Here is a 144179-nt window from a genome sequence, read left to right as displayed (position 1 = left end):
CTTGCTTTTCATTCCAAAAAAAGGGTGCACTTTTCTAAGTCAGAGTGGTTAAAGGTGTGGCAATTCTAGAGAAATTCTTGATAAACCTGCGATAATAACCAACGAGACCCAAGAATTGACGGATTTCTATGGGCATATTTGGTGCTGACCAATTCTCTATCGCTTTGATTTTGGAAGGGTCCAGGTGTATGTCTTCCTTCCTTACCACGTGACCTAGGAATGTTAGTTTTCGAATCTAGAATTCGCACTTGGGGAATTTAGCATATAGCTTCTCCGTCCTTAGAATTTCCAGCACCAATCTCAAATGATGTATGTGATCTTCTTTGCTTTTGGAATAGACAAGTATATCGTCGATGAACACGATTACGAACTTGTCTAGGAAAGGATGAAACACCCGATTCATCAGGTCCATCAATACCACCGGTGCGTTGGTTAGACCAAAGCGCATTACTACAAACTCGTAGTGATCATATTGAGTTCAGAATGCAGTTTTAGGAACATCACTCTCGTGAACTCGCACCTGATGGTATACTGATCTTAGGTCTATTTTGAAGAAGTAGCTGGCTCCTTGAAGTTAGTCGAAAAGGTCATCAATCCGAGGAAGCGGATAACGTTTTTTAACGGTGGGCTTGTTCAGTTCGCGATACTCGATGCACATCCGAAAAGATCCATCCTTCTTTTTCACAAGTAAAACCAGGGCTCCCCAGGTTGAGGAACTCGATCTGATGAATCCTTTGCTGAGCAGCTCTGTCACACCCCGAAAATTAAAGGCGGAAACATTTCCGAGGTGGACTCCACGTTGTGTATCAAATCCAATGTACATAGTAATCACAGTAAACAACCATTACATTACATATATATGAAAGTTTACATTTGTTTCAAAAGTAAATTGTACAAAAGTTATACATATATCATATGAAAAAAACGAGATGAGTCTTCCACGCACTCCGTCTTCACCAAAAGAGATCACCGGGTACCTGTCTAATGTGAACCTGAGAATACAAGCAGTCTGAAAATCAACATAAAGCTGGTGAGTTCATAAGATGTTTGTATTTCTGAAAATGTACCAATTTCCTTTAGTTTTCCGAGAAGGTTTGTTATCCAAGAAAATCCCATATTTTCTTATGTAAAGTTAGTTTAGTTATCATTTGTTACCAATTCGATTACGTGTTGTATTTTACCCCAGGAAAATCCCATATTTTCCTAAATGCAAGATTGATTGAATAACACAGAGTATAGTTTAATACACAAAACTATATATTGAAAATCATGGGATCACTATCCCGAACGAGATATAAGATAGTCTGATACATATGAAAATACCATAATATACACGAACTGTAGATAAAAAGTAGTTTGATAACCTTGGGACTAACATCCCGAACTAGTTACAAGATAGTTTGATATACTAGGAAATATAGATTAGGAACCATGGGATTACTATTCCGGAGAAGATATAGATTTAAACCATGGGATTATCATCTCGCACTTGATATAGATCGAAATCATGGGATTACTATCCCAAAATAGATATAGATTAAAAACCATGGGATCACTAACCCGGACAAGATATAAGTGTAAACCATGGGATTACTATCCCGTATAAGATATAGTTAAAAACTATGGGACAAACATCCCGTACAAGTTATAGATACTTTATAAAAAGTAGATACGGAATCGAAACAAAGTCAAAACCAAAATCCAAAACGATATTGTGAATAAACTTATATTAAGACATATTGTGAGTTGGGTAACCATGCTGATACGACAATGAGACCTCCTTGATGCTTGTCAGACGTCGAATGATATCCATAAATTTGTCACCCCAGGCGTGCCCGCCTAACTGTAGCTAGCAGTTAAGGTGTGGGATTGTGAGTCCCGAATAGATCTATTCACAAATTCCTCGCTCTCCCTCCAGGAGACACTGATTACACTTTCGGGGAGGATTTACTAATCATCCATAAAGGGTAGTGACTAACTCACAGACTAGTACTAAACTATTCACAAGGTTCTCATACAATATCAAACATACAAAAGATTATGAAACGTAATACAGCGAATATAGATACATACAATGAAACTATCTGGCAATACATTCAAATGATACATAGAGAAACTGAATTAGACATAGTTTATCTAATATCTTTATATACATATTAGTACATGATAAAATGAACACTAAAGAACCCCAAATTATTCCCATAATAATTTGATTGGTTTGGTTATTTTCTTAACTAAGATCCATTTAGTTGTAGTTGATAAATCATCCCTTATGCTCAGCATAATACATAACGGGTAAAAGTATTTATAAATTTGCTAGATATTATTTGAAACACATCAATGTTATGTTTTGAAAACAGTTATAGTTTGCTTGTATTCCCCCTGAAAACATTGAAAAACATGTAAAAAGCGTAGGGGTATGAACTCATCGGACGAGAAATGTGACGATTTCGGATGCTAAACATTGGTTCGGGGCTTGCAAACATACGAGATTCCTATGTAAAATGAAAAGATACACATTTGTATCTAATTAGGACTTAGATTACTTAATTGTTAGGGACAAACACTTCTAGTCGCGAAAACACCCCGATACAAGTGTATGGAGGGACTCGGGTGACATTTGGGGACACATATAGCTAGGATATTGAAATGGGACTCCAAAAGTAAACTCCTTAGGGATTTTACGGCCCTAATGACCCCCTCCCCATGAGTTTATAGCTGTAAACTCATGGTGGGGTGATTTATGGCACAAAATGGCTTGAAACACTTAGGGGATAATTTCTAGGCTTGGTTTACGGGCTTGGAATAATTTTTAAATACCAAATGACATACTTAAGGGAGTTTATGGCCTAGCATATGACTCATGGCCGTAAACTCCTATAAACACATGAAAAAATGTGTTATTGATTCCAAACAAATCACATGTGATTGCTAAAATTGTTCCAAGGCCTTACATGAGTTTTTATGGGAATTTTGAGGAGTTTTTGGAGTTTACGGCCCATGAGACCCCCCTCATGGGCATAAACTCTCCTAGAGAGGGATTCCTTGTGTTTTAAGGCCAAAAACTTGTTTATATGCACTTTTAAAAATTATTCCAAGGCTTTAGGGTGTTCAAGTGGCTTTCTAACATCTTAAATTGAGTTTACACCATGTTTCAAGGAGTTTACGGCCCAAGCACATGCCTTGGCCATAAAATCATATAAATCCCTCAAAAAATTATGTTTCAAGTGTTCCAAGGCTAAAGCAATTATTCTAGAAGTCATATCCATGTCTTGTTGAGGTTTTGGAAGGGTTTAAGGGCATAAAAACCCTCTTATTATGAGTTTACGGCCTAATCTCCTTCCAGGGCCGTATAATCGTATACAAGGTCTTAATTCATGATTAAATCTCGAATTTGAGGGTCAAAGATGCTATACAATGAGTTTAGGAAGGTACCTTAAAGATTTGAGGCCTTAAAATTGAGTTTTGGACCCTTAAACTTGGATTTAGGAGAGAGGTTAGAGAGAGAGTAGAGAGAGGAAGAAAAAGCTTCAAATGAATGTTTAAACATGTTTATATAGTTCCCAAAACTTGGACACGGTGGAATTCTACCTGATATTGGCATTAAACGGGGCTTTAGGTTGCACCCGATTAAGTTTCCGTCACCCGGCGGGGACGTTTCTAAACTTTTTGAAATAAACATTTTGGGCTAAATTCATGAGTTCCTAAGAGGTTTGGACACTCATTAGAATTAATTAAACATATAATTTTGATTAAGTAAACCCAAAAACGACATCGGAACATTTTGATATACGGCGAGTTATACGGGTAGAATGGGTTTTCGGCGATGAACAACTTCGGGTTGTTACATTATCCCCCGTTAGAGGGAATTTCGTCCCGAAATTCAAAGAATAAGATATAGATCATGAAATTGGAATGAGACACGAATGAATTTGTTGCCTCGGATCTTCATTTTCTCAAGTGGGATCAGGTCTCTGCTGGGCGTTCCAGCGAATTCTCACTATCGGAACGTGTCTTTGTTTCGTACTTTGACTCTCTCTCAATCTATGATCTTAATTGATTCTCCCATGGACGTTTCAACCCTGAACGCCTTCGGCTTCCTCAAAGGAATCACTAGGGTTTGGTTGGGTAGATGTTTCTAAGGATTCGAGACGTGATGTACTGGATAGATGTTACCAAGCTCTGAAGGCCTCCGAAATCTGAAGATTGCAGAATCGATTTCTACGAAGATCTCGAAGGGTCTGATGTGGGACTAAACTAGACGTTCGAAAGAAATTCCCGGGAATCCTTCGGGATAGACATTTAGAAGAAAGAGTTGCTAACTTCGCATTTCTCAATGATCACAGAAACGAGGGATGTGTGGTAATTCATATCGGGAAAAACTTTTGAGTTTTAAAGCATGGAATGATACGAAGGTTTGATGCCGAAGGTCACGAGAACTGGGTCGGGAAAAGATCTAGACGAGCGACCCTTTCGAAACTAAAGATAACAACATGAACGAGACTCGGTCATTTCATGTCAATCATAGCATCAAAGTATTTTCGTGAAAAGTTTCCCTCTTTTAAATCGAATAGAACAGAATAGTCCTCTGGACTGAGGATTTAATCTATAGGTATGAAGTTAGTGTTCTCTATCTCGCTGGTTAGTCGTCTCGATGATACACATTTCGATTACATACGAAGGATTGAGCTTAGAAAATGTTCGAATAGATAGATAACAGGTTTCCCTTTTAGTACTAGAATCGAAAAGAGTTGCAGGTATAAGAATTATCAAAGAGAAGTATACCTGCGGCGACAGAGGGATCAGTGGTTGCAACTAATTTGGGGCAATTCCTTTTGAAGTGCCATGCTTCGCCACAATTGTAGCAGGCTGGACTGATTCCCGCTCCGGATAATTGGTTCGTTGATTTGGCTGGTTTTCTGCAAGTTCGAGCAAGGTGGCCCTTATTGCCACAGTTGTCGTAGATCCTTTCGCGACATGGACCAGGAATGCGGTGATGGTAGTTGCACTTACCATACCAAGGAAGGGTACCAGTGTATCCACTAGCGGGAGTTTGGGCCGTGGAACTGACAGCTGAAACAGCAACAGGGGCAGTAGCAGCATGGACTGCTACTGTTTGCTGTTTCTTAGAAGACCCTTGCGTACTCGGGGCCTTCCGCTTGTTCCAAGATTTCTTTTTGCTTCCGCCTCCACTGGTGACTGGCTCGGGGGTAGTAGCTTCCTCATCAGAGTTGGCTTCGTGATCGATCAAGATTTTCGCAAGGCATTTAGCGCTGTCATATGTGTTTGGCTTCACAGCCAAGACATTCCCTTTTGTTGACTGAGTCAACCCCCAGATGAACCTCTCAATATTTTTACTCTCCGGGGTAAGCATTCCCGGACAGATTAATGCCAGATCATCAAATGTTGAAGTATAAGCAGCTACGTCGGAACCCTTCATCTTAAGGTTCCAGAGTTCGTGTTCTAGCTTCTGAATTTCGCCCCGAGGGCAATACTCTGCGAGAAGAAGCTCCTTCATAGCTTCCCAACCCATAGCATTTGCTACAGATAGAGTTAAGGATTTGACTCGACCGTTCCACCAACTCAGGTCTTTGTCAAGGAAAGTACAGGTGGCAGACTTTACTTTGTCAGATTCTGAACAGCCACATATTTCAAAGATTGATTCGATTTTCTCGAACCATCGAGTGAGGGAAATGACACCTCCAGTGCCATCAAAGTATGTGGGCTTCGCGTTCATGAAGTATTTATAGGAACCCCCTTTTTGGTGTCCCTGGCTATCTTCTGGGTTTTGGGGTTGGGGACCACCTCCTGAGCTACGAGGGTTCATTTGCGACATGGTTGCTACCATTGTAGCAGTCAGAACTGTCTAAAGTGATGCAAGATCGAATTGAGGAGGAGGTGGTGGCGGAGGAGGATTGTTGTTGTTCTTTGAGCTGGGTCTCTTTCTTGGAGGCATCTTGATCTAAAAAGATCAGGAAAGAGAGGATCATAAGTCCTCTGAATTGAATCAAGAGATAAGAAACAGAGGATATCTCTTCAAGACAGATATAGCATCATACAAAGCGATAAAGCAGGAAGGAGTTATCTAGACAAAACATTTTATCGCTAGAGGAATGATCAAGGAACAACGCGTATACGAGGAGTTTCTACCAAGGATCGGCTCGAGAATACTCCCATAGTATTTCATGGTTCGCTGCAGCGACGATTCGTTGTTTTGGGATATTAGGTATGTTTTAGGCATGTTGTGTACCACAATCACTCCCAAGCACATGTTGGCCGTGTCTCGATTGAATATAGTTGGCCAGGATATATTGATCCTAGACACAACTACATAACTGCCCAGGTTTAACCGCAGTGTACAACACCCATTTACTTATGTTTTTGTTCTACTTGTAGTTACGAATTTCGATGGTTCGGTATACTTTTATACATTTGAAAATACTTATAGTTTTGAAGATACTTTTAATTCAGAGCACTGAGGCCCTTTAGTGTTTATAGTTTTATACCATGTAAGGTTTGGTATACTCCGTTCACTATAAACAAGGGCTCTGATACCAATCTATCACACCCCGAAAATCAAAGGCGGAAACATTTCCGGGGTGGACTCCACGTTCTGTATCAAATCCAATGTACATAGTAATCACAGTAAACAACCATTACATTACATATATATGAAAGTTTACATTTGTTTCAAAAGTAAATTGTACAAAAGTTATACATATATCATACGAACAAAACGAGACGAGTCTTCCACGCACTCCGTCTTCACCAAAAGAGATCACTGGACCTGAGAATACAAGCAGTTTGAAAATGAGCATAAAGCTGGTGAGTTCATAAGATGTTTGTTTTTATGAAAATGTACCAATTTCCTTTAGTTTTCCGAAAAGGTTTGTTATCCAAGAAAATCCCATATTTTCTTATGTAAAGTTAGTTTAGTTATAATTTGTTACCAATTCGATTACATGCTGTATTTTACCCTAGGAAAATCCCATATTTTCCTCAATGCAAGATTGATTGAATAACACAGAGTATAGTTTAATACACAAAACTATATATTGAAAATCATGGGATCACTATCCCGAACGAGATATAAGATAGTTTGATACATATGAAAACACCATAATATACACGAACTGTAGATAGAAAGTAGTTTGATAACCTTGGGACTAACATCCCAAACTAGTTACAAGATAGTTTGATATACTAGGAAATATAGATTGGGAACCATGGGATTACTATCCCGGACAAGATATAGATTTAAACCATGGGATTATGATCCCGTACTTGATATAGATCGAAATAATGGGATTACTATCCCGAAATAGATATACATTGAAGACCATGTGATCACTATCCCGGACAAGATATAAGTGTAAATTATGGGATTACTATCCCGTATAAGATATAGTTAAAAACAATGGGACAAATATCCCGTATAAGTTATAGATACTTTATAAAAAGTAGATACGGAATCGAAACAAAGTCAAAACCAATACCCAAAACGATATTCTGAATAAACTTATATTAATACATATTGTGAGTCGGGTAACCATGCTGATACGACAACGAGTCCTCCTTGATGCTTGTCAGACGTCGAATGATATCCAAAAATTTGTCACCCCAGGCGTGCCCGCCTAACTGTAGCGACCAGTTAAGGTGTGGGATTGTCAGTCCCGAATAGACCTATTCAAAAATTCCTCGCTCTCCCTCCAGGAGACTCTGGTTACACTTCCTGGGAGGATTTACTGATCATCCATAAAGGGTAGTGACTAACTCACAGACTAGTAGTAAACTATTCACAAGGTTCTCATACGATATCAAACATACAAAAGATTATGAAACGTAATACAGCGAATATAGACACATACAATGAAATTATCTGGCAATACATTCAAATGAGACGGAGATAAACTGAATCAGACATAGTTTATCTAATAACTTTATATACATATTAGTACATGATAAAATGAACACTAAAGAACCCCAAATTATTCCCATAATAATTTCATTGGTTTGGTTATTTTCTTAACTAAAATCCATTTAGTTGTAGTTGATAAATCATCCCTTATGCTCAGCATAATACATAAAGGGTAAAAGTATTTATAAATTTGCCAGATATTATTTGAAACGCATCAATGTTATGTTTTGAAAACAATTATAGTTTGCTTGTATCCCCCCCCCCTGAAAACATTGAAAAACACAGAAAAAGTGTAGGGGTATGAACTCACCCGACGAGAAATGTGACGATTTCGGATGCTAAACATTGGTTCGGGTCTTGCAAACATACGAGATTCCTATGTAAAATGAAAAGATACACATTTGTATCTAATTAGGACTTAGATTACTTAATTGTTAGGGACAAACACTTCTAGTCGCGAAAACACCCCGATACAAGTGTTTGGAGGGTCCCCGGTGACATTTGGGGACACATATAGCTAGGATATTGAAATGGGACTCCAAAAGTAAACTCCTTAGGGAGTTTACGACCCTAATGACCCCCTCCCCATGAGTTTACGGCTGTAAACTCATGGTAGGGTGATTTATGGCACAAAATGGCTTGAAACACTTAGGGATAATTTCTAGGCTTGGATTAAGGGCTTGGAATAATTTTTTAAATACCAAATGACATACTTAAGGGAGTTTATGGCCTAGCATAGGACTCATGGCCATAAAATCCTATAAACCCATGAAAAATTGTGTTATTGGTTCCAAACAAATCACATGTGATTGCTAAAATTGTTCCAAGGCCTTACATGAGTTTTTATGGGACTTTTGAGGAGTTTTTGGAGTTTATGGCCCATGAGACCCCCCTCAAGGCCGTAAACTCTCCTAGAGAGGGATTCCTTGTGTTTTAAGGCCAAAAAATTGTTTATATGCACTTCTAAAAATTATTCCAAGGCTTTAGGGGTGTTAAAGTGGCTTTCTAACACCTTAAATTGAGTTTACACCATGTTTCAAGGAGTTTACGGCCCAAGCACATGCCTTGGTTGTAAACTCAAAGAAATCCCTAAAAAATTATGTTTAAAGTGTTCCAAGGCTAAAGCAATTATTCTAGAAGTCATATCCATGTCTTGTTGAGGTTTTGGAAGGGTTTAAGGGCATAAAAACTCTCTTATTATGAGTTTACGGCCTAAGATCCTTCCAGGTCCGTAAACTCATATACAATGTCTTAATTCATGATTAAATCTCGAATTTGAGGGGCAAAGATGCTATACAATGAGTTTAGGAAGGTACCTTAAAGATTTGAGGCCTTAAAATTGAGTTTTGGACCCTTAAACTTGGATTTAGGAGAGAGGTTAGAGAGAGAGAGTAGAGAGAGGAATAAAAAGCTTCAAATGAATGTTTAAACACGTTTATATAGTTGCCAAAACTTGGACACGGTAGAATTCTACCCGATACTGGCATTAAACGGGGCTTTATGTCGCACCCGATTAAGTTTCCGTCACCCGGCGGGGACGTTTCTAAACTTTTTGAAATAAACATTTTGGGCTAAATTCATGAGTTCCTAAGAGGTTTGGACACTCATTAGCATTAATTAAACATATAAGTTTGATTAACTAAACCCAAAAACGACATCGGAACGTTTCAATATACGGCGAGTTATACGGGTAGAATGGATTTTCGGCGATGAACAACTTCGGGTTGTTATAAGCTCATTGAGCTAGCTAGATAACTCATGCATTTCTACTTGCACTGGGCGGTAAAGGGATTCAGCTACAGGGGTAGCTCTAAGGATTAAGTCGATGCAAAAATCGACTTGGTGCTCAGGAGGGATTCCCGGAAGCTCTTCAGGAAAGACATCGGGATAGTTGCAGACTTCAGGGATGCTTTCGAGATCTTTAATTGCATGTATCTCATTAACAACATGAGTTAGGAATGCATGACACTCCTTTTGCATAAATTTTTGGGCTTTGATGCACGAAATAATACGAACGTCTGAGCTGAGTTTATCACCATCGTCCATGAGGGTTTCTCTAAAGGGAAGATTGAGGCGGATAGCTTTTTTGTAACAAAGGATATCATCACGATTGGGGCTCAACCAATCCATGTCAATGATGACATCGAAGTTTTTTATGGAAACTGGCATAAGGTCGATGGGAAAGGAATGATCGTTTAGGGTAAGGGTACAACCTACGAATATGTTGTTAGTGCTCTCTTTCTCACCGTTAACCATCTTGACGGTAAATGTTTTGATTAGGGGTTAAGGTTTACGTTTGACAAGATGTTTGAATGCATGGATAACAAAACTTCTCTCCGCACCAAAATCAAAAAGAATGCATGCATAAGATTTGTCGAGGAGGAACATACCTCTAACAACTGTGGAATCTACAACTGCCTCCTCTTGCCCCATAGTCAATACTCTCCCCGTGTTGCCACTTATTGTTGCCTTGGGGCAGTTTCTCATGTAATGCCCGGTTTCTCCACAGCCATAATAGGCTTGACCAAGACCTGCTCCAGAGGTCTGTTTGGTTGGTTGGACTAGAGTTTTGCAGAAACGAACTATGTGCCCCTTTTTGCATTGTCGGCATGGGTTGGGGTTATGATGATAGTTGCACTTGCTGCACCAAGGAAGGGTAAAAATATATCCACTGGTATATGCTTGAGTTGCGGGAACATCGTCAGGAGTAGTAGCAGCGTGAACGGCCACTGCATGTTGTTTCTTGTAGGGCTCCTGCAAAGACTGGCCCTTTCACTATTTCCATAACTTTCTCTTCTCGCCACCTCCCTTAGCTGGTTCGGGAGCAGATGTCACTCTATCAATATCAACTCCGTGATCTATGAGAGTTTGCGCCATACACTTGGCATTGTCAAAAGTGTTTGGCCTAGCAACTAAGACATTTCCTTGAGTTGGGGGCGTCAAACCCCAAATGCATCTCTCTATCTTATTGCTTTCTGGGGTGACCATTCCCTGGAAAAGAAGTGCTAGTTCTTAAACCTAGAAGTGTAAGAAGCAATGTAGGAACCCTTCATCTTCAAGTTCCAGAGCTCGTGCTCTAGTTTCTACATCTCGCCCCTTAGGCAGTGTTCAACAAGCGTGAGCTCCTTCAAGCTCTCCCAAACCAGAGCATTCGCTACTTGCATGATTAGGGATTTGACCCAACTATTCCACCAGGTCAATGCTTTGTCTGTGAAGGTGCAAGAATCAAACTTCACCTTCTTGGCTTCATCACATGCACAAATCTCGAAGATCGATTCAATTTTCTAGATCTATCAAGCTAAGGCAATGACACCTCCATTTCCATCAAAGGATTTGTTTCACATTCATAAAATCCTTGTAGGAACATTCCTTCTGATGTCCTTGGTTTCCGTCGAGGATAATGGTATGGGCACAACTCCCTGATCCTCTAGAGCTGCCAGAATTTATTTATGACATTGCAGCAGCCACAATAGCAGTGACAACTTCTTGGAACATAGCAGGATCGAACTGAGGAGGTGGTGGAGCTGGATCTATCGGAGGATTTTTGTTCTTCTTGTTGGGTCTTTTATTTGGAGGCATCTTTTTATATATCAAGAAGAAGATGGTAAGTCCCTTAGACTTTTGAATTAAGAGCTATGAAACAAGGTATATCTCTATCTGATAGGTAAAGTATGCTACTAAGCGATAAATAAGGAAAAGTTACTAATACAAGTAAGCTGTCGCTGTCACACCCCGAAAACCGAAGGCGGAAAACATTTCCGGGGTTGACTACCACGTTGAGTATCAAATCCAATGCACATAGTAAGTAAAGTAAAACAACCATTACATTACATAATAAAGTTTTTTTTTACAGTTGTTTCAAAAGTAAAGTTTGTACAGTTGTGATACATAGTATATATAGACAAAAGAAACGGATCTTCATGTACACCGTCTTCAAGCAAAAAAGATATTCGAGTACCTGTTCTAACACTGACCTGAGAACACAAGCGGTTTGAAAATCAGCATAAAGCTGGTGAGTTCATAAGCGGTTTTGTTTTATGAAAATTTATCGGTGTCCTTTATGTTTCTGAAATGTTATGTACACCAAGAAAATCCCGTATTTTCTTAAGTTTTTATTGTTTCACAAATGTAAAGTATAGTAAGTTTGTACACTGAAAACATGTCTACTCATGTGAAAATGTATAGTTGGTTATCTGACTGATTAAACTGTTCTGTTTACTTATCATGTGTTACCAGGAAAGTCCCATACTTTCCTTATTGTATGTTACAAATTGTAAAAGATGTAATGTTATCCAGTTTGTTACTCTTTCTAGTTATGTAAGTGTTACCCAGGAAAGCCCCATGCTTTCCTGCATGTTGGTTTCTAATATAAACGATGTTAAAGATGTAAAAGATGTACTCGTGATTGGTTTCCATGTTTTCCCCAGGAAAGTCCCGTACTTTCCTGAATGTTAGTTACAGTAAGTGAAAGATGTAAAAGATGTAAAAGATGTAAAAGATGTATAAAGTAATTCATTATTACTATAAGTAAATCTCTGTTATCCTAATTGCGAGTTCCATAACCATACAATAGACTGAAACCTGTGGCAATAAGTCGTCCACATACTTATGACTTTCGTCACCCTTGAACCATTTCGGTTCGGCTGTAGCTAGCAGCCAGGTGTGGGGTAGTCAGCCCCGTATAGAGCTATACACTCAAGTCACGCTCTCTAAATACAAGAGATTCTGGTTATGGGTGTAGTCCTCCACTCGCGTATCTCGGTGGAGTGTTCTCCGAGGACGTGTCTCCAATCATACAGGATTAAAAAATTTACTAGTAATAATATGATAGTCCTCCACTCGAGTATGTGTGTGGAGTGTTACCGAGGACAAAACAGTGTACAAGTATTATGTTCAAATGTTTAATGTCATGCTTTAACTGATAAATGTGGAAAACCATTTGTGAAATACATGTAAAACATAACAGTTTAAAGACCTATTTCACAAATATATGTTACGTGATCTGCATGTTCAATTTGTTATCAGTTATGGTAATCAGTAATAAAAGCATAAGAATATGAAACACACATTTGAAAACATGTTTTGAGTACAAGAATTCCCTTGTACTTTGCTTGTGTTCCCCCCCCCCCCTGAAAATAGTGAAAACAGTGAAAAATGGTAGGGGTATGAACTCACCGGACTCGGAAACGTGTCGGTTTTGAATGCTAGACGTTGGTTCGGGGTTTGATTACTCACGATGTCCCTATGTAAAATGAAATAATGTCCACATATACACAATTAGGGATACATTCACTAATCATATGGAACATTACACTCCAATGAGGTTAAACACCTCAAAACGAGCGTTTGGAGTGATCCGGGTGACATCTTCGGACGTGTAATGGTACTAGGGACTTGGGACTTGAGTTTACTCCCCAAGAGTAAACATTTTAAGGAGTTTACAACTATTTCACACATACATACATGAGTTTACATCCATAAACTCATGTGGGTGTGGTTTTGATGGTTTAAGGGCTCAAATGAACATGGGGATTGCTAGAATGGATTATCTAAAATGCCTTGGAACACTTGGAATGAATTTACATCATTTAAAACATGAGTTTACGGCCACACTCTTAGAGTTTACGGCCGTAAACTCACCCATGGCTAAGAATGGCTAATTTGAACTATATAGGACAATCACATGTGATTCTAACTAATTTTCTAAGCATTCTTATGAATTTCGATTACCATTTTACAAACTTTTAGGAGTTTACGGCCTAGAGGCATGTTCTATGGCCATAAACTCTCCTTATGCTCTTGAAAAATTAGTTTTTGATGTTTAAAACACTCACATGCAATTCTAGAAATCTTTCCAAGCTTTTAGGGTGGTTTAAGACATCATTAGCCACACTTATAGGAGTTTACGGCCTAGGATGAGTTCTTTGGCCGTAAACTCACTTATGTAGGGTATATGTTGTGTTTAAAGTGTCCAAATCATTTTTAGATGAATCTAGGATTTACCACAAGGCCATTGGTTGAGTTTGAAAGCATTTAGACATGTTTTAAGGCACTAAATCACCATTTAAGAGGAGTTTACGGCCCAAGAGTATGTCTTGGCTGTAAACTCACTTTTATTACCCAAAAATCATGTTTAAAGTGTTCCAAGTCTAGATTAGCAAGCCGTAATGTCATATCTAAGTCCCAACTATGATTTGGAAGGGTTAATTGGCTCAAAAACCCTTTGAATATGAGTTTACGGCCCAAGAATGTGTCTTGGCCGTAAACTCACTTTTTTCCCTTAAAATGAATGTTTTAATTGTTGTAAGTCCCTTCCATTAAGTCATTAAGCCATTACTAATGTCTAACATTGCTTAGGAGGGGTTTTAGGGCTTAAAAACCCTTGATATATGAATTTACGGCCCATGAAGGTTCCACGGCCGTAAACTCATGAATGTAGTCCTAAATCATGCTTTGAACTCGAATTTGAAGGCTAAGAAGGTTACAATACAAGCTAGGGGAAGTACCTTAGAGATTTGAAGCCTTAAATTTGAGTTTTGATCCCTTAAACTTGGATGAGGAGAGAGGTTGGTAGTGTTTAATGGTAAATTGACCAAAGGCTTCAAATGGAGTCTTAAACACGTTTATATAGTGTTTAAGTTTTGGACACGGTGGAATTCTACCCGATCCCGGTGTTAGACGAGGTTTTTGGTCGTACCCGATTGAGTTACCGTAACCCGATACGGTAATTTCTAGAAATATTCCGATCACTAAAGTTGGGTGTTAAAATGATTTCTAAATGTATTAAGACACCTATTAAGTCATTTTAAATGTGTACCAGATAATGACTTAATTAAACGGAAGATCGGAAATCGAAATCGAAAACGACGATCGGTTGCGCGAATTCTACTACAAAAGAGTTACAATAAATGATACGGAAATTTCGGGTTGTTACATTTTCCCCCCGTTAAAGGGAATTTTGTCCCGAAATTCAAAGTTTAGAACATAAGACAAGATACAAATCGTGGATCAGAAAAGAGTTGTGGATACTTCTGTTTCATTGAATCTTCCCGTTCCCAAGTGAATTCCGGTCCCCGCTTGGCATTCCAGCGAACCTTCACTAACGGGATGCGACTTTGTTTTGTACATTTGACTTCTTGATCCATGATTTCGATTGGCTCCTCCACAAAGTTGAGGTTTTCATTGATCTCGACCTCGTCTAAGGGAATTGTTAGGGTTTCATCGGATAGGCAGTTTTTGAGATTTTAAACATGGAAGACAGATTGATTAATGTTACTGAGTTCGTGAGGTAAATGAAGTTTATAGGCAACTGGACTGATCATGGAGAGGATCTCAAAGGGTCCAATGTACGTTGGATTAAGTTTCCCACGCTTACCAAAGCGTACAGTGCCTTTCCAGGGCGAGACTTTTAACAGGACACGGTCTCCAACCTGCAATTCTAGTGGTTTCCGACGGTTATCTGCATAACTCTTTTGACGATCACGTGAGGCTTTCAGTCGGTTACAGATCTGAATGATCTTTTCGGTGGTTTCGCGGATGATTTCAGGACCAGTGAGAGCACTGTCGGGGACTCGACTCCTGGCTAACTGTGTATCCCCCACCTCGGCCCAACACAGAGGGGATCTGCACTTACGACCGTATAGGGCTTCGAACGGAGCTGCCTAATGCTGGTGTGGTAATTGTTGTTGTATGAGAATTCGATCAAAGATAGATTTAAGCATGTCCTCCAGGGTTTGGATTGTTCTCTCACTTTGTCCATCGGTCTGAGGATGATATGCCGTGCTCATATCTAGTTTGGTTCCAAGGGCTTTCTGAAGGGATTGCTAGAATCTGGAGGTAAACCTACTATCTCGATCAGAGATAATGGATATAGGTACACCGTGTAGACGTACTACCTCCTGGATGTAGATTCGCGCGAGTCTCTCCATCTTGTATGATTCTTTGATCGGGATGAAGTGAACGGATTTTGTCAAACGATCGACAATTACCCAAATGGTATCGTACCCACTAGAACACTTGGGTAGTTTGGTGATGAAGTCCATGGTAATCATCTCCCATTTCCACTCGGGAATCTCGGGTTGTTGGAGTAGACCTGAAGGCTTCTAATGTTCGACTTTGACTTTGGCGCAAGTCAGACACTTTCCCACAAATGTAGCTATCTCAGCTTTCATGTTTGGCCACCAGTATTGTTTCTTGAGATCCAGGTACATCTTGTCCGAACCCGGGTGAACAGAGTATTTGGTTCTGTGTGCTTCCTCCATGACTATTTCCCTGAATCCACCGGATTTGGGAATCCAGATTCGATTCATAAAACAGTGAACTCCATCACCTCTGATCTCAAGTTTCTTTTCCATTCCTCTCAAGACTTCATTTGACATGTTCTTGGGTTTGAGGGCTGTTATCTGAACTTCTCGGATTTGCATGGGTAAGTTGGAATGGATGGTCATCGTCTGGTTCTTCACTTTGTGGCCTGCACTATCCTTTCGGCTAAGGGCATCTGCTACCACATTGGCCTTGTCGGGGTGGTAATGGATCTCACACTCATAATCACTGAGTAATTCTACCCATCACCGTTGCCTCATGTTTAAGTCTTTCTGATTAAAGATGTGTTGCAGACTCTTGTGATCAGTGAAGATTGTGCACTTGGTTCCGTAGAGATAATGTCTCCAAATCTTCAATGCGAAGACTACTGCTCCTAGTTCCAAGTCATGTGTGGTATAGTTGAACTCGTGTGCTTTCAACTGTCTTGAGGCATAGGCAATCACCTTTCCTCTTTGCATAAGCACACAGCCTAATCCTTGATTAGACGCATCGCAGAAGACAACGAAGTCCTCTGTCCCTTCAGGCAGAGATAGAACAGGCGCGCTGCATAAGGCTCTCTTCAATGTTTGGAATGCAGTTTCTTGTTTATCACTCCAACAAAAGGGTACACCTTTCTGTGTTAGAGTGGTTAAAGGTTTGGCGATTTTGGAAAAGTTCTGAATGAATCGTCGATAGTAGCCGGCGAGACCCAGGAATTGACGAATTTCTGTTGGTGTTTTAGGTGCTGACTAATTCTCTATCGCTTTAATCTTGGAAGGATCTACATGAATACCCTCTTCGCTTACCACGTGACCGAGGAAAGTTACTTTCCGTATCCAGAATTCACACTTGGAAAATTTCGTGTTGGGCTTTGTAGATTGCGTCTTTTGGGCTCGACTGATTATGCAATTCTGTATTCTTGTTTGGGCCTGTCCAACCGTGAACCTTTTATGTTTTGTATATAAGTTTTCACATGCATGCATATTAGGTTAAGGTTTTAGAGATCTGAGAATAGCGATACATCTAGACGACAACAGGTTTCTTTGATCGTTCTTGTAACTTTCCAATCCTTTACAGTTGATGTTCTTAATCGAGCTCTTCTGAGGATTTTGTTTAATCATTCGACACGTTTGATTCAATCTTGTCTCGTTCTTATTATTGTGTTTTTATCGTCTTTGTTTACTTACCTGTTCAAGATCTAATCGATCTTTATAGATTAAAAGATTGTTAAATCTCATCAATTGGTATCAGAGCAGGAGGCTGTGTAATTGATACACATCTTTTCTGTGAAAAAGATTTCCATTAGGGTTTTTCCGCAATCATCAATATTTATTGAGCCGTCATCTCTTTATTGACGTATCTTGATATTTATTACTTTGCCCTAATCTGCTTTATTACAAGTCTGATCTTTGAACAAGTTTTTACGATCATAATGGACGCGACACAATCAAACCTTATTAATATTTCCAACAGCATTGGTTCGACGACAAAGATTCCGATCTTATACACCCATGACTATGAAGTATGGGCACATCACTTCGAAGACTACGTTATTGGATTGGAGGATAATGGGTATCTCATTTGGGAAGCCATCACCAATGGACCATTTTCTCATTCTGCAACGTCCAGAATCATCAAGACACAAAAAGAGTACAATGATCTGCTAAAGGACGTGAAAGATATTGCACAAGATGAAAAGGATAAGTTCCAGTGCAATATCAAGGCATTAAGGTTGATCAGGTTCGCCCTTCAGTCCGATACATTCAGATTGGTTAGCTCATGCACGACGGCAAAGGATGTTTGGGATAGACTTCGCGAACTATATTCTACAGACGAGGATCTTGAACATTCTATTCAAACTTTGCTCCTATCTGAGTTTGGAGAATTCAGGCAAGGGGTTGAAGAAACTGTAACCCAGACGTTCGATCGCTTCAATCATCTTCTCAGCAAGATGATCAAACACGATATTGAAAGGAAGCTTATCGAACAGAAGGTTAGATTCCTGAATGGTCTGAGGTCTGAATGGAGAGCAGTGGTTTCCACAGTTAAAGCCCATGAGCAGTTTAAATCATACTCTTTGGCGAAACTGGTGGGTATTCTCAAGTCCCAAGAGAAGATTGTGCTGCAAGAAAAGAACGTCGTTTCCAGTCTCGGTTCGTTGGCCCTCCTATCTAAAAGTAAAGCTGCGATGGAGGATGAAGATCTCAACCTGGAGGAATATGATCTCACGTCTGAGGATTATGCCATGATGGTGTCCAATCCCAAGAGGTTCATAAAGAAGAGATTCCCCAGCAACAAAAACCGAAGCTGGCAGGGGAGTTACCGCTCTGAAAAAGTGATTAATGAACCGAAAGCTGAGGAGCACAAAAAGGAACCGAAGGTGGATGGCGATTCTGGAGTAAGCTGTTTCTACTGTGGTGGGAAGAATCACTATGCTAAGGACTGTGTCCTTAAGAAGATGGCTGAAAAAGATAATGGGAATGACGAGGAAGCCGTGTTGCAGAAAAGACTGGATGAGTTGAGAAAGAAGAAGTCTGCCGTTAACCCTTCTATTAATGCTCTTATTGTGCAGGGTTCGGTTAAAGGTGATGAATTCGGCAGCACGGAAGTTTGGTCTACTGACTCAGAAGACGAGGAAGTGAGGCAGCCTACCCATGGAAAGGCCTACGTGACTAAGGAAGAAAGTAGTGGTGGAAAGTGCTTCATGGTAACTGACGTATCTCAAATGAGGGGATATAACACCGATGGAGGAAGTGATGGACCGAAGGCAAAGGAGGACATGTGCTTTACGGCCAAACCGCTCAGCCAGCAGTTCAATGAGCTCGATGAACTGATAAAGAAGGTACAATCTGTTTTTATTTCATGCAAAGTACCATCATCCTCTTATGAGAAAGAACTAAAAAACGTCAATACAAGAATTTCACATCTAGATAGTAGCTTAACTCAAACTCGAGTCACAAATTCTAACCTAACTGATCAATTGAGCAGGGTGGCGTCGAAGAGTGAGGAGCGGAGAATGTGGATAGAGTTAAAGGAGTCAGACTTAGTCAAAGTTAAAGATGAAAACATTTATTTGCAAAGAGACAATTTAAAATTGTTAAAACAATGAAATGTTTTTTGTTTAATCGCTAAACGTCTGTATTCTAATATTACTCAGCTTCATTTGGATTGTGAAATAGGCCAAAAGATCCACCGCATGATCTTGCCCTTCCTAGAGTTTAAGGAAGATGAAATCGATGCCAAAGCCTATAATTGTGAGAGTGTGATATCGTCAGATGATGTCAATCCAACCTACATGTATGGACTGGACAAAATTGAATCCTTCATTAAATCCAAAGACCACAAGAACATGCTTAAAAATCTTTTGGATGAAAATGACAGACTTAAACTGAGAACCGAAACCATGCAAAAATTTGACTCTTTAAACGCCAACGTAAGCTCAGAAAACAAAATTGATGTTGAAAATGCATCTGAGCTTAACGAGGACGATAACATGAGCGAAATTTCTGTAGAGGACACGGTTGACTGCTCAGAATTTATTAAAACCGAGCCTGAAAATCACAAGAATCTAATTTTTGAAAATTCAGTGGAGTTCGCTCGGTTGTCCCATCAAAAGTCCCCAAAATTAGTTGAGAAAGCTATTGTGTATCAAAAGGTCAGGACCACTCCAAATCAAGTATACAAGGTAACAGGAGTAACCGAACATCAAACAGCTGAACTTGTAGCCATTGTAAACGAAGACAATGCTGATGGCTGTGATGAGTACTTCTGGGAAGCTCCAATTGATAATGCAGACGAAACCATTCGTTTATCTGAAAGAACTTCCTGGAAGAGCAAAGGAAGATACATACCTGAACCCTTGAATAAGCCGAACAACTTCGATGAGCCGAGCACCAGTGGTACAAAAGATATTCCTCAGAAGAATAATCACTCGGCAAAAGAATACATTCCCTCGACTCCTTCGGCTCAAAGTAAAACTCCTGCAGTTCAAAAGGAACCAACCAAGGAGTCACCAAAAATGAAAGCAAATGTTCATCATCAACCTTCTCAGATGAGGAATAGGAAGATAGAAAGGAACAATAGATACAGGAAGAACCTTTCTGAAAGGAAACAATTCTGGCATTCCCAGAATGCATATTTCTCTCATCAAGACAAGAATCTAAAGTATGAAAACAATCCTGTAGGAAAGCTTGAAAGTCACAAAAACCAAAAGCCAAGGTTCGGTTCACAAGAAGATATGAACCGAATGCCAAGGTTCGGTTCACAAGAAGATATCAACCGAAGGAAAAAGTTTGGTTCTGAAAAGGACTTCAACCGAAACCAAAGGTTCGGTTCCAAAGACAGTTCCAACCGAACGCAAAGGTTCGGTTCTGAAGTCAAAAGAGAACAAAACTCTAAGGTCATTCCCTCCAATGATCAAAAGCAAAAGGGTCACCTAGAGTCTCAAGCCCGGAAGTTCTCTCAATCCAAACCCTCTTGTTCAAATTCTTCTCGTTCTTCTAACTCCTCTTCTCGGTCTCATAATTCTTCTACTCCCACCGATTCGTCTCCATCTTACTCTAAAGCTGATTTCTCTTGTTTTCAAAAATCTCATTCGTCAACTCAGCAAAAGTGGAAGAAAAAGGTCAATGAATCCCAACCAGAATCCAAACCTAATTCACCCAATCCTAACAAAATAAAAGTTTTTACCATTAAAAGGAAAGATGCAACAACTCTTATAAAACGAACTTATCTTGTTGATGTCTCTCTTATTGTTCACGTTCCCATGCAAAGCTCACGTGGACCCAAGAAATTTTGGGTTCCTAAATCTGTCTAATTTTTGCAGGTTATAAGTGACGAGCAGTTCAACGAAGAATGGTACATCGATAGTGGTTGCTCACGTCACATGACAGGGAGGAAAGAGGAGCTTAGGGAATACAGATCTCTTGCAAATGGTGGCAACGTCAAGTTTGGAAACAATTCTTTTGGCACCATAAAGGGATACGGGATGATAACAAATGGAGACTTTACTATAAGGAAGGTGGCTTATGTGGAAGGACTCCAACACAACCTCATTAGTGTATCTCAGCATGTTGGAGGTACAGGTCTCAAAGTCTCGTTCGATGATGAAGGTTCTGAAATCATAGAGAAAAAGTCAAAGAAAGTGATTCTCAAGTCAGAGCGAAAGGGTGAAATGTTTCCCTTAAACCTTAAACCCATCAAAGGAAACCCAGCTATATGCTTGTTGTCAAAAGCTCAATCCGACGAAAGTTGGTTGTGGCACCGAAGATTATCTCATCTTAATTTTGAAGATATCAACCGTCTTGTTACTGGAGGTCATGTTAGGGGCCTTCCATTGCACAAGTTCGACAGGGATCATCTGTGCGCTGCATGCGAAATGGGGAAGCAGAGTCGTCAAAGTCATCCATCTATAATCAACACAAAAATTGTTGAACCACTCGAATTACTTCATATCGATTTGTGTGGTCCTTCATCTATCGAAAGCATCGGTGGTAGCAAGTATATTCTTGTTATTGTTGATGACTTTTCACGATTTACATGGGTGTTCTTTCTAAAGCTCAAATCTGAAGCGACTCAAAAGCTGAAAGTGTTTATCAAGCAAATTGAAGTACAGCTTAAGAAGGTTGTTCGTAACATCAGAAGCGACAATGGTCTCGAATTCAAGAACAGGGAGTTTGAAGAATTTCTTGCAGAAAAGGGAATTAGTCATAATTTCTCAGCTCCCTACACACCGCAACAGAACGGAATAGTCGAAAGACGAAACCGATCTTTGTGTGAAGCTGCCCGAACTATGCTAAGCTTCGCTTCCTTACCTCTTTATTTTTGGGCTGATGCTATTTCGGCTGCTTGTTTTACACAAAACAGGTCATATCTCAACAAGAGGTTCACGCTCACTACATATGAGATACTGAACAACAGAAAGCCAAATGTGAAATTTTTCCATGTGTTCAGCTCAAGGTGTTTCATCTTTAATTCTAAAGAACAACGAAACAAGTTTGATGTCAAAGCCGACGAGGGAATATTTCTGGGCTACTCGCTCACATCCAAGGCATACAGGGTCCTAAACAAGCGTTCGGGAAAGATTGAAGAGACATACTATGTGACCTTTGACGACAACTATGTCAAGAAGCTACAGGCTAAAGAAGACATCACTGGGGAAATCTTTCCTCTAAATGGCCAGGTTACAGTCTCGGTCGCCAACTTATTCGAGACATTAATGGACATCTTTGACGAACCGGAGAACGCTTCACTTTCCGAAGCAGGTGCAGCAGACAACAAAGTTGATCACATGGAGCAGATTGTCGAAGACGATGCAAGGAGAATGCATGAAGAAGCATCAATCTCTAACGACTCTCCTTCCAACGACGCTCAAGTCGAGGGGGAGCCAAGTGCTCAAGTCGAGGGGGAGCCAAGCGCTCAAGTCCAGGGGGAGCCAAGTTCTACATCTTCAACCAAAGAGGTCTCAACACCAGAAAGCTCAGAATCACATGAAACACCTGAACCTCATGTCTTTCAAAGCTCATCAACTGAGGGGGAACATAATGATATGACACTCGGTTACGATAGCCAATCTGAGCCAGACGAAATAATTAATGCTGAACTAGACCCAACCTTTGATCCAAATTACCCTACTCTTATCAAATGGACCAGAGATCATCCTGTCTCTCAAGTAGTTGGAGATGTCTCTGAAAAGGTCTTGACCCGATCACAACTGAAAGCAAAACAGACTTCCTTATTTTCAAAGGTTGAGTTTTGCATGTTCAACTCATTCGTATCAAAAGTTGAACCAAAGACAGTTAATACTGCCCTCGATCACTCTGATTGGGTTCAAGCAATGTAAGACGAGCTGAACGAATTTGAAAGGAACAAAGTCTGGCGCCTCATTCCAACTCCTCCAGATGCTTCGGTTGTTGGTCTCAAATGGGTATTTAGGAACAAAATGGACAAGGAAGGTAATGTTATACGGAACAAGGCTTGTCTGGTGGTAAAGGGATACTGTCAGGAGGAAGGGATAGACTATGAAGAGACTTTCGCTCCAGTAGCTCGGCTAGAATCTGTTAGAATATTTCTGGCTTATGCTGCTCACAAGAACTTTGAGGTTTTCCAAATGGACGTCAAGTGTGCATTTCTCAATGGAGAACTCGAAGAAACGGTGTACGTGGAGCAACCTCCTGGGTTCCTGAACGAAAGGCATCCAAATCATTGCTATATTTTGGATAAAGCTGTGTATGGCCTTAAGCAAGCTCCGAGAGCCTGGTATGAAACGCTTAAATTTTTTTTAAAGATGTCTAAATTCAAACAAGGTTCGGTTGACCCAACCTTCATTCGCAAAAAGGAAGGTAACCACCTTATGATAGTTCAAATTTATGTCGATGACATCATCTTTGGTTCCATGAATCATAGCTTAACAGCTGAATTCAGAAAGCTGATGGAGACTAAGTTTGAAATGAGCTCAATGGGTCCTATTAATTTTTTCCTCGGTTTAAACATAAGACAGGGACCTGAAGGCATCTTTATTAATCAGGAAGCCTACACGAAGACTCTCCTAGAAAAGTTTGGAATGATGGGAGACTCAAAAGTCAAAGTCCCAATGGCATTCGGCACTAAGCTTACCCCATCCCTAGACAAACCGGCTATTGATATCACGCTCTATCGTCAAATGATTGACTCATTAATGTATCTAACCGCTAGCAGACCTGATATCATGTTTTCTGTTTGTTACTGTGCTCGATTTCAGGCAAACCCACGCGAACCTCACATGCTAGCAGTGAAGAACATCCTACGCTACCTCAAGCGAACCACCTCCTTAGGTCTATGGTATCCATCCAACTCAGGCTTCTTTGTTCAAGCCTATTCTGATGCTGACCTTGGAGGATGTGGACTCGACCGTAAAAGCACAACTGGTGGCTGTCAATTTCTTGATGGGAAGTTAGTCAGCTGGCAATCCAAGAAACAAACGTGCGTGTCGCTATCTACTGCCGAAGCGGAATACATTGCAGCTGCATCATGCACGTCACAAGTGATTTGGATCCAAAGTCAACTTCGAGACTACGGACTCAATATGAAGAAGATCCCACTATATTGTGACTCTGAAAGTGCAATTAGGATCTGTCATAACCCAGTGCAACACTCCCAAACCAAACACATAGCACTGAGGTATCACTTCATCAAAGATCACGTGGAAGATGGAAACGTCGAAGTTCACATCGTAAGAACCACTGATCAACTGGCTGACGTCTTTACAAAAGCTCTTCCTGAAGCATCATTCAATAAAATATTGCAAGGACTAGGTATGATGGAATCAGAGTCAGTACCTCACGCTACCTCTCAAACTCAAACATAAGAACCGAAACCAACCGAACGTTCGGGTTCGGTTCAACTATCTGACCCACTCATTTCTTCAAAGGTAGTTTTTCAATGTTGTATATTACTTGTACAATTCTGTTTTTCCTCGTTTGATTCAAAAAAAAAAAAAAAAAAAAATCTTGTTTTCTTACAGTTCCAGGTTCTTCAAAATTTTCTAGAACCGAAACCAACCAAAGGTTCGGGTTCGGTTTTTCAGAATTTTCTAGAACCGAAATCAACCGAAGGTTCGGGTTCGGTTTTTCAAAACTTTTCTCAACCGAAACCAACCGAAGGTTCGGGTTCGGTTTATCTCAAAAATTCCAAAATTTTTTTTTTCTTTTGTGTTAGTGTTCGTTTATGGGGATACATTTGATGAAATACCTAAATGTCCCTAGAAGCATGCTGCTGTATGTGTCTCAAGCCTCATAAGATTTTGAATAATGGCCTTCATGACCTGGTATACACAAACCTTGTCTTCCCAATAAGGCCAATTCATTTATTCTAATCGTGAGCTACCTCACTCTTTTCTCACACGAGTTAAGAGTTTCCTGCTTGGTCCTTCTTTTCGCAGTAGAGGTACTTTGTTCTCTTACACCATCTCTACATTACTTCTCCACTACACTCATTCCATCATGGTAACCCTTGAGACTCTCAGAAATTACCACTGAGGTTTATGGTTACACAACATCTGTGTTTATGATCTTAGTATTGTGTCACTACGAACTAAGTGAAACCCAAAATTCCACACCTAACGAATTGACGGTGAAAAATTAAATTGCTCAAGTTCTCACTAAAGAATTGATGAAAGTACCCTATTAAAATCTCCAATTTTATGTGATTCCTATGAAATTGTTACAAACCCATAACATTTCTTCCCTTGGGATCTAGTTCTTATTTTTCTTTCTGAGATTTTATTTTCAAGCTAGTCGTTTTTAGCCTAATTAAAAGAAGCCTTTCAACATTTCTTTATAACTGGTTGATCGTAATTTTAATGGACATTCTTTTAAACCTTAAGTTCTTTCTTGTCCTGTGGCATTCAATGCGTGTGGTTAAACAGTAACGGCTTGTCCCTATGAAACAACGCTTATTGGGCGGCGTGGTCCTAGGAACCTGACACTCTCTCTCCTACGTGATCATCGCACGTCCCAACTATCATCCATAAGAGATTTGAAACGATTTTTCTCTCTATTATCACCCACTATAAATAGCCCGTTACACCTCCTTTTACCTCTTTACCACTTTCAAAATTTCCGAAACGCAAATACTCCCATACAGTTTCCTGTTCATCATCTTCTTCTCACCTGCATCAATGGCTGACTCCTCTTCAGTTCATGCTACCTCACAGATTCTTCCCATTCGCCCACAGCAATGTTTGGTCATTGATCTTAACCCAATGGCATACGACTCCTACATGTCGCCGGTCATAGAGTGCTTAAAGTATTCCCAACTCGTTCCAGCACTTTCCAGAATCGAATCGGTGCCGATGGCGGCCCTATCGCATGTCTACGCGACTGCATATTACGACAAGGCTGTCGACTGGGTATTTTTCGAGATTGGAGACCACAAAACCTCCGTCTCTCGCCCGCGTTTCTGCACTTTGCTCGGATTTGCTACTGACCATTCCAGAGTTCATCCGGAGTCGATACAGATTGGTCATCTGTATAACATGTTTTACAACATGGGATACACAGAAGTTCTTACCTCCGTTGCAAAATTCAAAAAGTCATGCTTGCCGCCACAATGGAACGGTTTATTTACAGTCCTTTTCAAGAGATTATCGGAGAGATGTTCAGGTTCAGATGGTGCAAGTCGTCTGTTCCTCACCATCATGTATGGAGTTTACAATGGGATCAACCTGGATTATGGGTTTGTTCTATGGCAACAACTTATTCAAAGCCTCTCCTCTTCATCCCGACACTCTGAAGTCTCGTTGGCCCGATTCTGGATACTGATAACTAAATGGGCCATGGATAGATTTGATGTTCCCACTGCTGAAGATGCATCGATGTCTTCTGTTGGTACTTTCCATACCAAGAAGATCATCGTCTCAGATGCATCAAAATTCTCCTTTATTGGCTCTATCCCGGAGTCAATGTATGGTGATGTGCCTTCGGATAGCAGGTTGATTCGGAAGCTCAAGGAGCTAAGGCCATTTGGTCCAAGGGATCTGACCCCGGATATGCTCAGGTCTATTCATGATGCAGATAAACCGGTGAGCAGAGGTAAAAAGGCAGAAAAAGGAAAGCAAGCCTCCAAAGCTTCAAAGGGACCTTCTTCTAAAAAGAGGAAACAGCCAAAAGCCGCACCATCCCCACCACCAAAGAAGAGGAAGACCCAACCGAAGCGAAAGCTTGTTATACCCTCTTCTTCGAGTGACTCTGAGGGTGAGAGTTCGGGTTCTGACGACTCTCAAGGGGATGCATCTCCTCAACGAGGCAATACACCACCTCGGTCCCCTACCCCAGAGATTGAACTACCCATTTCCCCAATTCCTTCCCCTCCACCAATCTTTACAACTACAACCGAATCACCACATGTAACCGAACCTCCTCAACCCAAAACCCACACAACCGAAACTACTCATACTCAACCACCAACCGAAACTATACCATCACCCACTCAACCTGCTCCTACCAAACCCTCAACACCCCCAACCTCTCCACCCTCTTCATCTCATGAAAATGCATCTGAGGGTGAAAACCCTTATCTTGGGGGCAAAAACATGATCTTTGATTCAGTCTACTATAGTCCGTTCCAAGTTCAAAGTGACGAGGAGGATGATGCTCCAGTAACCAAGAAACATCTCAAAGAGCTCAACGAGAAGATTGACCTACTTCTCGCCTCCTCGTCTAACCAACAGTCCACTTTGTCTGAAGCTGCCCTTCAGAAGATTGTTGATGCCTTCTCAAGGGCTCAACATGATTCAGCGGCCTCAGTAACTGCTGCAACTCAGGCATCTACCAGGGCATGTGAGGCAGCGACCGAAAAAGTCGATAAACTATTTTCTGATGCCTCTACCCTGCTGCAGTCCCTGCAGGAAAGTGCAGATGCCACAAAGGCATCTTTGGAACCAATTGTCCAACAATTGGCCAATTTTGTCTCATCGGAGTTGCCTTCGTTCGCAACTCTACATCAAACCATAAGCGACGACAACTCGGCCTTTACTGCCTCCATTGATGCTCGCCTCGCCAAGCTACAAGAAGATCTGGCAACCGAGCGTTCCTTAATGGACGATCTGGTAATCAAAACAACTGCACTTGAGGTCAAGACCACACAACTCTCTCAATCCCAACAACAACTGGAAGATCTTCGATCTGAACGGGAGGTGGTCAAGACGTGTGTTTCGGATGTCCACGCTGTTATATCCAACATTCTGGAAGCACACGATCCAATCTTAAACTTTTCGGTGAGGCGTTCCCTTGCTGAAAAGTTCTCTCCAGCCATCGATCTTCTTATCAAAGTAGAAGGCCTCCCAAGTTTTGTGTCCATTCTGAAACAAGGGGGAGATGAGAAGACAGGATCAAAACCACCTCCTTCCTCCAAAGCTACTCACAGGACCGAACCATCTCCAACTGATCAAACTTTAGGTTCGGGTGTGAAGAACAAAGGCAAAAACATAGATGAGGACGAAGATGAAGAAGGCGACAAGGAGACCATTGCTGACATTTTAAAACGAAAGAACAGTCACAAGGTTGGTGAAGATGCCAGTCGTGTGGCGCGTGAGGCTGCCGAAGCCGAACGCAAACAAAAAGAAGCCCACGATCTCCTTGAGAGCCGCAAGACTCTCTTCCCTGCCTGGACCAGGGAACGCTTAATCAAAGAGGCCATTGAAACTCCCAGCATCTTATGGCTCGAGCCGGTTATATTGTTCGACTGCAACAACACTGTCGATTCGCAGTTCGATATGCCGCTGACTCGAAAGGCGTTCATCTTCCACGTCTTCTCTAACATCTTTGAAGTCCCTCACCCGAACGCTGAGCTTGACAGGGAGCTCATTGACTTCTATCTGGTGGCTGCTCGTCCACAATTCCTTACATGGAGCGCCCAGAAGATTGTAAACATTCAGGTGCTAAAACCTTATACTGAGGGACGTTTTATAAACGTTCGGTTCAAATTGATTCGGGGATCTGCAAAAACTTCTCATCTTATCTCTCTGGCAGATCTACCGAATCTAAATCCTCATGATTGGATCGTCCTGTATAATATCCTTTTGACTAATGAAGCTGAATATGGTCCCATTCTAGACCATGTCAAAAGGATGTTAATCTGCTACATCATGGAGGTTGCCCTAATGGATCAGGAGGTCGCCACAGTCTTCAAGAAGAAACCCAAAATTGCTCCTGTGGGATCGGCCAGTGATCTCAATCAAATGCTACTGGGCAGGATCGACCCAAGACGTAACACGGTTATGTTCACTCGAGCGGAAGGACAGAAATGTCTCTTCGCTTTAGCTGACAAGCATCTTTACACCACAACCTGTTTGGAGCATGTGCTGTTCATTGTCAAACGGTGTAAAGAGAACTCGGCCGATGATGTCAAGTATTTTGAAGATATGATTAACTGGTACATCCGGTTTAGACAGACCATTCCTTCAATCACCAAATGTCTGTTTAGTACCGTGAAGAAGGTACCGGTTTCAGCTGCTGGCCCAAGTAATTAGTGAAGGTCTCGCTCCAAATTGATGCAAAGGGGGAGATTGTTGGGCTTTGTAGATTGCGTCTTTTGGGCTCGACTGATTATGCTATTCTGTATTCTGGTTTGGGCCTGTCCAACGGTGAACCTTTTATGTTTTGTATATATGTTTTCACTTGCATGCATATTAGGTTAAGGTTTTAGAGATCTGAGAATAGCGATACATCTAGACGACAACAAGTTTCTTTGATCGTTCTTGTAACCTTCCAATCCTCTACAGTTGATGTTCTTAATCGAGCTCTTCTGAGGATTTTGTTTAATCATTCGACACGTTTGATTCAATCTTGTCTCGTTCTTATTATTGTGTTTTTATCGTCTTTGTTTACTTACCTGTTCAAGATCTAATCGATCTTTATAGATTAAAAGATTGTTAAATCTCATCATTTCGCGTATAGCTTTTTGGATCTAAGGGTTACCAACACTAGCCTCAAGTGTTGCTTGTGGTCTTCTTCGCTTCGGGAGTATACGAGGATGTCGTCAATGAACACGATGACGAACTTGTCTAAGAAAGGACGGAACACCCGGTTCATCAGGTCCATGAACACAGCCGGTGCATTGGTTAGACCGAAGGGAATCACTACGAACTCGTAGTGTCCATACCGAGTCCTAAAAGCTGTTTTGAAAACATCATTTTCTTGGACTCGTAATTGATGGTACCCTGACCGAAGGTCTATTTTTGAAAGTAGCTGGCTCCCTGGAGTTGATCGAAGAGGTCGTCTATTCTTGGAAGAGGATATCGGTTCTTAACGGTTAACTTGTTCAGTTCACGATAGTCGATACACATCCGAAAGGATCCATCTTTTTTCTTGACAAACAAAACCGGAGCTCCCCAGGGTGAGGAACTCGGTCTAATGAATCCTTTACTGAGCAACTCATTGAGTTGACTGGATAACTCCTGCATTTCTGCCGGAGCTAAGCGATACGGAGATTTTGCTATGGGAGTAGCTCCAGGAATTAGGTCAATACGGAACTCGACCTGACGTTCGGGAGGAATTCCTGGAAGTTCTTCGGGAAACACATCGGGAAAGTTACAGACTTCGGGGATGCTCGTGAGGTCTCTAACTTCTTGTTTCTCGTTGATCACATGAGCTAAAAATGCAACACACTCCTTTCGAAGAAGCTTTCGAGCTTTGATGCAAGAAATGATATGAAGATTGGAACTGGGTTTATCGCCATAGATTACGAGAGTTTGATCCGAAGGAAGATGGAGACGAATAGCTTTTTCGTAACAAAGAATGTCAGCATGATTGGGACTCAACCAATCCATGCCAATGATAACATCAAAGCTCTTAATGGAAACGGGCATGAGATCTATAGGAAATGAGTGATCGTTTAAGGTAAGCGCACAACCTATGAATACATCGTTAGCGCTTTCTTTCTCACCGTTAGCCATCTCGACGGTAAATGTTTCAGTTAGTGGTTGAGGATTTGGTTTTAGATTATGTTTGAATGCATGACTAACAAAACTCCTTTCAGCACCCGAATCGAAAAGAATACTAGCATATGAGTTGTCGAGAAGGAACGTACCCGAAACAACAGTGGGATCAGCAACTGCTTCCTCCCGTCCCATGGTTAGAACCCTTCTAGTGTTATCGGCAGTTGACTTCTTGGGACAGTTCCTTTTAAAGTGTCCAACTTCTCCACAGTTGTAGCAGGCTTGACTAACACCAGCTCCCGATGATTGGTTGGCTGATCGGGTAGGAGTTCCGCAGTATCGAACTGTGTGCCCCTTCTTACCACAGTTGGTGCAAGACAATTCTCGGCAGGGACCAGGATGATGATGGTATTTACACTTGTCACACAGAGGAAGGTTACCAGCATATTTACTGGTAGGAGTTGAGGCTGTGGATCCCATGACAGAAACAGCAGCAACAGGGGTAGTAGTAGCAGCATGAACTGCTACCGTCTGTTGTTTCTTGGAAGATCCTTGAGAAGATTGACCCTTCTTTTTCTTCCAGAATTTCCTCTTTTCACCACTCCTTTGAGTCGGCTCAGAAGTGGTAGTGATTTCCTTAACATCGTCGCTGTGATCAATCAGAATCTGAGCTAAAGTCTTGGCACTATCATAGGTATCCTGACGAGCAGCCAAAACGTGACTCTTTGTTGGTTGAGATAACCCCCAAACGAACCTTTCGATCTTTTTGTTTTCATGAGTGACTAGTCCCGGGCAAAGAAGTGCGAGATCATCAAATCGGGAAGTATATGCAGCAATGTCGGAACCTTTCATCTTCAGGTTCCAGAGCTCGTGCTCTAATTTCTGCATTTCACCACGGGGGCAGTACTCAGCAATGAGAAGTTCTTTCATGGCCTCCCAGCCCATGGCATTGGCTACGGGTAAGGTCAGAGATTTGACTCGGCCATTCCACCAAGTCAAGGCTTTATCAACGAAAGTACAAGCTGCGAACTTGACTTTATCGAACTCCGCACAAGCACATATTTCAAAGATGGACTCTATTTTCTCGAACCATCGAGATAAGGAAATGACACCTCCAGCGCTGTTAAAGGATGTCGGTTTTGCGTTCATGAAATCTTTGTAGGAACCCCTTCTCTGGTGTCCCTGGTTAACCTCAGGGTTTTGAGATTGAAGACCACCACCTGAACCACTAGGGTTCGTTTGTGACATAGCTGTTACCATTGCAGCTGTCATCATTGTCTGGAGCGATGCTAGATCGAACTGGGGAGGAGGTGGCGGCGAGAAAGGATTGTTGTCATTCTTTGAGCTAGGTCTCTTTCGGGGAGGCATCTTGATCTAATAAGATCAAGAAAGAGAGGATGGTAAGTCCTCTATATTGAATAGATATGGCAGTTATATGATTCGAGTAAGCGATAAAGCAGGAAAAAGTTATCGAACAGATAATTTATTGCTAAGAATAATCACAGAAAGTTACTCGAATAAGGATTACTACAGAGGATTGGGATCGAGAAATACTCCCATGGTATTTCATGAATTGTTTATGACTATGATTCGGTGTTCGGGATATTAGGGTAAGTTTTAGGCAGGCCACATACCACAGTCACTCCCAAGCACATGTTGGCTGTGTCTCGAATGAATATAGTTGGCCAGGCCATATTGACCCTAGACACGACTACATAACTGCCCAAGTTTAACCATAGTACACAACACCCAATTACTTATGTTCGGTTCTACTTGTGGTTACGGATGACGACGGTTCGGTATACTTGTATACTTTTGAAAATACTTGTAGTTTGAGGATAATTTTAATTCAGAGCACTTAGGCCCTTTAGTGTTTATAGTTTTATACTATGTAAGGTTTGGTATACTTCATTCACTATAAACAAGGTCTCTGATACCAATCTGTCACACCCCGAAAACCGAAGGCGGAAAACATTTCCGGGGTTGACTACCACGTTGAGTATCAAATCCAATGCACATAGTAAGTAAAGTAAAACAACCATTACATTACATAATAAAGTTTTTTTTTTTTTTTTTTACAGTTGTTTCAAAAGTAAAGTTTCTACAGTTGTGATACATAGTATATATAGACAAAAGAAACGGATCTTCATGTACACCGTCTTCAAGCAAAAAGGATCTTCGAGTACCTGTTCTAACGCTGACCTGAGAACACAAGCGGTTTGAAAATCAGCATAAAGCTGGTGAGTTCATAAGCGGTTTTGTTTTATGAAAATGTATCGGTTTCCTTTCTGTTTCTGAAATGTTATGTACACCAAGAAAATCCCGTATTTTCTTAAGTTGCTATTGTTTCACAAATGTAAAGTATAGTAAGTTTGTACATTGAAAACATGTCTACTCATGTGAAAATGTATAGTTGGTTATCTGACTGATTAAACTGTTCTATTTACTTATCATGTGTTACCAGGAAAGTCACATACTTTCCTTATTGTATGTTACAAATTGTAAAAGATGTAATGTTATCAAGTTTGTTACTCTTTCTAGTTATGTAAGTGTTACCCAGGAAAGCCCCATGCTTTCCTGCATGTTGGTTTCTAATATAAACAATGTTAAAGATGTAAAAGATGTACTCATGATTGGTTTCCATGTTTTCCCCAGGAAAGTCCCGTACTTTCCTGAATGTTAGTTACAGTAAGTGAAAGATGTAAAAGATGTAAAAGATGTATAAAGTAATTCATTATTAATATAAGTAAATCTCTGTTATCCTAATTGCGAGTTCCATAACCATACAATAGACTGAAACCTGTGGCAATAAGTAGTCCACATGTGGCAATAAGTCATCCACATACTTATGACTTTCGTCACCCTTGAACCATTTCGGTTCGGCTGTAGCTAGCAGCCAGGTGTGGGGTAGTCAGCCCCGTATAGATCTATAAACTCAAGTCACACTCTCTAAATACCAGATATTTTGGTTATCGGTGTAGTCCTCCACTCGCTTATCTCGGTGGAGTGTTCTCCGAGGACGTGTCTCCAATCATACAAGATTAACAAATTTACTAGTAATAATATGATAGTCCTCCACTCGAGTATGTGTGTGGAGTGTTACCGAGGACAAAACAGTGTACAAGTATTATGTTCAAATGTTTAATGTCATGCTTTTAACTGATAAATGTGGAAAACCATTTGTGAAATACATGTAAAACATAACAGTTTAAAGACCTATTTCACAAATATATGTTACGTGATCTGCATGTTCAATTTGTTATCAGTTATGGTAATCAGTAATAAAAGCATAAGAATATGAAACACACATTTGAAAACATGTTTTGAGTACAAGAATTCCCTTGTACTTTGCTTGTGTCCCCCCCCCCTGAAAACAGTGAAAACAGTGAAAAAGGGTAGGGGTATGAACTCACCGGACTCAGAAATGTGTCGGTTTTGAATGCTAGACGTTGGTTCGGGGTTTGATTACTCGCGATGTCCCTATGTAAAATGAAATAATGTCCACATATATACAATTAGGGATACATTCACTAATCATATGGAACATTACACTCCAATGAGGTTAAACACCTCAAAACGAGCGTTTGGAGTGACCCGGGTGACATCTTCGGACGTGTAATGGTACTAGGGACTTGGGACTTGAGTTTACTCCCCAAGAGTAAACATTTTAAGGAGTTTACAACTATTGAACACACACATACATGAGTTTATGGCCGTAAACTCATGTGGGTGTGGTTTTGATGGTTTAAGGGCTCAAATGGACATGGGGATTGCTAGAATGGATTATCTAAAATGCCTTGGAACACTTGGAATGAATTTACATCATTTAAAACATGAGTTTACGGGCACACTCTTAGAGTTTACGGCCGTAAACCCACCCATGGCTAAGAATGGCTAATTTGAACTATATAGGACAATCACATGTGATTCTAACTAATTTTCTAAGCATTGTTATGAATTTAGGTTACCATTTTACAAACTCTTAGGAGTTTACGGCCTAGAGGCATGTTCTATGGCCATAAACTCTCCCTATGCTCTTGAAAAATTAGTTTTTGATGTTTAAAACACTCACATGCAATTGTAGAAATCTTTCCAAGGTTTTAGGGTGGTTTAAGACATCATTAGCCACACTTATAGGAGTTTACAGCCTAGGAGGAGTTCTTTGGTCGTAAACTCACTTATGTAGGGTATATGTTGTGTTTAAGGTCTCCAAATCATTTTTAGATGAATCTAGGATTTACCACAAGGCCATTGGTTGAGTTTGAAAGCATTTAGACATGTTTTAAGGCACTAAATCACCATTTAAGAGGAGTTTACGGCCCAAGAGTATGTCTTGTCCATAAACTCACTTTTATTACCCAAAAATCATGTTTAATGTGTTCCAAGTCTAGAGTAGCAAGCCCTAATGTCATATCTAAGTCCCAACTATGATTTGGAAGGGTTAATTTGCTCAAAAACCCTTTAAATATGAGTTTACGGCCCAAGAATGTGTCTTGGCCGTAAACTCACTTTTGTCCCTTAAAATGATTGTTTTAATTGTTGTAAGTCCCTTCCATTAAGTCATTAAGCCATTATTAATGTCTAACATTGCTTAGGAGGGGTTTTAGGGCTTAAAAACCCTTGATATATGAGTTTACGGCCCATGAAGGTTCCATGGCCGTAAACTCATGAATGTAGTCCTAAATCATGCTTTGAACTCGAATTTGAAGGCTAAGAAGGTTACAATACAAGCTAGGGGAAGTACCTTAGAGATTTGAAGCCTTAAATTTGAGTTTTGATCCCTTAAACTTGGATGAGGAGAGAGGTTGGTAGTGTTTAATGGTAAATTGACAAAGGCTTCAAATGGAGTCTTAAACACGTTTATATAGTGTTTAAGTTTTGGACACGGTGGAATTCTACCCGATACCGGTGTTAGACGAGGTTTTTGGTCGTACCCGACTGAGTTACCGTAACCCGATACGGTAATTTCTAGAAATATTCCGATCACTAAATTTGGGTGTTAAAATGATTTCTAAATGTAGTAAGACACCCATTAAGTCATTTTAAATGTGTACCAGATAATGACTTAATTAAACGGAAGATCGGAAATCGAAATCGGAAACGACGATCGGTTGCGCGAATTGTACTACGAAAGAGTTACAATAAATGATACGGAAATTTCGGGTTGTTACAGTCGCTAAGAATGAATGAGTAACAACACTTGGAACATATCTCTAGAGTGTAATTGACTCTGGCTAAAATACTCCTATAGTATTTTAAGTTGTCTATTTTGTTCTTTCGATATTTTGTGGTAGGAATACTTGGTAAGTTTTAGGTATGCTGTAAAACCACAATCACTGCCAAGCACATGTTGGTCATGTCTCGAATAAATATAGTTGATCAGGCTATATTGACCCTATACATGATTACATAACTACCCAGGTTTAACCACAGTATCCAACATCCAAACACTTCATTTTGTTCTACTTACGATACTGTTTCTGGTGTGTAGGTGTACTTCTATACTTTTCGTAAAAATACTTATATTTTAAGAGTATACTTTTAGTTCAGAGTGCTTCGGCCCCTTAGTGTTTATAGTTGTATACCATGTAAGGTTCAGTATACTTAGTTCACTATAAACAATAGCTCTGATACCAATCTGTCACACCCTCGAACCGTCAGAACGGACGCCGGAAACGTCAGGAGGCGGGTGACGTCATGCGTAGTATCACAATAATCATATCATAGCAATCAAAGTAAACACAACCATTAGATTGCAATATGAATATTTTCATTTGTTAGAAAACATAGTTTGTATACATCAAAAGTAACAAAATATAAAGACAAGACTCCAAAATGCTCCGTCTTCTCCAAAAGCTGACAAAGGTACCTTTCTATCGTTGCCCTGAGAATACAAGCTGTTTTGAAAACGTATCACTGAATTTGCACAAAAGATTTCATTTCATTATAAGTGAATATCGTTTGTATCGAAACCCTGTTTGCAACCAGTAAGTGAGGTACGTTTCATTTGAAAAACCCTGGCTACTGCCAGTATGTAAGGTATGTCCTATTTGAAAACCCTGGTTACCGCCGGTAAGTGAGGTATGTTTCGTATGAAAACCCTGGCTACCACCAATAAGTAAGGTATGTTCCATATGAAAACCCTGTCTACCGTCAGTAAGTGAGGTATGTTCCGTATGAAACCCTTGGATACCACAAGTAAGTAAGGTATGTTCCGTACGAAAACCCTGGCTACTGGCAGTAAGTGAGGTAGTTTTATTACTTAAAATAAATCTATTGAAGAAGGAAAATCCCATAAACAAAACTTAGTTAATACTATTGCTAGTTCGTATAACCATGCTAATGTGACTGATGACCTCCATGACATTTCTTCAGGCGTCAGATGTTACAAAATTTGTCACCCGAAACATGCCTGCCTAACTGTAGATAACAGTTCAGGTGCGGTATTGTCGATTACGATTAGGTCTATTCAAAAATGTCATGCTCTCCCTCCAGGAAACTCTTGTTATCCTAAAAGCAAAGGATTTACCACTACCTCGTAGGGTACTATGAAGAATGTCTCACAATCCTGTATTAACTAGTTTACGTATTGTTCTATTGTTCTCGTGTTCGAAATCATTGTATATGTTGTAGAGTATAAATAATTATACGCAAAAATAATTATTTGGCAATATACTCTTGTTTTCTGTATGTAGTAATGGATAAACTAAATCTAGCATAGTTTATGTGTTTAACTTTGTACGAAGTTTAAATCAGTAAAATTAGTAATGAATTCCCCAAACTATACCTATTATAGTTTGACTAGTAAGTTGTGTTCATGTACTGTTCTGAAAACTATGCAATTTTGTTTAGAAAAACGCCCCTTATGTTCCGCATATTACAAAACGGATAAAGTATCTAAATGTTTGGTGTAAAACCGTTGTAATTGCATTAGTTTTTAAGTTGTGAAAACCTTTATGTTTGGCTTGTATTCCCTCCTTGAAAGCGTTTTAAAAACTATAAAAGAGTAGGGGTATGAACTCACAGTTGGTTGGTCACAAAGGATTGAACTGGAATATCCATGAGTCGACGTACGCCGCACTTAGTGGAATCCTAATATCAATAAATACAAGCATGTATTTAAATTAGCGCTTTTGTTAGATAAAGTTTCAGGTAAACACTTGTTTTCGGTTAATGAATGTTATTGGGACTTGGTTGGATCAAGGAAAACGACTTTTCCCCATGAAAGGGCTGTTTACGGCTGTAAAAGGGGGTTAGTTTGTGCATATTTTCTGAAAATGAAATCTTACATTGACAGATTGGGTATGTTTGGTGTTGTTTTCCCAAGGGATCTGGCCTTTGACTTGGTTCTACTTTCGCTTCCCGAGTCATATAGTCAGTTCACTAAAAACTACTATATGAGTGACCACGATATAACCCTAATTGATCTGACCCTTATGTTGATTGCTGCTGAAGAAGAAATACTTAAGAGCATAAATGAAGCAAAAGTATTTGAAGGATCTAATTCTAGAGTTTCCATGGACAATAGCGACAATGGTGGACCATAACAGATTTCTTTTCCTAATGGAAAGGGATCAGCCAAGGTCAAATTGTTTGATTGTATGGTAAAGATAAAGGCTAGTTATGAGATAGTTACATGTGCTAAACCTAAATATTCCCTATGTTTCTATTGCCAATTGAAGGGATAGTGGTTGCGAAGCTGCCCATACTACCTGAAAGATCTTAGAGATGGTAAAGCTGAGTCGTGTGACTCTACGTCATATACATCCATTATCTAACTCCATTACTTTATAAAGTTCCTATCCATAGATTCTTGTACATGATGTGATGATCACATTTTGATGTTTTGCAAGATCTAACAGAAAGAAGCAAGTTTTAGAAGAGTGAGTTGAACCTGATCGTGGGAAATGGATTTCAATCGCATGGTTCACTGATCAGATTTTAGAAACTACTGCTTAGGAGTTAAAATAAATTTAATAAATTGCTTAGGATATTTCTATAAACATAGATACCTTTTCGCATTGTAAGAACAAGTTCTAATTTTTCAAATATCATTAATAAAAAGTAAAATTTTCATTTATCTACTTCGTTTACATTACAATGGAAATTATGAAAGTGTTGGTTACAATTCTATTGTTAGCAATATTAATTATGGATTTGATTCTTATTATTTCACTTGTGGTAAATCACATAACTGACTAATAGATAAACAACTCTCATCACCTAAATTTCAATTGGATAGAAACCTAGAGTCATACAATTTGAATTGTGTGATGTTTGAGAATCTTGATCTTTGGAAGATTGTTACGAATTCATAGATCACATGTTTATGTGAATTAGAGTAAGGAATAATGAATCTAGTCCATTGATATGGACAATTCATATCTACTACAATGAATGAAAAACTCTATTTCTCATGATTTACGGATGTTTCAGTAAATATGGTTGTGTTTATAAGATTAAGCATAATTCTAATACCTTGAAAGGGTTTCAATGAATAGCAGGACAAGTAAGAAGAATTTGTTAGGCAGAAAAGTTAAAAGTTTCTCCAATCTTAAAGGAAATGAGAGTACTTTAGTATCCTGTTTTGCGATCATCTAAAGTGATTGTGGAACTATATCACAATTGACCCTCGAAGAACATTTTAGTGCAATTGTTTGACTAAGAAGAGGAATTAGATATTGTTAAATGGTTCAATCTAGAGGAAACTCATACTTCGTACCCAATAAAGTTTTTTGAGTCATACTCTAATTACTAAAAATCGTATCTTGAAGCTTTGTAAGTAGGTTTATAACACCTCCTGAAATGTAGAGTAATAATATTTTCTTACTCTACCACATTTAAAATTGGAAAGTTGTGATGTTTTGGTTAAAACAAAAGATAAATTTTGATCAATTTAATGAGGTGTTTTCTTGTCGAGAATCCACACTAACTTTTGAATATTTGTTTTCTACTTGTCAATGAATGTTCATTGAGAAAGAAACTTATATGTCAAGAACTTAATGGAAGTATTTATTATCTTGAAGAGTTTTAAGAGAAAACCTTTTAGTTTTCAGTAGCACATGACTTCAGGTTGATAACTTATCATGTTAACTTGACTCATTCTTGTTTTTGTGCACCTTCCGGTTGGTTTGACAATGATTATGAGATCTACCGTTCTCATTTGACTGCAAAAGGCAGAGCACATTGGTCAGTGAAAGTACATTGATCAATATGGGCGAACTGCTTAACAACATGGAAGCACTGGTAGGCCCTTGTGCTACCAAATGTCAAGAAATTAAGAATAAGCAAAGTTTAGTACGTGAAAGATAAATTTGAATTTGGTTTTGTCCTAAAGCTTATCTTATGATTGAAGGTTGAAAGCAATAGATTCACATGGATGGGAATGTATACACCATAAAATTTAGGTGGCAAAGGGTTTTCTCTAATTCATAAGAATGATTATGAGGAAACAATTTTGCTAATAGAGTTTAAAGATTTGATAAGTACCGTTATAGTTAGTAGTTGGGTCAATTGTATTCTTAAATTCGCAATATGATTACGGCATCCCTTTTCATAGTCCGAATTTCAGGAAATGGCAAGGAAATATTTGAACGTTTAGGGCTTATTGTCACACCCTGAAACCAAAGGCGGAAACATTCCAGGGCAGAGGTGACTTCATGTGAATATCATAACCAATGTACACAGTAAGCGAAGTAAACACAAAAAATTACATTAGATAGATTTCATTACATAAGTTTGAAAGTAAAGTAATACAAGTTTCATAAATACATAAGTTTAAACATTAAGAAAGACGTGACTTCCATTCGCTCCGTCTTCAAAAGAACGCGGGGTACCTGTCTAAGGAGAACCTAAGAATACAAGCACTTTAAAAATCAACATAAAGCTGGTAAGCTCATAAGCGGTTTGTTTTTATAAAAATGTACAAGATTCCTTTTGTTTTCTGAAAAAGTGAATATCTAAGAAAATCCCATATTTTCTTAAAAGTAAAGTTTAGTTGTTTTGTTATGTTACACGGTTCTGGTTATGAATTGTGATTACCCTAGGAAAATCCTATATTTTCCTAATGTGAAAGATGTGTACTGAAAACCTGATTAACCTTGTGAAGTGTGTGTTTGTTTACCAACCCAAAAATGTAATGTAAAAGATGTATACTGAAAACCTGATTATCATAGTAAACTAATTCTTATGGTTATTAATTTACTATATCCATTATTACTAAAAAGTAAATCTCTGTTATCCAAATTGCGAGTTATATAACCATACAACAGACTAGATATGACTCGAGACGAGGCCAATATCTTTTAAGACTTTTGTCACCCTTGAACCTTTCGGTTCGGCAGTAGCTAACAGCCAGGTGCAGGATAGTCAGTCCCATATAGATCTATACACTCAAGTCACGCTCCCTATCTAAGTGATTCTGGTTACAGTGGCGGTCCTCCACTCGCGTATCTCTGTGGAGTGTTCTCCGAGGACATGTCTCCAATTTATAGGAATAAAAAATCTACAAGTAATTATTTAGAAATTCCTGTTTAAGTTCTACCTACAAAGACGATCCTCCACTCGTGTATCTCTGTGGAGTGTTACCGAGGACTCTGACATCGATGGACCTACGAATAAATTTGATTTTCTTCTTGATGAACAAGACCGAAGCTCTCCAGAGTGAGAAGCTTGGTCTTTCCATTCCATTTCTAGGTAGTTCGTTAAGTTTCCGGATGGTTCTTGTATCTCCATGGGCGTTAAACCGTAGGATATCTGGTTATAGGAGTCATATTAAGTTGTAAGTTTGTTCGCATTGCATTGCGATTACTCATAGTCTTGCGCAGTCTTCGTCCTAAAGTTCATATTTGAAGTCATACAAGGTTCATCAATCACAGTCTCGTGTATACGAGTCATATATAATTAAGATTGAAAAGGTAGTCGAATAAATGATTCTTCTTTAACCTCACATCCCAACGAGGAAAAGAAGTTAGAGTGGAATCATCAATTCTAAACTTGTAGAACCTTGATTATATACCACCCCTGTGTATACATTCTTAAGCGATAGATCAACCGTAAAGGTCCTTGGTTTGAAGTTGACATACTGTATGAGTGGTACTTCGGGAAGGTTTGCTGAGGTTTCTTCGGAAAGGATAAGAAATATGAGGTACTCTATGCATGAGTACTTCAGTGTTCTGGAATGACGGCTTCGCTAGAAAGACGATTTCAAAGAAAGAGATGTGCGCGTGAAACTGGTATTGTGTGAATCGAATTGACTCAAGTTGTATGATAATATCGGACATACTTGAAAGTAAAGACACTAGATATGAACGTAAATCCGTTACAGACAAAACACAATGATTCGACTTTTAACAGAGTTACAGTACATTAGAGTAACTACAGGAATACTCCTGCGAACAAAGTATACTACAAAAGACAAGTATACGCAACACGAGGGTCCCTTAACTGATGGGATCTTGCAAAAGATAAGACTCGAGTTGCACTAGTTTTAAAAATGTTAAAAAGAATACATAATACTGATGATTGGCAGTGAACCTATACTATAGTAGGGTCCTTTGTTGCCTCTTTCCATTCTGAGGTCAAAGTCCTCCTAATTCGCAGTCGTTCTTCTCTGTTGGGCAGTCCCTCTTGAAGTGTCCCATTACGACACATAGATGGCGTATCCGAGAGATTTCGACATTGGTGGTTGAAGTAATGTGTTGGATCCTACTCCTGCAGCAGCTGGTAATATGGCCATTCGTGTTGCATTTAAAGTAGTGTAACACACGACAACTACCCAAATGATGGAAGCTGCACTTATTGCATTTCGGTAGGTTTTTGGCATACTACATGGCTAGTGTAGGGAAAATCAGGATACCAGAAGGGATGGTAGTAGGAGGTACAGATGTCGTGGTTGCAAAGGCTGTCACAGGCTATTGTATTTTGCTTGCCCCTTGCGGTGATTTCCCTTTAGCCTTAGCCCCAAAACTTTCGTTTGTTGTTCTTGACCTTAAGATTCGCGGTGTCGTGGTAGTTTGGTTCTTATTAAGGTACTTGATTGTTACTTGGATTGGAATTATTATTTACAATCCCATTAACATTCGTGTTGTTAGCGTTAAGGTGAGTCGGAACAGCTGTCACGGCAGCTGAGACTGCAACTAGAAAGGTAGCTGCATCAATCTGAAGAGTTGGTGTTTGGTTGATGGGTTGATCATTTTTATTCGGTGACATGATTCTGTTACATGGAAAGAAAATGAATTTGTGAGCGAGTACGGTTGAACCTAGATATAGTTCGATCGTTACTGTAAAGAATAGAAGTGTGTTCTCCTGGGTTCGACCTACATCCCTATGATGCAGTCCAAGTAAAGAGTAAAAGTAAGTTCGTACAATGGTCTCAAGATGTTTTCCGTTCAAGCTGAGGTATTATAGGTTGGTGGGTAATATGATTCAACCTTTGTAAAAGACTTGAAAATGTTTACGAAGTTAAATTTCTATAGTTAAATGACTTGACTAAAGAAAGTTTCAGATAGGCTCCAATGAAGGTATGATGAATGTTTTTTTAACAAAGAGTGACACGGAGGTTAGCCGACTGCCAATATCATCGTTGTTTAAGATGTAATAATTTTGGGAAAATTGACCTTGTAGTAGGTATTACATCATATATGGAGTAGAAAAGTCTTTGAGAGTATAAAGACTTAACTAAAAGTACTTACAGTACTATGTAGTCACATAGAAAAGTGCTACACAGAACATAGACAGGAACACGATTCTTTAAAAAAAATGAAGGAAGGTAAAGCATCTCTTATTGGCGACGATCACCCCTGTGGTGAACCCTTAGTTCAGCTAGTTGACGTTCCATATCAAGCAGGCATCTTTCGTACACCCTCTGGCGTACTCGGAGCTCTATGACTTCGGCTCGCGTTTCATCTAGTGGTTGCAGCAGAGTCTCATGGTTTCACTCATATCCCTCATTTGTGTGATCAAGGCAATTGTTGCGAGTGGTATGCATTCTTGCATTGGCATTAACCTCTTCGATACGTTCGAGAGCCGTCATGCCCTAAATTTCATTTCGAGCAACTCTACGGATCAGGATTGGTAGAAATACGTCTGCTGAGCTACCTTCATTTACATTGTAGAAGCTTCGGTCTCCATTACACGACATAGGTTGATCTTGCTCTTTGCTCCATGTTCCCAAGCATTCTACCCATGGCGGCATCGGGCCATGAAAAGTCGGATGAGGGTTAGGATTTGGAATGAGAGCTACCGGAGGTAGGTTCTCAACCTTGGGTTCGGAGTTATCATCATCCGAAAGTTCTTCAGCATGGTGATCATCTAAAGGGATTTGATGATCATTCTCAGGTTCTTCTCCAAACCATCCAACATTGCCTTCGTTTGGAAGGTACGGGTTGCCATTGGGATAGAGTCCAACCATGTTATCTACACAAGAATTTTGGTAAATAAATATTTATTAGACGAACTATCTAGATAATTATTATATAAGTGCATACCAATTATATGTAATCAAATCAGGATAGGCCTTCGAATAAGTGACCTTAACTCCAAATTCACAAGGAACCGAGGTAAAGCAAAATTTTCATAGATTCTAAGTCTATGACATCCTAGTTACATATAACCTTAGTGTATCCACTTAGCAACTATCAATTAAGTAATGAAGATCACTTTTAGTTCTCAAGTAAGTAATTATAGTAACACAAAATACTCCTATAGTATTTTAGACTTAGGTTATGTTATAATGTTCTGATTGTGGTAGTGTTGGTAAGTTTTTAGACTTGTTGACACATCACAACCATTCTTGCGCATGTGCTAATCACTCCTAGGACTAGCATAGTTGATCAGACTATGCCACTCCATGGAGTGAGCATTCAACCCTGAGCTTACCTATGATATTCAACAATCGTAATAATTTTGTTCTTGTCATTGTGACACAGATTTTAGTATGAATGCAGGCACGTATACTTAGTTAAATATTTTATTATTTAAAGTATAAACTGTTGGTCAAAGTATTTTTAATCCCATTGTATTTATCATTAGTATCTCTTTTATGCGTTCATATACTCAATTCACTATAAACAATGTCTGATACCAATCTGTCACACCCCAAAACTGAGAACGGCGGAAACGTTCTGGGGCGGAGGACGTCATGTAATATATCTCAACAATGTAAAGTAGTAAAAAGAAACAACATCATCCATTTCATTAACAGTATAATTTTAAATACATGTGTGTTCTTTCATATCATAAACAACAAAAGGAATGTTCAAAATAAAAGACGAGTCTTGACTGCTCCGTTTTCACAAAACCTGGTCGTCGTACCCGTCTATTTATGACTTGAGAATACAAGTTATTTCGAAACCGAGTATCAACAATAAATCCGGTGAATTCATAAGTATTAATGTGTCTTTGATTTGAAAAAACTGTATAGGAAAGACTTGTAAATGTTTGAAAACCTTAGAAAATCCCATATTTCCTACTAGTATAAAAGTAGTCTTCTACCAAGAATCGACTGTTTTGAAAGTAGTCTCCTACCAAGACCTCACTATTTTGAAAGTAGTCTTCTACTAAGACCCGACTGTTTTGTAAGTAAGAATCACTATAAATGTGACGATTTTTCCTTGTTTAACTATTATTATAAAATTTATTGACTACCTCCTCAATTATGTATATAAGTCACAATATAAAGGTAACAAGGAAAATAGTTTATCTATATCAAATATACCCTACCTCGTCGTTCATGTGAATGTGTCAGAAAGTAAAGGAAGGAAAATAATATAATAACTAAAAATGTATCCTTTTGTACTAGGATATTCACGGCGTGGAAACTCGCCGAAAAGGTACAACCGTAGACACCCATCGATGATCATTTTCCCTACTATAGCTAACAGCCTTGGGGGTGGAATGGTAAGTCCCGAAAAGTTTGTAACATGTTCTATGCAATAGTACCTATTAATCATATGAATGTAAACGTGTTCATGTAAGCGTATCTATGTAAACGTACTCATGTAATCGTATCTATGTAAACGTACTCATATAAGTGTATCCACGTAAACGTATTCATGTAAGCGTATAAATGTAAGCGTATTCATGTAAGCGTATATGTGTAAACGTATTCATGTAAGCGTATCTATTTAAACATATTACTGTAACATGTAATGTATTAGTATAGACTCATGAATGAACTGACTTTTGTATGATTCCTTATACTTGGAATGGTAAGTAATATCTCCTAACTATACCTATTATAGTTACTAGTAATGTACATGTATAACCGAAAGTATGCCTTTTCTACTCAAAGTTATTGAACTAACGGTTGGAACTTTTATGTCTATGTATATATACATGATACATAACTAATATTTAGACGACATTCGGACGGGTAACCGATGCCCTAAGGCCACATCCCAACGACGAAAAGGAAATAAAGCGAGCTAACCGACCTAAGTCCTTTAAACATTATTTATATAACTATACATATCAAGGCATGAAATTGACAATATAAAAGCATAAAAGAAGTTTTGTAAAACCTTTGAAAAGTTTAATACTAAGAAACGATGACTTGATATCATTTTATAAAACGATTTGAAAGTATTTTGTTTGATAAGACAGTTTAAGTATAAGGAAAACCTTTGTTTGAAACATATTTGTAACAGAGTCTGAAAGGAAACATACAATATGTTAGACAATTTGATAAAGAGTTTTAAACATGTAAAAAAGTTTAAGAAAGTCATGTGAAGAAATCTATTTGGTAAAACTGTTAACGTATTGTAAATCCATTTGCATGCTAGTTATTAATCACATGTGATTGATATAACAACTAGCATGATTCAACTTGAATTCCCCCCCCCCCCCCATAAATCATTTATAAATATTTAGAAAATTTAAAATGTTAATTAAGGGGTATGAAATCACCTGCAGTGAGTGGATCAGATGGAAGTGTCGACCAAGTGCTTGGGGTCAAGTGAAGACATAGACACACACAATGATCCTAATAACATATGAAGACATATGCGTGTGTGTGTGTATATATATATATATATATATATAATCATTGATTTAAACTCTAATTAGACAACTATAAACATCCTAACGTGTGGAAAACACTTTTGTCAAAGTGTTAGGAGGCTATTGGGTTTTAACAGAGGAGTGTAAGGCCTTATAAGGGAGTTTATGGTCAATGGACCATACCTTAAGGAGTTTATGGCCCAGGGATGTTTACTCCTGACCGTAAACTCTCAATTGGGTCACCAAATGAGGCTTAAACTATTATGACTTAAGTGGTTAAGTGTTCCAACGCTTAAACAAGAGGCTAGGTGGGTTTAAGGTCCAAATATGGTCCTTATATGTGTTTACGGCCTAGGGACCACTTCCCCATGAGTTTACAGCCGTAAAATCAAGGTATGAAGTACCATTTCGTGTATTGAATTTCTTATTTCAATGGTGTAAGCTTCTATGCTAATATCCAAGGCTTACTAAGGTGTTAGGGTGTCACTTGCACCCTAAAAAGGGGTTTACGGCCCAAGAACATCTCTTGGACGTAAACTGTGACAACCCGAAATTTCCATTTCTACGAACATTATCTATTCAATAGAAGCTAGTCCAGTTTCAGTGATTCTCAGACTTGTCCGAACAAGTTTGTGTACATTAGGGTTTACGTTTCTGGATATATCAGGAGAGTGGATGCTCCTGTATTTGTGAAACTCGAACATTCCAAGTTTCATAATGTTATAGTCCAACTTCCGGAATAAAAATGTTTTCTGTCAAAATATTTCAGGACTATAAATAGATTTCTGAATTTAATTAATTCATTATTCACAATTCCAACTAGAGAAAAGCCATTTTCTCTCTGACGGATCTTCGGTTTTTCATCCCGGATTGTGAGTCTACTTTCCTAAATGTGTTTTAATGTTTGTTATATGCTTTATAACATTGTTTACATGTCTAAAATACAAGATCCAGGAGCTTACGGCCCAAGAATGTTCTGGGGGTGTAAACTCCGAAACGGAGCCTAAAGGCTTCCTAGTCCCGATTCCTTGTTAGACAACTTGTTTAGGGCTTAATGCATAAACATTTGAGGCTAGAAATCAATCAAGAAACCCTAGTTATAGGAGTTTACGGCCAAGGATATCTCTTAGGCGGTAAACCCCTTTTTAAGGGCTATAAGTGCCCTAAATCACCCCTAAAGCTTAAGGACCTTTACCCTCTAATGCTTGTAATTAATTTGGACACCAAAACACTTCAAAATCATAGGGTTTTAGGAGTTTATGGCCAAATAACATCTCTTGGGCCGTAAACTCCAAGTAAAGGCACAAAGGTGTGCCTAATGTCCCCTTTAGCCTTAAGCAAAAACATGGAAGTTATCCTACATGTTTAAGTGCCTTAAATGAATTAAAACCAACACCCCATAGGAGTTTACGACCGTAAACTCTAGGGGATATGGTCCTTTGGCTGTAAACTCCCCAAAGGGAGCATTCCAAGGCCATAAACTACTTCAAGGATTATTCCAACAAGGCTAGGCTTATTCTAGGATCAATATAGCACTTCAAAACACCCAAAACCACCAAGTGAGGAGTTCACGGCCGTAAACTCCAAAGGGTGGGGTTTGTTGGGTGGTGAACTCATATACAAGTTCATTGGTGCATTAAACCTCTTTTGCCTTGTCTCGTATCAACTTAGATGCAACCATTAGGACCTATAACACTTATATAAAGTGTTTACATGTTCCTAAGTGTCTCAACTTACTTTGTTAAGTTATTATTTGGCTAATTAGTTATATATATGCTCATTATATGATAACTAGGCTCGAACGTGTGAACAAGTCTCCGTTTGCCACCTAGCACGGTACCCAATACATCAATCCAATCTACTCACCACAAGTGAGTTTCATACCCCCTTTAATCAACCTTTGAAATACTTTTAAATGTTTTAAATACTTGATGGGGGGGATACATGTTAAACACTTACAGTTATTACATCAATCACATGTGATTACATTAATCACATGTGATTAATAACTAGAAAACCAATGATTTTATCACTGTTTAAACTGTTTATCAAACTGTTTCACTTCAAAATGATTTACAAACTCTTTTTACTTATTAAATGCTTTTATTAAACTTTGTTTTACTTCTTATAAATTGCATGCCCATATATGTATAGATATATAAGTAATGTTTAAAGGGCTTAGGAAGGCCATCCGCCCTATTTCCTTTTCGCGCACTGAGATGTGGTCTGGTGGGATTTCGGGTGACCATCCGAGGGTCGTTTCAATATTAGTTATATATCATATATACATATATAGACATACAAGTACTTCCATATTCATACTTAACAGTAAATCAATAGTTAGTTACCATCGGGGTAATACAGAACATATACAAGTATACTAGAAACAATACATATACAACTATACTAGAAACAATACATATACAACTATACTAGAAACAATACATATAAAACTATGATAGAAACAATACATATACATCTATACTAGAAATGGAACATATACAACTATGCTAGAAACAGTACATATACAACTATACTAGAACGAGAAACATTACATATACATGAACACGTTAACAATTGTGATCCACTGGGTCGGAGCATGCCTTAAATGTCATGGCCCGAGTGGTAGCCAGAATTCACTTGGAGGGAGAGCGTGAGTTTGCATATAGATCTATGCTGGATTGACTATCCTACACCTTGCTGCTAGCTACAGCCGGACCTGCAGGTCTGCGGGTGCCAAACGTCATTCCGTTATTACGACCATTCATTATGTCGTTGTTACCAGTCGATAGCATGGTGCAATTTTTCACATTATACCTTAATATAAATCCGGTTTAAGGTAGTTAGTACAATAGTAGTTCTTATAATACAAAACTACAGTACTACAATGATTTACCCATTACATATTTTAGTGATAATCTCACTTAAACGTTAATGTACAAACTATATTTTGTTAAATGATAGTTACACTTGGGAAATTACACACTTTTACATCAAACGAACGTACAAAACAATTAAGCCTTGGTAGAAGGTTACTTTAATAGAAAATATAGGTTTTTCTGAGAGATTCAAACTTTTACAAACACTTTCAAACACTTACTTACATTTTTACAAACTTATACATTGAGACAGGTTCAAACATTTTGACAACAAACATTGACACTAAAATACTTATGAACTCACCAGCTTAATGCTGATAAACTCTTTCAAAATAACTTGTATTCTCAGGTCATCAGTAGACAGGTACCGAGGCCAGCTTTTGAGAAGATGGAGCACATCCAAGACTCATCTTATTATTTTGATATACATTATTTTTGGTGTCTATATTGTACAGAACATGCTTGTATTAAAATTATATATTTAATGCAATGGATGATGTTGTTTGCTTATTTACATTTACTGTGTTGTGATACTTTACTTGACGTCCTCCGCCCCAGAACGTTTCCGCCGTTCTTGGTTTTGGGGTATGACAGATTGGTATCAGAGCATTGTTTATAGTGAATCAAGTATGTCAACCCATAAAAGATATACTAAACTATAAACCCATTTGGGATTAAAACACTCTGACCAAGAATCTATACTTTAAATACTAAAATATTTAATTAAGTATACTAGTCTACATTCATACTAAAACTAGTGTCACAACGACAAGAACAAAAGTATTACGATTGTTAAATATCACAGGTAAGCTCGGGGATGTATGCTCAGTCCTGGGAATGGCATAGCCTGATCAACTATGTTGGTCCTAGGAGTGATTAGCATATGCCCTAGAATAGTTGTGATGTGTTAACAAGTCAAAAAAACATACCAACAATACCACAAGAAGATCAGTAGAACCTAAACTTAAAATACTATAGGTGTATTTTGTACTACCAACTACATATATACTAAATCTTTATACCTCTCTTCTCGCGTAGATTTAAATGGCTGGATTCCATCACGGCGACCTGTACTTTCCAAATGAAGGCAACGCAGGATGGCTCGAAGCAGAGTCTGACGATGAACACCAAATCCCGTTGGATGATCATCAAGCTAAAGGCTTCTCGGATGGATAAGACTCTGAGCTCGAAGTCAACAACCTACCTCCAGTAGGTCAAGCCCCGAACAACAACCCTCGACCAGCTTTTCTAGGTCCCACTCCCTTGTAGGTAGATAATTTGAATCGCTGGAGTGACGAACAGGGTCAACTCTTACCATACATTAGGGACAGAACCTTTTACAACGTCAGTGATGGTGGCTCTGCTGACCAAGCTCTACCTATCATTATGCACAAAATAGCTCGTAATGTCGAGCAAGTTCGAGCAGCCATCGATCGGGTCGTGGAGATTGATGCAAACTCTGGCGTCAGCACAGTCCGCATTCGCCGTCTCGAAGAAGACATGGAACGGACCCGGAGAACCAATGAAACCCTACAACAACATTTGGTTGCCTCTCAAGCAGAAGTCATGGAACTTCGAGCTCGTCAAAGGGCTCATGAACGACACCTTCAAGAGGTGGTATGTCAAATGAGAGACCTCAGGGTTCTCTCGAGGAATACTCATCGCCGTTAGATGATGTCTAGTACATCATTATCTTTTGGGTTAAGGATTAGCCTTTAATATCTGTGCTCTAAGTAGCACTTATCTGTAAAATATTCCTAACTTTCAGTACTCTAATTAGGAATCTAAGAACTGTCAAACTTTCTGTATGGTATGATGTAAGACCTACTGTTAGGTCAATTTTCAGTGAACTTGTTACATCAGTAATACCATTATTATGGACAACTACCTACTATGTGGGAAGAATCTTTACATGTGGGTTTTCCTACACATCTTTCTGGTTATGATCTCAAACACTCATTCAATTGTTGGGCTATGGTTAGTTAGTCCATGTGTCATTCGCACATTACTTACAAATTGATTCTTACCACTTTTCTCATCTTTATAAACTTATAGCTGAAAGATGCCTCCTCGCAAATCTCCCCAGAATAACCCTACACCTACACTGCCTCCACCACCTCCGGTCATCGATACAGCAGCCCTAAATGCTGTCGTAGTTGCAGCAGTGGCAACTGCCATGGCACAGTATCACTCTACTGATGCCAGCAGAGGTGGAACCCCGGTTAACTCCATTCCGGTTGAAACTCCTGGGCGCTCGAGAGAGTGCTCTTCCAAGGATTTCACCAACTGCAAGCCGAAGTCCTTTCATGGGACCAACTGAGTCATTGCTCTCTCGCAATGGTTCGAGATGACTGAATCAGTCTTCAAAATTTGTTCTTGCCCTGCTGCGAGCAAAGTCAAATATGCCGCATGCACCTTTGAAGGAAAGGCACTGACGTGAATGAACGGCCACATTAAATCTCTAACTCTCGTCGTAGCCAACGACATAGGCTGGGAAACGATGAAAGACCTCATGATTGAGGAATACTGTCCGAGGGGCGAGATCCAGAAACTAGAGCAGGAGCTTTGGAGCCTGACCATGAAGAACACCAACATTGTTGCTGATACCGCCAGATTCAGCGAACTGGTGGCCCTCTGCCCTAATATGGTTCCCACTGAAGGGAAGAAGATCGAACGGTACATATGGGGGATGGTGCCTCCGTATCAGGGGAATGTCCTAGCATCGAACCCCGCTACCTTCGACAGTGCCAAGCGACTGGCACAGCGACTCATTGACCATGGTGTCAAAACCCCTGCAACCACAACAACCCTAGCCATCTCGGAACCTTCCAAACCCGCTGACACCAAGCGGAAGTTCTGGGATGAAACCGATGAGGCAGTATGCTGGAAGTCTGCCGAAGTGCAACAAATGCAACTTCCACCACAACAGCCCCTGCCGTGAAATGTAGTGCTCTAACTGCAACACGAAAGGACACACCGTCCGTTTCTGTAAATTCCCGGCACAACTGATCACACAAGTCCCTGGCTCCGGCGCGAGCCCAACTTGCTATGGATGTGGCGAAACAGGCCACTATAAGAGGGACTACCCCAAAGCGAGAAATGCTGGAGGAGCAGGGAGGGTACTAGCTATAGGCCACGGGGAAGCAGTTGCTGACCCGACAGTAGTGACTGGTACGTTCCTCCTCGATAACTCGTATGCATGCATTCTATTCGATAGTGGAGCGGAGCGAAGCTTCGTGAACCACAAATTTTCTCGCATGCTTAAACAACAACCACACGCACTTAAAGAACAATTCACAGTAGAAATGGCTAATGGAAAAATAGAAAACACCAGTAGCATATACTTAGGATGTATCCTAACCCTAGATAACCATTCATTCCCAATCGACCTCATGTCGGTCTCAATAAAAAGCTTCGACGTTATCATCGGCATGGATTGGTTGAGTCTTCATCGCGCAGACATCATGTGCTTCGAAAAAGCAGTCCGTTTAAACCTTCCGTCTAACGAAACTCTTATCGTCTAGGGTGACAAACCTGGTGCGAGTCTTCGTATTATATCAAGTATTCAAGCACAAAAATATATGCACAAAGAATACCAGGCATTCCTTGCTCACTTCATCGACATGAACCTCGAAACGAAAGAACTAAAGAACATTCCAGTAGTGAGCGACTTCCCCGACATTTTCCCAGAAGAACTACCTGGATTACCTCCGCAACGACAGGTCGAGTTTAGAATCGACTTAGTCCCAGGAGCTACCCCAGTAGCCAAGTCGCCCTACCGCTTAGCACCAGCAGAGATGCAGGAATTATCTGGTCAACTTAATGAACTGCTCAGCAAGGGCTTCATAAGACCAAGCTTCTCACCTTGGGGAGCACCGGTCTTGTTCGTTAAGAAGAAAGACAGATCATTCCGTATGTGTATCGACTACAGAGAACTCAACAAACTGACGGTCAAAAATCGTTACCCTCTGCCTCGCATAGACGATCTGTTTGACCAACTGCAAGGGGCGAACTATTTTTCCAAAATTGATCTAAGATCCGGATATCACCAGTTACGGGTACTAGAGGAGGATGTTCCAAAGACAGCCTTCCGAACTCGTTACGGACACTACGAGTTCGTAGTGATGCCATTCGGATTGACCAATGCACCAGCGGTTTTCATGGACCTGATGAACAGAGTATGCCGACCTTACTTGGATCAGTTCGTCATTGTTTTCATAGACGACATCCTAATCTAATCCCGAAGTAAGGAAGAGCATGGTGATCCCTTGCAACAAGTTCTAGGAACTCTACGAAAGGAGAAACTTTATGCGAAGTTCTCGAAATGTGAATTTTGGATCCGAAGAGTCGAATTCTTAGGCCACGTGGTAAGCGAAGAGGGAATCCACGTGGACCCATCAAAAATTAAAGCCATTGAGAACTCGATAGCACCCAAGATGCCGACAGAAATTCATCAATTTCTAGGTCTTGCTGGCTACTACCGTAGATTCATTCAGAACTTCTCCCGAATAGCAAAACCTCTTACAACCCTGACCCAGAAAGGCGTGGCCTTTGACTGGGAAGAGAAACAAGAGAGAGCGTTCCAAACGCTCAAGCGAGCCTTGTGCACTACGCCAATACTATCTCTCCCTGAAGGGATAGAAGACTTCATAGTCTATTGCGATGCATCGAACCAGGGGCTCGGGTGTGTTCTGATGCAGCGAGGTAAGGTCATCGCCTACGCCTCCAGATAGTTGAAGACACACGAAGTTAACTACACGACCCACAATCATGAACTAGGAGTAGTGGTGTTTGCTCTAAAGATCTGGAGACATTACTTGTATGGAACGAAAAGCACTATCTATACCGACCACAAGAGTTTACAACACATATTCGATCAGAAGGAGCTCAACATGAGACAACGACCATGGGTCGAGCTACTCAGTGATTACGAATGCAATATTTGTTATCATCCGGGTAAAGCCAACGTAGTAGCAGACACCCTAAGTCGAAAGGAATATTCTAGTAGCAGGGTCAAGTCATTGTCAATAACCATCCATTCACACTTGTCTAATCAAATCCGGGCGGCCCAACTTGAAGCCATGAAACCTGAAAATGTGACGAGTGAATCCCTCAGAGGGATGGACAAGAATTTAGAAGCCAAGGGTGACGGAGCCTTATATTTCATGGACCGGATCTGGACACCGAAACACAGTGGTTTTCGAGACTTGGTCATGACCGAGGCGCACAACACTCGGTATTCCGTCCACCCAGGTTCATATAAGATGTATCGGGATCTTAAAAAGCTATACTGGTGGCCTAATATGAAAGCAGAGATTGCTACCTTCGTAAGTAAATGCCTTACATGCGCAAAGGTAAAGGTCGAGTACCAGAAACCCTCCGGTTTACTGCAACAACCAGAGATTCCAGAATGGAAGTGGGAGCGGATCACTATGGATTTCATAACCAAGTTGCCCAAGACAACGGGTGGACTTGCTACCATATGGGTCATCGTCGATAGATTGACCAAGTTTGCACACTTCCTGCCAATCAAAGAAATCGACAAGATGGAGAAACTTACGAGAACATACATTAAGGAAATCGTACGGCTACATGGTGTGCCTATATCCATTATCTCCGATAGAGATAGTAGGTTCACCTCAAGATTCTGGAAATCACTGCAACATTCCCTAGGAACAAGGCTGGACATGAGCACAGCCTACCATCCACAGACCTACGGACAGAGTGAGAGGACGATCCAGACATTAGAAGATATGTTGCGTGCATGTGTAATTGACTTTGGAAAAGCGTGGGATACCCATTTACGCCTCGTCGAATTTTCCTACAACAACAGTTATCACATGAGCATAAAGGCAGCACCGTTTGAAGCCCTCTACGGCCGAAAGTGCAGATCCCCTCTGTGCTGGGCTGAGGTGGGTGATACCCAATTAGCTAGGTGGCAAGCTTCTGACAGCACTCTCACCGGTCCGGAAATCATTCGGGAAACGACAGAGAAGATTGTTCAGATCCATGAACGATGGAAGGCCTCTAGAGACCGACAAAAGAACTACGCTGATAAACGCAGAAAACCTTTGGAATTTCAGGTGGGAGACCGAGTCCTTCTCAAAGTCTCACCCTGGAAGGGCTTGATACGCTTCGGTAAGCGTGGGAAGCTTAATCCTAGGTACATAGGACCTTTCGAGATTCTCGCAAGAGTCGGCCCTGTAGCTGACAAACTCGATCTACCCGACACACTTCGTAACGTACATTCTACATTCCACGTATCTAACATGAAAAAGTGTCTGTCTGACAAGACTCTCGTAATCCCACTCGACGAGATCGAGATAAACGAGAGCCTCAACTTCGTGGAAGAACTTGTAGAGATCATGGACCGTGAGGTCAAACAGATGAAACAAAGCCGTATCCCTATCGTGAAGGTTCGCTGGAACGCCAAGCGAGGACCGGAATTCACTTGGGAACGCGAGGATCAGATGAAACTGAAATATCCTCATCTTTTCGCTTATTTATTTGTAACTTCTTATTTGCTTAATTTCTAATTTCGGGACGAAATTCCTGTTGGGTTTTGAGCATTCTAACACTCCTAAGTGTACATGCAACCCTAAATACCTTGGATCTATGTTTTCTCTATTATACATGCAAATATGAGCATCCAAGGTATTATCCTAATCTAGCATACAAAACAATCAATATAACAAGATAGAATACATACCTCTTTGATGTAGAATATCTTCATGAAGCTTGAGTGCCTAGTGCCTCAAGTGTGACACCTCAAATGGTTCACACAACACCATAAGCACTTGGAATAACTTATAGAGAAATTAGAACACTTCATGAAATCGTGTAGCCCTCATACATACACATAGTCATAGTCACGATTTCTTGAGCCATGGGTTTCTTTTATATGGTGGCTATTAGGGTTACGCCATGTAACTCATGACTTTACCCATTCCTTATGCTCCATGGGTTTTAACCTCCATGGAGTATCCATGGGTCACCCCATGGACTTAGTCCAACATAAGGAATCTTGGATCACAAGCCCACATATATAAGAATGAATGATTTACACAATCAACCCATATATTTAATTAGTCTTCTTTTGATCACTTAATTAATTCTAGATTAATTCTTGATCAATACTAATTAAATAATCTCATTATTCTTATTATTAATATACTAGAACTTGTAATATATTAATAACCGTAAGTGTCTTATTTCTCTCATTATAGTCTATCCAAGTGCATGATGCCATGCAACCCAAATGGACCATGCCGGGTCGGGTCAACTCTTACCAATTATAGTTATGGACTTAGACATTAATCCAACAATTCCTTCTAACGGGGGGATGATGTGACAACCTGAAATTTCCATTTGTACGAACATTATCTATTCAATAGAAGCTAGTCCAGTTTCAGTGATTCTCAGACTTGTCCGAACAAGTTTGTGTACATTAGGGTTTACGTTTCTGGATATATCAGGAGAGTGGATGCTCCTGTATTTGTGAAACTCGAACATTCCAAGTTTCATAATGTTATAGTCCAACTTCCGGAATAAAAATATTTTCTGTCAAAATATTTCAGGACTATAAATAGATTTCTGAATTTAATTAATTCATTATTCACATTTCCAACTAGAGAAAAGCCATTTTCTCTCTGATGGATCTTCGGGTTTTCATCCCGGATTGTGAGTCTACTTTCCTAAATGTGTTTTAATGTTTGTTATATGCTTTATAACATTGTTTACATGTCTAAAATACAAGATCCAGGAGCTTACGGCCCAAGAACGTTCTTGGGGTCTAAACTCCGAAACGGAGCCTAAAGGCTTCCTAGTCCCGATTCCTTGTTAGACAACTTGTTTACGGCTTAATGTATAAAAATTTGAGGATAGAAATCAATCAAGAAACCCTAGTTATAGGAGTTTACGGCCAAGGATATCTCTTGGGCCGTAAACCCCTTTTTAAGGGCTATAAGTGCCCTAAATCACCCCTAAAGCTTAAGGACCTTTACCCTCTAATGCTTGTAATTAATTTGGACACCAAAACACTTCAAAATCATAGGGTTTTAGGAGTTTACGGCCAAAGAACATCTCTTGGGCCGTAAACTCCAAGTAAAGTCACAAAGGTGTGCCTAATGTCCCCTTTAGCCTTAAGCAAACACATGGAAGTTATCCTACATGTGCAAGTGCCTTAAATGAATTAAAACCAACACCCTATAGGAGTTTATGGCCGTAAACTCTAGGGGATATGGTCCTTTGGCCGTAAACTCCCCAAAGGGAGCATTCCAAGGCCTTAAACTACTTCAAGGATTATTCCAACAAGGCTAGGCTTATTCTAGGATCAATATAACACTTCAAAACACCCAAAACCACCAAGTGAGGAGTTCACAGCCATAAACTCATGGGTTCACGGCCGTAACTCCAAAGGGTGGGGTTTGTTGGGTGGTGATCTCATATACAAGGTCATTGGTGCATTAAACCTCTTTTGCCTTGTCTCGTATCAACTTAGATGCAACCATTAGGACCTATAACACTTATATAAAGTGTATACATGTTCCTAAGTGTCTCAAATTACATTTTTAAGTTTTATTTGGCTAATTAGTTATATATATGCTCATTATATGATAACTAGGCTCGAACGTGTGAACAAGTCTCCGTTTGCCACCTAGCACGGTACCCGATACATCAATCCAATCTACTCACCACAAGTGAGTTTCATAGCCCCTTTAATCAACCTTTGAAATACTTTTAAATGTTTTAAATACTTTATGGGGGGGATACAAGTTAAACACTTACAGTTATTACATCAATCACATGTGATTACGTTAATCACATGTGATTAATAACTAGAAAACCAATGATTTTATCACTGTTTAAACTGTTTACCAAACTGTTTCACTTCAAAATGATTTACAAAATCTTTTTACTTATTAAATGCTTTTATTAAACTTTGTTTTACTTCTTATAAATTGCATGCCCACATATGTATAGATATATAAGTAATGTTTAAAGGGCTTAGGAAGGGAATCCGCCCTATTTCCTTTTCGCGCACTGAGATATGGTCTGGTGGGATTTCGGGTGACCATCCGAGGGTCGTTTCAATGTTAGTTATATATCATATACACATATATAGACATAAAAGTAGTTCCATATTCACACTTAACAGTACATCAATAGCTAGTTACCATCGGGGTAATACAGAACATATACAATTATACTAGAAACAATACATATACAACTATACTAGAAACAATACATATACAACTATACTAGAAACAATACATATACAACTATACTAGAAACAATACATATACAACTATGCTAGAAACAATACATATACAACTATACTAGAAATGGAACATATACAACTATACTAGAACGAGAAACATTACATATACATGAACACGTTAACAATTGTGATCCACTATGTCGGAGCATGCCTTAAATGTCATCGCCCGAGTTGTAGCCAGAATTCTCTTGGAGGGAGAGCGTGAGTTTGCGTATAGATCTATACTGGATTGACTATCCTACACCTTGCTGCTAGCTACAGCCTGACCTGCAGGTCTGCGGGTGCCAAACGTCATTCCGTTATTACGACCATTCATTATGTCGTTGTTACCAGTCGATAGCATGGTGCAATTTATCACATTATACCTTAATATAAATCCGGTTTAAGGTAGTTAGTACAGAAGTAGTTCTTATAATTCAAAACTATAGTACTACAATGATTTACCCATTAAATATTTTAGTGATAATCTCACTTAAACGTTAATCTACAAACTATATTTTGTTAAATGATAGTTACACTTGGGAAATTACACACTTTTACATCAAACGAACGTACAAAACAATTAAGCCTTGGTAGAAGGTTACTTTAATAGAAAATATAGCTTTTTCTGAGAGATTCAAACTTTTACAAACACTTTCAAACACTTACTTACATTTTTACAAACTTATACATTGAGACAGGTTCAAACGTTTTGACAACAAACATTGACACAAATACTTATGAACTCACCAACTTAATGCTGATAAACTCTTTCAAAATAACTTGTATTCTCAGGTCATCAGTAGACAGGTACCGATGCCAACTTTTGAGAAGATGGAGCACATCCAAGACTCATCTTATTATTTTGATATACGTTATTTTTGGTGTCTATACTGTACAGAACACGCTTGTATTAAAATTATATATTTAATGCAATGGATGATGTTGTTTGCTTATTTACATTTATTGTGTTGTGATACTTACATGACGTCCTCCGCCCCAGAACGTTTCCGCCGTTCTTGGTTTTGGGTTGTGACATAAACTCCTTGAATCAAGTGTTTACTTATGTTTTCTAAGCCCTAAACATGTTAAACCTAGTGAAAATGAGTTGGAACAAGAGTACTTATGATCTAGGAGCTTGAATGCTCGATTTTGGTCAACAACACTAGTGTGTGTTCTTGGTCTTCTTGGTGAAACTTTAAGATCTACAAAATGGAATGATTTCACAAATGAAATCATGTGAGATTACTAGTTCATGCAATATATCAACTAGTTAGGACATTAAACTTACGAGATTTGAAGATCGGGATGATACTTGAGAGGATTTCAGCCAAATGGAAGGGAGGAACGAAGAAATGACCAACTTATCATCTTATAAGCAAGATTTTATGGCCCACATGGATTTTACGGCCGTAAACTCCCATGTGATGGCCATGAACTCCTTGCAGGGGTGTTTAAGATCATTTCTTTGAGCTATAACTTGAGCCGATAAACCCCAACACTTATTCCTTAAGTGTACAAGGCTCAGAACGCCCAATTAAACTCCCAATTGTGCTAAAAGATAACTGCAATGAGTTTAACTTTTAATGAAATGTTTGACCGTATAGGATTTACTGAAGACTATTTACTACTGAAGGTATGGAGGTATTGCGGGACTTGTGGATTGCTTGTGGACTTGAGGTGGTGCAATTAGGCTTGATGTGAGTATAAGAGAGAAGCGTGTTGGGCTTAGTCTTTGAATGAGGACTTAAGCTACGGAACACAAAAGGAGTATTGGACCACCGTTGTGAGGGTTTAGAATTTCACAATTGGGTTGCCAAGAGTTATGCATGTGGGTTAAGGTGTGTGACAACCCAAAAATTTCCATTCCGTAAAACCATCCACTTCAATAGAAGTCAAAACTGTTTCTACTAACTTTCAAGCTTGTTGGAGTAAGTTTGAGTGTTTTAAAGTTAGTGCTTCCAGAGGGTATCAGTAGAGAGGATACACTAGGGTTTAATATGTTGCAATAAGTGCCCAAACCTTCAAGAGTTTGGAATATTATAGTCCAAAAACTGTATTTGGATCAAAACCCCAAGACTATACAAGAAAAACTTAGCCATTTTGAATTCATTTGTGACATTTCCAACTAGAGAAAACTCGATTTCTCTCTCAAGGATCTTCGGACTATCGTTCCGGAAAGTGAGTACTTCTATCCAATGTTGTTTTAAAGCTTCATATATGCTTAGTACACTAGAAATCATAGGAAAACACTAAGATTTGTGAGTTTACCACCCAAGAACACCTTGGGGAGTAAACTCCTTTATAAGGGCCAAAGTGTGCCCAATGTCCCTCCAAGCCTTAGGACTAAACCTAAGACTACCATTACTTGTATTAGACCACAAAAACATTAAGATACAAGGCTAGAAGTGAGTTCACGACCAAGGAATTTCTTGGGCCGTGAACTGCATTTTAGGGTGCCAAAATGCCCTAAATGCCTTCCATAAGCCAAGAGACAAGCATACCCCTTTACCATGATGTGTCTAGGACCCAAAACAATCAAAATATCATCACCGATAAGTGTTAGCGGCCGCAAACCCATGACCAAATGGTCCATGGACTGTAAACTCAAGATAGAGGTGTTTTGATGCCACAAACACTTCCAAGGGCTTAGACATGAATTTAGAATGCTTCTTTATGACCTTTAGGACCGTCATACGTATATTTGGCTATGAGTTTACGGTAGTAAACTCATTTGGGTTGTGAACACCCCAAAAGTGCCAAAAGAAGTGGTCTTTCTCATCCTAGGATAGAGTTAATGTCCCTAAATCATTCCCTAGCTTTCATACTTGCATTTCCACATGTGTAGCCATGAGTTTACGGCCGCCAACTACCTTGGGCCGTGAATTCATGGTAGTAAACACATATGTGTGCCTTATATGTTGAATCACATGTGATTCCAACACTTGGTCAAGCAGTTTCCTAGTCCCGGAAGGTGTTATCTTTCATATAGTTGTTTAGAAACACTATATTCATGTCATTATGTGTTCTTAAATATAATTTAGGACTTATTGTGTCTCAGAACATCATTCGTATAACTTCTCATCCGTACACGCATACCCGTTTGAATCACCCACATCAGGTGATTTCATACCCCGTAATGAATCTTTTAACTATTTTAATTGTTTTAAAGGGGGGAATACAAGTTGAACACAATCATAATTGTGTAAATGTTTGTTATAAACATCTTTCAAAATGTTACTTATGTTATTTATAAGTTATTAAAACATTCCAAAACTCTTTTAAAGGTTATGTCACATTATAGTTATACAAAACTCCATTTTTAAAGTATAAGCATAACTTTGAAGACAAATGAGTCTTTTCAGTAACAGTCCAGTTAGAGCATTAGTAAACTATTATAGGTATAATTTAAGAGAATGATATTCATTACTTCTAGTACAATGAAGCACACACAGAACAGAACAGAATATAACAAATACTGAAGAGAATCAAACAATACCGGAACAGAACAGAACATAACATAACAAACAAGTAAATTTGCTATAGCATGATAACACGCAGACATGATCTAACTTTAATGTGAATTACACGGCTTGCATGGATTTGCTCAGGTCGCGTTTGGTTCCCTCAATCTCCATACATGAGAGCGGTTAGTAGGGGTTCCAACTTTCACATTATGACCATAATAAAACAAATATGTTTTTAGGTTAATAGTACCCCCACATGTCATTATAAACGACATCTGGGTACTCATTTCTCCCATTACATTCATAAAGTGTCGGTAACACTTGAAGGTTAATCTATTTCTCTTCGAGATGGTTATAAACTAGGGAGAATGTACTTTTCAGTTGACAAAGGAACAGTAGAGTCTTGGTAGAAGACTGCTTTCATAACAATAGAGTCTTGGTAGAAGACTTCTTTCAAACAATCGAGTCTTGGTAGAAGGATACTTTTAAAAGTTAGGACCGTGATGCTAACTTTATGATTCAGTAATGTATACACTATAGGATACATATATGCTAAGTAGATTCCGACAGCTAATAGGATGTATGTTCTTCGTTGTACGTCCTGTTCCCGTTGGATGTGGGTTTACACCAAGGTCACCCAATATATTATCTTCCTGAATCTATATATATTTATGCTTAGTATAAATTAAGTCATCGTAAGGGTACCAGGTATGGATCAGGTCATAGGACACTAGAGTCAATGCATAGTTTTTCTAGTACAAAACTTTCGTTTCAAAGTCAGTACTTTTGGTATACAAAACTAGTGATTTCCCAGTTAAGGGCTTAATCCATTTTATTATGCCAGTACAGTTTTAAAGACTTTAAGTGATTTAACTCTATAAACCTTTGTTTACACACCATGTTTATATATAAAACTAGTATCCGACATCTAGTAGGATGTGTGCTCTTCGTTGTACGTCCTGTTCCCGTTGGATGTGGCTTTACACCGAGGTCACCCAGTCTACTATCTACCCGATATCAAATTATATATAGAATTATAAACAAAGGTATTATAAAAGTAATCACCATAGTCAATATTTTATTATAAGAAATATAGGTTTTCTTAAAACGAAGTCTCAATTAGATATAAAGGAGGCATTACAAATAACTCCATGAGTAACAAGTGAATGCACTATGGTTATATATGACAACGATCTAACAACCAATGGAATGTGTGCTATCTGCCTTACTTACTGTACCCCGTTGGGTTGTGAGTTGAGGGAAAATGCGCACAATCGATTGTTTGTTTACTCCAAGTATATATAACTTGTACCCACTTATTACGCATATAAAGGCTTGTAGTGTCATTTTACTCAACTCCCATTTTAAATAGGAAATATATGATTTTCTAGAGGAACAGGAAAACTTTACAAAACAACACCTTACAACTTACAGTACTTTACATATACATTTTTATCCACATTTTTACTGCTTACTAGCATCACTAAAATCTTATGAACTCACCAGCTTAATTGTTGATCAACTCTTTCAAATAACTTGTATTCTCAGTATACTATTAGACAGGTGCTCGTGTTGGGACTTCAGAAGATGGAGCATTATAGCTTCAAGTCTTGTTTTGTTATTTGTTTATGACTTCTATGTTTTGTGAGCACATACATTGTAAAAACTTTCTTTCTAAATGAAATGGTTGTTCATTACTTGCTTACCATATACATATCTCGTGATACTTGACATGACGTCCTCCAACCCCGAACGTTTCCGCCATTCTGGTTTTGAGGTGTGACTGATTGGTATCAATGCATTGTTTATAGTGAACTAAGTATATCAACCGATAAATGATATACATCTATAAATACAATGGGGCTTAAGTTCTCTGGATAATGATATAATTTAGAGTATAACTTCAAGTTATAAAAATATACCTACTTGCTCATACATGTACATAATAGAACTTGGATCACGAGGAGAACAGAACTAAAAGTTTTTAAAGGTTGGACACTATCGTCAACCTGAACAGCTATGTAATGATAGATAGGATCAATATAGCCTGATCAACTATATTCATTTGAGATGTGACCGACATGTGTTTGGGAAATGATGTGGTGTTGAAATAGAGTTAAAAATTACCAAAACACAAGCCAAGAGAATGCCAGAACAAGTACAGTTAGAGTTAGAGTACTATGGGGTATTGTATGATACTATAGCACGATAATAAGTTATGAACATAACAAGTACATTACATTAGAATACTGTAGGATTATTTTAGTCCAGATAAATAACGTATGTGATAACTTAAAAGACCCTTGCAGGTAGGTCTATAATCTTACAGGTTATATTCATAATGTTTTATATATAATCAAGATCTTATAGACATTGAATCTGTGACCAACGCTTCGCTATCCATTCCTTTTAAGGATGTAGTGTTGAGGTGGGATCAATTGTTTGAAGGTGTATTTGATCTTCAATTATATACAATACCAAATTGTATACCTAGTATAATTATAGGAAGATTCCGTAAGGATCACCCCATAAAGTTACCTTAAAGCTCATAGGTTCTTTAGTCACTTTCATTCTCGCACGACAAGCCCAGATAAACGTAACCACTTCCTCATAGTAGACAACAGAAGAGTTCAGGAGGAACGAGGAAAAGTTCATGAGAGGTTTTTCAAGGAAAGATCAGCCGAAGTAACCAAAACGTCTTACGCATCACACTAATAAATATTAACTAGTTTAATTTAGCAAGCGAGTGGAAACACTGCTCACATTACACGTGTTAGAATTATTTTCATACATGCAGCTGGTAACAATTATTCAGGAAACAGATATTCATTCGAGGATAGTTATTTCAAATTCATAAAGTTTATTAGGTATAGACTCATTTATGAATTGTTCCTAGAACCCTGTGGAAGTCAGGAACCGATACATCCAGAACTAGGATAACCTTGTCTTTTCGGCTTTTGGTTTGTGTCTGTTGCTATAGACTTATTCCGTCTCATCTTTGTTTTCTTTTAGCAAAGATGCCTCCTCACAGATCACCCAGACAAACTACTCTGATAACTCCCATAACTTCTACACAAATCGATGCAACAACTCTGAACGTTGCAGTGGCTGCGGCTATGGCAATAGCCATGGCACAATATCACCCCATCAGTACAGTTGGAGGTAAAACGCCTATCGATTCTACTCAAGGTGAGGTCCCTATGCGCCAAGGAGAGTTCTCCTACAAGGACTTCACCAGATGCCAACCACTGTCCTTTAAAGGGACTGAAGGATTCATTGCCCTCATGCAATGGTTCGACAAAACAGAGTCAGTCTTCGAAATTTGTTCATGCCCCGATGGAAGCATAGTGAAGTTTGCTGCCTGCACCTTTGATGGCAAGGCCCTAACATGGTGGAACAACCATGTTAAGTCACTGGCCCTATCAGTGGCAAACTCCATAGGTTGGGAAAAGTTAAAGTAGTTAATGCGGGAAGAGTATTGCCTGTTAGGCGAGATTCAAAAGTTGGAACAAGAGTTGTGGGATCTCACTATGGTCGGCTCATACGTAGTGACCTACACAGACCGGTTCATCGAACTAGCAGCTCTATGTCCCAAAATGATTACCTCGGAGAGCAAGAAGATAGAAAGGTACATTTGGGGTCTGACTGCTCGGACCCAAGGAAATGTGCTGTCTTCTAACCCAACCACGTTCGCTAGTGCTAAGCACTTGGCTCAATGACTCATCGATCATGGAGTCCGCCACAACGTAAAAGTCCTTATTCCCGAGTCGCCAATGGAAGAGGACTATAATCAGGAGTCAGAGAACAAGAGAAAGATGAAGCGAACAACGCCAGATACCCCACAAGAGCAACAAGCAAGTACTATGTATGCCGCAACGACACCTATTGCTTCAGCACCTACCACTCGTTATGCTGGAAACCTTCCAAAGTGTGGAAAATGTAACTTTCACCACATTGGAGTATGCCGAGAAATGCAGTGTTTGAACTGCCACATAAAAGGACACATAGTCCGTTACTGTAGGGCACCGGTTCAACCGATCTCCCAAATCCTCGGAGTTGAAGAAAACCGAGCCTATTATGGTTGTGGTGAGAATGGACACATTAAGAGGGACTGCCCAATAATCAAGAACTCAGGAGCGGATGGACGTATTCTGATGATCACCGCAGGAGAACCTACCCCGGAGTCGTCGATGATTAGTGGTACGTTTTCAAAATAGTATTTGCTTTCAAAAATTAATTTATATTCATATAAGATTAAAATTTGGAGATAACACTTAAAAGTAACAATAACAACTCACATGTTGAAATAGGTCGTAATATTCAGGAGAACTAAAAGATCCATTAGAGAGGCTATTATGGCTCACTATATACATCAGGGTTGTGGGCAACTGAGAGGTTGCAGACTTAGAGTGAGTGACTCCGCTTAGGTCTCCTTCCTTAATTAGTTGAGGATTTGAGGCATAGATGCTCAGACAACTGCCTGGCTCATCTTAAGTATTTGCAACTTGTATATGACGGGCGATGGTAGTGGTACCATGGGGGATCATGGTATAAAATTATCCCTTCAGTAAGTAAAGCACTTTTATTTGTATGTATGCGCACATAGCGGTATGATACATAGGAGTGCTAATTTCAAAATAGAAAACAGTAAACTCGAGAACAGTTACAAGGAGTACATTGTTGAACATACTAGGAGTACAGTACCTGGCATACCAGGGAAACATCATCGTTTATCAAACGTTTTTTTCACTTGACCAAAACTTTTTTCGGTATAGAGTCCGTTGTTTTCTTTCGTCATAAGTTGTCGTGGTCCTCACCATACTGAGTTCATATGTTTCTATCGCCTCGATCGGCAAGTTCTCGAAACTTTCGTCATTTCGTATCGAAGGTCCAACCTAAACCTAAACTTTATCTTTCGCATTCTAAACACTCGAAGTACTCGTGCGAAGAGTACTATGTCCTCTGAAGCCTTATCGCCAGACGTCCGCAGACCGTCACGAAATACCACTCATCCAGAAGACCAATGTTCGAACATAGAGGCTATGGACGAATACAGCCCACCTATTATTTTCGAATCTTTACGAAAAGGTGGTATATGAGTGTGATTACGTAGACCTAGTATGTGTGTTTCTGCCCTATCTACTGTTTTCCCCGTGGGTTGTGGACCTGGGGCAGAGTCCCACATCCGACAGTCCTACTAATCTTAATCATATACGGCTTGTATACATGAAGTAATGATAGATGGAGCAAGTATGAATCCTATCAAGAACACCAGGGCAAAGTTGCCAGGTCTACGAGTGAGTATTCTACAAAGAAGAAGAGCTCAACCCTAGTAGTAATGTTAAGAGAGCGAATTTCAGGATGAAATTCATTTTAACGGGGGGATGATGTGACAACCCAAAAATTTCCATTCGGTAAAACCATCCACTTCAATAGAAGTCAAAACTGCTTCTACTAACTTTCAAGCTTGTTGGAGTAAGTTTTAGTGTTTTAAAGTTAGTGCTTCCGGAGGGCATCAGGAGAGAGGATACACTAGGTTTTGATATGTTGCAATAAGTGCCCAAACCTTCAAGAGTTTGGAATATTACAGTCCAAAAACCGTATTTGGATCAAAAAAACCCCGAGACTATATAAGAAAAACTTAGCCATTTTGAATTCATTTGTGACATTTCAACCTAGAGAAAACTCGAATTCTCTCTCAAGGATCTTCAAACTTTCATTCTGGAAAGTGAGTACTTCTATCTATTTTTGTTTTAAAGCTTCATATATTCTTAATACACTAGAAATCATAGGAAAACACTAAGATCTGTGAGTTTACCGCCCAAGAACACCTTGGGAGTAAACTCCTTTATAAGGGCCAAAGTGTGCCCAATGTCCCTCCAAGCCTTGGGACTAAACCTACAGACTACCGTTACTTGTATTAGACCCCAAAAACATTAAGAAACAAGGCTAGAAGTGAGTTCACAGCCAAGGAAGTTCTTGAGCCGTGAACTCCATTTTAGGGTGCCAAAATGCCCTAAATGCCTTCCATAAGCCAAGAGACAAGCATAGCCCTTTACCATGATGTGTCTAGGACCCAAAACAATCAAAATATCATCACCCATAAGTGTTTACGGCCGCAAACACATGACGAAATGGCCCATGGGCCGTAAACTAAAGATAGAGGTGTTTTGATGCCACAAACACTTCCAAGGGCTTAGGCATGAATTTAGAATGCTTCTTTTTGAACTTTAGGGCCCTCATAACTATATTTGGCCATGAGTTTACGGTAGTAAACTCATTTGGGCTGTGAACACCCCAAAAGTGCCAAAAAGAAGTGGTCTTTGTCATCCTAGGCTAGAGCTAATGTCCCTAAATCATTCCCTAGCTTTCATACTTGCATTCCCACATGTGTAGCCATGAGTTTACGGCCGCCAACTGCCTTGGGCCATGAATTCATGGTAGTAAACACATATGTGTGCCTTATACCTTTCATATAGTTGTTTATAAACACTATATTCATGTCATTATGTGTTCTTAAATATCATTTAGGACTTATTGTGTCTCAGAACTTCATTAGTGGAGCTTCTCATTTGTACGCGCATACCCATTTGAATCACCCACATCAGGTGAGTTCATACCCCGTAATGAATCTTTTAACTATTTTAATTGTTTTAAAGGGGGGAATACAAGTTGAACACAATGATAATTGTGTAAATGTTTGTTATAAACATCTTTCGAAATGTTACTTATGTTATTTATAAGTTATTAAAACATTTCAAAACTCTTTTAAAGGTTATGTTACATTATAGTTATACAAAACTCCATTTTTAAAGTATGAGCATAACTTTGTAGAGAAATGAGTCTTTTCAGTAACAGTCCCGTTAGAGCATTAGTAAACTATTATAGGTATAGTTTAAGAGAATGATATTCATTACTTCTAGTACAATGAAGCACACACAGAATAGAACACAACAGAACAAAACAAACAATGAAGAAAATCAAACAATACCAGAACAGAACATAACAAATAAGTAAATTTTCTATGGCATGATAACACGCAGACAGGATCTAACTTTAATGTGAATTACACGGCTTGCATGGATTTGCTCGGGTTGCGTTTGGTTCCCTCAATCTCTATACATGAGAGCGGTTAGTAGGGATTCCAGCTTTCACATTATGACCGTAATAAAACAAATATGTTTTTAGGTTAATAGTGCCTCCGCATGTCATTATAAACGAGATCAGGGTACTCATTTCTCCCATTACATTCATAAAGTGTCAGTAACACTTGAAGGTTAATCTATTTCTTTTCGAGATGGTTATAAACTAGGGAGAATGCACTTTTCAGTTGACAAAGGAACAGTGGAGTCTTGGTAGAAGACTGCTTTCATAACAGTAGAGTCTTGGTAGAAGACTGCTTTCAAACAATCGAGTCTTGGTAGAAGGCTACTTTTAAAAGTTAGGACCATGATTCTAACTTTGTGATTTCTTAATGTATACACTATAGGATACATATATGCTAAGTAGATTCCGATAGCTAATAGAATGTATGTTCTTTGCCGTACGTCCTGTTCCCGTTGGATGTGGGTTTACGCCGAGGTCACCCAAAATAGTATCTACCCGGATCTATATATATTTATGCTTAGAATACATTAAGTCGTCATAAGGGTACCAGGTATGGATCAGGTCATAGGACACTAGAGTCAACGCACAGTTTTTCTAGTATAAAACTTCTGTTTCAAAGTCAGTACTTTTGGGATAAAAAACTAGTGATTTCCCAGTTAAGGACTTAATCCATTTTAATAAGTCAATACAGTTTTAAAGACTTTAAATGAGTTAACTCTATAACACCTTAGTTTATACACCATGTCGATATATAAAACTAATATCTGACAGCTAGTAGGATGTGTGCTCTTCATTGTACGTCCTGTTCCCGTTGGATGAGGGTTTACACCGAGGTCACCTAATTTACTATCTACCCGATATCAAATTATATATAGCAGTATAAACAAAGCTATTATAAAAGTAATCACCATAGTCAATATTTTATTATATGAAATATAGGTTTTCTTAAAAGGAACTGTCCATTAGATATAAAGGAGCCATTACAAATAACTCCATGAGTAACAAGTGAATACACCATGGTTATATACGACAACGATCTAACTAGCAATGGAATGTGTGCTATCCGCCTTACTTACTGTACCCCGTTGGGTTGTGAGTTCAGGGCAGATGCGCATAATCGATTGTTTGTTTACTCCAAGTATATATAACTTGTACCCACTTATTACGAATAGAAAGGCTTGTCGTGTCATTTTACTTAACTCCCATTTTAAGTAGGAAATATACGATTTTCTAGAGGAACAGGCAAACTTTACAAAACAACACCTTATAGCTTACAGTAGGTTACATATACATTTTTAACCACGTTTTTACAGCTTACTCACATCACTAAAATCTTATGAACTAACCAGCTTAATTGTTGATCAACTCTTTCAAATAAGTTGTATTCTCAGGAGACTATTGATGGGTTTTGAGCATTCTAACACTTCGTAAGTGTACATGCAACCCTAATAACCTTGGATCTATGTTTGTCTAATTTGTCATGCAAAGTTGATTTCCAAGGTTATATTCCTATCTAGCATACATGGGGAACAATTTTAACATAAAGTATAGATAGAATAACTTACCTTGTTGTTGCTTGTGTTCCTTGAAACCTTGTGAGCCTAGCACCTCAAGTGGTGATGCCTCAAATGCTTCACACAACACCAAATGCTCTTGGAAGAACTTATGAGAGAATACACACTCTTCAAAATCGGCCAAGCCCCCTTATTGCTTAGTGTAACCGATTTGGGAGGAGATCATATTCCTTATATAGTGTTGACACATCTAGGGTTAAACCCTAATGTGTCATGACTCTTCATTTCCATGACCCATGGGTTTGTAACTCCCATGGAGCATCCATGGAGCATCCTATGGGTGGAACCCAACTTGATGATCCATGGAGCCTTTTAGCCCACTATACAAGATATGGATGATCAACCCATATATTTAATTAGTTATCTTTTGATCACTTAATTAATTCTAAATTAATTCTTGATCAAACTAATCAAATAATATTATTAATATATTAGAACTTATAATATATTAATAATCTCCAAGCGTTATTTCTCTCATTTAGTTTATCCAATTGCATGGTGCCATGCAACCCAAATGGACCATGCCGGGTCGGGTCAAGTACATACCAGAAATAGTTATGGACTTAGACACCTTATCCAACAGTCTCCCACTTGGATAAGTCTAGTAACTATTACTGCAAGTATGACTTCAGGAACCGATCGGCAATCGTAGCTCTTTACAAGGTTTCTCGAAACTTGAGAAGACGATGGTACGCCATTTAAGATAAGTGATCATATAATCCTCTGTTCTAGATATCAGTCGGACAAATACATGGAACAATGTCTTACTTATTGTCCAACATTTGTTTCCCGATTTCCGATTTGTTTGACAAAGAACTTTATTGAATACATCAATCTAGTTCTGACCGGGCCCGGTACATAGGTCAAAACAAAATCATCGAGGGGCCCAGATATCAGCTTCTAATCCAAGAAGGAACAGATAAACTTCGACTCATATGTTTGTTCTACTACTCATTGAATTACACATAAGAGCACGATTTTATAACATCGAGTTACCAATGCGTTTTTCGTACAATCAATGCATAACCAACTCGTAAGTAACAAATCATATCTCTAGGTTTAAAGACTTATATGATATTACCGTCTCACGATCACTCGAGATAGAATTCCATGAAGTGATTCCAGTGAGCGTGGGTTGAGTCCAATGCTCAGAACTTCTGAGCACTCATGATTGTTGTAGCCTTGTCCCAGACCTCTACAACCAAACATGACAGTCTTGATTCATACCTACTTCCGACATATGACCGACTGTGGAGGTTTGAATAATATGTTATACCAAACAAAATTATTCTGGAAGTCAAAACATGCAAAAGAAATATAGTAAACGATCGACAAGAGATAGCAACACTTTACTCATAAATAAAACACTTTTATTCATCATCAAATGTCAATTACACTTTACAAATTTCGAGATTATCTAACTACTAAATCTAATATCATCCTTCAGCCCTATGCTCCGAGCATGCTGGAGATGCTTAACCCGAGTCAGTCCCTTCGTGAGGGGATCTGCTGGGTTCTCATCCGATGATACCCTCTTTGCCACGAGGAGTCCTTCTTCGATCCGATGTCTGATGAAATGGTATTTTCTGTCGATGTGTCTGGATCTCCCGTGATCCCTTGGTTCCTTGGCTAAGGCAACAGCACTTTCATTATCACAGAAAATTTCCATCGGCTCTTTAATAGCTGGTACAACTCCAAGATCTCCAATGAAGTATCTCAGCCATAACGCCTCCTTTGCCGCTTCGCTAGCTGCAATATACTCTGATTCACAAGTAGAATCTGCCACTGTCTCTTGCTTGCAACTCTTCCAAGAAATTGCTCCTCCATTTAGGGTAAAGACCCAGCCCGACTGAGAGCGGAAGTTATCCCTATCAGTTTGGAAGCTAGCATCACTATACCCTACAACTCTCAAGTCATCACTCCCACCGAGGGTAAGGACCCAGTCCTTAGTCCTTCGCAGGTACTTGAGAATATTCTTTACCGCAGTCCAGTGTGCCTTGCCAGGATTCCCCTGAAACCTGCTAACCATGCTCAAGGCAAAGGCTACATCAGGTCGAGTACACGTCATAGCATACATGATCGAACCTACAGCCGAAGCATAAGGTAATCGACTCATTTCTGCTATCTCAGCCTCAGTGCTAGGGCTTTGTGTCTTACTCAGCTTGGCGCTACTCTGGATGGCCAACTCTCCTTTCTTGGAGTTTTGCATTCTGAATCTCTTCAGAATCTTCTCCAAGTAGGTACTTTGACTAAGTCCAATTAGTCTTTTACTCCGATCTCTCAAAATCCTTATCCCCAGAATATAGGCAGCTTCACCAAGGTCCTTCATAGCGAAACACTTTCCAAGCCAGGACTTTACTTCCTGCAAGGTTGGAATGTCGTTTCCTATGGGTAGTATGTCATCCACATACAATACCAAAAAGCTAACTATACTCCCACTAGCCTTGACATATACACAAGATTCATCTTCACTCCTAGAAAAGCCAAATTCCTTGACCTTTTCATCAAAGCAAAGATTCCATCTGCAAGGTGCTTGCTTTAATCCATAAATGGATTTCTCAAGCTTACACACTCTATTAGGGTACTCGTTACTGACAAAACCCTCTGGCTGACTCATGTCAACATCTTCAGCCAACTTTCCATTAAGGAAAGCGGTTTTGACATCCATTTGCCAAATTTCATAGTCATGAAATGCGGCTATGGCTAACAGAACCCGAATAGACTTAATCTTGGCTACCGGAGAAAAGGTCTCATCATAGTCCACTCCAGGAATTTGAGAGAAGCCCTTTGCAACCAGTCTAGCCTTATAAGTGTGTACTTTACCATCCATGTCGGTCTTCTTCTTGAAGACCCATTTGCACCCTACAGTCTTTCGACCTGGTACATTCTCAACCAAGTTCCAAACTTGATTGTCATACATGGATTGTATCTCGCTATCCATAGCCTCTTTCCATTTGGCAGACTCGGGGTCCGCCATGGCTTCCTCGTAGCTGTTAGGGTCATCTTGACTTACTAGTGTCTCATCACTAATAAGTGTCTCACCTTCTGCAGTAATATGGAATCCATAGTAATGCTCAGGTGCACTCCTAACTCTCGTGGAACGCCTCAGAGGTACAGATTCGTCAATTGGCTCAACAGGAGTTTCCTCCTCAAGTTGAGGGCTAGAGTTTGAAGTTCCTTCACCACTTGACTCTTGAATTTCTTCAAGATCAACTTGCCTCCCACTGTCTCCTTGGCTTATAAACTCTCTTTCTCGAAAGACTCCTCTTCTTGCTACAAAGACCACATTGTCACTAGGTCTGTAGAAGAGGTAACCAAAGGATTGTTGTGGGTAGCCGATGAAAATACACCACTCGCTTTGGGGTTCGAGCTTATCATGAGTCTCGCGTCTCACGAAAGCCTCGCAGCCCCAAATCTTGATGTGGTCTAGTTTAGGTACTTTACCAGTCCACATCTCGTGAGGAGTTTTGGCAACTTTCTTTGTAGGGACTAGATTAAGGATATGGGCGGCAGTCTCTAAGGCATACCCCCATAATGAGATTGGTAGCAAAGCTCGACTCATCATGGAACGAACCATGTCCAACAAGGTTCGATTACGCCTCTCAGCCACACCATTCAACTACGGTGTCCTGGGAGGTGTCAATTGTGAGACAATCCCACATTCCTTTAGATAGTCGATGAACTCTGAACTAAGATACTCACCACCTCGATCGGATCGAAGCATCTTAATGTTCCTGCCCAATTGATTCTCGACTTCCTGTTTAAATTCCTTAAACTTCTCGAAAGTCTCTGACTTATGCTTGATTAAGTAGACATATCCATATCTACTGTAATCATCAGTAAAAGTCAAATAATAACGATTAGCATCTCTTGTGGCATGTTTGAATGGTCCACACACATCCGTGTGTATAAGGTCCAACAAACCTTCACCCCTTTCACATGAGCCTGTGAAGGGTGACTTTGTCATTTTTCCAAGTAAGCATGATTCGCAACTATCATTTGACTTTAGGTCAAACGACTCCAAGACTCCATCCTTTTGGAGTTAGCCTATGCGTTTCTTGCTTATATGTCCAAGACGACAATGCCATAACGATGCTTTATCCAAGTTATTATTATTAGTAGAATCAATACACAAAACATTATTTCCTAAGTTATCTACAATAGATACAGCTTCATACACACCATCACAAGGTAATGCTTTAAAATAAAGAACATTATTAAAGAAAGCATTAATCGAACCAACTTCATTATCAAATGAAAAGGTGAAACCTTGTTTGTACAATGCATGAAAGGAAATAATATTTCTTGCCATTTCTGGCGAATAACAACACTTATTCAAATCTAAATATAACCCACTACTTAGCGATAAAGTATAAACTCCAATCTTGGTGACAGGTGTAACTTTCCTATTCCCCATGATTAAGTTTATTCTTCCTTGCTCCACATTCTCACTTCTTCCTAGTCCCTGCAAGTCACAGCAAATATGAATTCCGCAACCTGTATCAAGGACCCAAGATTTTGAATGGGGTGAGTTATTAGACATGATAGTGTAAATACCTGCATGGTTGGGTTTGACTTTCCCATCCTTTACATCTTGCTGGTACTTTGGGCAGTTCGCTTCCAATGAGCTTTTTCGTGGCAATAGAAGCATTCAGCCTCTTTTGGGTCAGAAGAAGGAGTAATGAAACCTTTCTTGGTTCCACTTGAAGAAGAGCCATCAAGGGTCCGAGCCTTGGTACCCTTTGAAGATCTTTTTCTCTTCCTCCCTCGACTCTGCCCGATTGCCAAGACCGGAGTTGTTTCTGGAGTAGGAGTGATAGCAACCGACTTCCCCTTAAGACCTGTTTCTGCGGTCTTGAGAAGTCCCTGAAGTTTGCTGAGGGTGACCTCTTCCTTGTTCATGTGATATGTCATGCGGAATTGATCATAGCACGATGGTAAGGAGTGCAAAATGATATCTATTGCAAGCTCCTCAGGGAAGTTCACATTGAGCTTCAGCAACCGATCCACATACCTTTGCATTTTCTGCATGTGGCTCGTGATGGACTCTCCGTCCTTCATCATGGTTGTTATCATGGAGCAGATGACTTCGTACCTCTCTTGTCGTGCACTTTGATGGTATCTTTCCATCAAATCTTGGTGCATTTCATAAGGGTAGAAGTCTTCATAAGACTTTTGGAGTTCAGCTGTCATGGTGGCTAACATGATGCAAGCCACCTTGGTTGCATCTCTTTCATGAGTATGAAAGTCAGCGATCTCCTGGGGAGTTGCAGTGGACTCGTCAATTTCCTTAAGCTCCTTGTCAAGGACATATTCTTTGTCCTCGTAGCGGGTAATCATCCTGATGTTTCTGATCCACTTATTGAAGTTGGATCCATCAAAGGTGACTTTCCCACACAGACTCATAAGAGTAAAGGAGCCATTAGGATTCGAGCCAGAAGCATTATTTGAAGACATCTGAAAAAGAAGAACAAGTTTAGTTTAGATTTAAGAGAGTCCTTAATAAAACACCCAAATGTAATATTAAGGCCAGGATCCAATCACAACATAATATAACTTAGAAGAGGTATGCCGTAATCTAAGCTATACCATATTTGAAAGGTAGGTGAATGACGATTCACCAATTTCCACCACGAAAACCAAAATATTAAATATTTAGTTTTTATTGGTTTTAGAAATTCCTAGATTCTTTGAGATCCAATGAACTTTTCAAAGGCATGTTTCAATCTCGGGAGTGCCCTCCAGGTTTTGTGACTGGGATGCCGAGGATCACAAAACGAGGTGTGAAGTAACCATGCAAATCACTTGGTACCCTTAAAGTTTATCACTCAATCGATGTGCCGGTAAACCACACACGCTCCACCGATACTATAATAAACCTTAAGTCACCCTTTACCTACCTTGTTAAGTCCAAGTTAGTGTGCCGGTTAACCACACACGCTCCACCAACGACTCAGACAAAGTGTAAAGTGTAATTTCATGGATTAGCACCTTATTCACATTTTTTCCTAAAGTAACTATGATTGGGAATTTAATAAACATTTAGTTACTTTATATATTCATCATACTTTGAATGAGAATTTATAAGTCCTTGTCTTACCCGTTCGGCTAACGACCCTCCACCAGTCAAGCAAGCGGTGGGTGAGAATATACACCCATTAAGTCACCATTTTATAGGCAACAACCTTATACCCACCTTATAGACCAGCTTCGTGAATGAGGCGTACTAGCGGTAAGACGACTTGTTCTTATACATATATATATATATATATATATAATTATTAAATCATCATAATATAAGTATAAGGGTTGAATTTTAACTTTTAAAATTCTAGGGGTTGGAACTAAAGTTTTAACTTAACTTTACTTGTTCCAAAACTTGAGGGCAAGTTTTGTAACTTTCAAAACTTTTCATTTCTTGTAACTTATGAGTTTAATAGAGTCATAAAATGAAGACTCTTCATTTTTATAACTCTTGTGTTTTCTTAATGGTTTTTAACTCAAATGTGACTCTTGGTTTTCCATAACTTAAGGATAAGTTATGGACTCCATTAAAACACATTATGATCAAGTATTAAACTACCAAATAGGTTACAAATAATTCCTATGATCATCTAAAACATCATAAGAACAAGAACATGAATATGAACATAATCAAAAATTACATAAAACTTTGTAATTTTGATAACTAGTTGTTGTAAATGAATTAGCAAAACATTACACCACCAAGAAACAAGTTTATATTTACTAAAACAGTTTAGGGTAATGTTTCTAATTCATTTTTCCAGCAACTGAATCGAAATTCTGCACTCATTCGACCCTACTCGCCGAGTGCATGAACATGACTCGCCGAGTTGGTTGAAGATACTCATGGACTCGACGAGTCCCCCCTATGGACTCGACGAGTCCGATCGCAGACAGCAAATTTTCGATTCTGTTTTCAACTTTTAAGAACAAATAAGAACAAACAAACCTGGCTCTGATACCACTGATGGGTTTTGAGCATTCTAACACTTCCTAAGTGTACATGCAACCCTAATAACCTTGGATCTATGTTTGTCTAATTTGTCATGCAAAGTTGATTTCCAAGGTTATATTCCTATCTAGCATACATGGGGAACAATTTTAACATAAAGTATAGATAGAATAACTTACCTTGTTGTTGCTTGTGTTCCTTGAAACCTTGTGAGCCTAGCACCTCAAGTGGTGATGCCTCAAATGCTTCACACAACACCAAATGCTCTTGGAAGAACTTATGAGAGAATACACACTCTTCAAAATCGGCCAAGCCCCCTTATTGCTTAGTGTTACCGATTTGGGAGGAGATCATATTCCTTATATAGTGTTGACACATCTAGGGTTAAACCCTAATGTGTCATGACTCTTCATTTCCATGACCCATGGGTTTGTAACTCCCATGGAGCATCCATGGAGCATCCTATGGGTGGAACCCAACTTGATGATCCATGGAGCCTTTTAGCCCACTATACAAGATATGGATGATCAACCCATATATTTAATTAGTTATCTTTTGATCACTTAATTAATTCTAAATTAATTCTTGATCAAACTAATCAAATAATATTATTAATATATTAGAACTTATAATATATTAATAATCTCCAAGCGTTATTTCTCTCATTTAGTTTATCCAATTGCATGGTGCTATGCAACCCAAATGGACCATGCCGGGTCGGGTCAAGTACATACCAGAAATAGTTATGGACTTAGACACCTTATCCAACAACTATTAGACAGGTGCTCGTGCTAGGACTTCATAAGATGGAGCATTATAGCTTCAAGTCTTGTTTTGTTATTTGTTTATGAATTCTATGTTTTGTGAACACATACATTGTAAACACTTTCTTTCTAAATGAAATGGTTGTTCGTTAATTGCTTACCATATACATATCTCGTGATACTTGACATGACGTCCTCCACCCCTAAACGTTTCTGCCGTTCCGGTTTTGGGGTGTGACAAGGTGTGAATGAGAAGATTGGGCTGGAATATATTCTAGATAGGCCAAGTCCCAGTATCAGCGATACACACGTGGTCCGTGTGGATCGTGCTGAAGTGAATCCGGGTTTTGACTTTTTGACTCTATTTTGGGAAGGTTGGTGGATGGCTTTTGGGGAGCTTTTGAATCCGGGATTAAACTCTTTTTGCAGGAGATTTGAAGCATAGATTAATCATCAAAACCTCGGTAGAACTACTCTTTTTCTCTAGAAGAACACTTGGGAAGAACATGAAGACTTTGAAGATTAGTGTTATTTAATTTCATCTTGCACTTAGAACAATGTTTGGTATTTCTAAACTACCTTGTATTTCTTTTATTTTCGCCATGCTTGGCTAAATTCTCATTTGGTTGATTAGGGTTTAATCCCATGGATGCTTGGTTACTTTTAAGACTAAATATTATCTTGTTCTTGAAGTTTAAGGAAATGTTTTCTAGTTAAACATCATGTTATGTTTTTTTTTATCTTTGATCATGAGCTTGGATGAATAAATATTTATCTTTTTTGTTGATCAATATCCTGGTTAGGTAATGGACTTTGAAGTTGGTAAGAAACAAAGGGTTTCTATGTTTGTTTTCATTTCACTTAAACAAAGGGATTGTTTCCTCCAGAATGATAATGTAAGGATTTGATTATCTAATGGACTTGGTAACTCTTAGAACTCAAAGCTAATTTTATTTAGAAGATTATATGCTTCATTGATGTGACAACCATCAAAATTCGAGTTAGTTCTAGATTTGAATAAACTTAGTTACACATATAGGCACTACACATATTAGACTTAGTAACTAGAAGCTAAGTTATAATCTAGTGGAATCTTGGAAACAGATAGATACAATGGATAATGTGCTTGGATTTCACATTGGTATATGAATTCTACGACTACTTAACTGTAGTGACTATCCATATTCGGGTTACTCTTTGACTCGAACAACATTTCATGAATCATATACACACATCATGCACTTGACCTAAAAGTAGAAGTGAGTTCAAAGTCTCATAGAAACTTAAGTCAAAGTTGAAGACTAGGACTAGTATACTCGATTCCTCAATTTCGCTTGAATCTCGGAATCACTACATAGAATGCAAATAAACCGATAAAAACAAATTATAAACATTATTTATAACTATAAAATATTCATAACACCATAAGATAATTTTAAGTCTCAAATATTCAATTTATTTTGATATTCAAAGTTTATTAAACTCCAAAACCCTAAAAGCCCTAAAAACTCATATTTATAAACTTTAACCTTAAAAGTCCTATAAAAACAATTATGAACCTTATAATATTATATTATCATAATAATTATTATGAAATACAATTCAATGAAAAATAAAGATTTATTTATTTTAATTTACCCTTGATTTATAAGTCAAAAATCAAGAGTTTTATGCATAAAAACTAGGTTAAGGTGCATATTTTATTAAACGTTGGATATTTTTATAAAAGATTTGAATTTTTATAAAAGAAACAAGAGAGAGGGAGCCTCTCCTCCCCTAAAATCGGATTCCCCTCCCCATATCTCTCTCTCACACTCTCATTCTCCAACACACACATCTCTCTACTTTCTCTCTCTAGAAAACTCTCTCTACCTTCTCTCTACTTTTTCTCTCCAAACACCACTCCATTCTCTCTTCCTCCCTCTAAGAACCAAGAAATTTTCCAGAAAACAAACCCAAGAACAGTCCTCAAACTCGAAATCTTCATCATCTTGTGGTATTCTTGAAGGTAAAATCGATTTCTGCTTCACTTTTCCTTCAAATTTTGCTCTTTTTCTTATACTTTCTCCTTCTTCATCTTCTTCAAACTTGTTTTCTTTGTGTTAAAATGGTTTTTTTAGAACATCATGGATGTTTTTTTAACACCACGCATGTATGATAAACAAGGTTGCATGTTCATGATCTTAGTGCAAAAATCGATTTTAATGATTAAAACATCAAACTCAAGTTAAGAGTTTTTGAGAAACAAATTTTTGTTCATAAATGAATGTATACATTTTGATAAGTTTTAATCTTTTGATCTCTGGAAACATAACTAGAATATAACTTTATCATGATATTTTTTAAAATATTTCAAAAGATTTACTCAAGGAAATGATGAAAACTCACTTTTCTAACCAATCATCATGCATGCAATCTGTCAGATTTCTTTACTTGATTTTAAACTTCCATATCTCACTCATTTCTTAACAACATTTCGTGATTCCTTTTCTGAAATATAATATTTTGAGTTAACTTTCAAACACACTTGGTCTCACTGTAAAATATTAAATATCAGATTTTTGGCAATTTTTAGAAAATGGTTGCGCAAACAGCTCTTTTTCTGTGATCACCATTTTTGCCTTGCATGATCAATGGCCTTAAACCCAACCATAAATCTGAGGAAAAATAATTTAGAAACTTAACATATCTAGTGAATGATGGCTGAAATTTCGTGGCTTAAAACCTCACTGAATGGGCGACACAAATTCATGAACTTCAGCCACATTTACATCTCATGCACCATTGCATGCAACATTTCTTTACTTGTTTGGATTCATTACCCCCATTTCCCTTCTGAATAAATTTTGAACATTTTTTCTTTTGAAAGCCCTCACATGCATGTGATAATCTGGAAAATTTCATGAGCTTTTATTATTTCTTTGATTTATTAAAATTATTGCTAAAACCATGGGCATAAATCACATAAAATACTTCCAGAGGTCAATAAATCTGGAATGAATTCATGGATGATCCTTATGGTGAATAATGGCCCCTCGCCAAATTTCATCAATTTTTGTTGCTGTTTGATATGATTTCCGATTTTTCTTTTGTTTGGGTGTAATAAATCACAAAACCACTTTAGAGAGTGTGAAAATTGTATATAACAATTTTTGCATACCTTACCTGTGGTGGGTGAGTCAAAAAAATAATTTCAAGATTTTTCGTCATGTCTTACTATTTTTCCCAATTTTTGGTAATTATAATGGTCTAAAAATAGGAAAAATAGTTCTGATTATCCAAAATTAATGAAAATTTACTAGAACATCATATTGTACAGTAGGAGGTTACATAAAAAAGTTTGAGGATTTTTCTCCACTGTAAACTGTTTTTCACTTATTTTCTAAAGTTAATTACACTTAAATACACATAAATACCCAAAACTAGATTATACATTATGAAAACCACTTTTGATGTTTTTCCACAGGTTATCTATACTGTAAATGATGTTACAAAAAATTTTGGTAATTTATTTTAAGTATTTAATATTATTTCTTCAATTAATGATTAGTTAAATTAATAAAACAAGGAAAAATAGAAATACCTACTGAAATATATCTTTTATATTTTTCCTAGCTTAGTTATGTATAATAACAGTTAAATAAAAAGTTTGGGTAATTTTGGAAACTATTTTCTATTTATTTCAATTTTTATTGGAATAAATGCTCAAAAATCATAAAATATAATTAAACAGCTTAGAAATCCATTTTTATATTTTTCCCAGCTTAGTAATGTTTAATAACAGTAATATAAAAAGTTTGGGGTATTTTCTTAATTATTGATATTTTTCATGAATTTATGGTTATTCAAGAAATTAAAATGGTGAAAAACAGTTAGACAAATCAAAAATTCAAGAAAAATTATCTTGAGGTCTTTGACTTCAATTAAAACTGAAATGCAAAGTTTGGGATATTTTAGAATTAAATTGATTTAGTTTTGAATATTTAATCATTGGAACACCTCTAAAATGTTAAATATTAACATTTCAATAATGGAAATTTTCCACTTAAATTGTTATATAACAATTGATTCTTTGAAACTTAATTTCCACAGAAAAATGTTTGTAACTTATCGATATTAAATTTTGACAAAATATTGGCATAATTCTATTGTAGTACCATGTATACTAGTGTTAGATTTCGATTAGAGACTCACTAGCGAATACCATTATTGTAGGAATCGATAGTGATACGAGTGGAGCATAGTCAAGGCACCATTTGCATCATCTCAATGCACATTGTGAGTATTCACGTACTCCCCTATTTTTGGTTTTTAAATGTTTTGGGGTGGAAAAGCATGTCCGAAAAACTATTTATGTTCGTTGTATTTAATTGACTCGTATAAACTTGATTACTATATTTTGCATATTGTGAGTATTCACGTACTCCCCTATTTTTAGTTTTTATGTTTTGGGGTGGAAAAGCATGTCCTAAGCTTTTTATGTTCGTTGTATTTATTTTGACTTGTATGAAACTTGGTTGCTATATTTCGTATGTTTGTGTATGTTACTTTAATTCATGAGGACTGTATCGCGGTTAAGTCCCTGGAATCTCTAGACACAACTCATTAACTCTTTTGAGCCTATGGTTATTATGGATAGCGCTATCAGGAGGTAGACAACTCCTTACTCGCATGATTCGCTTGAGTGCATTTTACCATTTTATACACTATGTTTGCGATACACATAGTAGTCAATAGGGCACGATTCGGTCATTAGGCTTGGGTTGTGAACTCATGAATGGAAACTTGATGCACGTACTATTCTTTATACACATACAAAACTTGTATTACCATGTTAGCAACGACACTTGTATACTTATTTTAGCAATGAAACTTGAATACTTATTTTAGCAACGAAACTTGTTTCTCATTATAGCAATAAACTTTGTTTCTCATTATAGCAATGAACTTTGCTTCTCATTATAGCAATGGACTCTATTTCTCATTACAACAACGAACATTTACTACTGGAAACTTATATACATGTTTTAGTAATGAAATTGTTTGCTCCTTGTAGCAACGAAATTGACAGCTCATTTTAGCAATGAAACTTGTTTACTCGTTTGAGTAACGAACTTTATCTTCCATGAAAATATGAATGTTGCATCTTATTCGGGCAATATACTTTATTTCTCATGATAACAACGAACTGTGTTTACAAACTTATTTACTCCTAGCAATATACTTTTATTATTGGAAACTTTTATCAAAACTTTGATTTCAACTCATGAACCAATATTATTTTGTTAAACTTGTGAGTACTCACCAACTATTTTTATAGTTGACACTCATTTTACATGCTTTTTCAGGAATCATCGAGTAAGTGGCACTTAGGGACACTTCACTTTTAGGAGCATTCGCATGTGTTGTATTTCAATTTACATTGTAATTTCTTTTAAAAGTTGTTCAAACCCATTGTAAATTTGTAATGATTTTTAATACTATGGTTGGTGTTGTCTTAAAACTTTTTCTATGAAACCCTTTGTACTGCCATGCCTTGTGTTTCCGCTTTACCGGGGTGTGACAGGAAATGGTATCAGAGCCGAAGGTTATAGAGAATATCGGTTTTCCTTTTGAAAACCACAACTATAGCCAAAAAAAAAAATAAAAAAAAAAATAAAAAATTAAAAAATTAAAAAATTAAAAAAAAAAATTCTAAACGTTTTTAAAATACTGAACATACTACTGGTATAACTAATTCAAGTACGCATTATTGGACTTTAATTAAGTATAGCCTGGCCAACTGTGCTTAATTAAGGAAACTTAATGCAAGGCTTGAAACGGTTATAGTAGAATTATGTTCAAAACGATTTTCAGCTTGAACTTTTAAAAAACAATGTTTTTCGGTGTGCGTACGGGCATTGCATATTATAGGCATTCATCTAGATACACTTAGAAACTAAATGCACTTTTATAACAATGCCTTTATTTAGAAATATTCTTACCCCTTATCAAGTGCTAGGATAACCACTTAGGTTATATCGCTAGCCGCTCTAGAAGCAATGCACATAGTACTAAGAATGGGTATTCCTTGGTAACTATTGACTTTAGATGTAAGATTAGTAGCTAGATATGCACTAGTAATAATCTTAAGTCGAAACCTATACCAATTATTCCTCAATACCTCTTCATCATCTTCGTATTAGAGTTACAACTAGGAAAAAGCATTTCGATATTGACACGAATAATAATTGGAGCATCGCATAAGGAGATAGATGAATCGCCACTAAGCAATCACTTGGATATCATTGGCGGGCAATCTGGATTCGACTCACAAGGAGACACGGAGGTTTAACCTATACGTCAGACTTCTCCACTACGCTACGAATTTAGGTTTAGGTTGTTTCCACCTTGAGCTTAAAACTTAACAAAGGATATCCCTTTGACCTCTATAAAAGGTCATAAATTGCATTGACACCATAAAACGTTTTACTAACAATTTTTCTTGTCCTTTATCTCGGGGAAAAGATATCGGCACTCGCCTAAGACTTGCATTAGTATTTAGGTACGATCAGCTACTCTAACATACTTATTCCTTACTTCTTAATCTTCCATCGAAAAGTTATTTCGTTTCATCGGTTTTATTTATCATCGATAAAATATTTTATAACCACTTCATCCAACTTAGTAGACATTTCCTAACAATTTAAGCCATATTCTCGCTAAAACTCTTTTGTCAACTTGCTTTAAATTAACGCTTTTCTTGAAAACTCAATTTAACCAATATTGGTTTTTAACCTTGCTATTTCAATTTCATTTCAAATCCATTTCAATGGATATATGTGCTTTTGAGGGCATATAAACCATTTTAAACCTTGCTTACCATTTTGGCACGTTTTCGAAAAAGTTAAAAACATTTTCTTTTATAAAAGTGTTTAAACCCTATGTTATAAAACTTAAACATATGACATTAAAATTCATAGTATGTGTAAAAGCTTCATTGAATCTTCAAAACACTTTTGCTTTGACACATTTAACCGCTTTCTCTTTTAGACATTGTAATTTACTTTAATGTGTTTTCTTGAAAACACAAGATGATATTTATGCAAATGTCTACTTCAAACATGTTTATAAGACATATCTAACGCTTGTGATTCAAAACATACCTTATTTGTACACTTTGCTTCAATATAGTTTTATAATCTATGAAGTTTTTTTTTTTTTTTTTTTTTTTTTTTTTTTTTAGTTATAGCATTTGAGAACTTAGTGTTCATTTTTAAATTTCCAATGATGCGCTTTCGACAACGCGAAATTATTGTTTTAAGTATACCGAGTTTTACCTTATCCGTTTTAACCATTGTTAGACTTAAGCCTAAAAGGGTCAAGACTGTCAGATTTTCAATTACCAGTTGTAGTGCTTCTTCTTTTTCACAAATGGTGTTTAACTTAATAGATAACTTATGAATTTTTAGCAAAACTTAGAAAACACTTTAGAGCTCCTACATATCTATTTAATCAACATACATCGAATATTTAAGTCTGAATTATATATCAACCTGTTTTTAAATATACATATATGTATTGTTCTTTGAATTTTAACAATAGCAATAATTGCTGTAATCTTCCTTTTCTTTCCCCCGAACTTTATTTCTCGCTCTCCTTCTGATTTTAGATCCCCGCACGCCATAATGTTAACATGATACATTGTCTAACTTTGTTTCTATCTATTTTGCTTCTCCTGGTATCATATTCGTATATATAAAGACTAGAAGTCTACCCTTTCGTTTTGAGCGATTTATACGTGTATATTCATGAGGCATACCTTTGATTTAGTCAGCTTTGACATATTCAAATATGTCATTTATCATATACTTTTTATTTATATTTTGAAATCTACTCTTAAACAAGTAATCCATATTCACATTTGCTCTTTCGTTTTAAAGTCGGAAACTTGATTTAAAATGCAATTTTCATTGAATTTTTCATTATAATTAATGCACAAGATGAATACTCTTATGCTTATCATTTTTCTATATTCGGAAATTATATGTGAAGGATATGTTTCCTTATGTTTTTTTCTTTTCTTTCAATACATCAAAAGTTTTGAATTTTACGATTATCTATTCTCTAAATGATTGTTTTCGTAGAACCACTAAACTAAGAATGCACTATTTCCAAAGATCAACATTTTTACACATTTCTTAAAATAGCATTTTACTTTGCAATTTTCAGTGAGTTCCTAAATTCTCAAACTTGTTTTCATAAGTATTTGGACTCCTCGTAAGCTGGAATTTGTCCTGACTTAGACAATTGGATAATTTCTCAAAAGTTTAATATGAATATTTCTATATAAATTCCCTCATTGAAGACTTAAACCTTTAACCTTGATTAATCTTTATATTATTTTACTACTTTATTTGATCGCCACACATGTATCTTCATTATCTTGGAATTATTACACATTTTGATAATAGTGAGATTACTTATCATTTCTAATCACTCAAATTGTTATCTAGACAAGGTGATTTATTTTATCATAAACTTGCATCGCCTCCATTGCGACGATGACTTTCTCTCTCTCTATATACATACATATATATATGTATATATATATATATATATATATATATATATATATATATATATATATATATATATATTCTTCAAATATAGTTTTATTATAGTAGAGTAACCGTGGTAGTAAATGTTGTCACACCCCAAAACCGAGAACGGCGGAAACGTTCTGGGGCGAAGGACGTCATGTATAATATCAACAACAACGTAAAGTAGTAAACAAGCAACAACATCATCCATTGCATTAATAAAATAATTATTATTCAATTGTATTCTGTCAAATTTTGATAAACACTAAAGCATAAATCAGAATGAAAGATAAGTCTTGAACAAGCTCCATCTTCCTTTCTCCTTGCATCGGTACCTATCTATGATGACCTGAGGATACAAGTAATTTTGAAAGTGAGTATCAGCTTTGAAGCTGGTGAGATCATAAGTATTGAGTGTCTTAATTTGTATGTAAGAATTTGTAAGTCTATGTATTGTAAGAATTTGAAAGTGTATATGAATTGTAAGTGTTTGAAAAACCCTAGAATCCCTATGATTCCTTCTAGTATATGAAGGTGTCTTCTACCAAGACCTAACTATTCTGTGTGTGTGTCTCTTGTAAGAGGATGTATTTTCCAAAGTATAACTATCATTATCCAAAAATATAGTTTGTACATTAATGTTTAAGTGACGTTATCACTAAAACTATGTAATGGAAAAATCTATGTAGTACTATGGTGTAGTGCTGAAATACAATCGTACCTATTACCTTAAATCTAGGGTAATACTTCCAAGTATTGTAGTATTTGATATAAATAACTACGTCGATACTCAACTGCCTTATTTGAGAGATAAGGTATAATATGATGTCTAGATCCCAGAATATACGCTCCCCTATCAAAGGGATTTTGGGACCTACCCACGACCCCTGCATGAATGCAAGCCGTGAGCATCCACGTTACTAATGATCATGTATACTCGATATAACTATCACAATTGCGGTGTGATTCATCAGTATAGTTAGATCCTAAACTGGTTTCGTGCTTCAGCCCCTAGTGACGTCTATTCTATGTATATGTAAGTGTACTCATGTAAGTGTGATCATGTAATTGTACTCATGTAAGTGTGATCATGTAATAGTACAGTAGTGTAATGTAATGTTCTACGTGTGCTAGTTGTAATGTGTGTTCTCTCTATCTAGCAAGTATAGTAATGTAGTCATTCTAGTATAGCTGTATATGTTCTCATCCTAATATAGTTGTATATGTTCTCGTCCTAGTATAGTTGTATATGTAATGTACTGAAAAGTTCTAGAAAGTATTGACTCATGAATGAACTAACTCATTGTATGATATCGCGTTCTAGTAATTATTCTAGTATCTTCCTAAACTACCCATATGGTAGTTTACTAGTAATCTATCTGGTAAGTATGGACATGGATGTATACCCTCGCTACCCAAGGGCATATGTTAAACTGGAAGGACCTTTTATGACTATATATGTACACATGATATATAACTAATATTTAAACGACTTTCGGATGAATACCTGATATCCCACCAGACCACATCTCAAGGCGCGAAAAGGAAATAGGGTGGATAGCCTTCCTAAGTCTTTTAAACAGTTCTTATATAACTATACATATAGAGGCATGCAATTTATAATATAAAAGCATAGATAAGTTTTGTAAGACATTTGAAATATAAGTATTATTTTAAGAAAAGATCAACTTGATGTCAATCTATAAAACAATTTGAAGGCATAAGTTTAATAAAACAGTTTAAGTATAAGGAAACATTTGTTTGAAACACAGTTGTAAATAAGTTTGAAAGGTAAGGTACAGAGTAAACTGTAAAGTGTAAAAAGGAGTTTAAAACATATAAAATGTTTATAAAAAGTCATTTGAAGGAAACTGTTTGGTAAAACGGCTAATGAGTAGCCAAATCATTTGAATGTTGTATATTAATCACATGTGATTGAGGTAATAAGTAATATAATCCTACTTGCTAATCACATGTGATTGACATAATAAGTAGCATGATTCTACTTGTATCCCCCCCCCCCATAAAACATTTAAAAAGAGTTTAAAACGTTACTTAAGGGGTATGAACTCACATGATTGAAGTGGTTGATTTGAAATAGTCTAGAGAAGAATCGAGCAGAACTTTGATAGGAAGAGTTAAAAGCGGGGGAAAATCTCGGGAATCTCGGGAATCTCGGGAACAAAAAACCTTCCTTCGGGACTTGAAGGTGAAAACCGGGGCTTCGGGAGGGCTTCGGGAGCTTAACCGTAGAGTTTCAGCACGAGAGATGGAAGAATGGAGCACCTAAACTCGGCACCCCAAGAGTTCTATTTATAGGGGCATTTCTGGTGTGCCACGTTGTGGCTAAGGTTGGCCACGTCGTGGGGAGCAAGCCTTATCCCCTTCCGTTGATTGGATGCCCTCAGTCACTTGCCGGGTCGAGGCCAAGCTGTGCCACGTCGTGGGGGCCTGACAGGCTCGGATTTTGGACCCCAAACTTGTAAAATCCGTAACTTTTGCATACGAGCTCCGTTTTCAACGTTACTTATATGCACGCGTAGCTAAAAACATGATCTACAACTCTCGTTTAGACTTCATTGGCAAATTCTGAATTTATTTTTAATTATTTATTTTTAACGGGCCGGGACGCGATAATTCCGTTAAAAATCCATAACTTCTTCATCCGATGTACGTTTTCGTCATACTTTTCATCGTTGCGCTACTAATGTTGAGACGTTAGATTCTCATTTAGGTTGTTTTGGTCAAAAGTATCTTGAGCTCTATTTCGAGTTTTTAGTTGTCTACTACTATACCCGAATCTTGGAAAAATCATAAAATTCCTCATACGAAGTCAGATTTGGACGTTCTTTTTATGTATGCTCACGGTTTGGGGTTATCTATAACTTTCATTTAGATACTTAAGGCTAAAAACTATTGTATTGAGACTTCGTGTTTTTCATTTAATCGGTGTTGCCGGTTTTGCCGAGAATCTTCGGTTGGACATAACTTCTTCGTTATAACTCGGATTTTAGGGTTCTTTATATGTACAAAAACCTTGATACGATTCCTACTACTTTATTTAACCCAAATAAGATTTTAGGAAAGTTATATTTTGACCTAAATTTGATTGGTTTTACATTACATTGTCTCGAAATATCGAGTTGTCACAAATGTTGCCTCGGAAATCCTCGATCGTTTCGTAACTTATTTTATAGACGACACTTAAATAGTCTTTACATGTGAGGTGTACCAAAACCTCTTTGCTTACCCTTAGCGTGTATTTTTAGGAACTCGCTCTCGATCACTTCTTTTTCATTCATGCTACACCTTATTATTTCAGACTATACATATTTTCCACATTTACTAGCCAACCCGAAGTGAACAAATTGTTCCTAATCTCTTCTTTATCAGGCGATAAATTTACACTTAGTGCTAATTTTGAATGCGACTTAAGCATCAACGCGGATTTAACGCTCAGTGCAATTGGTGATTCAGCAAAACTTATACCGCTCTCTTAATTCAGATAATATCTAACTAGATGATCTTTTTCAACTAGGTCACCATGGTTGGATCATGATTTCCATGATCCTAATTTCTCACAATCTAGACTGTAGAACTCGAATTAGGGAAACATTAATTTGATTATAGCTAAAGAGTTGGGGTCTTCCCTTGAGGAATTAACCCAAAATAATCAAAGAGTTCTTCAAGTCACCACCCCTCCAGATATACAATTGTATTCGGCTGAGTTCTAATAGAATGTGTCACGAATTGAATTTCGGGACGAAATTCTTTCAACCGGGGGAGACTGTGACAATCGTCAAAATTCGAGTTACTTCTAGATTTGCATAAACTTAGTTACACATATACACACTACACATATTAGAATTAGTAACTAGAAGCTAAGTTATAATCTAGTGGAATCTTGGAAACAAATAAAGACAATGGATAATGTGCTTGGATTTCACATTGGTATGTGAATTCTACGACTACTTAACTGTAGTGACTATCCATATTCGGGTTACTCTTTGACTCAAACAACATTTCATGAATCATATACACACATCATGCACTTGACCTAGAAGTAGAAGTGAGTTCAAAGTCTCATAGAAACTTAAGTCAAAGTTGAAGACTAGGACTAGTATACTTGATTCCTCAATTTTGGTTGAATCTCGGAATCACTACATAGAATGCCAATAAACCGATAAAAATAAATTATAAACATTATTTATAACTATAAAAGAGTTATAATACCATAAGATAATTTGAAGTCTCAAATATTCAATTTATTTTGATATTCAAAGTTTATTAAACTCCAAAACCCTAAAAGCCCTAAAAACTCATATTTATAAACTTTAACCTTAAAACTCCTATAAAAACAATTATGAACCTTATAATATTATCTTATCATAATAATTATTATGAAATACAATTCAATGAAAAATAAAGATTTATTTATTTTAATTTACCCTTGATTTATAAGTCAAAAATCTAGAGTTTTATGCATAAAAACTAGGTTAAGGTGCATGCAAAAGATTTCAAAAGATTTACTTATGATATAAGTTTATAATGATATTTTTTAAAATATTTCAAAAGATTTACTCAAGGAAATGATGAAAACTCACTTTTCTAACCAATCATCATGCATGCAATCTGCCAGATTTCTTTACTTGACTTTAAACTGCCATATCTCACTCATTTCTTAACAAACTTTCATTATTCGTTTTCTGAAATATAATATTTTGAGTTAACTTTCAAACACAACTGGTCTCACTGTAAAATATTAAATATCCGATTTTTGGCAATGTTTACAAAATGGTTGCGCAAATAGCTCTTTTTTTGTGATCACCATTTTTGCCTTGCATGATCAATGGCCTTAAACCTAACCATAAATATGAGGAAAAATAATTTAGAAACTTAACATATCTAGTGAATGATGGCTGAAATTTCGTGGCTTAAAATCTCACTGAATGGGCGACACAAATTCATGAACTTCAGCCACATTTACATCTCATGCACCATTGCATGCAACATTTCTTAACTTGTTTGGATTCATTACCCCCATTTCCCTTCTGAATAAATTTTGAACATTTTTCCTTTTGAAAGCCCTCACAAGCATGTGATAATCTGGAAAATTTCAAGAGCTTTTATTATTTCTTTGATTTATTAAAATTATTGCTAAAACCATGGGCATAAATCACATAAAATACTTCCAGAGGTCAATAAATCCGGAAAAAATTCATGGATGATCCTTATGGTGAATAATGACCCCTCACCAAATTTCATCAATTTTTGTTGCTGTTTGATATGATTTCCGATTTTTCTTTTGTTAGGGAATAATAAATCACAAAACCACTTTAGATAGTGTGAAAATAATTTTTGTTGCTATTTGATATGGTTTCCGATTTTTCTTCTGTTTGATATGATTTCCGATTTTTCTTTTGTTGCTGTCTCATCAATTTTTGTTGCTGTTTGATATGATTTCGCATACCTTATCTGTAATGGGTGAGTCATGAAAATAATTTCAAGATTTTTCATCATATCTTACTATTTTTCCTAATTTTTGGTAATTATAATGGTCTAAAAATAGGAAAAATAGTTCTGATTATCCAAAATTCATGAAAATTTACCAGAACATCATATTGTACAGTAGGAGGTTACATAAAAATTTTGAGGATTTTTCTACACTGTAAACTGTTTTTCTCTTATTTTCTAAAGTTAATTACACTTAAATACACTTAAATACACATAAATACCCAAAACCAGATTATACATTATGAAAACCACATTTGATATTTTTACCAGGTTATCTATACTGTAAATGATGTTACAAAAATTTTTGGTAATTTATTTTAACTGTTTAATATTATTTCTTCAATTAATGATTAATTAAAGGAATAAAACAAGGAAAAATAGAAATACCCACTGAAATATATCTTTTATATTTTTCCCAGCCTAGTTATGCATAATAACAGATAAATAAAAAGTTTGGGCAATTTTGGAAACTATTTTCTATTTATTTCAATTTTTATTGGAATAAATGCTCAAAAATCATAAAATATAATTAAACAGCTTGGAAATCCATTTTTATACTTTTCCCAACTTAGTATTGTTTAATAACAGTAATATAAAAAGTTTGGGGAATTTTCTTAACTCGGTGCTATTTTTCATGAATTTATGGTTATACAAGAAACTAAAATGGTGAAAAATAGTTAGACAAATCAAAAATTCAAGAAAATTTATCTTGAGGTCTTTGACTTCAATTAAAACTGATATGCAAAGTTTGGGATATTTTAGAATTAAATTGATTTAGTTTTGAATATTTAATCATTGGAACACCTCTAAAATGTTAAATATTAACATTTCAATAATGGAAATTTTCCACTTAAATTGTTATATAACAATTGATTCTTTGAAACTTAATTTCCACAGAAAAATGTTTGTAACTTATCGATATTAAATTTTGACACAATATTGGCATAATTCTATTGTAGTACCATGTATACTAGTGTCAGATTTCGATTAGAGACTCACTAGCGAATACCATTATTGTAGGAATCGATAGTGATACGAGTGGAGCATAGTCAAGGCACCATTTGCATCATCTCAATGCACATTGTGAGTATTCACGTAGTCCCCTATTTTCAGTTTTTAAATGTTTTGGGGTGGAAAAGCATGTCCGAAAAACTATTTATGTTCGTTGTATTTAATTGACTCGTATAAACTTGATTACTATATTTTGCATATTGTGAGTATTCACGTACTCCCCTATTTTTGGTTTTTATGTTTTGGGGTGGAAAAGCATGTCCTAAGCTTTTAATGTTCGTTGTATTTATTTTGACTTGTATGAAACTTGGTTGCTATATTTCGTATGTTTGTGTATCTTACTTTAATTCATGAGGACTGTATCGCGGTTAAGTCCCTGGAATCTCTAGACACAACTCATTAACTCTTTTGAGCCTATGGTTACTATGGATAGAGCTATCAATAGGTAGACAACTCCTCACTCGCACGATTCGCTTGAATGCATTTTACCATTTTATACACTATGTTTGCGATACACATAGTAGTCAATAGGGCACGATTCGGTCATTAGGCTTGGGTTGTGAACTCGTGAATGGAAACTTGATGCACGTAATATTCTTTATACACATACGAAACTTGTATTCCCATGTTAGCAACGACACTTGTATACTTATTTTAGCAATGAAACTTGAATACTTATTTTAGCAATGAAACTTGTTTCTCATTATAGCAATAAACTTTGTTTCTCATTATAGTAATGAACTTTGCTTCTTATTATAGCAATGGACTCTATTTCTCATTACAACAACGAACTTTTACTACTGGAAACTTATATACATGTTTTAGCAATGAAATTGTTTGCTCCTTGTAGCAACGAAATTGACAGCTCATTTTAGCAATGAAACTTGTTTACTCGTTTGAGTAACGAACTTTATCTTCCATGAAAATATGAATGTTGCATCTTATTCGGACAATATACTTTATTTCTCATGATAACAACGAACTGTGTTTACAAACTTATTTACTCCTAGCAATATACTTTTATTATTGGAAACTTTTATCAAAACTTTGATTTCAACTCATGAACCAATATTATTTTGTTAAACTTGTGAGTACTCACCAACTATTTTTATAGTTGACACTCGTTTTACTTGCTTTTTCAGGAATCATCGAGTAAGTGGCACTTAAGGACACTTCACTTTTAGGAGCATTCGCATGTGTTGTATTTCAATTTACATTGTAATTTCTTTTATAAGTTGTTCAAACCCATTGTAAATTTGTAATGATTTTTAATACTATGGTTGGTGTTGTCTTTAAACTTTTGCTATGAAACCCTTTGTACTGCCACGCCTCGTGTTTCCACTTTAGCGGGGTGTGACAATTGATTTTGTGACTTTAATTAAGGGAATGTGTTAGAGCTCCTCTTACCCTTTTAAAATCTAATAAGAGTTGAGGTAATTTGTGCTTATAAATTGCTATAGCCAAGATAAACCAATTCACAAGAGTTGTTCATTTTAGTCTAATGATAAGTCAACATCCATGTGGTCACTTCATTGAATATAATCAAATATTTTACTTGTTTACTTGTCATATTTACATTCTAGCTAGTTTTAATCTTGTCAAACAAACAAAAAGAATTAACCCCCCCTCCCACCATTTTACTTTTACTATTGTTTTACAAGTACTTGAACAAGTGATTTACATAGAGATTTAAATTGAACCAATCTTCGTGGATACGATCCCTTTACCACTATACATTATTTTAGTGTGTAATATTTAGGGTATTAATTTTCTTCGCCTTAACAACCACCAATTTTTTGCGCCATTGTCAGGGATTGGTTTATTTTTAATCAATTTGTTACAGGTGACTTAATTTATAATCCGAAAGTCGAAAAAGAAGTATGGTGTTTGGCGAAGGAAAAGAGAATAGAATGTGGTCAAACTTCTTCTCCTTACCGGGACCCAGAGGTTTAACCCGCTTCATCTAGTGACACGGAACCCGATTCTAGTCCCGACCCTCGCCAAGAAATTCCCGAAACACCACCTCTACAACAAAACCCACCCATTATTAAACCAATTGCAATGGCGGACGGATGAGAAGCTCCCGAAAGAACTTTGAGGCAAATGATGGAAACCGATGTTACACAAACTCCAACCGGTATCAATTATCCCATTTTGGAAGGAGGTTCGGAATTGAAGTGAAGTTTAGTCCATCACCTTCCAACTTTACATGGATTAAAGAATGAATACCCTTATAAGCACTTGAAGATGTTTCACATTCTTTTTGCACAAGTATGAAGCCACAAGGGTCAACCGATGACCAAATCAAGCTAAGGGCATTCCCCTTTTCATTGGTCGATAGAGCAAAGGATTGGTTATTCTATCTTCCCCCAGGGTCAATCAACTCATTGACTGACACAACAAGGGCTTTTCTTGACAAGTTCTATCCCGCTTCAAGAGTCTCAAGTCTTAGGAATGAGATATGTGGAATCTGCCAAGGTCAAAATGATACTTTTCATGATTATCGGGAGAGGTTCAACAACTTGTCCTATAGTTCTCCACAACATCAAATTCTAGAAAAACTCATCATTCAACACTTCTATGAAGGATTTCTGCCAATGGAGAGAAGATTAGTTGATGCCTCAACTTGTGGTGATGTCTTTAGTAAAACTACACAACAAACAAGTCAACTTTTCAACACCATAGTCGCGAATTCCCAACATTTTGGTCCACGCCAATACATGAAAATACACACACAACACAAAGTCAATGAAGTGGGGACATCGAATCTCGAGTCTCAATTCAAAGATTTAACCTCTTTTGTCCAAAAGTTAGTCATGGGACAAACTCCACAAGTGATGGTTTGTGGAATATGTGCAACAATAGGACATCCTACGGATATGTGTCCTATCATTCAAGAAAATGTGGAATAGGTAAATGCCACGGGAGAGTTCCAAAACTATCACAACAAGCCATCTGGTTACTAAAATGATTACAGTTCAAGTTGGAAGCCAAATCCCAACATGAGCTATAACCCAAGACCATTGACTTAAAATGCATTGGTTAGACCTTCTTATCCACCACCACAACCTCATTACCAACATCCACAACCACACTATCAACCCAAACCGCACCCTCCACATCATAATTAATAACCTCCTCAATCCCAACCAAGTATCTCCAGAATGTATCTTGAAGACATTATCAAATCCTTAGCCACTAGTACCTAACAATTCCAAAAGAGAGAAAAAGTAGTATCTCCAACCTTGAAGCACAAATAGGAGATATGTCACACCCCAAAACCGAGAATGGCGGAAACGTTTTGCGGCGGAGGACATCATGTAATATATCATAACAATGCAAAGTAGTAAACAAGCAACAATAACATCCATTGCATTAGTAGTATAATTTTCTTTACAAGTGTGTTCTTTCATAGTATAAGAAAACATAATGAAAAATCAAAATATAAGACGAGTCTGGACTGCTCCGTCTTCACAAAAACCTGGTTGTCGTACCTGTCTATTTGTGACCTGAGAATACAAGTTATTTTGAAAGTGAGTATCAGCCAAAAAGCTGGTGAATTCATAAGTATTAATGTGTCTTTGATTTGTAAAAACTGTACAGTAATGACTTGTAAACCTTTGGTAAAAAGATTGTATAAGTATGAACTGTTTGAAAGCAGTTGAAAGTGTTTTAATACCCTAGAAAATCCCTATGATTTCTATTAGTATAAAGAGTAGCCTTCTACTAAGACCCGAATGTTTTGCAGGTACTCTTCTACCAAGACCTGAATGTTTTGAAAGTAGTCTTCTACCAAGACCTGAATGTTTTGAAAGTAGTCTTCTACCAAGACCTGAATGTTTTTCTATAGCAAAGATAGGCTTTCCTCTTTTTGACTACTACTAACAGTACCTAGTCTACCTCATCGTTTATGTGAATGTTTCACAAAATAAAAGTAATAGGAAAAATATAGCCATGTAAGTGTTATCCTTTTGTATTAGGATCAACTCGACATCGTGACTGCTGGACAAGTATTAACCTTGAACGTCCGTAGATGTTCATTCTCCTTTATTTCTAACAGCAGTGTGTAGGAATGGTTAGTCCCGTAAAGGTACTCATAATATAATTATTAACTGTAGGCATCCGTTGATGTTCATTATCCTCAATATCCAACAGCAGGGTGTAGGAATGGTTAGTCCTATAAAGGTACTCCTAATATATGTATTAACCGTAGGAATCCGTAAATGTTCATTATCCTCTGTATCCAATAGCAGGGTGTTGGAATGGTTAGTCCCGTAAAGGTACTCCTAATATAAGTATTATGTCACACCCCGAAAAAAGAAGGCGAAAACATTTCCGGGGCGGACTCCATGTTGAGTATCAAATCCAATGCACATAGTAAGCAAAGTAAACAACCATTACATTACATATTGAAATTTACATTTTTTCAAAAGTAAAGTATTACAAGTGTTATACATAGGTATATATAAACAAAAGTTAAGACAAGATCTTCGGTTCGCTTCGTCTTCTCGAAAAGGATTGCTGGGTACCTGTCTAACGCGGACCTGAGAATACAAGCAGTTTGAAAATCAGCATAAAGCTGGTGAGTTCATAAGATGTTTGTTTTCTGAAAATGTTTTAGTTTCCTTTAGTTTTCCGAAAAATTTACGAATCCAATAAAATCCCATATTTTCTTAAAAGTAGTGTTTAGTTAACTGATTTCGTACATGATCCTGTTATGTATAATTGTGATCCCAGGAAAACCCTATATTTTCCTAAAAGTAAAGTTTTAATTAAAGACCACATTGTATAGTTTTACACATAAAACTATTTACTGAAAAATCATGGGATTACTATCCCGTAGCAGTTATAAAATAGTTTGATATACACAAAACTATAGATAGATATAAATTTAAAACCATAAGACTATCATCCCGTACTAGATATAGATTGAAAACCATGGGATTATTATCCTGTACTAGATATAGATTACATAACCATGGGACTATCATCCCGTACTAGATATAAATTACAAAACCATGGGACTACCATCCCGTACTAGATATAAGATACTATAGATAGAAAGTAAATATGAAATTTAATCCGTGAATAAACTTATATTAATACGTATTGTGAGTCGGGTAACCATGCTTATACTACAAAGAGACCTCCTTGACGTTTGTCAGACGTCGAAACGATATCCAAGAATGTGTCACCCCAGGCATGCCCGCCTAACTGTAGCTAGCAGTTAAGTTGTGGGATTGTCAGTCCCGAATAGATCTATCCACAAATTCCACGCTCTCCTTCCAGGAGACTCTGGTTACACTTCTGGGGAGGATTTACTAATAATGATGACAAACCTCACAAGCTAGTATTATACTATTCACGGTGTTCTTGAACGTTATCAAACATACTAATCGTTTAGAAACATAATACAATACAAACAATTTGAATACAATGAAATAATCTGGCAATATAATCTAAATTAGGCAGAGATAAACTGAATTAGACATAGTTTATCTATTAACTTTATGTAAGTCTATATTCATAAAACAAGAACTAAAGACCCCAAATTATTCCCATAATAATTTAATTGGTTTAATTGTTTCCTTTATTGAAATTCACGTAGTTATAGTTGAGAAAACATCCCTTATGCTCAACATAATACATAAGGGGTAAAGATATTTAACGGTTAGCCAGATATTTATAGAATACATCAGTAGTAGGTTTTTGAAAACATTTATAGTTTTGCTTGTGTCACCCCCCCCCCTGAAAAAATTGAAAAACACGGAAAAATGATAGGGGTATGAACTCACCAATCGCGGAATGTGTCTGTTTGAATGCTAAACGTCAGCTCAAGGCTTGAAAACGCGTGTGGTTCCTATGAAATGTGAAATAATACACATTTGTATCTAATTAAATTTTAATTCACTAATTAGATATGATTATTTACTCTAGGATGCGAAAACCCTTCAAATCAAGCATTTGGAGTGACCCAGGTGACATCTAAGGACGTATATGGCTTGGATATTGTGTTTACTCTTCAAGGGTAAACTCCTTGTGGAGTTTACGGCCCTAAGACCATGTCCATATGATTTCACGGCCGTGAACTCATGGATGATGGGTTTTAAGGTGCTAAATGGTCAAACATCACTTGGGGAAAATAGGTAGGATCAAATCTAGGGCATAAGAATGAATTAAACTCACTTAGGGACCATCACATGTGAACTCCTTAGATGGAAGAGGAGTTTACTGTTCAAGGGTAATCTCCTTATGGAGTTTACAGAAGTAAAAATAGGAGTTTATGGTCGTAAACTCCCCCACACACAATCCTTATGTGTTTTCGTGGTGCTAGGACAATCACATGTGATTTAGACAATTTTTACAAGCCTTGGGATGAATTTTGGGCACCATTTGACTAGCTTAGGTGATTTTACAGCCCTGGAACCTATACTTGGGGGGTCATGGCTGTAAACTCTCAAATGGAGGGTTTTTATTGTGTTTAAGGTCATCAAATCGATTGTGGTTGGTTCTAGGATTTATTCCAAGGCTAATGGTGTGTTTAAATGGCTTTTAAACACTTGATTTTGAGTTTACTCTTCATGAATGATGAGTTTATGGCCCAAGCATGTTCTTGGGAAGTAAACTAATGTTTACTCCTCAAAAAGCATGTTTAGGGTGTTCTAAGTCCGAATTGGTAAACCATAAAGTCATATCTAAGTCCTAAAGTTGGTTTGGAGGGTTTTTAAGGCTCAGAAACCAAATTTATTTGAGTTTACGGCCCAGGCATGCTCCAGGGCCGTAAAATCATGAAGATGGTCCTAAATCAATGTTTAAACTCGGATTTGAAGGCCAAGATGTTGAATAACAAGTTAGAGAAGTTACCTTGAAGATTTGAAGCCTTAATTTGATGTTTTAGACCTAGTTTCTTTGGTTTGAGGAGAGAGGTTGGAGAGTGAGAGAGTAGTGAGAGAGGGAAAAAGCTTCAAATGGAAGCTTAATATCCTTTAAATAGGTCCTAAGTTCGGGACACGGTGGAATTCTACCCGATACCGACGTTAAACGTGGCTGTTGTTAGCACCCGATTAAGATGTAGTAACCCGATATGGTTGAAACTAAAATGTTTCCGCTTACTAATATGGAGTGTTAAATGAGTTCTAAACATGTTTAGACATCCATTAATTCATAATATAAATCTCAAAGATAATGACTTAATTTAAAATTTAAACATATATAATTCGAAAGAGACGAATTTTATGAATGGAATGGGTTACGGCGATGGACAAACTTTGGGTTGTCACATGTTAACCATAGGCATCTGTAGATGTTCATTACCTCTGTTGCTAACAGGTGGGTTTCGTAATGGTTAGTCCCGTCTAGTATCATTTTGCACTAGGATAGACAGGACCAATTTACACGTATAATATGCACTAGTAACTCATCATATAGAATCTAGGTACAAGTATCCATGTAAGTGTATACAAGTAAATGTATTTATGTAAATGTATTCATGTAAGCGTATCAATGTAGACATAGTCATATAACATGTAACGTATAGTATAGACTCATGAATGAACTGAATCTGGTGTGACTACTTGTACTAGGAATGGCAAGTGGTATTTCCTAACTATACCTATTATAGTTACTAGTAATGATCATGTATAATCTAAGTATACCTTTGCTACCCAAGGGTATTGAACTGACTGATGGAACTTTTATGTCTCTGTTTATGTATATATGTATATATGATATATAACTGATAGTTAAACGACCTTAGGACGGATACCCGATACCCTACCAGACCACATCCGAACGGGGAAAAGGAAATGAAGCGGGTTAGCCTTCCTAAGTCCTTCAAACATTATTTATATAACTATACATATACAAGCATGCATTTAACAATTTAAAGTATAAATAAGTTTTGAAAACATTTAAGGGTTTTAAACAATAAATAAATAATAATGACTTGATTTCATTTTATAAAGCATTTCAAAAGTATATCCTTTGATAAAAACGTATAACATAGTTTTGTAAAAACCTTTGTAAAGTTTAACAACTATGAAAGATGACTTGATGTTAGTTTGTAAAACATTTTGGAAAGCCATTTACAGAAATTTGTTTTGTAAAACAGCTTGAAGTGTAGTAAATCCTTTAGTATGCTAGTTATTAATCACATAATTGATATAACAAGTAGCATGATTCAATATGTATTCCCCCCCCATTAAAGCATTTAAAAACATTTAAAAGATTGATTTAGGGGTATGAACTCACCTGTAGTGAGCGGATCGGAAGGAAGTGTCGGACAAGTGCTTGGTGTCAAGTCAAGACTTAGACACACACAATCATACTAATTACATATGAAGACATATATATATAAAAAATTAGTGATTATAACACTAATTGAACATGTATGAACATCCTATTGCAAGGAAAACACTTTGGTCAAGTGCTAGGAGGCTATCGGGTTGCAACAAAGGAGTGTGAAGCCTCATACTAGAGTTTATGGTCCAATGACCATGTTTGTTGGAGTTTATGGCCCATGGGAGTTCACTCCTGGCCGTAAACTGCCAATTGGTCACCAAAAGGGTCTGAGAACTCTAAGGGCTTAATTGGTTAAGTGCTCCAAAGTTTTAAACAAGAGTTTGGGTGGGTTTATGGTCCTAAAATGACCATGTTTGGTGTTCACGGCTCTGGGACGACTCCCCTATGAGTTTACGGCCGTAAACTCATGGTAAGAAGTACCATTTCGTTAATTGTGGTCCTTAGGTCAATGGTGCATGGTTCTATGTCATTAACCAAGGCTTACTAATGTGTTAGGGTGTCATTTGCACCCTTAAAAGATGTTTACGGCCCTAAGACCAAATCCCTTTGGTGTTTGCGGCCGTAATCTTATATGGACCATGGTATTTTGTGCTTTCAAGTCCTGTACACCTTATGGTATGAGTCTAGGCTAGTTTCACAAGGAAGGGAAGGGACTATGGCACTCTTTTGGCCCTTAAAGAAGGGTTTACAGTCCATGGTAATCTTGGGCCATAAACTCTTTGATATTGATTTTTCCTTGTGATTTCTTGGTGTTAGGACACATAACAGGCCCTATAACACTCTTAGACAGAAGGACTTACGATTTGGTGAAGAAAAGTTGAAGATCCTTGAGAGTGAATTGGGTCGTATAATTCCAATTTCTTGGAGTATGAAATGTCATTGCTGCAAAAAAAGCCCTAGGACATCCCCTCTCGTGGCATCTCCTTAAGTGTTAATAACAGCATACTCAAACTTATCCTAAAAGCTTGAAAATTAGCAGGTGTTGATCTAACTTCTATTGAAGCGAAGGGTTGTATAAAATAGAAAATTTCTGGTTGTCACATCATCCCCCCGTTAGAGGGAATTTCGTTCCGAAATTAGAATTTATGTAAGTAGGCATGAATAATTGAGCAAGGAGATGGGGAATCTTCCAAATCGATTGGTTCTCGCACTCATAAGTGAATTTGGGTCCTCGGTTGGTATCCCAACGAACCTTCACTAAAGGTTGATGGCATTTTCTTCGTCCACTTGACTACTTCGGTAGAGCGTCACTACGGTTCTTTCCATGAAGGCGAGGATCTCGTTGATCTCAATCTCATCGAGGGGACTTACGAGAGTCCTGACGTAAAGGTATGTTTTCGAGTTCAAGACGTGAAGGGTAAAATGTACATTACTGAGTTCGTGGTGTAGGTTAGGTTTGTGAGTTACAGGACCGATTCTGGAAAGAATCTCGAAGGTCCTAACTATTTTGGATTTGGCTTACCATGCTTTCTGAAGCGTATTAATCCTTCCCAGAGTGAGATTTCCAAAAGGATTTGGCCTCTCACTTGAAATTCCAAGGTTTTCTTCCTCTTTCTTGTCTTCCCAGTCAAGGGCCATTCCCTTCCGAGTCAAAGTCATAAGAGGTTTCGTAATCCATGAGGAGTTTTGAATTAACTCTCTATAGTAGGTCAGCGAGACCTAGAATTTGGCAAATTTCTGTCGGCATCCTCGGTGTTGACAAATTCTTAGTGGTTTTGATTTTTTGTAGGGTCCTCAAGAATTACCACATTACTGGTAATGTGTGTTAGGAATTCGACTCTTCAAATCTATGACTCGCATTTAGAGAACTTCGCGTAAAGCTTCTCTGATTGTAATGTTTCTAGGGTTTGTTGTAGATGCTCTTTATTATTTCCTTCTTACTACGAGTGTAGATAAGTAAGTCATTTATAAAAACAATGATGAATTGATCCATGTAAGAATGGCGTACCCTATTCATTAAGTTCATGAAGACTACAGGCGTATTGGTCCTATCCGAGGGGTATCACTACGGACTCGTAGTGTACGTGTCGAGTTTGGAAGATTGTCCTTCGGACATACTTTACCAACACTCGCAACTGGTGATATTCGGATCATAGGTCCATTTCTGCAACGTACATCGTTCCTTGCGGTTGGTCAACTGATTCATCTATGCAAGGTAGAGAGTACTGATTTTTAATGGAAGTCATGTTGAGGTATCTAAAGATGAGTTACTTCTGGCATGGGTACTTCAGAGTTCTGGAATGACGGCTTCACGAGAAAGACGTTTTCGGAGAAAGAGATGTACGCACGAAACTATTACTGTGTGGATCGATTTGACTCATCATGTATGATAATGTCGGACTTACTTAGAAGTAAAAGACATTTGATTTGGACATAAAAGCATCATAGATAAAACAGAACCGTGCAACTTTTAACAGGGTTACAGTACTTTTAAAGTAACTATAGGAATACTGCTGCGAACAAAGTATACTACAAAAGACAAGTATACGCAGCTTGAGGGTCCCTTAACTGACAGGATCTCGCAAAAGATAAGACCTTAGTTGCACTAGTTTTTAAAAAGTTTAATGCGTCTATTACAACGAATGTGATAGATACTCTAACGTGGGTCTGGAGCAATCCCTCCTGTGGCGGTGATCGTTAGCATTCTTCTGTCTGTGCCAGCATTTGCATCCTCGGGGCAGTTTCTTTTGTAGTGACCCACCTTGCCACTGTTGGATTTTGAGCATTCTAACACTCCTAAGTGTACATGCAACCCTAAATACCTTGGATCTATATTTTATCTATTATACATGCAAATAAGAACATCCAAGGTATTATCCTAATCTAGCATACAAAACAATGAGTGTAGCAAGATAAAATACATACCTCTTTGATGTAGAAAGTCTTCATGAAGCTTGAGTGCCTAGCCCCAATAGTGTGGAAGGCTCAAATGGAATCACAATCATCAAAACACTTAGAATAACTTGAGAGAGTTCTACAGTTCATGAAATCGGCTAGCCCTTTTCTTCACTTTCTAATGTGATTCTAGTGGCCGATTTTTGTCAAGAATAAGATCTTTATATAGTGTTACAATTAGGGTGAATCCTTAATTGTCATGGTTTTCCATTTCCTTGGATCCATGGGTTTAAATACACCATGGAGCATCCATGGACCATCCTATGGGTTTTAGCCCAACTTGATTATCCATGGAGCATTAGCCCACTATATAAGTATGGATGATTTACACAATCAACCCATATATTCAATTAGTCTTCTTTTGATCACTTAATTAATCCTAGATTAATTCTTGATCAATACTAATTAAATAATCTTATTATTCTTATTATTAATATACTAGAACTTATAATATATTAATAACCATAAGTGTCTTATTTCTCTCATTATAGTCTATCAAAGTGCATGACGGTATGCAACCCAAATGGACCATGCCGGGTCGGGTCAAGTCTTACCAATTATAGTTATGGACTTAGACATTAATCCAACAGACTCCCACTTGGATAAGTCTAAAACAATTATTGCGTATGACTTCAGGAACCAACTGGCAATCGTAGCTCTCAAAAGCTTCTGTCGAACTCTGACCTTGTAGATGAACTCTGATCTTGTCAATGACTTGTCCATTAGATAAGGGATCATATAATCCTCTGTTCTCATGATATCAGCCGGACAAATACATGGAACAACGTCGTACTTATTGTCCAGCAGTTTGTTTCCTGATTTTCGATTTGTTTGACAAAGAACTTAATCGAACACATCAATTCAGTTCTGACCCGCCGGTGCATAGGTCACAACAAAATCATTGAGGGGCCCAGATATCACTTCTATTTCTAGAAGGAAAAGATAAACTTCGACTCATATACTTGTTCTACTACTTGTTGAATTGTACATAAAGGCATGTTTTATAACATCAAGTTACTGATGCGTTTACGTGCAATCAATGCACAACCAACTCATAGGTAACAACTCATATCTCTAGGTTTGAAGATTTATATGATATTACCATCTCACGATCACTCGAGATAAATTCCATGAAGTAATACAAGTGAGCGTGGGTTTATTCCAATACTCATAACTTATGAGCACTCATGAATGTTGTAGCAACCATTGCCATGACTAAACCCATTTAGCCATCTACAAACCCGATTCATGACAGTCTTGATTCATACCTACTTCCAACATATGAACGACTGTGGAGTGTTTAAATAACTTAGTCATTCGGAAAGAATAACCTAGCTATTTTGGAAGTCAAAACATGCAAAGTGAAACACAATAATAATCGAATCTAATATGGTCTCAGAACCCTTTTGAATATAAATAAAACCACCTTTTATTTATCACCATATTGATTACACATTATTCAATGTTTCAAATAATCAACTTAAAACTTGAATAAAAACAACAGTCGTCCCATGCTCCTAGCATGTACACTTTGTTTTTCTAAACAATAGTTATGTCATACCTCAAGTATGCGCACTATGTTTGTCTATGATCCTTACGTTGTGATGTAGATCAATTGAATATGATTCCAATGATACTCATTTCACAATCCCAAATCCTTATTGTAAATGCAAGAATTCCAAATTCATGTCATTTACTAAAATCTGTTAGATTCTAAACTTATATGCATTGATCCTCTTGTAATGATTATGCACAAAGTCACCAGAACCTTGTCACGAGTCATTACAGAGTATTCCAAAGAAGGTCAACTTCTATGGAACGGAAGTCTCATATTCAAAGTACATTTCTTTGAACATCCTTCTTGCATTAAGGTTTTCTAATCTTACATAGACTGAATAACTTCCACCTATGAAGACATTTCCATAGTCCCATTTTGACTATCACTTCCGAACAAGAGTTGCTTCTTTTCAGAACATGTCAATACGGTCCTTTCCGATAACTCACATCATACTTCCAACTTTCCCTGAGCAACCAATCTTTGGCAAACCTTAGATTTTCCTCGATAATTGCTTAATCACTTTAGTCATATCCAGTTCTAGACTTTTCCCTTCTAAATGCCCTGAGCATTTGGAAAACTTAGAAAGGATGAATATTATAGCACATGAAATCGATCCTATATCCGAAGCATATGGGACACGATTCATGATGTTTGACATAAAGACATGATACTAGACCAGTCTTTTGCTACAATATTTTTATTTGCCATGTTTTTCAAAATTTAACTATGAAGAGGGATGCTGTAATCATAATCGAATTTGAAAACGCAATATATATAGAATTTCTTCAAGTTGAACCATTCCAACACAAAATTCATATATATTCTTGACTAAAGATGATTAAAATCTCAATCTAAGCTTTAGAATTGAAATGAAGTATAATTTCCTCTCCCTTAATTATAGCAAAACAACTTTTCAACCCCTGCAACTTCACGGATTGAAACTTTGTTTTCTATAATTAACATTGCTAGCTTCCAATACTAATCATAATAATCATGCTCCCACTAACATGATGATTATCAGCATAACACTTATGCTCCCACTAGCTCTGACATATTTTCAGAAATCTGTTGGACTTCTGAAATTTAGATTCATACACCTTTCCGTAGATAGCTCAGCTGTGTGTCTAAGCAATTTCAAGAACTATGAAAAGGGATGTCGTAATCATAGTCTCAATTGCTTAGGCATTTGCCATTTCTCACAAGTCCACGTTAGCGTGCTGGTTAACCACACGCGCTCCACTAACGACTTTTGAAAATGCAAATAACACAATTGCTATCTATGTAAAATCTGCTTAGTGAAAGCGTTTCCTCACCATCATTTTCATGAATCGGAGAGAAACCTTATGACACTTAGATTTTATAGTGTATCAGTTCCAATCCATGTGAATTTGTCAAAACCATAATCACAAGATAAGGTTAGTGACAAATTCAGCCTTACATGGATTAAACTTATTCAATCTTACTTTCTCACCACCTTGGTAGCACAAGGCCCACCAATGCTTCCAAGTTGAACTATGATAACTCACATGCAACTTCAACTTATTTGAAGTAGGTACATAAATAAGAACTATGTCAACACGATAGGTTGCAAACCTAAAGTCGTGTGCTAGTGATAAATTACAGGTTTCACTCTTGATTAAATCTTGAAACTCTTTCAGGATCTTTAAGGCTCCCACTGTCCCCTTGACATATAATTTTTCCTAATCAAGAACCATTCCTTGACAAAACAAATATTCAAGGGATAGTGCGGATTCTTATCAAGACTAACACTTCACACAATTGGTCTTAGTTGGTCTTTGTCTCATCCAAGACATCACAACTTACCAATCTCAAATGTACAAGAGTAGAAACATTTCACACTACATTTGATAAGCGTTTTAAACCTTACTTTATGTCACTCAATGTTACAATCTTGGAGTATGACTCTAAGAATTGTTTTGGAACGAAGTATGACTCATCTCCTTGATCTTAACTAATCCAACAATTCATGACCTCTCTTCTTAGCCATAACAATGCACTAAGACGTCCTTAGAGTATGAATTTGTGATATGGTTTCTAAATCATTAAGATGATCATAAAACTAATACTAAAGTACTCTCCTATATTTTCAGATTTGAGAAACTTTTATCCTTCTGCCTAATTTGATTCTTCTTATTCGCTCTGCCATACATTGGAACCTTTTCAATGTTACAGAATTATACTTAACCTTATAAGTATAATCATATTTACTAATCTTTAGTAAATCATGAAAAATCAATCTTTGTGGTGGACCTTGACCAGTGCACACCCAGTGTACCTAATTCCGTAGTCCTTCAATTGACTCACATATACATGTGATCAAAGAATTAGTCTTAATTTTTCAAAGATGAAAATTCTCATTCATCATACAATACAACTTGTATGATTCCAAGTTTCTGTCCAATTGAAACTTGGGTGATGAAAAACTTTCTTCATTTGGTAAATTCAGACACTACCACAAACGAAAGAATCAAATCCACTTTCCAATATTACTATTAATGGAAACATATAAGCAACAATTTTCCACAGATGCCATTGTAAGGATATTTTTAAAATAAATAAAATTAAAACCCTTTTTTTTCTTTTTTTTTTTAAACTTTGCGGAAAAACTTATCCTTACAATCCACATGAAAACCTTGTTGTTATCTATTCACAAGCAATATATTATAACTCCTAAGAAGCAGCTCAAGAATCCGATCTTCAAACTTTGCGATAGAAATCCGTCTACGCAATCAGATTCAGCATATTCTTTCTTTAAGTTTCTTTACCTTTTCTTTGATTCTTAAAACATCACCATGTGACCCAGTCACATCATGTATCAAGAATCTCAGAATAGAAACTTAGCAGAGTTAGATAGTGGACTTTACCTGAAGTAGAGTCAAACTTATTGACTTTAACATCCTTAGGTAAATTATGGCAGCTTTGCAACCAATGCCCCTTTCTTTGGCAATATAAACATATGGACCCTTTGATAATGGTACACGGGACTATCATAGACTTAGTTTTTCTCTTTACCATTTGGTCAACCGAGTTGACTGTGGCCGGTCCCTTTCCATTGGGAAGAGAATGCTTTTCTGGATTTCCTGTGTCATTATTGTCAATATCCATCAAGTTTTGAGGAAGTTGATCTTAACAAATAGATAAAATCATTAAGGGTCTTGTCATAGTCTTTTTCATAGGTTTTCCAAAAGAACTCACTATGTGACTTAGAAAGTGATTGAACCACCAACTTTCTCAAGACTTTGACACCCAACTCTTCCGGCTTGTCAATATGTGACTACATCTCCATGATGTGACCACACCAAGACCTTTACTTGCCAATAGGGCTCGAGTGACTTTAAACTTTTCAAGAACTTGTGGGTGAGGGAGAATAATTGGAGGAGATAGAGGAAGTGAAGCATGATGTTGAGGAACATCATCTTCAAGAGATTTGGGAAGATCATATATGTCTAAACCAGACATGTTTTGGGAGATATTCAAGATAGTTGATTTAAAGTCCTTAATATGACACCCAATATGAAATATTAAGGCTAGGACCCAACACAATATTTTATAATTTGGAAGAGGGATGCCGTAATCCAAGCTATAAAATATTTGAAGGTAGGCGAATGACGATTCACCAATTTCCACCATGAAAAATGAAATGATTTATTAGGTTTTAATTGGATTTAAAATTCCTAGATCTTTTGAGATCCATTGAACTTTTCAATGACATGTTTCAATCTCGAGTGTGCCCTCTCAAATTTTGTGACTAGGATGCCGAGGATCACAAAACAAGGTGTGAATAACCATACCAATTCACTTGGTACCCTTAATATTATCACCTAATCAATGTGCCGGTTAACCACACATGCTCCATTGATCTATGACAAACATTAAGTCACCCTTCGTGGTCCTTACTAGTCCAAGTTAGTGTGCCAGTTAACCACACACGCTCCACCAATGACTTGGTAAGGTACAAAGTGTGAATTCCATGGGCTAGCACCAAATTCACATTTTTCCTAAAGTAACTAAGATTGGGAATTATTAAGATTTTATTTACTTAGTATTTATCATTAATACTTTTAATGAAGGGAGAATTTAAAGTCATTGTCCTACCCGTTCGGCTAACGACCCTCCACCGATCAAGCAAGCAGTGGGTGAGAGTATACACCCATTAAGTCGCCATTTTATAGGCAACAACCTTATACCCACCTTATAGACCGGCTTCGTGAATGAGGCCTACTAACGGTAAAACGACTTGTTCTTATACATATATATAATAATTAACCATTAATGTTATAAATAGTATAAGTGTTGAATTTTAACTCTTTAGAATTCTAAGGGCTAATTTGGAATTAAAGTATTCATAAGAGAAAACTTTTCAAATTCCAAAACTTGAGGGCAAGTTTTGAAACTATTCAAAACTAACTAATTCCATAACTTATGTGTTTAAAGTAGTTTTAATCCAAAAAACTCTTCAAGTTCCATAACTTATGGAAGACTTTAAACTAATAAGAGAATTAACTTTTCTTTATTTTTATAACTTATGGAATTAATTAAGGTTACACTTTTACTCTTTAATGAAGTGACTCTTGAACTTCCATAACTTGAGGACAAGTTATGGAGTCATAAAAAAAAATTCAATGACACAAGACTCTTCATTTTGTAACCGTTACCAACTTTTATGAGTTTTATGAGTCTTTAATGTGACTCTTCATGTAACTTGAGGACAAGTTACACAAACACATTTTATACTCAACTCTTAGATTAAAATGGATTGAAAACAACTATTTCAATTAACTTTTCGATTAATCTAAGCAACTCATAAGAACAAGATAATTCATATCAAACTTCTTCATATAATTAGTCTAAACCTTAAAATAATACAAAACATGAATCTATTGACAATTATCTTTGAAAATGGATTAGCATGAACATTACCACATTAAAAAACAAGTTTATAAGTTCAAAAACAACTTAGGGTAATGTTCCTGGTCCATTTCTAGCTAAAAACCTCGAAAATATGTTGTCTGGGGTCCAACTCGTCGAGTGCATGAACAAAACTCGACGAGTTGGATGCATTTTGCCTTGGACTCATCGAGTCCCTACATGGACTCGGCGAGTCTGCTAGGCTGACATCATCAAAACTCGATTTTTCAGCTCCATTTGCAAGTATAACAAGAAAACAAGCCTAGGCTCTGATACCACTGTTGGGTTTTGAGCATTCTAACACTCCTAAGTGTACATGCAACCCTAAATACCTTGGCTCTATGTTTTCTCTATTATACATGCAAATAAGAACATCCAAGGTATTATCCTAATCTAGAATACAAAACAATGAGTGTAACAAGATAGAATACATACCTCTTTGATGTAGAAAGTCTTCATGAAGCTTGAGTGCCTAGCCCCAATAGTGTGGAAGGCTCAAATGGAATCACAATCATCAAAACACTTAGAATAACTTGAGAGAGTTCTACACTTCATGAAATCGGCTAGCCCTTTTCTTCACTTTCTAATGTGATTCTAGTGGCCGATTTTTGTCAAGAATAAGATCTTTATATAGTGTTACAATTAGGGTAAATCCTTAATTGTCATGGCTTTCAATTTCCTTGGATCCATGGGTTCAAATACACCATGGAGCATCCATGGACCATCCTATGGGTTTTAGCCCAACTTGATTATCCATGGAGCATTAGCCCACTATATAAGTATGGATGATTTACACAATCAACCCATATATTTAATTAGTCTTCTTTTGATCACTTAATTAATCCTAGATTAATTCTTGATCAATACTAATTAAATAATCTTATTATTCTTATTATTAATATACTAGAACTTATAATATATTAATAACCATAAGTGTCTTATTTCTCTCATTATAGTCTATCCAAGTGCATGATGGTATGCAACCCAAATGAACCATGCCGGGTCGGGTCAAGTCTTACCAATTATAGTTATGGACTTAGACATTAATCCAACAACCACAACCATAGCAAGCTTGGCTCACAACAGCGTTGGGTACTTGGTTGATCGAACTTGCTGGTTTCTTGTAGTAACGTATGGTGTGTCCCTTTTTGTTGCAGTTTAAGCACTGCATCTCCCGACAAGGTCGACGCTGATGGAAGTTGCATTTGTAGCATTTTTGGAGATTGCCAACGTACTGTCTGGTTGGGTTAGCGGTAACTAGGTTACCAGAAGAAATGGAAGTCGGGGGTACAGATGTCATGGCCGCGAAGGCTGCCACTGGTTGTTGTCTTTTGTTCGTATCTTGTGGTGATTTTCCTTTGACTCTCTCCCTGAACTTTCGTTTGTTATTCTTGGGCTTGAGATTCAGAGTGTTGTGGTAGTTCGTTGCTCCTGGTTGTACTTGGTTGTCGGTTGGGTTGAAATCATTGATACCCATTCCGTTAACATTCGAATGGTTAGTGTTAAGGTGACTCAGAATAACTGTCATAGCAGTTGAGACTGCAGTTTAAAAGTTATTTTCATCGATATGAAGGATAGGGATTTCGTTGTTCGGCTGACTATTTTCGGGTGAAGACATGATTCTGCAACACGAAAGATAAGGAGTTCGTGAGCGATTATGGTTGACCCTAGATGTATTTCGATCATTGATGAAAAGAATAGAAGTATGTTCTCGTGGGTTCGACTTACATCCCTATGATGCATTCCTAGAAAAGAGTGGAAGTAAGTTCATACAATGGTCTCAAGACGTTTGTTGTTCATGCCGAGGTGTCGTTGGTTGGTGAATAACATGATCCAACCACTGAAAGAGACATGGAAATGTCTCCAGAGTTAAATCTCTATAGTCCAATGACTTGACTAAAGCATGTTTCAGATAGACTCCAATGAAAGTATGATGAGAGTATTTGAACAAAAATGTGACACGGAAGTTAGCCGACTGCCAACATCATCGATGTTTAAGATGTAATAAGTTCAGGAAAAATTTGACCTTGAAGAAGGTCTTACATCATATCGGAGTAGCAAAAGTTTGGCCGTATAAAGGCCTAACTAAAAGTACCTACAGTACAAGGCAGTTTCATAGAAAATACCACATAGGACATAGACAGAAACACTGTTCTTTTAAAACAAGAAGGAAAGTAAAGTATCTCCTTGTCACACCCCGAAAACCAAAGGCGGAAACGTCTCCGAGGTTGACTACCATGTTGTGTATCAAATCCAATGTACATAGTAATCACAGTAAACAAACATTACATTACATATATATGAAAGTTTACATTTATTCAAAAGTAAAGTTATACAAGGTATACATTGTTGGGTTATGAGCATTCTAACACTCCTAAGTGTACATGCAACCCTAAATACCTTGGATCTATGTTTTCTCTATTATACATGCAAATATGAACATCCAAGGTATTATCCTAATCTAGCATACAAAATATCAATATAACAAGATAGAATACATACCTCTTTAATGGTGCTTGTCTTCATGAAGCTTGAGTACTTAGTGCCCCAAGTGTGACACCTCAAATGGTTCACACAACACCAAATACACTTGGAATAACTTGAGAGAAATTAGAACACTTCATGAAATCGTGTAGCCCTCATACATACACATAGTGTTAGTGTTAGTCATAGTCACGATTTCTTGAGCCATGGGTTTCTTTTATATGGTGGCTATTAGGGTTACACCATGTAACTCATGACTTTACCCATTCCTTATGCTCCATGGGTTTTAACCTCCATGGAGTATCCATGGGTCACCCCATGGACTTAGTCCAACATAAGGAATCTTGGATCACAAGCCCACATATATAAGAATGAATGATTTACACAATCAACCCATATATTTAATTAGTCTTCTTTTGATCACTTAATTAATTCTAGATTAATTCTTGATCAATACTAATTAAATAATCTCATTATTCTTATTATTAATATACTAGAACTTATAATATATTAATAACCGTAAGTGTCTTATTTCTCTCATTATAGTCTATCCAAGTGCATGATGCCATGCAACCCAAATGGACCATGCCGGGTCGGGTCAAGTCTTACCAATTATAGTTATGGACTTAGACATTAATCCAACAGTCTCCCACTTGGATAAGTCTAAAACTATTATTGCGTATGACTTCAGGAACCAACTAGTAATCGTAGCTCTCAAAAGCTTCTGTCGAACTCTGACCTTGTAGATGAACTCTGATCTTTGTCAACGACTTATCCATTAGATAAGGGATCATATATTCCTCCATTCTAGATATCATATGGACTGAGACATGGATTATAATCATTCTCTCTGTCCATTTGTTGTTTCCCGATTTCCGATTTATGACGACTGACTAATTGAACAAATCAAATCAGTCCTGGCCCGGCCGAGCACTTCCATTTGTCATCATCAAATCATCGAGGGGCCCACAGATATCGCTTTCATCCCGAAGGTAAAAGGAATGGATAAACTTCGACTCATATGGCTTGTTCTACTACTTGTTGAATCATACACAAAGGCACGTTTTATAGCACCGAGTTACCAAATGCAGTTTCGTGCAATCAATGTACAACTAACTCATAGTAACAACTCATATCTCTAGGTTTGAAGAATATAAGATATTATCGTCTCATGATCACTCGTGCTAAAATCCATGAAGTGATTCCAATGAGCGCGGGTTGAATCCAATACTCAGAACTTATGAGCACTCATGAGTGTTGTAGCCCTTTGTCCAACAACTTAGACCTCTACAAGCCAACCCATGACAGTCTTAATTCATATCTACTTCCAACATATGACCGACTGTGGATGGTTTGAATAACTTAGTCATTCCGGAAGAATAACCTAGTTTATTCGGGAAGTCAAAACATGCAAAGTGAAACACAATAATAATTGAATCCAATATGGTCTCAGAACTTATGAATATAAATAAAACTCCTTTTATTTATCACCATATGATTACACATTATTCATTGTATATTGTTTCAGCTATCAACATTATTCTTGAATTTAAAACAATAGTTGTCCCATGCTCCAAGCATGCTCACTGTGTTTTTCTAAACACTAGTCATGCCATACACCAAGTATGCATAATATGTTTGTCTATGATCTTTATTTTGTGAACTAGATCAATTGAACATAATCTTCAATGATTCTCTTTTCACACTCCCAAATCCTTACTGCAAATGCAAGAATTCCAAATTCATGTCATTTACTGAAATCTGTTAGATTCTAAACTTATATGCATTGATCCTCTTGTAATGATTATGCACAAAGTCAGAAAGACTTAACAACAATCATTACAGAGCATTCCAAAGGAGATCAAGTCCTTGGAACCATCCTTCTTGCATTAAGTTTCCTTAATCTTACACAGATTGAAAATTCTAACTTTGAAACATTTCCAGATTCCATTTCGACTATCACTTCTGAACAAGAGTTGCCTCCTTACAGATTATGTCAATATGGTCCTTCCAGAATTATCACTATACTTCTAACTGTCCTTGAGCAACCAATCTTTGGTAAACCTTAGATTGTCCTCGACAATTGTTTAATCCTTTTTAGTCATATCCAGTTCTAAACCTTTTCCATTCTTAACGCCCCAGGCATTTGGAAAATTTTAGAAAGGATGAATATAGCACATGTAGTCGGTCCTATATCCGAAGCATATGGGACACGATTCATGATGTCTCACATAAAGACTAAACCAGTCTTTTGCTATAACATTTCCATTTCAATTTGCCAAGTTCTCATAATTCAGATTATGAAAAGGGATGCCGTAATCATAATCGAATTTAAGAACGCAAATAATGGACCCATATACAGAATTTCCTTATGTTGAGCCATTCCAACATGAAATTCATATATATCCTTGACTAAATGATTAAAACCTCACGATCTAAGCTTATAGATTTGAGATGAAGTATAATTTCCTCTCCCTTAATTATAGCAAAACAACTTTTTCCCAATTGAAACCTTTTGTTTTCTATAATTAACATTGCTAGCTTGCAATACTTATCGTAATTATCATGCTCCCACTAACATGATGATTATTAGCATAACACTTATGCTCCCACTAGCTTTGACATGTACTCAGAAATCACTGGACTTCTAGAAATCAATACTTTATTGACTTTCTTACCAAAGTTCAGATTTCTGATACTAGATTGTTTTGATAAAACTTTATCAAAAAACATACACCTTCCCTTAGATAGCTCATGGGTGTGTCAAAACAATTTTAAGAACTATGAAAAGGGATGCCGTAATCATAGTCTTGATTGTTTTGACCTTTGCCACTTCTCACAAGTCCAAGTTAGTGTGCCGGTAAACCACACACGCTCCACTAACGACTTTGAGAATGCAAATATCCCAATTGCTATCTAGCTAAAATCTACTTAGTGGAAGTGTCTCCTCACCATCATTTTCATGAATCAGAGAGAAACCTTATGACACTTAGATTTATTGGTGTATGAGTTCCTACCCATATGAATTTGTCAAAACCATAATCACAAGACAAAGATAATGACAAATCCAAAACCGTATGGATTGAACTCAATCTTAACTTCTTGCCACCTGGCAGCTCAAGGGCCTACCATTGCTTCCAAGTTGTTGTGCAACACATTGAGAACTCTAAGAACTCATATGCGAAGCCAACTTTAACTAGAATGGGCACAGAGTATGTCAACACGATAGGTTATAAACCTCAAGTCGTGCGCTAGTGAAGAACTTTAGGTTTCATTCTTGATTAGTTCTTGAGAATTTCAAGACCTTTAAGACTCCCACTGTCCTCTTGACCTATAAGACTCCCTTGTCAAACATCCAAGAGATAGTGTGGATTCTAATCAAGACAAACACTTCACACAATTGGCCAAAGTTGGTCATTGTTTTATCCAAAACATCACAACTTACCAATTTCAAATGTACAAGAGTAGAAAACTTTTACTCTTACATTTTTCAAGTGTTTTAAACCTTATTTAAGACATGTCACTCAAATTACAATCTTGGAGTATGACTCTAAGACTTGTATTGGAACGAAGTATGACTCATCTTCTTGATTTAACCATTTCAATAATTCAAGATCCCTTCTTCTTAGTCATAAGAATGCACTAAGACTTCCTTAGAGAACTAATTTTGATATGGTTTCTTAATCATTAAGACGATCACAAAACTGATACTAAAGTACTCTCCCATCTTTTCAGATTTGAGAACCTTTTATCCTTCTGCCTAATTTGATTCTTCTTATCCGCTCTGCTATGCATTGGAACCTTTTCCAATGTCTCAGAGTTACACTTAAGCTTGTAAGTATAATCATATTTACTGAACTCTTGTAAAATATGACAAATAGCCTTATATCTTTTGTGGTGGACTTAATCAGTGCACATGACTACGTACTCGATCCCTTAGTCCATTACTTGACTCACACATTCATGTGAATAAGTAATTAGTCTTAATTTTCCAATACTTGAAAGTTCTCATTCATCATGCTATAGAATTTGCATGATTCCAAGTCCCGGTCCAATTGAGACTTTGGATGATGAGAATCTTTCCTTGTTTGGTAAATTTAGACATTACCACAAATGAAAGAATCAATTTCATATTTCCACTCTTGCTATTAATGGAATCGTATAAGCAACAATTTTTCCTCAAATGCCATTGTAAGGATATTTTAAAATAAATAAAATCAAAATTTTCTTTTTATTTTAAAACTATGCGGAAAAACTTATCCTTACAATCCATATGAAAACTTGTTGTTATCTATTCCTTAGCAATATCTCATAACTCCTAAGAAGTAGCTCAAGAATCCGATCTTCAAACTACACGATAGAAATCCATCTATGCGATCAGATTCAGCATATTCTTTCTTTAAGTTCCTTTACTTTTCTTTGATTCTTAAAACATTACCATGTGACCCAGTCACAACATGTATCAGGAATCTCAGAATAGAAACTTAACAGAGTTAGATTTGTGGACTTTTACCTGAAGTAGAGTCAATCTTATTGACTTTAACATCCTTAGGTAAATTAGGCAGCTTCGCAACTAATGACCCTTACTTTGGCAATATAAACATATGGACCCTTTGATAATGGTACACGGGACTATCACAGACTTAGTTTTTCTCTTTACCATTTGTTCAACCGAGTTGACTATGGCCGATCCCTTTCCATTGGGAAGAGAATGCTTTTTTCTGTATTTCCAGTGTCACCATTGTCAATGTCCATAAAGTTTCAGGAAGTTGATCTTAACAATAGATGAGATCATTAAGGGTCTTGTCATAGTCTATTTCATAGGTGTCCCAAAGGAACTCACTATGTAACTTAGAAAGTGATTGAACCACCAACTTTCTCAAGACATTGACACCCAACTCTCCCGGCTTGTCAATATGTGACTACATCTCCAAGATGTGATCACACCTAGACCTTGTCTTGCCAATAGGGTTCGAGTGACTTTAAACTTTTCAAGAACTTGTGGGTTAGGGACAATAATTAGAAGAGGAGAGAGAAGTATGATATCCATGGGACATCATCTTCATTTAGGAAAGCTTGTTTCAAGAGATTTGGGAAGATCATAAATGTCTAATCCAGACATGTTATGGGAGATATTCAAGATAGTTGATCTTTGAGTCCTTAATATGACACCCAATATGAAAATATTAAGGCTAGGACCCAACAAACTATTTTATAACTTAGAAGAGGTATGCCGTAATCCAAGCTATAAAACAATTTGAAGGTAGGTGAATGACGATTCACCAATTTCCACCAAGATAAACGAAATGTATTATTTGGTTTTAATTGGTTTTGAAACTCCTAGATCTTTTGAGATTCATTGAACTGTTCAATGGCATGTTTCAATCTCGAGTGTGCCCTTCAGGTTTTGTGACTGGGATGCCGAGGATCACAAAACAAGGTGTGAAGTAACCATGCAAATTACTGGGTACCCTTAAGTGTTTATCCCTCAATCGATGTGCCGGTTAACGACACACGCTCCATCGATACTATGATAAACATTAAGTTACCCTTTGCCTACCTTGTTAAATACGAGTTAGTGTGCCGGTTAACCACACGCGCTCCACTAACCGACTCAAACAAAGTGCAAAGTGTAATTTCATGGATTAGCACCTTCTTCACATTTTCCTAAGTAACTAAGATTGGGTATTATTAAGAGTTTAGTTACTTAGTATTTATCATTAATACTTTTAATGAAGGGAGAATTATAGTCCTGTCAAACCCGTTCGGCTAACGACCCTCCACCAGTCAAGCAAGCGGTGGGTGAGAGTGAACACCCATTAAGTTGCCATTTTATAGGCAACAACCTTATACCCACCTTATAGACCGGCTTCGTGAATGAGGCGTACTAGCGGTAAGACCGACTTTACTCTTATACATATATATTATTAACTTATAATATTATAAAGTATAAGGGTTGAATTTTAACTTTTAAAATTCTAAGGGCTAACTTGGAATTAAAGTATTCATAAGAGAAAACTTTACAAATTCCAAAACTTGAGGGCAAGTTTTGAAACTATTCAAAACTAATTAATTCCATAACTTATGTATTTAAAGTAGTTTTAATCCAAAAACTCTTCAAGTTCCATAACTTGTGGACAAATTATGGAAGACTTTAAACTAATAAAGAATTAATCTTTTCTTTATTTTATAACTTATGGAATTAATTAAGGTTACATATTTTATTTATTTATTTATTAATGAAGTGACTCTTGAACCTCCATAACTTAAGGACAAGACTCTTCATCTTTTTTTGTAACCTTTGCCAACTTTATGAGTTTTATGAGTCTTTAATGTGACTCTTCATGTAACTTAAGGATAAGTTACACAAACACATTTTATACTCAACTCTTAGATTAATTTGGATTGAAAACAACTTTTTCACTCAACTTTTCTATTAATCTAAGCAACTCATAAGAACAAGATAATTCAAATCAAACTTTTTCATGTAATTAGTCTAACCTTTAAACTAATACAAAACATGAATCTATTGACAATTATCTTGAAAATGGATTAGCATGAACATTACCACATTTAAAAACAAGTTTATAAGTTCAAAACAACTTAGGGTAATGTTCCTAGTCCATTTCTAGCCAAAAACCTCGAAGATATGTTGTCTAGGGTCCAACTCGTCGAGTGCATGAACTCAACTCGGCGAGTTGGATGCATTTTGCCTTGGACTCGTCGAGTCCCTTCATGGACTCGGCGAGTCAGCTGGGCTGACAGCACCAAAACTTGATTTTTCAGCTTCTATTGCAGGTATAACAAGAAAACAAGCCTAGGCTCTGATACCACTGTTGGGTTATGAGCATTCTAACACTCCTAAGTGTACATGCAACCCTAAATACCTTGGATCTATGTTTTCTCTATTATACATGCAAATATGAACATCCAAGGTATTATCCTAATCTAGCATACAAAATATCAATATAACAAGATAGAATACATACCTCTTTAATGGTGCTTGTCTTCATGAAGCTTGAGTGCTTAGTGCCCCAAGTGTGACACCTCAAATGGTTCACACAACACCAAATACACTTGGGATAACTTGAGAGAAATTAGAACACTTCATGAAATCGTGTAGCCCTCATACATACACATAGTGTTAGTGTTAGTCATAGTCACGATTTCTTGAGCCATGGGTTTCTTTTATATGGTGGCTATTAGGGTTACACCATGTAACTCATGACTTTACCCATTCCTTATGCTCCATGGGTTTTAACCTCCATGGAGTATCCATGGGTCACCCCATGGACTTAGTCCAACATAAGGAATCTTGGATCACAAGCCCACATATATAAGAATGAATGATTTACACAATCAACCCATATATTTAATTAGTCTTCTTTTGATCACTTAATTAATTCTAGATTAATTCTTGATCAATACTAATTAAATAATCTCATTATTCTTATTATTAATATACTAGAACTTATAATATATTAATAACCGTAAGTGTCTTATTTCTCTCATTATAGTCTATCCAAGTGCATGATGCCATGCAACCCAAATGGACCATGCCGGGTCGGGTCAAGTCTTACCAATTATAGTTACGGACTTAGACATTAATCCAACATACATATGCATCATATAAACAAAAGTTGAGATGAGTCTTCCATGCACTCCGTCTTCGCCAAAAGAGATCACCGGGTACCTGTCTAACTTGGACCTGAGAATACAAGCGGTTTGAAAATCAGCATAAAGCTGGTGAGTTCATAAGCGGTTTTGGTTTATGAAAATGTATCGATTTCCTTTAGTTTCCGAAAAGATTTGTTATCCAAGAAAATCCCATATTTTCTTATGTGAAGTTGCTTAAGTTATCATTTGTTACCAATTCGGTTATGTATTGTATTTTACCCTAGGAAAATCCCATATTTTCCTAATTGTAAGATCGGTTGTGTAACACAGAGTATAGTTTAACACCCAAAACTATATAATGAAAATCTTGGGATTACTATCCCGAAAGACATATAAGATAGCTTGAAACATCTGAAAGTACAAGTTTAATATCATGGGACTATCATCCCGGACTAAACACAAGATAAGTTGATGTATATATGTAACTATAGATTGAAACCATGGGATCACTATCCCGAATAAGATATGGATTTGGAAAACCTTGGGATCACTATCCCATATAAGATATAGATACAGAACCTTGGGATCATTATCCCATATAATATATAGATACAAAACCTTGGGATCATTATCCCGTATAAGATATAGATTTAGAAAGCCATGGGATCACTATCCCGTATAAGTTATAGATACAAAACCATGGGATCACTATCCCGTATAAGATATAGTTAAAGACCATGGGGAAAGACATCCCGTACAAGTTATAAGCACAGAACCATGGGATCACTATCCCGAACTAGACATCAAATGGTTTGGTTAATACCATAGGATCACTATCCCGAAAGAGATACAAAAATAAACCATGGGATCACTATCCCGTATAATACATAGATATAAAATAGTTTGATAATACCATGGGATTACTATCCCGAAAGAGATCTAGAAACAATACCATGGGATCACAATCCCGAAAGAGATATAAAATATAACTGCAAAACCATGGGATCACTATCCCGGACGAGATATAGTTTCTGAACCCAAACTGTGAATAAGCTGGTATTAATACATATTGTGAGTCGGGTAACCATACTAATACAACAACGTGACCTCCTTGACGTTTGTCAGACGTCGAACGATATCCAGAAATTTGTCACCCCAGGCGTGCCCGCCTAACTGTAGCTAGCAGTTAAGGTGTGGGATTGTCAGTCCCGAATAGATCTATTCACAAATTCCGCGCTCTCCCTCCAGGAGACTCTGGTTACACTTCCGGGAAGGATTTACTGATCATCCATAAAGGGTAGTGACTATCTCACAAACTAGTACTAAACTATTTACAGGGTTGTTATAAGATATCGACATACAGAAGATTATGAAACATAGTACAGTAAAGTATAGATATATACATGAAATTATCTGACAATGCATTAAAATGATACGGAGATAAGCTGAATCAGACATAGTTTATCTAATAACTTGATATAGGCATCAGTATACAATAGAAAGAACAGTAAAGACCCCCAAATTATTCCCATAATAATTTGATTAGTTTGATTGTTTTCTTAACTAAAATCCATTTAGTTGAAATCGAATAGTCTTTCCTTATGCTCAGCATAATACATAAGGAGTAAAAGAGTTTATAGGTTTGTCAGATATTGTTTGAAACACATCAATGTTGTGATTAGAAAAATAGTTATAGTTTGCTTGTATTCCCCCCTGAAAACATTGAAAACAGTGAAAAAGTCGTAGGGGTATGAACTCACCGGACGAGGTATGAGACGGTTTGGATGCTAAGAGTTGGTCCGGAACTTGTAAACACATGAGGTTCCTAATTATGATGTAAAGATACACATTTGTATCTAATTAGGACTTAGATTGATTGTTGGATAGGGACGTATGCTTCTGGTCGCGATAACACACCGATACAAGTGTTTGGTAGGACCCGGGTGGCGTTTAGGGACATGAATGAAACAAGGGACTTGGGAAATGAGTTGGGACATCAAAGGAACACTCCCCTTATGGGAGTTTACGGCAAAAACACCCATCCCCATGAGTTTACGGCAGTAAACTCATGATGGGTGGTTTATGGTGCAAATTGGACTTCCAACACTTAGGGGATAATTTCTAGACTTGGTTTAGGGACTTGGAATGATTACAAAACATCAATTAGACCCCCTTTAAGGGAGTTTACAGCCTAGCATGGCTCCAAGGCCGTAAACCCTTATTTGTCCAAGAAAATGATGTTAAATGGTCCTAGAACAAATCACATGTGATTGGTAGAATTAATCCAAGGCCTAACATGAGTTTGCAAGGGATTTTTGGGGTGTTTATGGAGTTTACGGCCCATGAAACCCCCTTCATGGTCGTAAACTCTAGTATATGGTGTTCCAAGGTGTTTCAAGGTCTAAAACTTGCATGAAAGGACTTCTAAAATTCATCTAAGGGCCTTAGGGGTGTGTAGTTTGCATTCTAACGCCAAGAATTTTGGAGTTTACGGCCCAAGAGCAAGTCTTGGCCATAAACCCTTAGAAATATCACAAATGATGTGTTTTAGGCCCTCAAAGTATTTTTGGTTGGTCCCTTGATTTATTCCAAGGCTTTTGGTGGTGTTGGATGGCTTTCTAACACCTTAGAATTGAGTTTATGCCAAGTTTTGGGGAGTTTACGGCCCAAGAACTCTCCTTGGCCGTAAACTCATCTAAATCCCCCAAAATTCGTGTTTCAAGTGTCCAAATGCTTGAATCAAGGTCCTATAATTCATAACTAAGCCATAGAAGTGATTTGGAAGGGTTTAAGGGCATGCAAACCCTAATTATATGAGTTTACGGCCCAAGAATGATCCTTGGCCGTAAACTCCTCCAAACATCACAAAATTCAAGTTTTACATGTTTAGAATCCATATTTTAAAGTCCCATAGCCATATCCAAGGTCTAAACTAGTCAAGGAAGGGTTTAAAGGCTCAAAACCCACCATTTTTGGTGTTTACGGCCTAGGCATCTTCCTGGGCCGTAAACTCATACATTGTGTCCAATTTCATGTTTAAATCTAGAATTTGGAAGCTAAACATGCTATAGATTGAGGCTAGGAAGGTACCTTAAGGATTTGAAGCTTTAAAATTGAGTTTTGGATCCTTAATCTTTGGATTTTTGGAGAGAGGTTAGAGAGAGAGTAGTGAGAGAAGGAAAAGCTTCAAATGAAAGCTGAAAAACGTTTATATAGTTCCCAAAATTTGCACGCGGTGGAATTCTACCCGATACCAACGCTAAACGCGGCTTTTGGTCGTACCCGATTGAGTTTCCGTCACCCGATGGGAACATTTTTAAAACTTATGAAATAATGATTTTGGGCTAATAACATAAGTTCCTGAGTGGTTTGGACACTCATTAGGATAAAATAAACATATAAGTTTATACAAATAAATTCCAAAGAGAAAACGGAACGAATCCGATAATGGCGACTTTCCGGGTAGAACGGGTTTTGGCGACGAACAAATTTCGGGTTGTTACATTATCCCCCTGTTAGAGGGAATTTCGTCTCGAAATTCAAAGAATAGGATATAGATCATGAGTTTGAAATGAAACTCGAATGGATTCGATATTTTGGATCATCACTTTCCCAAGTGGAATCGGGTCTCTACGAAGGTTTCGAAACATACGATGTGGAGTTAAACTTTAGACGTTCGAATGAAATTCCCAGAAACATTTCGGGACAGACATTTAGTAGAAAGAACTACTAACTTCTCGTTTCTCAATGACCACAGAAATGAGGAATGGGGTAATTCGTACCAGGAAAACTCTTGAGTTGTAAAGCATGACATAATACGAAAACTTGATGCCGAAGATCATGAGAGTTAGGTCGAGGAAGAGATATAGACAGGCAACCCTCTCGAAACCAGGATAACAACATGAATGAGACTCCGTCATTCCATGTTAAACGTAGCATCAAGGTATTATCACGAAAGGTTTCTCATTTAACCGAATAGAACAGGCTAGTCCTCTGGACCGAGGATTCAATCTATAGGTACGAAGTTAGTGTTCTCAATCTCGTTGGTTAGTCGTCTCGATGATGCACATTTCGATCGCATCCGAGGAATTGAGCTTAGAAAACGTTCGAATAGATAGATAACAGGTTTCCTTCCAAACACGGGAATCGAAAAGAGTTGTAGGTATAAGAGTTATCAAAGAGAAGTATACCTGCGGCGACAGAGGGATCAGTGGTGGTAGTTGCCTTGGGGCAATTCCTTTTGAAGTGCCCTGCTTCACCACAATTGTAGCAGGCTGGACTGATTCCTGCTCCTGATGATTGGTTCGTCGATTTGGCTGGTTTTCTACAAGTTCGAGACAGATGGCCCTTCTTGCCACAGTTGTCGCAACTCCTTTCGCGACATGGACCAGGGATGCGGTGATGGTAGTTGCACTTACCACACCAAGGAAGGGTACCAGTATATCCACTGGTGGGAGTTTGGGCTGTAGAACCGACAGCTGAGACAGCAATAGGGGTAGTAGCAGCATGGACTGCTACCGTTTGCTGTTTCTTAGAAGACCCTCTCGTACTCTGGGCCTTTCGCTTGTTCCGAGATTTCTTCCTACTTTCACCTCCACTTGTGTCCGACTCGGGAGTTGTAGTTTCCTCATCAGAGTTGTCTTCGTGATCGATCAAGATCTTCGCAAGGCATTTAGCGCTGTCGTACGTGTTTGGCTTCGCAGCCAAGACATTTCCTTTTGTTGGCTGGGTCAATCCCCAGATGAATCTTTCGATCTTTTTACTCTCCGGGGTAACCATTCCCGGACAGAGTAAAGCCAGGTCATCGAATCTTGAAGTATAAGCTGCTATGTTGGAACCCTTCATCTTAAGGTTCCAGAGTTCATGTTCCAATTTCTGAATTTTGCCCCGAGGACAGTATTCTGCAAGCAGAAGCTCCTTCATAGCTTCCCAACCCATGGCATTTGCTACGGGTAAGGTTAAGGATTTGACTCGGCCGTTCCACCAAGTCAAGGCTTTATCAAGGAAAGTGCAGGCGGCAAACTTGACTTTGTCAGACTCCGAATAGGCACATATTTCGAAGATTGACTTGATTTTCTCGAACCATCGAGTCTAGGAAATGACACCTCCAGTTCCATCAAAGGTTGTGGGTTTCGCGTTCATGAAGTCTTTGTAGGAACCCCTTCTTCGGTGTTCCTGGTTGCCTTCTGGGTTTTGAGGTTGGGGACCACCTCCGGAGCCATCGGGATTCATTTGAGACATAGCTGCCACCATTGCAGCAGTCAGAACTGTTTGAAGTGATGCGAGATCAAATTGAGGAGAAGGTGGTGGCGGAGGAGGATTATCATTGTTCTTCGAGCTGGGTCTCTTTCTCGGAGGCATCTTGATCTAAAAAGATCAGGAAAGAGAGGATTATAAGTCCTCTGAATTGAATCAAGAGATATTGAACAGGGGATATCTCATCAAGACAGATATAGCATCATACTAAGCGATAAAGCAGGAAGAAGTTATCAAGACAGAACATTTTATCGCTAGTGAAATGATCAAATAACATCGCGTATACGAGGATTTTCTACGAAGGATTGGCTCGAGAAATAATCCCATAGTATTTCATGGTTCGCTGCAGCGGCGATTCGTTGTTTTGGATGTTAGGTAAGTTTTAGGCATGCTGCGTACCACAGTCACTCCCAAGCACATGTTGGCCGTGTCTCGAATAAATATAGTTGGCCAGGCTATATTGATCCTAGACAAGACTACATAACTGCCCAGGTTTAACCGCAGTGTACAACACCCAATTACTTATGTTTTGTTCTACTTGTAGTTACGGATTTCGGCGGTTCGGTATACTTGTATACTTTTGAAAATACTTATAGTTTTGAAGATACTTTTAATTCAGAGCACTTAGGCCCTTTAGTGTTTATAGTTTTATACCATGTAAGGTTTGGTATACTCTGTTCACTATAAACAAGGGCTCTGATACCAATCTGTCACACCCCGAAAACCAAAGGCGGAAACATCTCCGGGGTTGACTACCATGTTGTGTATCAAATCCAATGTACATAGTAATCACAATAAACAAACATTACATTACATATATATGAAAGTTTACATTTGTTCAAAAGTAAAGTTATACAAGGTATACATATGCATCATATAAACAAAATTTGAGACGAGACTTCCACGCACTCCGTCTTCGCCAAAAGAGATCACCGGGTACCTGTCTAACTTGGACCTGAGAATACAAGCGGTTTGAAAATCAGCATAAAGCTGGTGAGTTCATAAGCGGTTTTGGTTTATGAAAATGTATCGATTTCCTTTAGTTTCCGAAAAGATTTGTTATCCAAAAAAATCCCATATTTTCTTATGTGAAGTTGGTTAAGTTATCATTTGTTACCAATTCGGTTATGTATTGTATTTTACCCTAGGAAAATCCCATATTTTCCTAATTGTAAGATCGGTTGTGTAACACAGAGTATAGTTTAATACCCAAAACTATATAATGAAAATCTTGGGATTACTATCCCGAAAGACATATAAGATAGTTTGAAACATCTGAAAGTACAAGTTTAATATCATGGGACTATCATCCCGGACTAAACCCAAGATAAGTTGATGTATATATGTAATTATAGATTGAAACCATGGGATCACTATCCCGAATAAGATATGGATTTGGAAAACCTTGGGATCACTATCCCGTATAAGATATAGATACAGAACCTTGGGATCATTATCCCATATAAGATATAGATACAAAACCTTGGGATCATTATCCCGTATAAGATATAGATTTAGAAAGCGATGGGATCACTATCCCGTATAAGTTATAGATACAAAACCATGGGATCACTATCCCGTATAAGATATAGTTAAAGACCATGGGGAAAGACATCTCGTACAAGGTATAAGCACAGAACCATGGGATCACTATCCCGAACTAGACAACAAATGGTTTGGTTAATACCATGGGATCACTATCCCGAAAGAGATATAGAAATAAGCCATGGGATCACTATCCCGTATAGTACATAGATATAAAATAGTTTGATAATACTATGGGATTACTATCCCGAAAGAGATCTAGAAACAATACCATGGGATCACAATCCCGAAAGAGATATAAAATATAACTGCAAAACCATGGGATCACTATCCCGGACGAGATATAGTTTCTGAACCCAAACTGTGAATAAGCTGGTATTAATACATATTGTGAGTTGGGTAACCATACTAATACGACAACGTGACCTCCTTGACGTTTGTCGGACGTCGAACGATATCCAGAAATTTGTCACCCCAGGCGTGCCCGCCTAACTGTAGCTAGCAGTTAAGGTGTGGGATTGTCAGTCCCGAATAGATCTATTCACAAATTCCGCGCTCTCCCTCCAGGAGACTCTGGTTACATTTCCGGGGAGGATTTACTGATCATCCATAAAGGGTAGTGACTACCTCACAAACTAGTACTAAACTATTCACAGGGTTCTTATAAGATATCGACATACAGAAGATTATGAAACATAGTACAGTAAAGTATAGATATATACATGAAATTATCTGACAATGCATTAAAATGATACGGAGATAAGTTGAATCAGACATAGTTTATCTAATAACTTGATATAGGCATCAGTATACGATAGAAAGAACAGTAAAGACCCCCAAATTATTCCCATAATAATTTGATTAGTTTGATTGTTTTCTTAATTAAAATCCATTTAGTTGAAATCGAATAGTCTTTTAAGGAGTAAAAGAGTTTATAGGTTTTTCAGATATTGTTTGAAACACATCAATGTTGTGATTAGAAAAATAGTTATAGTTTGCTTGTATTCCCCCCTGAAAACATTGAAAACAGTGAAAAAGTCGTAGGGGTATGAACTCACCGGACGAGGTATGAGACGGTTTGGATGCTAAGAGTTGGTCCAGAACTTGTAAACACACGAGGTTCCTAATTATGATGTAAAGATACACATTTGTATCTAATTAGGATTTAGATTGATTGTTGGATAGGGACGAATGCTTCAGGTCGCGATAACACTCTGATACAAGTGTTTGGTAGGACCCGGGTGGCGTTTAGGGACATGAATGAAACAAGGGACTTGGGAAATGATTTGGGACATCAAAGGAACACTCCCCTTATGGGAGTTTACGGCGAAAACACCCATCTCCATGAGTTTACGGCCGTAAACTCATGAATGGTGGTTTATGGTGCAAATTGGACTTCCAACACTTAGGGGATAATTTCTAGACTTCGTTTAGGGACTTGGAATGATTACAAAACATCAATTAGACCCCCTTTAAGGGATTTTACGGCCTAGCATGGCTCCAAGGCTGTAAACCCTTATTTGTCCAAGAAAATGATGTTAAATGGTGCTAGAACAAATCACATGTGATTGGTAGAATTAATCCAAGGCCTAACATGAGTTTGCAATGGATTTTTGGGGTGTTTATGGAGTTTACGGCCCATGAAACCCCCTTCATGGCCGTAAACTCTAGTATATGGTGTTCCAAGGTGTTTCAAGGTCTAAAACTTGCATGAAAGGACTTCTAAAATTCATCTAAGGGCCTTAGGGGTGTGTAGTTTGCATTGTAACACCAAGAATTTTGGAGTTTACGGCCCAAGAACAAGTCTTGGCCGTAAACCCTTAGAAATCTCACAAATGATGTGTTTTAGGCCCTCAAAGTATTTTTGGTTGGTCCCTTGATTTATTCCAAGGCTTTTGGTGGTGTTGGATGGCTTTCTAACACCTTAGAATTGAGTTTATGCCAAGTTTTGGGGAGTTTATGGCCCAAGAGCTCTCCTTGGCCGTAAACTCATCTAAATCCCCCAAAATTCGTGTTTCAAGTGTCCAAATGCTTGAATCAAGGTCCTATAATTCATAACTAAGCCATAGAAGTGATTTGGAAGGGTTTAAGGGCATGCAAACCCTAATTATATGAGTTTACGGCCCAAGAATGATCCTTGGCCGTAAACTCCTCCAAACATCACAAAATTCAAGTTTTACATGTTTAGAATCCATATTTTAATGTCCCATAGCCATATCCAAGGTCCAAACTAGTCAAGGAAGGGTTTAAAGGCTCAAAACCCACCATTTTTGGTGTTTACGGCCTAGGCATCTTCCTGGGCCATAAACTCATACATTGTGTCCAATTTCATGTTTAAATCTCGAATTTGGAAGCTAAACATGCTATAGATTGAGGCTAGGAAGGTACCTTAAGGATTTGAAGCTTTAAAATTGAGTTTTGGATCCTTAATCTTTGGATTTTTGGAGAGAGGTTAGAGAGAGAGTAGTGAGAGAAGGAAAAGCTTCAAATGAAAGCTGAAAAACGTTTATATAGTTCCCAAAATTTGCACGCGGTGGAATTCTACCCGATACCAACGCTAAACGCGGCTTTTGGTCGTACCCGATTGAGTTTCCGTCACCCGACGGGAACATTTTTAAAACTTATGAAATAATGATTTTGGGCTAATAACATAAGTTCCTGAGTGGTTTGGACACTCATTAGGATAAAATAAACATATAAGTTTATACAAATAAATTCCAAAGAGAAAACGGAACGAATCCGATAATGGCAATTTTCCGGGTAGAACGGGTTTTGGCGACGAACAAATTTCGGGTTGTTACACTCCTACTGGTGATGATCATCCCTCTAGTGAACTCTTTGCTCAGCCAGTTGACATTCCATATCCAGCAGGTGTCTTTCGTACACCCTCTGGCGTACTCGGAGTTCTATGACTTCGGCTCGTGATTCAGCCAGTGCTTGAAGCAGGGTTTCATGGTCTCTTTCAGATCTCTCACGAGCATCTTCCAGATGAATGGTATGAAGGGTATGCATTCTTGCATTGGCGACAACTTCTGTGATTTGATGTAGGGCTGTCCTGCCCTGAATCTCATTTCGGGCCACTCTATGGACCAGGATTGGCAAGATTCTGTGTACTGCGCCCCCATTGCTCAGGTCATAAAAGCTTCGGTCTCCATTAAATGGCATGGGATGTGTCACACCCCCGAACCAGACGGCGGAAACGTCCGAGGGCTGTCGTGACTTAATTGAATACCATAACATTGAATATATATGAAACATAACATCGTTCATCACCATGCATTAATAAAGAACAACTGGTAGAGTTTACACTGAGTACATTGTTTTAATATTACATTCCCAAAAATAAAGTGTTCGATCATAGATAAACAAGCTGCAAGCCATCACTGAATACATTTCCTTCGGTTTACTTATTACCGGAGAATACAAGTATTTTGAAAAACATCAACATATGAAATGTTGGTGAGTTCATAAGCGGTATTTGAAAAAGCAATGTTTTGTATTGTTTTGAAACCTACCAGAAAATCCGATATTTTCTGAAAAGAGTTTAGGAAAGAGTTTGTGAAGATCCATAAGTATGCTTGTTTGTTTCTTTAGTTGTAAAAAGTGTTCATCAAACTTATGTACATTCCGAGACTGTATGTATAAAAAAAAAAGACCCTAGGAAGACCCGATGCTTTCCTAACACTTTGAATTCCATGTAGTTGTTATACCATCGCGACATGTGAAGTCATTGATTCCCGGCGACGTCGGATTATTGCGCATGGTGAATTATTATAAACACGCGTTACACAAACGACCAGTTTACAATTATACTAACAATCTTGTAGGCGTCATTCGTACTATTCACATAACCCAACCGCCCTGACTTCGTGTAGCCCCACGACCGAGGAGAAGAGAGGGTACGAATATCTCAATAATCCCATTAGTCGGTCGAGGCTATAATGAATGCGATGAACCCTTGGCCCGACTCGCATTTGGTGAACTCTCGACTTTAATAGCAGTACCAAAGGACCCTTGGGGACCAATAGTATAAAAGCCATTGAAAGTCCTTTTACGCTGTGTTGGATCATGTAAGACCCAACAACTCGTAAGGTTGAAGTCTTCGGGCCTAAAGATCAGGTCATTGGGCTAGCTAGGCCCAACAAACAAGATTTTACACTTTGGGGCCCAAAGATGGTGCGTCGACATTTGTGCACTCTCACGAGTGTATTGAATTCCCGAATATTACTTGTATGAATCGAGTGATCGTCGTGTTAGTAGTTTCGGGTTTGTTATTGATTCGAGACCGAATCAATTCGTTTGATAACGATTTTTGGTGTTGTTGTGTATTGAAATTCGTCGATAGTCGTAGTGCCATTATTTGATCACAACGGATGTATTGAATTAACATTGAAAATTTTCTGTTTACAACTCCTCTTTGTTTGGTAAATTTACTTTTTCAACCCTTGGAATAAATAAATTTCCGGTTTAGTCCTTAAACCATTTTTCTTGTCATTTTAACACCAAAACTTATTGCAATTGACATTTTTCAGCATATTCTTAGTTGAAAACAGCTTTAGTCCCTGAAAATGCAGTTTTCTCGGTTGTAGCCCCTCTTTTTTACAATTTTTACATTTTTGGCCCAAATTGGAAAAATTTTACAACTTTGGTCCTCTTTAATTATGAAAAGCATTTTTAACCCTTGAAAAGGACTTAGAACACTAATAGTCCACTGTTTTACAGAAAAACACAGTTTCAGCCCCTCAAAACAGAAAATTTCGCATATTGGGCCCTATTGGGCCGAAAATGTCATTTTTAGCCCATTAAACTTGAAATTTGTATTTTTAATCCTCCAAAAGAGTATATTTCCAGAAAATACAATATTGAAACTGTTTTGACTCATCTCACCCATCAGAATTCGTAATATGTCATTTTGGGCCCTTTAACTTTATATTTTTAACATTTTATGTCCAAAAATTGAGTTTTTAGCCCAAACAAGATGTTATTAAGCCACTTAGCCATTTTTCTTGGAATAATTTGTATGTAGAAATATATTTGATGCTAGTATCATTTAATCATAAAGTATATCTCAATTTTTAGGGGCTTATGGTTAGATCCAACATCACAAACACAAAAAAAACACACATATAAGCATAGAAATCATACAAGGCATACAAAACACATATAGATCTACACTTTCACTTGTATTCCCCCCTACAAAACTTATAAAACTGAAAGATATGGAGTATGAAGCTCACCTTAGGGTGTGGTTTCGGTTTTGAAGAAGAGATGGAAGAAAGTTTGGTGATTTTTGGCCCTAGCACCGCTTGATGAAGATCTCGAGTTTATGGAGTTTTCTAGGAGTATGATCACCAAAGAAACTTGTTTAGAATAAGTGATCTTATATGAGAGGGGAGTTTTGTAACTTAGACATGGAAAAACTTACCAAAGGATGATGATTATCTTGTAAAATCCTCTTGAAACACAAGCAAAATTTCGAGATTTTGAATGGAGAGGAAGAGAGAATTCTTGAGTGGTTTAGAGAGATTTTTGTGAGATGGGTGTGTGTGTGTGGAAACTCTCAGCCGAAGGGAAAAGAAAGAGGGGGAAGAGAAAGGAGTGAAGTGATAGGTGCATGGAAACATGTGTTTGTGCATGGAGATCCATGAGAGAATAAAGAGGTGGCAATGAAAGTCAAACCTTCTTCATTTCTTCTTGGATTTGGGCCTTGGGCCGAGAATTTTGAAGGAAAAGGAAAATTTGGGCTTTAATGCCCTCAAGCCCATGTAGAGGTTAGGTTGGATGAGTTTTAACCTAAAAGAAATATAATATGATCTTCATACTTTGTTGGGCTAGTTTATGTTAATCATGGTTCAAAACTTTTTAATTTATTTCATTTTAGGCCCAATATGGCCCAAAAGGTTGAAATAATGTATGTGGGTCAAATTAGAGCCCATTTAGGGGTTCTAAGCCCATGATAGTCATATTGGAAGCTTATTGGTCCATTTGGGCCCAATAAGGAAGTCCTAGTCCAAAATGGACCTAAACAAGAACTTCTAGGGTTTCCAATTGTTTGTTGACTATTTGGAGTACTGGTATGATGTATTTTATTGATGTTTTTGAAGGAATCACACATGATCTTAAGATTTTGGTTCAATGTTTTACTTAAGTATAGTGATTACAAGACACAAAATTTCTAGTTGTGACAGGATGATCTTGTCCTTGGCTCCATGTTTCCAAGCATTCTACCCAAGGAGGCATCGTGCCATGAAACGTCGGACGAGGGTTAGGATTTGGAAAGGGAGTTACCTGGGGTAGGTTCTCAACTTCGGTTTTGGAGTTATCATCATCTGTGAGGTTTTCAGCGTGGTGATCATTCAAAGGTATCAAATGATCATTCTCTGGTTCTTCTCAAAACCATCCAACAATGACTTCGTTCGGAAGGTACGGGTTGCCGTCGGGATGGAGTCCAGCCATGTTATCTACGCGAAAATGGAGGTGAGGAAATAATTATTAGACCAAATATCTAGATAATTGTGACAATCCGAAAACTTTCGGTCACTTTAACCCGTCCCCGTTAATAAAACCGTTTGTATTTTTGATTTTTCCATTAACTTTTGGGTTAATTTAATTAAATTGAGACCTTTATTATAATCTCATGAGTGTCCAAGCCTATTAGAAACACATGAAAACACCCCCAAATTATTATTTGGAAAAATTTAAGTTTCGACCATGTCGGGTTACAACAACTAAATCGGGTGCGACCAAAAGCTTCATTTAACGTCGGTATCAGGTAGATTTCTACCAAGCCTCAAAATCTAACCCTATATAAAGTTGAAAGAACTTCATTTGAAGCTTTTTCACTCTCTGTCTCTCTACTCTCTCTCTAGAAACTCAATCTTTGATACAAAATCACCCCTTTCAAGCTCCAATTTGGTATGTAATCCATCCTAGCTCATAGTATAACATGTTTGGCTTTCAAATTCATGTTTAAATCATGAAAAAGGACCAAGAACATGTGTTTATGGCCTAGGAACTATCTCAAACCGTAAAAATGGGTTTTGGATCCCCAAAACCCTCCCAAATCACTTCTAGTGCTTAGATATGACTTACGGGCTTACAAGATTGGACTTAGAACACCAAAACCTTAACATTTGAGGGGTAAACATGAGTTTACGGCCTAAGAACATGCTTGGACTATAAAACACCCCTTCAAGGGCATCAAATACCTTTTAAGGTGTTAAGATGCCCCTTAAAGACCTCATATGCCTTGGAATAATGTGTAGAATCAACCACCATTGTGTTAGGGACCTTAAACATGAAAGAAACCACCCCATTAAACGGCCGTAAGGAATGGTTCCTGGGCTGTAATGTCCTATAAGGTGGTCAAATGGTGCCCTAACTTCCTTCCATGGCTTGTACTTTGGACTAGAAACACTTGTGCTTAATCTAGGACCATCAAAACACATAAAGAAAGGGTATATGAGAGTTTAGGGCCGTAAAATCCTATTTTACAGTCGTAAACTCCTTAAAGTGGTCCCTTTGATGGTTAAAGCTCTTCCAATGCGTTAGAACTAAACCTAGCATCATCCCTCAAGTGTGGTAAGACCAATAAGCAACCAAGAACCCACCACCCAAGAGTTTACGGTCGTAAAATCATGGGGATATGGTCATTAGGCTGTAATCTCCATTAGGAGTTTACTCTTGAAGAGCAAACTCCATATCCAAGCCTTATACACCCTTATATGCAATCCAAATCATTCCTAAAACTTGAATTGAAGTATTTTCGCACCTTGGAGTGTATATTGTCAATTAATTAGTAGTTCAAAGCCCAATTAGATACAATTATGTATTTCCTCATATTACATAGGAACCCCGCGTGTACTCAAGCCCCGAAATGACACTTAGCATCCAACAGATACATTTCTCATCCGGTGAGTTCATACCCCTACACCTTTTCCTGTGTTTTCCAATGTTTTCAGGGGGGGGGGGGGGGAATACAAGCAAATCATAAAGGTTTTTGAAACTTAAAACTGATGTAATTATATGATTTCCTAAAAAACTTTAAATACTAAATCTCTTTTGTAATATGCGGAGCATAAGGGAGGTTTTTCAGAATGTAATTACATAGCTTTCAAACAATATGGGAACTCATCAAATCATCTGATTTATAACTCATTTAATCATTTAAATTATTAAGGGAATAATTTGGGATCGACATTACTGGTTTTATGGACTCAAAAACTATGAGTGATTTAGTTTATCCATGTTTAATCTATGGTATCTCGTTGAATAATTATCTCGTATTTGATTATTTATATTTTACCAAACTATTTTGAAACTCGAGAACGATCTATTTTTCCATGAATGGGTAATACTAGCTTGTGAGATTCGTCTTCATTATTCCCTACGGGGTATCAGTAAATCCTCTCCGGAAGTATAACCAGAGTCTCCAGGAGGGAGAGCGTGAAATTTATGGATAGATGTATTCGGGACTAACAATCTCACACCTTAACTGCTAGCTACAATTAGGCGGGCATGCCTGGGGTGACAAATTTTGGATTCTAGCGACGCCTGAAGAATGTCAAGGAGGTCACGGGTCAAATTAGTATGGTTATACGACACACAATACGTATTAAGTTAACAAATTTTACTCACGGATGGTTTTTTTCTCTCTTCTATAGTTTATGTATTGAAGCTAATGTACTTTCAAAGATAACTAGGCTTTCAAAATAATTCGCTTAAACGTTACAAGTAGGGTAGATACTCGTATACTTCATTTCGAATCGATAACAAACCACAAACTTTTAAGGAAAATAATGGTTTTTCCTGGGATCACGAAACTGTTCTTGACCAGATTGTGTAACAAACGAATAACTCAACTCTTCTTATAAGAAAATATAGGATTTTATTGGATAACAACTTTTTCAGAATACCAAAGGAAACTTGTTCTTTTGCTAAAACAAACTGCTTATGAAATCACCAGCTTTATGCTGATATTATCAATACTGCTTGTATTCTCAAGTCCACATTAGATAGGTACCCTGCGATCTTTTGGAGATGACGGAGCGTTTTAGCAGTCTCGTCTTTACTTTTGTTCATTTTGGATGTATATATCTATAATCATGTATAACTTTACTTTCAAAAAAATGTAGATACTTCTATGTAATGTATTGGTTGTGTTTACTGTGCTTACTATGTACATTGGTGGTGATACTTTACATGATGTCCTCCGCCCCGAAACGTTTCCGCCATCAGTTTCGGGGTGTGACAATAATTATTAGAAAATCTTCATTAGTTACATCGCTATTTGTAAAGTGAATACCAGTCATATGTAATTGCAACAGGATAGGCCTTCGAATAAGTGATCTTAACTCCAAATTCACAAGGAATAAGGGTAAAGAAAGTTTTTCACAGATTCTAGGTCTATAACATCCTAGTTACATATAGCCTTAGTGTATCCACTTAGTAACTATCAACTTAGTAATGAAGATCATTTCTAGTTCTCAAGTATGAAGTACTTATAGTAACACCAAATACCCCTATAGTATTTTAGGTTTATGTTCTATTGTTCTCATTATGGTATTGTTGGTAAGATTTTAGACTTGTTGCAACCACACAACTACACTTAGGCACATTCTAGTAAACCCTCGGATAATATAGTTGATCAGGCTATATCATCCTAGTTTTGACTATATGTCTCTAAGTCCACTTGTGTTGCCCAACAATCGTAATTCTTTTGTACTGTCCTAGAGACACTGATTTTAGTATGAATGCAGGCACGTATACTTAATTAAATATTTTATTATTTAGAGTATATATCTTGGTTAGAGTATTTTAATCCCAATGTATTTATAGTTAGTATATCTTTTATGGGTTGATATACTATATTCACTATAAACAATGCTCTGGTACCAATCTGTGACACCCCAAAACCGAGAACAGCGGAAACGTTCTGGGGCGGAGGACGTCACGTAATGTATCATAACAATGCAAAGTAGTACACAAGAAACAACAACATCCATTGCATTAATAGTATAATTCTGTTTACAAGTGTGTTCTTTCATAGTATAAGACAAAATAATGAACAATCAAATATATGACGAGTCTGGACTCCTCCGTCTTCACAAAAACCTGGTCGTCGTACCTGTCTATTTGTGACCTGAGAATACAAGTTATTTTGAAAGCGAGTATTAGCCAAAAAGCTGGTGAATTCATAAGTATTAATGTGTCTTTAATTTGTAAGAATAATAAAGTAATGACTTGTAAACCTTTGGGAAAAAGATTGTATAAGTATGAACTGTTTGAAAGCAGTTAAAAGTGTTTGAATACCCAAGCAAATCCCTATGATTTCTATTAGTATTAAGAGTAGCCTTCTACCAAGACCCAAATGTTTTGAAAGTATTCTTTTACCAAGACCTGAATGTTTTGTGTAACAACCCGAAGTTGTCCATCGCCGAAATCCATTATGCACGTAAAAATATGCCTTTATCGATTCGTCCCGCTTTCGTGTTTGAGCTAAGATATATAAACTATAAGTTTATTTTAATCTCGTAAGTGTTCAAATCCATTTAAAACTCATGAAAATGACCCAAAATCATTAACTTGAAATTTCTAAATTCTATCCCGTCGAATTACGGAAACTTAATAGGGTGTGACCTAAAGCCCCGTTCAATGCCGGTATCGGGTAGAATTCCACCGTGTCCACATTTTGGGACCTATTTAAATGTGTTTAAACATTCATTTGAAGATTTTGCTTCCTCTCTCTACTCTCTCTCTAACCTCTCTCCTAAATCCAAGTTTAATGGTCCAAATCACAAGTATAAGGCTTCTAATCACCAAGGTACCTTCGTTAACTCATTGTGTGTCATATTTGACCTTCAAATTCGAGATTAAAACATGAAATAGGACCTTGTATATGAGTTTACAGCCCTGGAAAGTGCCTAGGTTGTAAACACTAATTTAGAGGGTTTTTATGCCCTTAAACCCTTCCAAGACACAAACAAGACTTAGATATGACTTCTAGAATATTGGTATTGGCCTTAGAACAACATAAACATAAATTTTGAGGAGTAAATGGGATTTTACGGACAAGGTGTATTCTTGGTTCATAAACCCCTCAAACATGGGGAGTAAACACCTTTTAACATGTTAGAATGCCTTGAAACTTAACCAATAGCCTTGTGGTAGATCCTAGAACCATCTAAAAATAGTTTGGGGGCATTAAACATAACAAAATACATCATACAAGAGTTTACGGTGATATCTCATACTCTTAGGCCGTAAACTCCTAAATATGTGTCAAATGATGCCCTAAAATCACCCCAAGGCTTGGAAAAATTACTAGAGTCACATGTGATTGTTCCTTGTGCCTCAAAGTAATTATTTGTGACCATAGGAGAGTTTACAGCCGTAAACTCCAATTTTACAGCCATGAACTCCCTTTTAAATGGTATAAGTCCCATTAAATCATTCCAATGCATTTTAGAAGTCCATTCCAACAATTCCCAAGTCCAGTCAGGCCATTAGACACTCAAAATCACACCAACATGAGTTTACGGCCGTAAACTCATGTATGTATGTGTTTTGTGGTTGTAAACTCCCTTAAATGTTTACTATTGGGGAGTAAACTCAAATTCCAAGTCCCTAGTGCCATTACATGTTCGTAGATGTCACCCGGGTCACTCCAAACACTCGTTTTGAGGTGTTTTATCCCATTGGAGTGTAATGTTCCATCTAATTAGTGATTGTAAATCTAATTAGACATATTTGGACATTATTTCATTTTAGATAGGGACATCGCGAGTAATCAGACCCCGAACCAACGTTTAGTGTCCGAAACCGTCACATTTCCTAGCCTAGTGAGTTCATACCCCTACCATTTTCAAGTGTTTTCTAATGGTTTTCAAACGTTTTCAAGGAGAATATAAGAAAAAGTACAAGGAAAATGTTGTACTTAAACGTATTTCACTTCTAATTTTTTATTTCATGTACGTTTCTAATATTGAAAGTCATGATAGCTAATGGTTCAAATTGCAGGGTAAACTGTTAGACTAAAACCAGATTTCTTTGAAAAGTGTTTTGATCTATATTACTTTTATAAAGAAATCATACCAATCATAACTAAGATTAATACGAGTATAACTTAGTACGAATATGAATACGAATACGAATATGAAAGTAACCAATAGTATAGTACGAATACAAATACGAATACGAAAGCAGCCAATAGTATAGTACAAATATGAATATGAAAGTAACTATTAGTATAGTACGAATACGAACACAAATACAAATACGAAAGTAACCAATAGTATATGTGACAATCCGATATTTCGAGACAATGTAATGTAAAACCAATAGTATAGCCGAGGTACGCGCCGCGTACCCTCGTACGCCCTGCGTACTCGAGGCCACGGCCTCGGATCGTCCACATCGCCCTATGCGAATCTACCCGACCCGCCGTCCCATCCGACCCGCCCCATCCGAAATACGTAAGCGATGACGTACGGGTACGCGCTGCGTACGCCCGTACGCCCCGCGTACGGAGGCGGTTCAGCACCCCTATAAAAGGGATGCGAGCCTTTCCGAAAAATTTGTTCATTTTCTCTCTTTCTCTAACGATCTTGCCTCGATTTCCGTGCGCGTTCAAACCCGAAGCTCTGGTATTTTTGCTCATGTCCCGAGAGTCGATTTTACTCCCGAGATTCCCGAGAATCCCGAGAAAAATCCGTTTCCCGAGACGAAACTCTGCCCGGTTTTCGATCTCGCTATCTTCAAGTTTCCAAGTGAGTTCATACCCCTTTATTCAACCTTTGAAATGCTTTTAAATGTTTTAAATACTTTATGGGGGGGCGATACAAGTTAAATACTTATAGTTATTGCTTCGATCACATGTGATTGCATGAATCACATGTGATTAATAACTAGGAAACCAATGATTTTTATCACTGTTCAAACTGTTTTACTTCAAAATGTTTCACAAACTCTTTTAATTATCAAATGATTTTATTTAAACTTTGTTTTACTACTAATAAATTGCATGCCCGTATATGTATAGATATATAAGTAATGTTTAAAGGGCTTAGGAAGGCCATCCACCCTATTTCCTTTTCGCGCACTGAGATGTGGTCTGGTGGGATTTCGGGTGACCATCCGAGGGTCGTTTCAATATTAGTTATATATCATCTATACATGTATAGACATAAAAGTACTTCCATATTCATACTTATCAGCACATCATTAGTAACACGGGATCATACTACTACAATTTCTAGATCAACGAGTCAGTTCATTCAGGAGTCAATACTTATTACTAAGAGAACATATACAACGATACTAGAACAAGTAACATTATATTGCATATACACGAATACGTTAACAATTGTGATCCACTGTATGGGAGCATGTCTTAATTGTCATGACCCGAGTTGTAGCCAGAGTCTCTTGGAGGGAGAGCGTGAGTTTGCGTATAGATCTATACAGTATTGACTATCCTACACCTCGCTGCTAGCTACGGTGGGACCGACAGGTCTGCGGGTGCCAAACGTCATACCTTATTTTTCGACTATACGTTGTCGTTGTTACCAGTCGATAGTATGGTGCAATTTATCACATGATACCTTAATATAAACCCGGTTCACGGCAGTTAGTACAGCGGTAGTTCCTATAATACAAAACTACAGTACTACAATGATTTACCCATTATATTTTTAGTGATGACCTCATTTAAACTTTAATGTACAAACTATATTTTGTTAAAAGATAGTTATATTTGGGAAATTACACACTTTTACATCAAACGAGCATACAAAACAGTTAAGCCTTGGTAGAAGGCTACTTTAATAGAAAATATAGTTTTTTTTTCTGAGAGATTCAAACTTTTACAAACATTTACATACAATTTACAACTTATACTTACGACATGTTCAAACATTTTGATAACAACATCGACACTAAAATGCTTATGAATTCACCAGCTTAATGCTGATAAACTCTTTCAAAATAACTTGTATTCTCAAGTCATCAGTAGACAGGTACCGATGCCAACTTTTTGAGAAGATGGAGCGCATTCAAGACTCATCATATTATTTTGATTTACATTATATTTTTGGTGTCTAAAACTATATAGAACACGCTTGTATTAAAGTTATATATTTAATGAAATGGATGATGTTGTTTGCTTATTTACATTTACTGTGTTGTGATACTTTACATGACGTCCTCCGCGCCAGAACGTTTCCGCCATTCTTGGTTTTGGGGTGTGACAGATTGGTATCAGAGCATTGTTTATAGTGAAGCAAGTATATTAGTCTGCATTTGGGAAAAACACTCTGACCAAGAGTCTATACTTTAAATACTAAAATAGTTAATTAAGTATACTAGTCTGCATTCATACTAAAATCAGTGTCACTAGGACAGTACAAAAGAATTATGATTGTTGGACAACACAAGTGGGCTTAGAGACATATGGTCAAAACTGGGAAGATATAGCCCGATCACCTATATTATCCGAGGGTAGCTTAAGTGTGTGGTTGCAACAATGCTAAAATCTTACCAAGCCTACCACAATGAGAACAATAGAACATAACATTAAAAATTTAAAACACTATAGGAGTATTTGGCGTTACTATAAGTACTTTATACTTGAGAACTAAAACGGGATCTTCATTATTAAGTTGATAGTTGCTAAGTGGATACACTGAGGCTATATGTAATTAGGATGTTATAGACTTAGAATCTGTGATAATGTTGCCTTGCCCCTATTCTGTGTGAATTTGGAATTATGGTCACTTATTCGAAGGTCTATCCTGTTTAGATTACACATAGCTGGTATGCACTTCACAAATAGCGATGTAACTAATGAAGGTTTTCTAAATAATTATCTAGATAGTTCGTCAAATAATATTCCTCTTACCCTAAATTCTCGCTTAGAAATCATAGCTGGTTGGCTTGAAGATGAACCAGTGAATGATCAACCTATCCCCTTGAATGATCACCATGATGAAGACTTTTCGTATGATGCTAACTCTTAACCCTCGTCTGGTTTTCATGACCCGACCCTGAGAGAGTAGAATGCTTGGAAATAGGGAGCCAAGGACAAGATCAGTCTATGCTATTTGATGGCGACCGAAGCTTTTACGAATTGATCAATGAGGGCTTAGCAGATATAGTCTTGCCAATCTTGGTCCGTAGAGAGACCTGAGATGATATTCAAGGCAGTACAGCCCTACATCAGATTTCAGAAATATTCACCTATGCTAAGATGCATACCCTCCACAAGATTCATCTAGAATATTCTCACGAGAGATCAGAGAGAAACCATGAAACCTTACTGCAAGCACTGACTGAATCACGAGCTGAAGTCATAGGGCTCCAAGTACGACAGATGGTGTGCGAAAGACACCTACGCGACGTGGAATGTCAATTGGTTGAACTAAGCGTTCACCAGAGGGAGGACCGTCGCCAGTAGTAGACACTTTACCTTATTTCCTTATAAAGAGGAATCGTATTTTTCTGTCTATGCCTAATGTGGCATTTTCTACGAAATTATCTTGTACCGTAAGTACTTTAGTTAGGTCTTTATGCTGTCAGGAAACTACCTCCTGTAGATATGATGTAAGACCTTTACAAGGTCATTTTCCTGAACCTTTACGTCGTAAATATCCAAGATATTGACAGCCGACTAACTTTTGTGTCATTCTTCATTCAAGTACTCTTATCATACTTTCATTGGAGTCTATATGAAACATGCTTTAGTTAAGTCATTGGACTATAGCGATTTATCTCCGGAGACACTTCCAAGTCTCTTTCCGTGGTCGGATCTTGTTATTTACCAACCCATGATACCT

The sequence above is a fragment of the Lactuca saligna genome, chromosome 5, assembly GCF_052625555.1.
Source record: "Lactuca saligna cultivar CGN05327 chromosome 5, ASM5262555v1, whole genome shotgun sequence".
Classification (NCBI taxonomy): domain Eukaryota; kingdom Viridiplantae; phylum Streptophyta; class Magnoliopsida; order Asterales; family Asteraceae; genus Lactuca; species Lactuca saligna.
This window is presented reverse-complemented; position numbering follows the sequence as displayed.